Source organism: Gobio gobio, assembly GCF_949357685.1.
Source record: "Gobio gobio genome assembly, chromosome: 20".
NCBI classification, from domain to species: Eukaryota; Metazoa; Chordata; class Actinopteri; order Cypriniformes; family Gobionidae; genus Gobio; species Gobio gobio.
The window spans coordinates 21778627-21890499 of record NC_137113.1 but is presented as its reverse complement, the minus strand read 5'-3'; the positions used below and the strand labels follow the sequence as shown (position 1 = coordinate 21890499).

At 37.9% G+C, this 111873-nt stretch overlaps 4 protein-coding genes across 7 annotated transcripts; 1 reads left to right on the top strand and 3 right to left on the bottom strand.

Moving 5' to 3' along the window:
* Positions 1-23751: 23751 nt before the first annotated feature.
* On the bottom strand, positions 23752-26536 carry cox7a2l (cytochrome c oxidase subunit 7A2 like). Its single transcript, XM_079801494.1, has 3 exons — positions 26321-26536; positions 25737-25871; positions 23752-25397 (listed from the first exon to the last, which is right to left on the bottom strand). The coding sequence occupies exons 1-3, from the start codon at positions 26390-26392 to the stop codon at positions 25257-25259; spliced, it is 348 nt and encodes a 115-aa protein (XP_079657620.1). The 5' UTR covers positions 26393-26536; the 3' UTR covers positions 23752-25256.
* A 7393-nt stretch (positions 26537-33929) lies between these two features.
* Positions 33930-41280, bottom strand: kcng3 (potassium voltage-gated channel, subfamily G, member 3). Of its 3 annotated transcripts, none has more exons than XM_079846165.1 (3): positions 40410-41280; positions 35978-36051; positions 33930-35899 (listed from the first exon to the last, which is right to left on the bottom strand). In XM_079846165.1, exons 1-3 carry the CDS (start codon positions 41030-41032, stop codon positions 35406-35408), a joined length of 1191 nt encoding a protein of 396 aa, XP_079702291.1. In that variant the 5' UTR covers positions 41033-41280; the 3' UTR covers positions 33930-35405. The 3 variants fall into 3 exon arrangements, with proteins under 3 accessions (XP_079702291.1, XP_079702292.1, XP_079702290.1); XM_079846166.1 differs by having other exon boundaries at positions 33930-36051; positions 40410-40793; positions 40895-40992; XM_079846164.1 differs by having other exon boundaries at positions 33930-36051.
* Positions 41281-42414: 1134 nt separating this feature from the next.
* mta3 (metastasis associated 1 family, member 3) lies at positions 42415-92115 on the top strand. Of its 2 annotated transcripts, XM_079801188.1 has the most exons (20): positions 42415-42698; positions 44328-44395; positions 45699-45792; positions 50714-50840; positions 58856-58919; positions 59036-59153; positions 66377-66479; positions 67207-67306; positions 67404-67592; positions 72265-72339; positions 72476-72534; positions 72712-72833; positions 74153-74310; positions 78297-78519; positions 81813-81905; positions 81981-82163; positions 82256-82287; positions 84831-84955; positions 87895-87914; positions 90911-92115. In XM_079801188.1, exons 1-19 carry the CDS (start codon positions 42671-42673, stop codon positions 87899-87901), a joined length of 1968 nt encoding a protein of 655 aa, XP_079657314.1. In that variant the 5' UTR covers positions 42415-42670; the 3' UTR covers positions 87902-87914; positions 90911-92115. The 2 variants fall into 2 exon arrangements, with proteins under 2 accessions (XP_079657314.1, XP_079657313.1); XM_079801187.1 differs by lacking the exon at positions 87895-87914 and having other exon boundaries at positions 90911-92067.
* A 574-nt stretch (positions 92116-92689) lies between these two features.
* Positions 92690-94492, bottom strand: LOC307116804 (oxoeicosanoid receptor 1-like). The gene is made up of 2 exons (XM_079801193.1): positions 94461-94492; positions 92690-93758 (listed from the first exon to the last, which is right to left on the bottom strand). The coding sequence occupies exon 2, from the start codon at positions 93730-93732 to the stop codon at positions 92791-92793; it is 942 nt and encodes a 313-aa protein (XP_079657319.1). The 5' UTR covers positions 93733-93758; positions 94461-94492; the 3' UTR covers positions 92690-92790.
* Between the last annotated feature and the right edge of the window lie 17381 nt (positions 94493-111873).

Genomic DNA, 111873 nt, shown 5'->3' with positions numbered 1-111873 from the left:
AACTTGAATCACTTTAGTTTTATTGTGTAATTTAGAGAAATGTATAGGGTACAGTTGAAATGCACTATATCAACTCTATCTGCAGTAGAATCCTATTGTCTCGGATGCTGTCAAGGCCTAGACATTTGGGATGAAATGATGGAGGCTACAAGTGCATAGACATCACAATAAGTACTGAATAACCTCCTGGGACCCACGAATAGACACGAATTGGAAATTATATTTTAGTGAATTTCACTAACATCATACATGTCACAGTCTGGGTGTCCTGTAAAGAGCACATTCGGGGCTTTGCAGAGTTACCAAATGTTTGGAGGTTTCATCAGGACAACAACAACTTCTTGGTCTTTAATGGCTGACATTAATTTTTAGCACTCTTATGGAAATATGATAATATTTTTTAATTACAATTTAAATCGGATAAATTTTCTAATTGTTTGTTATAAATCAACATCTCAGGAAAATGTTAAGGGTGTTTCTAATCAAAATGTGATTTTCTGTTACAAAACAGGGCATTGATTTCATAAATATCCGCTGTCCGCTGGACGCCAGGATTTAAATAATGTTTTTCAGGGATTTTTGGAGACATAACAAGTGAATAGGGAAAGAAATTATCAATATTCCTATGAAATATTAGAAATTATTATGAAAATGTTGCCAATTATTACTCCCATTATTACACTTCTATTTTCCTTACAAGTTGCACAAAGAACACGTTAATATGCTAATTGGATGCAGTGTATAGATCCATTGTATTGAATGGGAAAATCCAAGTATGGCCATTTTACCCACATATTTCATAAAGTAAAATGGTATATCAATGTATTTCGTTATATCTTTCATAACATAGTTCAGAATCATCTTTAAACAAAGTTTGTTTAAAAGAAATCCTGAACCAGAAAAATGTATCCCATTATTTTTGTCTATACATTTTATTTTTTAAACAACTGCGTCCTGGTGTCAACTACAGAGGACATATCATAACATATGAATAAAATATAATTTTTCTAAAATGTTTTGTTTTTTCATTTGTTTCGTATGCTTTATGTAATGTCATGATAAAATACTAAATTCAAAACACTTTTTTTTCTGGGTCCCAGGAGGATAAGAGTAAGTTGATTAATGTGTAATACACAGAGAATATACAATCAACAGAACAGAGAACAGGTGTGAGACTAATTAAACTACATTAAAAACAAAAAAACTAGAACTGAAAAATGAAATTAAACAGGACATGATCATGACATGGTTTTTAATTGCTCAATCTTTTTGTAATTGGCTGTTAAACGTTTTAGAGATTAACTATTCCTAATGTGAACTCTTATATGATCAGATTTACTGATGAACTGGACTATTTCTTAGACGTTCTGCTATTGAACAGCAACTTAGTTAAGTACAGGAATAAAATAATCTGAATTTTTTTTTTTTTTTTGTAGAATCTTTTAAGATGTTTTAACATTTGAAATTAGTTGGTTAGGCTACTTTAGAGCATTCGAGTTTAGCGATTCAACTGATATGGAACAATTGGAACAACAGTATTTTTTGTCTAGGCCTATTATTGATCAATGTCTTTAGTAAACAGTTAAAATAAACAACACATACACTATATTGCCAAAAGTTTTGGGACGCCTGCCTTTACATGCTCATTAACTTTAATGACAATCCCATTTTTAATCCATATGGCTTAATATGGAGTTTCCCCACCCTTTGCAGCTATAACAGCTTCAACTCTCCTGGGAAGGCTTTCCACAAGGTTTAGGAGTGTGTTTATGGGAAACATTTTTTAACCATTCTTCTAGAAGCGCATTTGTGAGGTTAGGCACTGATGTTGAACGAGAAGGCCTGGGTCGCAGTGTCCGCTCTAATTCATTCCAAAGGTGTTCTATCAGGTTGAGGTCGGGACTCTGTGCAGGCCAGTCAAGTTCCTCCACACCAAACTCGCTCATCCATATCTATATGAACCTTGCTTTGTGCACTGGTGCGCAGTTGGAACAGGAAAGGACCATCCCTAAACTGTTCCCACAAAGTTAGGAGCATGAAATTGTCCAAAATGTCTTGGTATGCTGAAGCATTAAGAGTTCCTTTTACTGGAACTAAGGGGTCAAGCCCAACCCCTGAAAAACAACCCCACACCATAACCCCCCCTCCACCAAAATTTACACTTGGCACAACGCAGTCAGGCAAGTACCGTTCTCCTGGCAACTGCCAAACCTAAACTCGTCCATTGGATTGCCTGACAGAGAAGCGTCTCCACTGCTCTAGAGTGGCGGCGTGCTTTACCCCACTGCATCTGGCGCTTTGCATTGCACTTGTTGATGTAAAGCTTAGATGCAGCTGCTCGGCCATGGAAACCCATATCATGAAGCTCTCTACGCACTGTTCTTGAGCTAATCTGAAGGCCACACAAAGTTTGGAGGTCTGTAGCTATTGACTCTGCAGAAAGTTGGCGACTTCTGCGCATTGTGCGCCTCAGCATGCGCTGACCCCGCTCTGTGATTTTACATGGCCTACAACTTTGTGGCTGAGTTGCTGTTGTTCCCAATAGCTTCCACTTTGTTATAATACCACTGACAGTTGACCATGGAATATTTAGTTGTGAGGAAATTTCATGAATGGACTTACTGCACAGGTGGCAACTGCACGGTAGCACGCTTGAATTCACTGAGCTTCTGAGAGCGACCCATTCTTTCACAAATATTTGTAGAAGCGTCTAGGTGCTTGATTTTATACACCTGATTTTATACACCTGCCACATGGAAGCGACTGGAACACCTGAATTCAATGATTTGGAAGGGTGTCCCAATACTTTTGGCAGTATAGTGTATTACATGTTTTTAAATAGGCCTACTAGTTTTTAATGTAAAAAGTGTTCCAACTTTACTTGGTCTACCCAATAATGAGTATGAAGAAACGACACATAATAATATAACTTAATAGAAACTAAATATTTTCTAAATAATACTTTTGGCATCTTTATAATATTTTTTTTTCAAAGTATAAATTGGGTCTTTATACAAGAAATTACATAGATGCCCTACAAAACCCCTGCTGTAGCATTCAACATTAATTATGCCTAATTAGTTTGTCAGTGAATAGGAGCTTCATGATAAATATATGCTTTCTAATCACTGTTCCATCTGCTCCCAAACCAGTAGATATTTTATATTTATCTTTGTGTCAGTCTTGTTCTTGTGAAAGTTATGATTCACAATTCTGAACAATAGATACACAAGCCATTCAAATAAGACAGAGAAGGGGCAGAAATTGCTAAATTTATTTAGCAAAATCGATACTGAATAATGCGTGATAACCCCATATTAGTGCATGCAAAAACACTATATTGTCAATAATAAGTTATACAATCGCTAAAACATTACACTTTTTGTTTAAATGTTTGCTTTTGCTTAAAAGCTATTATAATTTAATGATTTGCTCAACAAGGCTGAATTTATTTGATCAAAAATACAGTAAAAACAGTAATATTGTGAAATATTATTACAATTTAAAATAACTGCTTTCTATTTTAATATATTTTCAATTGCATTTTATTCCTGTGATGGCAAAGCTGAATTTTCAGCATCATTACTCCAATTTTCAGTGCATGATCCTTCGGAAATCGGAAATCAAAAGTTGGTGCTAAGTTCTTATGATATTATCAATGTTGATTTTTTTATTTATTTTTTTGCTGCTTAATAATTTTGTAGAAAATGTGATATATTTTTGTTTATGATTCTTTGATAAATAGAAAGTTCAGCATTTATTTACAATATAAATCTTTTGTAACATTATAAATGTATTTACGGTCACTTTAATTAATAAATAAATAAATTATTACTTTATATAAAAAAGACTATTTAGCGTATAAAAAAATATTAAGCAAATGTTTTCAACATTGATAATAATAAGAAATGTTTTTGAGCACCAATTCAGCATATTAAAATGATTTCTGAAAGATCATAGTAATGAGTAATGAGTAATGAGTGCTGATAATTCAGCTTTGCCATCACATTAATATATTATATTTTACAATATATTAAAACAGTTATTTTAAATTATAATAATATTTCACAATATTACAGTTTTACTTTAGGCAATTTTTTGATCAAATAAATGCAGCCTTGGTGAGCATAAGAGACATCTTTCAAAAACATTAAAAAAACCTAAATTGAACTTTTGACCGCAGTGTACAGTGCATCCGGAAAGTATTCACAGGGCTTCACTTTTTCCACATTTTGTTATGTTACAGCCTTATTCCAAAATTGATTAAATTCATTATTTTCCTCAAAATTCTACAAACAATACCCCATAATGACAATGTGAAAGAAGTTTGTTTGAAATCTTTGCAAATGTATTTTTAAAAAAAAAAGAAAAAAAAAAATCACATGTACATAAGTATTCATAGCCTTTGCCATACCACTCAAAATTGAGCTCAGGTGCATCTTGTTTACAATGATCATCCTTACGATGTTTCTACAACTTGATTGGAGTCCACCTGTGGTAAATTCAGTTGATTGGACATGATTTGGAAAAGCACACACCTGTCTATATAAGGTCTCAGTTAACAGTGCATGTCAGAGCACAAACCAAGCCATGAATTATCCAAGGAATTATCCGTAGATCTCCAAGACAGGATTGTATTGAAGCACAGATCTGGGGAAAGGTACAGGAAAAAATGCAGCATTTAAGGTCCCAATGAGCACAGAGGCCTCCATCATCCATAAATGGAAGAAGTTTGGAACCACCAGGACTCTTCCTAGATCTGTCCGCCTGGCCAAACTGAGTAGCCTAATTGAGGGAGAAGGGCCTTAGTCAGAGAGGTGACCAAGAACCCGATGGTCACTCTGACAGAGCTCCAGCGTTTCTCTGTGGAGAGAGGAGAACCTTCCAGAAGAACATCCATCTCTGCAGCACTCCACCAATCAGGCCTGTATGGTAGAGTGGCCAGACGGCACATGACAGCCCGCCTGGAGTTTGCCAAAAGGCACCTGAAGGACTCTCAGAAAATGAGAAGCAAAATTCTCTGGCCTGATGAAACAAAGAATGAACTCTTTGGCCTCAATCGCAAGCGTCATGTCTGGAGGGAACCAGGCACCACTCATCACCTGGCCATTACCATCCCTACAGTGAAGCATGGTGGTGGCAGCATCATGCTGTGGGGATGTTTTTCAGAGGCAGGAACTGGGAGACTAGTCAGGATCAAGGGAAAGATGAATGCAGCAATGTACAGAGACATCCTTGATGAAAACCTGCTCCAGAGTAGCCTACTCTGGACCTCAGACTGGGGGAAGGTTCTTCTTCCAACAGGACAACGACCCTAAGCACACAGCCAAGATAACAAAGGAGTGGCTACAGGACAACTCTGTGAATGTCCTTCAGTGCCCCAGCCCAGAGCCCAGACTTGAACCAGATTGAACATCTCTGGAGAGATCTAAAAATAGATGCGCATCGACACTCCCCATCCAACCTGATGGAGCTTGAGAGGTCCTGCAAAGAAGAATGGGAGAAACTGCCCAAAAATCTCATACTAAAAAAGGCTTGAGGCTGTAATTGGTGCCAAAGGTGCTTCAACAAAGTTGACCACTTCTTTCACAATATGGGGTATTGTTTGTGGAATTTTGAGGAAAATAATTAATTTAATCCATTTTGGGCTATAACATAATACAAATGTGGAAAAAGTGAAGCACAGTGAATACTTTCCGGATGCACTGTATATGATATAAATTTTTAAGACCAAATCAGTTCCAATGGCAACCAATAGATGGCGCAAATAGCTTATTGTAAAACCCAGTCCAGCTCATACCAACGAGACAAAATGTCAGTGAATCAGAGATGTTTTGTTAAACCAGAAGAAAATTTTTGGAGCACTACGATAAAGAATTCATATTCACTGTGAATTAACACTTTAATACGAACATCATAAATTTTGAATCACAGCACGGAATTAAACACCAATTTTGAGAACATATTCTGTTGTAAAAGAGGATTCCGAGTGACTCAACAGCACTAAAGGGTTGAGAAAGAAAGGAATGCAGTGCTGTGGCTCCCACGAAAAAGGTGCAGTGAGTATTAAGACTAATAAATAATGTATGGCTCCGTGAAACATTGCCTTTCCAGCAATGTGGAATGTAATTGGTCGCCTGCAGGCTAGTAGTCCGATGTCAGGCCAAACTAATATCGAATACACGAATCCTTAGATCTATTCATCTCAGCCCTCTTCATACGTCTGTCGTTGACTCTCTAGTCATTTTCCCCCTGCACGTGGCCTCGAGTTTGTTCCGTTTTTTTTTCTTTTTTCTTTTTTCTGACACTTGTTGAGATCTCAGAGAACAACGACTGAGGAGAATGCTGGTGTGAGGGAGAATTTTGCCTGTCTAAGTGCCACTTACCCTTTAAACAACATATGAAGCAGCTCTATCTGTTTATCAATTCATTTCTCCCAGTGCAGTCGTCGAGGGCAAGGCTACAATTTTCACTCTCATGGGTATTGATGAGAATGAGATGGATGGCAAGAGAAAGAAAGACAAACAGTATGAGACATGAGAGGAGGTATTATCTGACTGTTGGTATAATATATTTCTTTGCGTTATATAAAGCTCCGTCAGTACCAAATTGTGTGAGCGTTATGATATACAACTACTTGTTATGCTGAATCAAACCCACAGGCGTCTGCATTAATATATCAGGTTGACTGATGAGCATTTTGGGGAGCCACGTTTGAGAAGTTCCCCTACAGCTGCGAGAATGATAAAGAAACAAGAGCCATTTTAATATTAAAGCAGCTCGACACATTTGACAGATCTTATGAAGGAATAGACATGAATTTTTAATTTCATTTTGAAATATGAAGTTATATTTTATTGAGGGCATTAAGAACATTGTTCACATCCTTGGAGAAGTATAAGAACTGATGTTTCAATCAACTAAGGGAAGGAAATGACAGTAGCCTACGTTGTGACCTGCCAGGTTGCTAGAGAAGCTATAAGAAGAGTGTAAATATTTGCCTCGCCTTTCCTTTCTTTTAACTTGAACAGTTGTAAATATTTTATAACTTAGCTACTAATTTCCTCTTTAGAGAGCAGGGTGCAATTAGAGCGATTTTGATTAGAAATGTGACTTCTAAAAAACGAATTATCACAGTATTTGTGTCATCATCATGTGCCACAGTACACTGTGATTTTTAGGAGAGTGTTTCTGCTGTGCGATGTGTGTCGAAAGCCCCACTGGCAGAGTTAATTTTGTCGGAGCGACTGGCCCCTTGAGATGTGTTTGTGGGTTCATGGGCCATTACTGGACCATTTAGTCTTTCCTGTGCTCTGGTTTCTAGTAATCTGCTTGATTGAACTCACTTTCTGTTACACTCTAATCATTTTCTACAGGGCCTGTTTCAGAGTAGGGGAAATGACTCTTGTGTTGCCTTACGTCAATATAAATAATGCTTTGGTTTATCTGGATGTCTGATGCTTGGAGAACAGGACTTTTCAGGGTTGGCTGAAACTGAGAAAGTTATATTTAATGTTATAGCAATTCAAGTTGAACCGGAGCATGCGATGGGTTATTGATTTTTGTCAGAAATCTAAGTGGGCATTTTATTAGTGATTAGTAGCCTTAGATTGCTTCATTGAACAAAGGTGTTAAGTCAGTTTTGTGAGAAAGATGAATCCGCTCACAGCAGAATATTTTCTGCTTGAGATCTGAAGAATGATGAGATGTTCCACCTGACAACATCAATATAAACCATAATATTGCATTAAACTGTCATGTATCCATTCCTTTTGCCTGAAGACGCATGTTGTATACCACATTGAGCATCTATCAAATGTCTGGCACTACTGCTGTAAGACATAGTCTTCCCACATAAAGGATAACCTGGGTAGGGACTAGTCGAATTTGGAAATAGATGAGGTCAGATCCTTCTTTTGCTTTAATAGTAGGGAGTAACTCTTTCTGCAGGTTACATTCTTACACCAGTAGGTGGCGACATGAGTGTCTTTATCGCAGGTCCTGATTTTGCAGTGTTACATGCGTTCATGGGTCAACATATTTTCTTGATCCTGGGACAACATTCCTGTCCGAAAATGTTGTCCTAACCATATCCCTACCCCTAACCTTAATGCTAATCATAAGTTTTCCCTAAAATCTGAGAGAAATTATATCTGAACCATACCCTAGATGTAAGGTGTTGATCCAGGAACATGTTGCTCTTAAAGCTACACTGTGTGATATTTTCCCCCATCTAGCGGTTAAAAGGTATATGACCATCCAGTAAATATTAGTTTCTCTCCCTCTCAATTCCGATTTCGTTTTAACTCCTACGGGGGCCGATTTAGTCCAAGATTAATATGGCTTCCAGTTCAACCTCGTCCACATTCGACACGGTGCCATCGAGTGTTAAAACGCGAAAGGCGAAGCTTGAATTTACGGGTATGTCCCTCTTTGGCTAATGTACTTTCAAGATGGAGGGGCAACATGGCGACCCGCATTCGAACCCCTTACCCGTATGTATTTTCAATGGCATATTATAAACTTACGAGAATACTTTATTACTTGAAAGAAGTAAATATACATTAATGAGCACATATATTTTTGAATGAACTAAGTGTTTTTAGCTAAGAATAAACTAAAAAAGTTACACAGTGTAGCTGTAATGAAAGAAAGTTCTGCGCCTTTTTCTACGAGTGACTCGATAGGTGTGTTCGACATCAGCTGTGGCTGGATATCCCAATTTGAAGGCTCATTCAAATGCGGCCTCGAAATGTGTTCTTCTTTTCCCGGCCAATGAAGGATACAACAGATGGATCCTTCTCTGCCTATCCTACCCCAGAATTCATTGTGTGCCAGTGACAACATGATTTATTTTTTTTGATACTGTAAATAATAAAATAATGAAAAGTTCAATATATTCACTATATGTATTGCTCGGAAAAGGAACCATTAAGGACCTCGTTTTGTTTTGTTTTTTTTAACCTATTTTAGCTGCATGATAAATAAAAAAATAGACAAAGTAACTGGCAATATTGTGAATAAAATGTAAGTAGTCAATTTTAACATCTTGCTTATAGATCTATATTGCTCTACAAAAGCAATATCACACACACACACACACACACACACACACACACACACACACACACACACACACACACACACACACACACACACACACACACACACACACACACACACACACACACACACACACACACACACACACACACACACACACACACACACACTAGCTGTTAGCCTGAATATCAGCACTCTTGCTCGTGTGTAATAGCTTGAAAGGTCTTGAAACAAGAAACAAGCCAAAACTAGTACATTCTTTAAACTGCCATGCTATAGCTCTATCAAATATATAGGTTATATTGCCCCATGCAGTGACAGACGGTTATGTATAGGCTTACTTTTTTCTAAACATGGTGTACATACAATACGTACCCTTATGAAAAAGAAGTATACTTCAAGTTAATTTCATGAAGTATACTTAAGTAAAGTTCAAGTTTATGTAAGTAAATATACAGTAAGTTTACTAATATCAATGTACTAGTATTGTAAGTGTACTATTTAAATTCTGCTTGGGTCTAAATTGGCCCACTTTTTAGTATATAAGTATACGTTTAAGTGTACTATAAGTGTAACGGTAGTAAACTTTAAGTGCACAACTAGTTCAAAACTATGTTTCTCATTTGTAGCCTACTGCATCTGTTGTACAAGTGAACTTATAAATATACTAGTAGTTTTAATACTTGTAGTATTTTCTTTAGTTTATGAAAGTACACTCAGTAAACTACTAGTTTAGTAGTTTTATACTGCAAGTATACTTGTAAGTTATAAGTGAACATAACGTTATACTTATACACCGATCAGGCATAACATTATCACTGACAGGTGAAGTGAATAACACTGATTATCTCTTCATCACGGCACCTGTTAGCGGGTGGGATATATTAGGCAGCAAGTGAACATTTTGTCCTCAAAGTTGATGTGTTAGAAGCAGGAAAAGGCAAGCGTAAGGATTTGAGCGAGTTTAACAAGGGCCAAATTGTGATGGCTAGACAAAAGGGTCAGAGCATCTCCAAAACTGCAGCTCTTGTGGAGTGTTCCCGGTCAACACTGAATGGGTGTTTCATAAAAAAGCAACATTTTAAAGCTGAGAAAATCGCATTATTGTCAAAAACTAAGTCCGGATCAGATTCAGAACGATGATCAAAACACAGATGGAGTAGATCGAGTCCATTAACACCCTCAAAGTTTCACAGTTGTTTCCTCTTCAGTGGTTCAATATTTAATTCGGCAACGTTAGGCAGTTTTGATTTATATGCCGTTTGATGTTTGATGATTGTTTTACATACGTGTAAGCAATCTTCTATCACCTGCCTCTGCTTCTTCTTCACCTTTGTTTTGATCTGGAGATTCTATCCTAGAAGATGCGTAATAGCGCCCCCTATCGTATAACAGTGAAAACATGGATAGCTGGAAAATTCAGTTAAAGTAGATTTCAAAATAATTTCTATGTACACAACCAGTGGACTAGCCTACACAAAAACAAATCAGATACTCAGAATTTCTGAGAAGTACATAAAAAGTAGACAGAACGTATACTTTCTTATTTTTAGTTTAAAAGAAGTATACTAATAGCACACTTGAATAGACTTTTTGTTCAATTGGGCTCCACTATATTTTTATATCCACTATATAGCTCCATTATAAGTGCAAAGACAGATATAGCATATATAGCAACAGCATTTAGTCAAATCTATTATTCTGTTATTGTATGGTCCAAGGGACTGCTGCTCTTCGGAGCTACAGGACTTGATTGAGTCCAGCTGCAGCTATTTTCAGCAGGGCCTGTACTGAATTTTACACTGTGGGGCTCAACCAAGACCAGGTCACGTAGGAAACATGAAGCAGCAGAGCTAATCAGAGCTGCGATCACGGCCCTCCTGCTTCTCTCTCAGCTCTAATGACCATATTCACTCCCTTTGGCAAGACTAGTTACAAAAGCACTCACTCCGTCTCAGAGACTGCCTTTCTTCTTCAGAATAAGCAAGTGTCATGGTAAAAGCCCTTAGTAGTAGTTTCCAGAATGTATTCTATGAACAAATCAGCTGATAACCCAGCTAACAAAAATGCAAGAGTGGAAAATACAAACAAAGAGAAAGCATATAGAAGTGGCATTCATACTCAGGGTAATTTTAGCGAGGCAGACTACGTATCTATTATCCATGCGATAAGAGGCCAGGAGAATTATCTTTATGTCTTTTGAAGGGTTTCGAAAACTTTCTTGTGGTTCATTTTTGCTTCAGAACAACCAAAGGCTTTTTGGCACCAGCTATCCACAATGATAAACACAAACAGCAGCACTATAAAGCATGAGAGGAATACTAATGAAATAAGTACAAGCATATCACAAAATCATTTCAGTGTAATCTGAAAATTGTTCTCTCTTCATTCTTCATTACACTTCCACAACCTCTAAAGCTACAGCATCGATTACACATCCTTCGCTCGAGAGGAATTCCGCCTGGGCTGTGGCTATGATACTTCATCAAGCTGTAAAGAAAAGGCAGCACTGGGAATAATGTATAGTGACCTTCCCCCACGGCCAAGTTGATTAACAATAAGGCTGTTTTTTGTGTGTGTGATGTATAATGATTCTGTTCCAGCTTAGTTGACATATGATGGCGGCAGAGCCCCATTACAGAACCCATGCTGAAAGCTGGAGAGCTACAATTATAGTCTAAACACCCTAAAGAGCCTGCAGACTCAGGGACAATCAGAGCATAGTGCATCCATATGGCTCTTCAGAGAAAACACATGCTCTTACTGAAGATCACAGTGAAGGAAGATGACTGTGGCCAACATGAAGAGATATAAGGATGATCATCTAGAGGGGACGTCATGGAGATCACAGACATAAGGCTAATGTTAAGTAAAGATCACATAGTCTTCAAGAACAGCCGTTATTGGTCTGCAATGCATTTCTGTGACTGCTATGAATTAGTAAGAGTGAGTGGGTGAGTGATTTGATATATTGAAATCTGACATAGATGATACAAGTTGATGATACATACCCCCAAATCACTGAATTTGCGTGTTCCAAATCACTTCCATGGCCACAGGTGTATAAAATCAAGGACTAGGCATGCAGACTGCTTCTACAAACATTTGTGAAAGAATGGGTCGCTCTCAGGAGCTCAGTGCATCCAAGCTTTACATCACCAAGTGCAATGCAACGCGTCAGATGCAGTGTTGTAAAGCATGCCGTCACTGGACTCTAGAGCAGTGGAAATGTGTTCTCTGCAGTGATGAATCACGCTTCTCTGTCTGGCAATCCAATGGACAAGTCTGGGTTTGGCGGTTGCCAGGGGTACTTGCCTGACTGCATTGTGCCAAGTGTAAAGTTTGGTGGAGGGGGGATTATGGTGCAGGGTTGTTTTTCAGGGGTTGGGCTTGGCCCCTTAGTTCCAGTGAAAGGAACTCTTAATGCTTCAGCATACCAAGACATTTTGGATAGTTCCCAGATAACAAAAATCATCTTGCCCAGAGTTGGCCCAGACCATTCGTAAGTTCTGTGCCAGATCCGCGCATCGGACTTGGGCCAGTGTCTTTTGATACAACGGGCATATATCGGCACGGATCCGTTTTTACTCATCCGGACCAGCACTAGGCCAGCTCCGGACCAGATGCGGATTCCTTTATGGCGATTTGGCCCAAATGTGGCCCGAATCTGCTTTGCGACTGTTGTTCCCGCCCATGAAAACCCGGTCCGGGCTGGATCCGTATTAGAGCAGTGAAAGGGAGATGATTGTAATGTGGATTTGCCGGTTCGGAGACGGATCCGGCTCGGAGTCAGCTGCTGTCTGGGTTTCATGCTCCCAAGTTTGTGGGAACAGTTTGGGGATGGCCCCTTCCTGTTCCAACATGACTGCGCACCAGTGCGCAAAGCAAGGTCCATAAAGACATGGATGAGTGAGTTTGGTGTGGAGGAACTTGACTGGCCTGAGTCCTGACCTTAACTCGATATAACACCATTGGGATGAATTAGAGTGGAGACTGCGAGCCTTACTGTTCTAGCTTGTACTATTCTGAACAATACACCAGTACTAGTAGCCTTCTTCTCGTGTTTCACAAGTTAGCCAGCCCATTCAGTCTTAATAGGTAATGGTTAACAAACTTGGTTTGCTGTCCTCGAACCCTATAACAGTACTGCACAGAGGAAGAATAAGAGAACTAGAGGAGGAGATGGGGAGGAGGAGGGATGTCGGAAGGATTGTTGCTGGGATGGCGCAGTGACTGCTGCTTACGCTCATAATGATGATTGACAGGACTGAATATTTAGGCTCCTCCCCCAAAAAAGGTTCCTCCCAAACCTATATTTGGAACTATACATTTATTGCCTCTGAATCGCTTGTTGTATTCCTCATTTGTCACTTTGCATAAAAGCATCTGCTATATGAATAAATGCCGGCTAAATGTAGACAGCGGCATTATACTAATTCAATATATTGGAAGAAAAAATATATAATCCTGGTTAAATATATAAAACACGTCCTGGTTAAATATATAAAAATATTTTTTATATGTTGACTTTCTTCATCCAAAGATTATTTTACCAAAATGTGAAATGCTAACCCCAAATCCATTTAATAGCTCAAATGCATACTTAACATTTAAGTATCAGGTTGATTTTTTTGGCTTTTTCTAATCTAATGAGAATTGATCATAAACAAAATGTCAACTTGATAACATGCTTCTACGCCCTGCATGAAAAATGCTACATAACTATGGGGTCTCAGAAACCCCATAAAATATAAATGAATGAAACCGTGAACCTGCAGAGATCCTCTTACTATTCACTGCAGATGACAGATCACTGATTACACCGAAGAGAATAAGAACAGATTGTTATCTTCTTTTCATCGTTGCATATGATGTCATTATCTGCCAAAGCCAGACACAAATAGTTCCATAGTTTTAATTCAATGTGAGATGGAAAGTGATTTATTTTGTGTATTCTATTTATTGTGAATCATGAAAGAGGCCATTTATTTTTTTTCCTCAATAGCCATGGAGGAGAGGCTTATTTCAGTAGCTATTATCTGCTGTTCCTGCACATTCCTGACAGAGATGTGAAAAACATGGTGTATTAAGAAAATCAATAGCAAAGTGCTCTAGTTTACCTTCAAGCACATTTTCTGACAGATTCACACTTTACACAATTCAACGGTGTGCTGTAGAGAAAATGAAAAAGGGTTTTTAAAATGTATTTTACTATAGGTCATTGGAGATAAAGTCTTCTTGTTACTTTGTAATATGAAAAGAAAGCCTTTGAGGAGTACAGCACCAAACAATCGCCCCAGAGCCGAAGCCCAACAGTGAGATTAGGGGTGTGAGCCGGCAACATCCGTGCCTGTGGGAGTCTTGGCGGCTGAGCCTTTGACACTGAGGACTGGCTGACCGATTAGGACACCGAGGTATTGCTTCCCCTGCCTCATCCTGTATCTGTATCTATCACCACTGGTCCTGCACAGCATAAAAACGGCTTTCTCACCCTATTTTGAGACTGTGTCATGACCGCATGTTTTATCACAGCTGATCCCGCCCATCCTCCCTCTCCTACATCTACTAAAAGATTCAGTCAGTCCTTCAGTCATGCCTCAGCTGGTTCCCTTCAGTCCCTCGTCTTCTCTCCAAACACTTTGCTGTGTGGAGAAGCCCTTTGGTCGCCAACTTCACCCAAGTGAGTGGATCCCCTAGCTCAGTCACCAACTGCTGATCCCTTCACTCCACCTCTGCCCGTTGACCTGTTGGCTCCACCAGAGACCCTCGGCCTTGCGGCTCTACCGCATTCCCTCATCCCTCCGGCTACACCCTGGTCACCCTGCCTGTGACACGGACCCCTCCGGCTCCACCTCAGCCCTCAGGCTCTCTGGTTCATCCTCGGACGCTCGCCGCCACGGCTCCGCCTTGATCTTTAGTGCCAGATTGGTTCCATTGGCTCTCCATCTACGCCTTAGGCTCCCCTACAGTAACTACGGCTCCCTCTCCGTATTTCATCAGCTACCTCTACATCATGGCTCCTTCCGCCGTCGACTCCACCATGGGCTTACATCCTGGCTGCGCTCAACACCACCTGGCCACTCCTCCCATCATCTCCACCATGGCTGCAACCTTTATCTACTCCTCCCTGGTCTCTGCTGCATGGTCTCTCTCTCTCTGCCTTCCAGCCCTTTGCCTACTCCTCGTCCGCCTCCTAAGCCACCTCCTTTTTTACTCTAGTTACTAATTAATCACATTAATCTGTTACTATGGACACCCATTTAAGTATCACACCTGCTTGACATTTAGTTTGTTAACTTGTGTATAAATGCTCTCTGTTTTTAGTTCCTCATTGTCAGGTATTGTTTGTGCACAGCACACTGTTTTGTGGAGTTTGTTTGTTCTTTGGATTACCTGTGTTGAATTATTTAATAAACCTTGTTTTATTTTTATCCTTTTGGCTTTCCTCTTCTTCATCTGGACCTTAACGTGACAATTATGACCAATGACCACATGTTATAGTCACTGATGAAAATGCAGAAATAAAGGCAAGGTCTGTGGGCACTCTAGGACAGGCGAGAACGAAACATGGTGTGGGTTTAAAATAAACGAAATTAATCAATATTCATATATACATATTTTTTTTTAAATCTAACAACAAACTCAACACATACTACAAAATATTGTCCAGAAACATTATCATATTGGAATATGATGAAAAAAATCCAATCATTTTGAAAGAGTTTATTTAAAGCTTATTGAACAAGTTTATTTGTTTTATTTATTGCACCTGTAAGCACTTCAAAGCTTTGGCAATATTTCAGCCCTTTACAGTCATTCCAATAAAGCTCTATTGACTTTCAGAGAATGAGAGAGAAAAACATAATCAAAACATAATCAGACTGAAAAATGTAAGCAGACAAAGGAAGGTCAGAGTGGCAGCTGAATAGAACATCACACAATGTTTCATCAGAGTCCAATTGTTGAGGATTTTTAGACTCTGTTTCCCAGAAATGTACGGTATTTACAGCATCTCTTCAAACCATATTTCAGTTGCTATCTTTGCGCAGTGACCACAGGGAATATGTTCTAGGTAGCATTGTTCTCTTAAATCCACCAATAGTTGTGAATCCAATAAAGATAAGGCTTGAATACAATACCAAAAATGTCCGAAGGCAGTAAGATAGAACAGCTTGTGGCTGTACACTACTAAATGTAGACTACCATTCAAAAGTTTGGGGCCGGTAATGTTTTTTGAATATATAAAAGTATCTTAAAATAAAATATTATTACAATTTAAAACTATTTTATGTTTTAATATATTTTCAAATGTATTTTATTCCTGTGATGGCCATGCTGAATAGAATTTTGCTGCTTAATAGTTTGTTATAGTTTTTTTTTTGTCTTCTTTGATGATTGAAAGTTCAAAAGAACAGCATTTATTTGAAATATATATATATCTCTTTTTTTTTTGTAAAAATGTAAAAGTCCTTATACTGTCATCTTTGACACCTTTGATAAATGTATGCATCCTTGCTGAATAAAAGTATTAATTTCTTTTTATTTTTTTTATCATACTGACCCCAAATTTTTAAATGGGTAGTGTTGGCTATATTAACTTTATATAATGCTGAAATATATATTTATGCTTTTACTAAGCCAACCCGAGTCAGTCCACTTGGCACCCATACTGGTATTGTTTCCACATATTTGATTATAAACTGTTTATACAAATATAGTCCCCCCCCCCCCCTTTTTTTCAAATAGTTCTGAAAAGTGTGAATTCTGAAATCCACTGCTGCTTCAATACCTATATATTCTAATTAAATGTATAATCAAAGCCTTAATCAATATTTATTCTCCTATATCATTGTAATGATTTTTAATGATTCTTTCCAGTTATGATATTACTTAATCAATAGAACCACTGATTATATGTTTCTTCATATGTTTTCTAAAGTTTATATTTGGTCTCTGAGGAGTGACTGAGAGTCTGTCTTGGATGTGTGATGTGTCGCTAAACACTTGATAGCAGAACATGTGTTGTGTGTTTGGATTTTGGAGCTATCACACACCCCTAACATGCCAGGAGTGCGGTAACAGTGCTTACTCACTTAGCCCGACTTACAGATATGAAATATGGATTTGTCTTTCATTTTATTTTATATTATATTTGATTAATTAATTAATTTCCTTTTACTGAAACACTAAAGAATCCAGATGAATATTGCCTGTACCATTGTCTGTACATCTGAGAGAAAGCATATGCTATCAGTATGTTTTGGGAAACTGGTTAGAACTGGAGCTCGATCAAGCAGTATTCTGTGTCACAGAACCGTATTGGAGGTTGATAATGGGCATCCTAAGAGATGGGTGGACTTGTTGTTCTGGACAAGCTGGCGCCTGCTCTAGACCTGGAAGGTCACTAACTGCCTAATTCCGGGGTGAATGCATCAACAAGTGATTTATGGACACGTGAATCTGATTAACTGACAATGTGTGGAAATTTACCAAGACTGTCTATTTTCTCTTAGCCAATCATTCAACTTGCAGTAATGGCTTGGCTAGACCTTGAAAGGAGTATAACTGTTGAGAAATTGTATGTACGAAAAAAGAAGGTAGAGGGCACGCAGCCTACGAACTCCTTGTGAGACTTGAAGCTGGCTTCTGCTGATGAAACTGCAAACTATTCTTCAGTAAACTTCTATTTAATTAATTGCGCTCCTGACTCTTGGCCTTCATTTTTCATAACTGGTCTTGGGTCCTAAACTGTTATCCCTAACAGTACTAACACTTTTTCCAGCAAAAAGTTACAAATGGCCCTTGACCTTTTATTGGGTTTATCCATGATGTTAGAAGTTTGTGCTCAGCTCAAAGTCCCATTGATTTCTCTCTGAGAGCAAACAACTCCAGTGTGCAGCAATTTGATATTTCAGAGGATTATAGCATGAGATTACTGATCCTGTACAGGTTTATCTTGCCCCTGTTGTCTTATGCCTGATGTGGATTGTACAATTTGGACTGTGCAATTGTCTCCTGAACAGACTCTTCAGGCTTTGGCTTGTTGTATGGTTGTGGGTGTTTGTCCTAAGAACAGTTGGTGTGGCTCAAAGCCAGCACAAATGCTGTAGACTGCCGTCCCATCCTCCATTCCTCCAAGAACACTGCCAGGATGAGTTAATGGATTCTAGTAGTTAATGTTTCTCAATTGTTCTCCACATTTTCAGCTGATGGTGTTAATTAAGGAAATAACCAATATCCGTCAAGAGACCAGCAGGAGTTTATATATGACTTTTCAAAGTGTCCAATAATTAGTTTAACCATAGGCATGCACACCAAATTCCTAAAATGTAGATGTAAAAACCTGTAGACTGTTTAATTTGCATATATATGGTGATTGTTTACCCAAAGTACACTCTCACTACTCTCAAAAATACAGTAAAAATAGTAATATTGTGAAATATTATTACAATTTAAAATTACTGTTTTCTATTTTAATATATTTTAAAAGGTAATGTGTTAATTTTTTAGTAGCCATTATTGCGGTCTTATGATCCTTCAGAAATCATTCTATATGTCTTATTATTATTATTATTATTATAGAAAAAAAGTTATTTCAGTTCAGGAAACTGATATATTTTTCAGGATCCCTTATACATTCCTTATACTGTATATTCTACCCCCTAAACGTACCTATCACAGAAAACTTTCTGCTTTTTTACATTTTCAAAAAACATGGATTTTGGATATTTCCATCTTTGTGGGGACATTTAACCCCATAACCCCATTTACCAGGACCACACACACGCACTGCAACTTGCTTACCAAATACCTCTCAATGCTAGTTGTAATGCAATCTGCAGTCAGAAAGAGAGTTGGAAAAGAAAGCAGGAGAGCACTGTGTATGGAAAATAAAGAGTAATCAGACAAACTGATAAGACAAAAGAATAGACGAAGCCAAGACTAATTAAACAAACTCTTTTCATGTGTTCCACTAAACAGGTCTGTAATCAGCAAGAATCAGTTTGTCTGTTAATCCCATTGTTCTTTTTTTTTCCATTACATCAATGCAATGTACTTACTTGACTGGGCAGCTCTTAATATATTAAGGAAACCACCTTCTTCTGAACCTTGTGAACTCTAATGCCACATGTGAGAGATAACTAACACTGTTCCTAGAGAAGAAAGAGAGCTTTGCTTATAGCCAAGTGAGCAGCAGGGCTACAGATGGAGATTATCAACTGCTCACTCGCTCCCTCTCACTCTCGGCTCCACAGACTGTATGGGGTCTTACACCAATCACACCCCCAAATAAACTCTCTCCCAACACTGCACACCCCATGATGTCTGCTTTACCCTTGCTAATTTCTCCCTAATAATTTCATGAAGAACTGTTCCATTTAATATCTGACTGGTTGAACTCAGCAGTGTTTGAGCAGCATGCATCTCTGATTGATTGAACAAACCGGTCAAGAGTTTTGCCATAAAAGACCTTGAGGTGAATTTGATTTCATGATGGTTTGTTTACTATATAATTAGCTTAACTGTTAGCTAACTTGATCACATTTCGTAAAGATCAGTTGGCCTAGCCCATGTCATAGTCATTTAACATAAAATTATTAAAGGCACAATATTTAATTTTCGCCGCTTGAGATCACCTATTCAAAACAAAGATGGGAGCTGTTGTCTTCACCTCTAGGGCCAGAGGAAAAGAATCAGATGGGACTCGGGCAGAAATCATATTCATAAATGAGCTAATGTATTAAAGATTTATTAAAGTTACTGTATGAAGCAGGGTTGGTCTGAAAGCGAATTTGTCTAATATGATGTCATTGAAATGCGACGACACGTCCTGGTTAAATTTGCTTATTTCTCTGGATTTAAACATTTGGGATAGCGTAAGTACACAAGTCAACAAAATATATAACATTGTTCTAGTGGTTTATGGATATTTTAATCCAAAAATCGTACATATTGTGCCTTAACATATTGAGTCAAATCAACCTGGCCAAAATGGGAAAAATTTTAATAAATCATTCTATATAGTAGGACTGTATAAATATAGGATGGATACATTTTATTATTATGGTATATTTAAATTGATTAAAGTGTCAGTAGGCATTTTTAATGTGAATGTGTTAAAGAATCCTGGAAAATAATGTATCAGGGTTATATATATATATAACCTGGTTAAAAAGCTATATATTTAAATTGGTTAAAAAGTGGCAGTAGGCATTTTTTATTTTAATGTAAAGTTAAAGAATCCTGGAAAAAAATGTATCAGGGTTTATATATACATACTACACTCACCTAAAGGATTAGGAACACCTGTTCAATTTCTCATTTATGTAATTATCTAATCAACCAATCACATGGCAGTTGCTTCAATGCATTTAGGGGTGTGGTCCTGGTCAAGACAATCTCCTGGGGCCTCATTTATAAAGCTTTGCATAGGATTTGCGTTAGAAGTGGCGTACGGATGAAACATAGGACGTGCATACGCACAGAAATATTCGGATTTATAAAACCGTGCGCACGCACATCCTACGCAGTTGTCCCTTAATAAATCACAATCAATTCTCAATGTAGCGCAGCTTTTGCGGCTTCATGTCACGCCCACAGATGCCCATAAATAATCTGTGAAACGCCCACAAGTTAATATTCATCGATTGCGAAATCATGGCAAACACAGAGAGGAAATCAAAAAAACGTAACTTCACTCAATGTGAATTAGAAGTTATCGTTGGCGAGGTGGAAAAGAGGAGAAAAATGTTGTTTTGGAGGGCACAGTGTGGGCATTAGGCTACTAATGCCAAAAAGGCACTTGAGTGGCAAAAGGTTGCAGACGCTGTAGCCTAAATGTTGTAGCCTCACAACCGCGGACCATGGCCGAAATAAAAAAGAAATGGTCGGACATCAAAGTTGAGGCAAAAAAGCGTCTAGCGCTCCATCGCCAGAGTGTGTCCTCGTTTATCAGCAAGTCTTCTTGCTGTCTGAAGATGCGCTCACTACGAATCCTAACACTTGCCACATCTTCTAAGAGCACAAGATCAGCCATTGTGCGTCATTACGCATTGGGATGGGGCATTTTATTTACATCCATTTAATTGCATCTGACAAGCTACAGATGTCGGTTATAATCTACGTGGAAATGGGAAATAGTTCAGTGCAAATGTAATTTCTTGCAGCTTTCTGAATGGTTGAGACATAGCCTACGTCATACGTTATTTTATCAAAAATAAAACAAACTAAAGGCATATGCATGAATACCATGATTCCGTAGCTGATGAATAATTTTTAACAATGAAAACAACTTTCCCCAGTGGACAATTAATACATCTATCTTTCTATCTATATATCTCCCTAATTTTATATCTCTCTGTCTATCTAATTGCATCTATCTGCTCCGCCAGACGGACACATTGACGAGAATATCAGTTTTGTACATTATTTCGTTCTGTTTACCATATTATTTATGAGGATGAATTGCATAACATGCCAATATTATTGCAGAACATAGGCCTATTTCACAAATATGTGTTAATTTGCATTTCTGTTGTAATTTTCGTTTGATTTTGTTTGTTTTACACTGTAGATCGATCAAACGGGTGTGCGTGTAGGCTGTTAATTATAAGACTTGCTTTGTGAAGTCTTCATGTTATTTATGAGAGCAGTAGGCTATTGCCATTTCTTTTACACAACGGTCTACAGTTTCACACACTTTCACGTGTTTCTTCCATCTGCCGACGGTGTCGCCATTTCTCATTTCACCCGTTTTTGTGCGTACGCCTGGGTCAGAGCTTGCGTGAAGGACCGCAGATTTTCCCGTCAAGTTTGCTTTTTATAAATACCAATTATTGCGTAGAGAGCGGCGTACGCCTTCTTTTGTGCGTACGCAACATTTATAAATGAGGCCCCTGAGCTCCAAACTGAATGTCAGAATGGGAAAGAAAGGTGATTTAAGCAATTTTGAGCGTGGCATGGTTGTTGGTGCCAGATGGGCCGGTCTGAGTATTTCACAATCCGCTCAGTTACTGGGATTTTTACGCACAACCTTTTCTAGGGTTTACAAAGAATGGTGTGAAAAGTATATATATATTCTGACTCTACCATCTAAATGTCTCAACAGAAATCGAGACCAGGCAACATTTTTCCAGTCTTCAACTGTCCAATTGTGGTGAGCTCGTGCAAATTGTAGCCTCCTTTTCCTAGATGAGTGTTACCCGGTGGGGTCTTCTGCTGTTGTAGCCCATCCGCCTCAAGGTTGTGCGTGTTGTGGCTTCACAAATGCTTTGCTGCATACCTTGGTTGTAACGAGTGGTTATTTCAGTCAAAGTTGCTCTTCTATCAGCTTGAATCAGTCGGCCCATTCTCCTCTAGCATCAACAAGGCATTTTCACCCACAGGGCGAAAAAAAAATATATATATATATATAATTCCATTATGTAAAAATCTGTGAAATTTTTGTTGAAACCCTGAGACATTTTTTACAGGATTCTTTAACTTTACATTAACATTAAAAATGCCTACTGCCACTTTTTAACCAATTTAAATATACCATAATAATAAAATGTATCCATACTATATGTATACAGTTGGCCCAGCCCTTGTTAGTAAACATAAAAGTATTAAGCATAAAACTGCAATATACTGACGCTAATGCAGTAGTCAAATCAACCTGGTAAAAATGAAATATTAATAACGTGACCACCTGGACCACTGTTTTAGACATCTGGCCCACTTTACATAATTTAAAGAAAAAAACAAACACTGTGGAGGATCAAATCCATTGTTCATTCATCCATTCAGGCTCAATTCGGCAAACAATTGAGATCAAGAGAAGGGGAAGCAAGTGAATTAAAGAAGAACCGTGGGTTGTGACTCCATTACAGGAAATGGGCACAAATCAGTCGCTGCTCTCAACATACTCAAGCGGTCACGTCTACACTCAGACCTATTCATTCATTTATATATGAAATGCATGTCATGGAGAGATGAATAATGTAAACAGAATTAACCACATCCTACCTGGAATGAGTCTTGTGGTTGCCATGGCTATGTGGTTTTCACATCACAGGTTCATAAAAGAAAAGATTAATATTGATTGTCTTGGAAAAAAGTCTTATCTGTGAGGCTATTACTAGAACAGCCGCACTTGGTAGAGATTATTGACCTCTTTAAAATGCTCCGTGTGGCCAAACACTTTAGTTGCCAGAGTCTTCAGTAGTAAGCAGAGCGGCAGGGTGAATCACAGCCTCTCATTGTCATAGATTGTTTCACTTTGCTTTGTGCTCTGACAGCCTATCAAGTGCCAGTGTGCAGTTAGACAGTCTGTCAGCCGCATGTTGTTTTATTACCTCAGACTATAAAGAAATGTGGAAAAATAGGTTTTCGCAACAATAGGAATCCTTTCTTTGCAGTTCTACAGAGTTTTGGCCATAAAAGAGACAGATTCAAAGGGATTTTTTGGAAGCCCTTTTGTGTACAACATCTCCTATAGCCTTGTTGCCATGTGAACAGCCTGAGCGGAAAATTCAAAGAGCTTTTCAAGAGGGAGCTTATATACTGTACAATACATATATTATTCAGACTGATATCTGACAACATGAAATGAAAGAAAAAAAACATGTTATCAATTTAACCTTAATGCGTTGATATTTTTTCTTATCTACTGAATGTCAGAATTTAAAGGAAGCAAACAAGAATGTCAAAAGGTCATTGTTTTTAATTCTGGTTCTATATTCTTTTATAATAAACATGTACAACTCAGAGAGCCAAAGCTTAAAGGAAAAAAGTCCATTGCAGTTTTTGCTTCACTTTAAACATACAATGCTTGGAAAATGTGTGCATAAGAGTCACAGTAGCATGGAAAGTCCTTGGATGCTTTAAATATGACCTTACAGTATGATAGTATTCCATTCAATGGCAGAAATGTGCATTGCATCAAATGCTTTCACCTCGTCTATGATTCTTTTCAATATGGCTCCATATTTCTGGAATACTCTGTACATCTTGTACAAATGTTAAAACACTTCCTATAGATTTCTCATTTTTAATTGGGCTTTACCATGAGACACTTAACATGCCCAAGTGTGTACACATTAAACCAATCAACACTGCTGAAAAGTGTGAGGTCTCACCCTATTTTTTCTCCCTTATCCTTTTCTTAAAGTCACAACCCTCTTCAATTACCAAAACATGATTCTCACAATCTGTCACCCATCACACTTATCTGATATAAACCATTCTGTGCTGATGAGGTACAAATGTGGAGATGAGGGGAAATTTACACAACACCATTTTTAATGCGTTTTGGCTGTTCATTTACACAACTGCTTTTGGGGCCTAAAACGGGTTTCTAAGTGGAGGTTTTGAAAAGCAACACGGTTATTGTCTCTGTAAACTACAAAAACACAGATTTGTGAAAATGGTGACGTCATCGTATGTGTATTTATGCTGCCTTCACATGCTATCGGACATTTCCTACTTCTAAAGTCGTGATTACGAGCTCATCGCATTCTAAATTTGACTTGAGATGGCGTTCATGTCCAATTTTTCACCTGGTAAACGTAGCATTTACGATAATTCCGATAGCGCGTGAAGGCAGCATAAGTGTTTAGTCTATACGTGTAGTGCTATTTACAAAGTGACATCGCCAACTACTGGCCTGGAGGCACAATACAGCATTTTTAGTCATTTTCACAGATCTGTGTGAATGAGAATCGTTTTGACAATGGTGTCGTCTGTACGTCAACATGCTTGGCCATACAAAATCCGTGCAGTTACAAAAATCCAGAGGTCCAGGTACTCGTGTACTCTGCTGATGACGAAATTCACGCCACGCACACTGTACGCTGAACCTCGCGTACGTGTAAAAAGTGAAGTATAATTTGGGCTTAAGAGTGAAGGGTTTACTCTCAGCTAGGACTATATAGGTGTTGGACTCTACAGTGGTTCTCAACCAGAACGTCTCAGTAAGCTCCAAAAGGGGGACGCAAAATTTAAATAACCTATAGTCTTAAAATATTCAAAATAAATTTTTATAATTGAACAAGAACTGATCCAGGACACACACTTGTTTAGTAGAAGCTTTGTTCAGGACAGAGTGTGTTCATGGTGATTGATACTGGGAGGCATATTGCTTATAAGTTACATATCTCAAATGTAATTTAATCGCTGATGATGCGAGTCGATGAAAAGAGGCTGGGTACAGTTCACTTTTTTCTGGGCTGTGCTGCTATATAAAGAGCCACAAGACAGTAGAGAGCTCCCCCGACTGTCAGAGCCATGGTGGTCCTGTACAAGAGCTTGTCTGGAACACCTCGCTTTAGATGGACAGGAATCTCATCTGAGGCCTGAGGGGGGAAAAAGGGGGAAGAATTGTGATGTATGCTGCTTTTTCCTGTTTAATTACGAGATAGTCGACTCAAAAATGAAGTCATCATTTACTATTCCAAACCTGTATGAACATAAAATATTATATTTTTAAGAATGTGGGTAACTAAGAGTTTCGGTTCTCATTGACAGCCACTGCATATTTAGTCAATAGGAAACAAATAAGTTTGGTCAGCAACATTCTTCAAAGTATTTTCCTTTATGTCAGAAAGTCATACATGAAGCATGATGATGAATAAATGGCAGAATTTTCCCATCCCTTTAACTCAACTACATGTCTTAATATATCACATACACACCTGAAATATTCTCTGGAGGTCTGGAACCTTGTTGGCACCCATATACTCCACCGCAGCACCTGACTCAGACACCATTTTAGTTGGGGTGGCAAAGATGATGGTAGGGGATTCAGAAGGTATATTTGACCTCAAGCCCTAAAGGAAGTTTACAAACAGTTTAAGTTGATAATTTCCCCCCACTAGGACTACATAGGTGGAAGTTTTCTGAGGTCCCCCTAGTGGGCCTTGACCGCCTTTTGTTGAGAAATCGGTTAAGGATTCAATAACCAGTGTCTGCCACCAGATTCTATACCTCGGTCTGAAGAAATACTAAAAATACTAATTAAATTTAGGCTAGCTAAGTAGCTAAGTTACATCCAGTAAGTGGATTTTTGTGTGGATAGTCAGCTCTCACCCCGCTTTTCTTTATTAATAATAATAATTAGCCTGTATAATAATGTCGGTTACAATACTACTAAAGAAATGTATTTTACGTATCTAACGACAGTTTAAAAACAACTCTGTGGCTCACATGGAGCAGGTAACGTAGTAACAGATCAAGGTCACTGAATTAACCTTTTAGAAACCGAATAGCGCGCACATACCTGAGGGCTGTAGGCGGAGGTTGACACAGCTCCCGTTAGTCTTTGTGTAAACCCACTAAATTTGTAATACATTTTGATAATTAGTTGTAAGCGGCGAGGACGAGGTGATAGTGACCGTCGGGATGGCGGAACTCAACCGGCTTTTCCTTGCGTAATGCGTAATGCGTAAGGATTTGTCGCACGAATATGACGTCATTGAAGCTATAAAACCGCTATGAATCTGCCCTGCCTTTACAACCTCTGTCTAATGTTTATAATTTTTTGTTATTGTTGTTAAATTCTTTTTTGAATTGTGACTATTTGCTCTTATATCTGTTCAATAAAAAAAATACAAATAAAAATAAATCTGCCCTGCCCAAAATACATTTGGAAAGTTCTTCTTAATATTTATGTTAGTAATTTATTAAAAATGATCAAAAATTGCTCATTTTGTTCCGATCAGCCAGAAAACGCTCTGGGAAGATTTAGCTATGCATGTTCAAGGTTATAATTGTAAAATAACATCAACATTTTTTATATATTTTGAATTTAAAAAATGCATAATTTTTATGATAATTCTTGTGATTTTATTTGATAAATATAATATTCATAAAAGTAAAAGAAATAAGTCTAAACCTTGTTTGAAGGTCCTTATGCTGATTTTCATTTGTATATTGACTCTCTCCAATGTATTGATAAAAAATGTAGATACAATTTTATTCGCTAAAGAGTTGAAGTTACCTGAAAATGTAGATTGTTGATGTAAAAAGTTCTAATTATTTTTTATTCTTTACTTCTATTTAAATCAATAATAATAGACAATTTTTATTTTATTTTATTAAAATTGTATTTTTTATATTGTAAACCCAATTCATTTTAGTTATGTTATCTTTTTGGATGTCTTGTTATAGTTGCAAATGTTTTATATGTGTCTTTAATGTCTAATAATAATAAAAAAGCAGCCCTGTTAAAATCTTCTTTAAAATCTCTTTAAAAAGCATGTTTTGGTAATGTACTGATGCATAATGTTTTTTTTTTTTTCTCTGTATGTGTTATACTATAATGTTATATTTTGTGTGTGTTTGTGTATGTGTGATAATTTATATCAAGATTTTATATAATTTAATTCCTAGAGGTTCAATCTGTTCTGTCTTTTCTAGCTGTTATTGTTTAATGCATAATAATAATAATAATAATAAAGCTGCCCTGTTACACCAACTACTGTAATAAAAATAGAAAAAAGCTGCCCTGTAAAGTTAAAAGGCCAAAATAAAAATGCTGGAATGTTGTTTGATTTCGTTGATGAATATAATTTACAACCCCAAATCAGAAAAAGTTGGGACAGTATGGAAAACGCAAAAAAAAAAAGAAAAAAGAAGTGATTTCTAAATTTACTTTGACTTGTATTTCATTGCAGACAATATGAACACAAAATATTGTTTTGTCTGGTCAACTTCATGTCATTTGTAAATATGCATCCTTTCCTGTCATTCAGACCTGCAACACATTTCAAAAAAATTTGGGACAGGAGCAATTTAGGGCTAGTAATGAGGTAAAATGGTTAAATAATGATGTGATTTGAAACAGGTGATGTCAACAGGTGATTGTAATTATGATTTGGTACAAAAGCAGCATCCAAGAAAGGTCTAATCCTTTAGGAGTAAAGATGGGCCGAGGATCGCCAGTTTGCCAACAAATACGTGAGAAAATTATTGAAATGTTTAAAAACAATGTTCCTCAAAGAAAGATAGGAAGAGATTTGGATATTTCACATTCAACAGTGCATAACATAATTAAAAGATTCAAGGAATCTGGAGGAATTTCAGTGCGTAAAGGACAAGGACGCAAGCCTAAGCTGAACAACCGTGATCTCCGATCCCTCAGGCGGCACTGCATCAAGAATCGTCATTCATCTATAAGCGATATCACCACATGGGCTCAGGACTACTTTGGCAAACCTTTGTCAAGTACCACAATACGTAGTTAAATCCACAAATGCCAGTTAAAACTGTACTGTGCCAAAAGGAAGCCCAATGTTAACAGTTAACAGTGAAGGCTCGTCGACTTCTCTGGGCTCGGAGGCATCTGGGATGGACCATCACACAGTGGAAACGTGTACTGTGGTCAGATGCATCAGTATTTCAGGTATTTTTTGGGAGGAATGGACGCTGTGTGCTCCGGACCAAAGAAGAAAAGGATCATCTAGACTGTTACCAGCAACAAGTCCAAAAGCCAGGGTCTGTCATGGTATGGGGTTGTGTCAGTGCCCTTGGCAAAGGTAACTTGCACTTCTGTGAAGGCACCATTAATGCTGAAAAGTACATAGAGATTTTGGAGCATAATATGCTGCCTTCAAGAAGACATCTTTTCCAGGGACGTCCATGCATATTTCAACAAGACAATGCAAAACCACATTCTGCACACATTACAAAGTCCTGGCTGCGGAGGAAGAGGGTACGGGTACTTGACTGGCCTGCCTGCAGTCCCGACCTGTCTCCAATAGAGAATGTGTGGCGCATTTTGAAGCGCAAAATGCGACAACGAAGACCCCGTACTGTTGCCCACCTTAAGACTTGTTTGCAGGAAGAATGGGACAAAATTACACCTGAAACACTTCATCACTTGGTGTCTTCAGTCCCTAAACGTCTTTTAAGTGTTGTGAAAAGGAATGGCAACATTACAAAGTGGTAAATGCTTTACTGTCCCAACTTTTTTTGAAATGTGTTGCAGGTCTGAATGACAGGAAAGGATGCATATTTACAAATGACATGAAGTTGACCAGACAAAACATGAAATATTTTGTGTTCATATTGTCTGCAATGAAATACAAGTCAAAGTAAATTTAGAAATCACTTTTTTTTTTTTTTGCGTTTTCCATACTCTCCCAACTTTTTCTGATTTGGGGTTGTATTATAATATTGTTAAATCAATAATTTTTTACTCATTGATATAGCTGTTTTTGTTTTTAGAAGATTATTATTGATTATTATGATGATTTGTGCTGTCAATCGATTAAAAAACTTGACTAATTAATCAAAAATGTTTTCTTCTCTGTAGGCAGAGATCATGATTAATCGCTCCTAATATTACAATTTGTAATAAGCCAACATAATTGCTCACTGAATCTCCAAATTGATGTAGAAACAACATCAAGATGGTATAGGCGAATAATTATTATTATTATTTTTTTTTTTTTTTACTATCAATAAAGGCCAGCATCCCCAAAACCAATATTGCCACTAATGTGTCTGGATTTCTGGGGATGAAATTAGAAATTATAGCCTTTCAACATTACAGTATAATTGAAATCCATCATTTGTATCATTTAGTGGAAGAAAAAAAATCCTTAGTGTTGGGCCCTGCTATATTAAAGGCACAGCTGTAAAATATGTTATATGTGGAGCGTGTTTTAAGTTAACTTAAAAGATTTTATATTTTTAAAAATACATAATTCTCCAATTTTCACTTTGCCCCTAAATAACGTTGAGTTTATTAATCCCATCTTGTAATATTTTCTTTAAAAAATGCTGAGAGACCCCTGCCCACACTTTTTACTTCAGTGAATATTTCTTATGGTATGTTTTAGTCAGTTATGAAATCCAAACATCATGAAACATCAAAAATGCATAGGCATAAACATCAATTTATTGTTTCGAAAAAATGTAATTAATAAACTGTATAAAATAGCGACATATAAAACAAATGATAGCACATGATAGTACCTAAATATTCTTGGCCTGAGAAAAAAATCTTATCTTAAGAAGAGAGAAAGTTCAATGGCAGATTCCCATTGTATAACTCCATATAATGTGATAGCATGCACTGCTATTGTCACAAAAGGTCAACATGTGTTCAGTGAACTGTATCTTTTCTCCTGCAATAATGGTGGAAATGTGCAAGAATGTCTTTTATAGATGAAACTTTAAGGTATTACCACGTCTGGTTGCAGCAGGATGAAATAATAAAAGCTCAGGACTTATTTTCAGCACGGCAGTCTTCTCTTTATTAAACAAAACAAAATATTCAGAAATCACTCTAGAACCTCAGGAACAGCACAACCAAATAAGGGTACGTTTACACAACAAGGATGCAGCCTACTAAAAGCGGTAACATTTTTCTGTGAAAACGACTAAAAACGCTGTATTCTGCTGCCAGGGCAATTGTTGGCAATGTCACTTTGTAAAGAAACACTCCGCGCCTATAGACTGAACACGTATACACATGCATAGCCTATGGCGTAGGGGTTGAACGACTTCCGATTTTTTAAAGTCGACATTTATTTGACGAAAGTCGAGTCGACGTCGACTAGTCGCTGATGACATCATTAATAAACAAATAACCCTGAACCTTGAGCTGAGACGCGAACACGGGTTCTCTTGTGCACAGGACAGCTATGGCATATGACACAGCGCTGCCCATAAGGTTATTGCTGCTACATAACAGCTTTTGTATCAGTTATTTTGTCTTTGGGTCGTTATATTTCTCACAGATTTCTGCTCGTTCTGAATCAGATAAAGTAGCACAATAAAGACATGTACACTCTCAGAAAATAAAGTACATAATTGTACCTTTAGAGGTATGGCTTGTCACTCGGGCTGTACCCTTAAGGGTAAATTTTTGTACCTGTAAGTCAGGGGCAGACAAGTTCGGTCCTAGAGAGCTGATGTCCTGCAGAGTTTAGCTCCAATCCTACTAAGCCACCATAGTATAAAACTCATGGCTCCCAGCATGCATTGCAGCATTAAGTATGTCACCATTGTTGAGATTCTTATGTTGATTCTTGATATCATGTGTGCATCTAAGTTTTAACCCTCTAGAATGTATTTAAAAATCAAATTTCAGAATGCCTGTTCTGTGGCAAGAAAGTATTGATGGGGAATATTATTTATTAATAGTTTTAGTCAGTGATGAGTTTAGTCAAACATTTTTCTTCATGACAATTTTTGTTTATGGCTTCTTTTGACTTGAACAGATAATGTGTTTTGTTAACACTGTAACAAAAACTACAAACTCACACAAAAAACCAAGAGTCAAACTGCCCAACTAAACAAAACACTAATCACCATAATGGTGACCAAATATTTTCAATAAAACCAACATCTAAACCTCTGTTAATTCTCAATAAGAGCTTCTATAGACGTCTTTCAGGGTTGGAGCCAAACTCTGCAGGACAGCGACTCACTAGGACCGAACTTGCCTGCCAATGGTTAAATTGTAGCCTAAGGACCAATTGTGTACCTTTAAAGATACAGTTATACGTTTTGTTCCTCAAGGAACTAAAATGTACCTCCACTGTAGGCTACCTTTTTTTCTGAGAGTGTATTTGAATGCATTAGTGAGAGAGCGATTGCGTGTGAATTAATTCTACCTGCCAGCGTCTCTCGACTAAAAGTGAAGCTGTGAGTTTTAGTTACTAAGAGATATATGCTATAACTTTTCAGTTTCTACGTTATTTTATTGATAAATCAGAACGGTGTTGTCAATACATTTCTGTGCGAGCTCCGCGTGATGTGCGAGCTATGTGTGTGTGTTACAATGCAGCACACATTCGTTTAGAACGGTGATTAACTTACGTGTAGCCTACAATAAGCATGCATTCTCCCGATCAATTTAAAGCATCCAGATGGTATAATCAAACATGTCATGTGGTGAGCTCTCTATTTATTTGTAATTTTTAACTGTTGGAAACAGAGCCTGCATGTCAGGAAATGGCTAATCCTGTTGCGCCCTCTATAGGCCAGCGACTAGTCGACGTCAAGCTTAAAACGTCATGGCAGAGCGTCGATTTGTCAATAGTCGGTGCAACCCCTAGGCGTCGCCGTTTTCACAAATGGAGATGATAAATGCATCATTTTCAAAAACTTGCACTTTGAAACCCTTTTTCAAAAGGTTGCGTTTTCAGGCCCTCAAAAAAACAATGTTGTGTAAATGAACGGCCAAAATGCATAAAAGGTTTTAGGTTAACTGAACAAAACACAGGAGAGATCAAACTAATTATAGAAATGAGACACAGCTGAAATAACTAATCAAACAATGAGTAGCCTGGAGACTCATCAGAAGCGGGAACAAGGAACAAAGGAAACTCAAGTATCCTAAGTAAGGCCTGTACACACCGGGACGAATATCGCGCGCGCTTATCGCCAGCGTTTTTCGTGCCGTTTTTCGGCGCGTCTTGAGTGTTCACACCCAAGCGATTTTCACTAGCGCTGCGCCGAGTGAATGTGCACATTCAGTAGATGCGCTCCCGGTACACAAGATGGTGCTGCGGCACTTTAAGCCTCTGACACTCGCTTGTCACACAGAAGGAGAAGAGAGACAGTATTTACGTGCTTGCCAAAACCATAGACATATTATGTATATGGACAAAACCATTCACACACTTTTTGCTAACTGGCAAGCAGCATTAGCAGTTCATCTTCTTCTTTGTCTACTTACTACTTCTTCGTCGTATCAATGTGTGCTCGGCAAGAGCGTTTTGTGTTCGAGCGCCACCAAGTCGTGTTTTACTGTCACTTCAGCAGCTCCAGGCACGTGAACAAAAGCGCCGATCTCATTGGTCGGCCAGTTTTTTACGCGCCGCGTCAAAATAAAAAAACGAACCCGAGGCGTTTTTTTTTAAATGACGCTTTTACGCCTGGCGTTTTGCGCGTCGGTGTGAACACTCACATTGGCGCCCATTGTTTAGTCCCGAGGCGTTAAACGTCGGCGATAAACGCGTGCGAAAATCTTCCCGGTGTGAACAGGCCTTAAGTAAAACTCTAATGGCCTGTACACACCGGGACGAATATCGCGCGCGCTTATCGCCAGCGTTTTTCGTGCCGTTTTTCGGCGCGTCTTGAGTGTTCACACCCAAGCGATTTTCACTGGTGCTGCGCCGAGTGAACGTGCACATTCAGTCGATGCGCTCCCGGTACACAAGATGGTGCTGCGGCACTTTAAGCCTCTGACACTCGCTTGTCACACAGAAGGAGAGGAGAGACAGTATTTACGTGCTTGCCAAAACCATAGACATATTATGTATATGGACAAAACCATTCACACACTTTTTGCTAACTGGCAAGCAGCATTAGCAGTTCATCTTCTTCTTTGTCTACTTACTACTTCTTCTTCGTATCAATGTGTGCTCGGCAAGACCGTTTTGTGCTTGAGCGCCACCAAGTCGTGTTTTACTGTCACTTCAGCAGCTCCAAGCACGTGAACAAAAGCGCCGATCTCATTGGTCGGAGATTTTTTACGCGCCGCGTCAAAATAAAAAAACGAACCCGAGGCGTTTTTTTTTAAATGACGCTTTTACGCCTGCCGTTTTGCACGTCGGTGTGAACACTCACATTGGCGCCCATTGTTTAGTCCCGAGGCATTAAACGTCGGCGATAAACGCGTGCGAAAATCGTCCCGGTGTGAACAGGCCTTAACACAGAAAAAAACAAGACATGACCCTGCAAGTATGTGCCTGTACAGAAATTGCCATTCAAAAATAAAGCAATAAAGTAAAAACGTTAGTCACGTAGACCCAGTCATCCATATTTTAAAACATTTAGAAGTAGGCTCCTGCCATTGCTTAAAATATTTCACATTATATTTGTGCCACATTCCTTTATTATAATAGTCAAAAAATCAAGCTTGAATCAATAAACATTTCTTTATTTTCTTTATACACATAAATAAGCTTGTCCTACCAATTAGAACACGTTTTAGGGTTACAGAATAGAGCTACATAAGATTTCATTTGCATCATTATGACCCTTTTAAACAGCCACAAATACAGCTACAAAATGATACAGCTATATGAAGGCATATGTCTCCGTACAGATGCAAAAAATAAACATTGTTGTGGTGTGACATCAACCAAGCAATGTTTCTTCAATTATTCAAACAAGATCCCAACACTGACATGACAATTTAAGCTAAAGACAAATTATGTCATTAGAGGATAACCTGACTTAAACAATGCACTCTATCTTGATTTTGACATTATCATCAATTTAGCTAAAAAAATATCTGTAGGTTATATAACCTTTAGTCAATATATTCTTGATGCTTTTATATAATGAAATATTTTTTTTAAAATAACATTTTACTGTATTTCCCTCGACAAATCATTTGCAGCATATCTTTTTAAATACAACTCAAAATCCATCTTTTTATTCCAAGAGACACAAACTCAGAAAGTCCCTTAAATGAGGAAAAGAGGTTTGATTTTGTGCTTGTATTCAAAGAGGAAGAAGGAAGCGAGTGACAGCCCTCCTACTGGTGAGCGTGTGGGTGAGGTGTTTGCTAATCAATTTAGTTAACGCCTCTTGATTCACACAGTCGTGCATGGACAGGTTGCAGACTTGTCGCTGTTTGGATGAACAGCTGATGTTTGTTTTTTGTGGCTTAGCAATGTTAACTACCATTCTATGAGTAAGACCTTTAACTTTATTTTAAACTGCACATTTGACACTGACTTTAATGTCAAAACAATCACAGTATTTGCTTCTGTATCATACTCGAACGCTTCCATATATCGCCACTCTAAAACCTTTTACTTGGGTTTGCCACTTTATTGGGAGCTGAATTAATGATTTAGCAAGTCGGAGGGACCTCTCCATGGAAACATGAGAATTTGTGTAAGGCTGGAGCGCTGTCAGGACACAAGGTCCCGCCAGATGCCCGTTCCAGGCAGCCCGACCATCTGTAGTCGTCAAATGCCACAGTTGTCCATTTCATACACTGAAAAATGCTGTTGGATCGGTTTTGTTCGTTCACACAGGAAGGGGGTTACAACACAAACATTGGCTAATGTATTTCCTTTGGATCGTAATGCTTTATTGTGCACTTTCCAGCTTTGAGCTGGGGATTTGTCTCTTTTGTCCTGTTCTGTAAGTCCCAGGATGTTCCAGATGCCTGTATTGTCAACATCGATGAATTCCAGAATGTGTCCTTGAGTACAGAGGTACTTGTGTTATTATTTGGATATAATAGAGAGTCTAAACGCTGATTTTCCCCAAACAGAATAGCGCTAGATTTTAGATCTTGGTACAAAATAAAGGCACAGAAGAGCAGGAGATGTTGCTAAGCTGAAGACCAGCAGGTTCGGAGGATCTCAGGACGAGCTGTGCTACAGTCAGTTGAGAAACTCAGAGGAGAGACTTCGCACGCAGCGTGCTGAGCGGAATTTGAGTTCGTGGTAGCACTGCACGAAGCTGTGGTAGATAAAGGTAATGGGCAGAGCCAGCAGCACAATGCCACTCACAACGCACACACCACCCAGCACGCGTCCCGGAATGGTGATGGGATACATGTCTCCATAGCCGACGGTGGTCATGGAGATAATAACCCACCAGCAGGCTGCCGGGATGCTGGCGTAGTCCTCATTGCTAGTCTCCAGGTCAAGGCCGTGCTCCAACAGCTGTGCCAGGGCACTGAATATCGCCATGGCGACGCAGACAAACACCATCAGCATGACCATCTCACGGTAGCACCTGCGCAGTGTCAGCCCGAGCGTCTGCAGCCCGAGGAAGTGACGCGCCAGCTTGATAAGCCAAAAGACGCGCATCATTCGTAATACACGCAGGGTGACTCCTGCTCGCTGTAGCTGAGGGTTTTCTCCTGTCAGCGCTGTCATAGCGACAGACACATAGTAAGGAGTGATTGCCAGCAGGTCAATAATATTAAGGGGGCGGCGCACAAACTCACATTTGTCCCGTGAGACAATGAAACGCACTATGCATTCGGCAGTGAACCAGCCGATGCAAACTGCCTCGATGATCCTGTGTGAGATGGGAAGAACAGAGAGAAAGAGATGTGGAAAGAAAAACACAAGAGAAAGTTAGACGGGCTGACAGGGATATAATCACAATCACAATCTCTGGGTTCAGTACAAGTTAAGCTCAACCGACAGCATTTGTGGCATAATGTTGATTTACCACACAAACATTCATTTTCACTTGCTCCTCCTCTCTCTTCCCTCTAAGGAAAAAAGGTTCAGTGGGGCTTTATATAGAACCTTAGGCTTCTTGACTTATGCCAAAAAGGTTCTATATAAGGAGAAAATGATTACATAATACTTTCATGTTTAACATGTTTCAGTTTAAAAAAATTAATTAAAACCAAATCCTTTTGGAATCCTTTGGAATTGACTTCACCTAAAAATGAAAATTAGCCCATGATTTACTCACCCTCAAGTCATTCTAGGTGTATATGATATTCTTCTTTCAGATTAATACAATCAGAGTTATATTTGAAAATGTCCTGGCTCTTCCAAGCTTTATAATGGCAGTGAATGGCTGTTTCTGTTTTGAAGTCCATAAAATGCTTCTATCCATAATGAAAATGCTCCACAAGGCTCCGGGGGGATAAAGGGTTAGTTCACCCAAAAATGAAAATAATGTCATTTATTACTCACCCGTAAGACCTTTGTTCATCTTCGGAACACAAATTAAGATATTTTTGTTGAAATCTGAAGGGCTCAGTGAGGTCTCCATAGGGAGCAAAGCAATTTACACTCTCAAGATCCATTAGTGTACTAAAAACATATTTAAATCAGTCCATGTGAGTACAGTGGTTCAATATTAATATTATAAAGCGACGAGAATATTTTTTATGCGCCCAAAAAACCCAGAAATAACGACAGTGATAACCGATTTCAAAACACTGCTTCATGAAGCTTCGGAGCGTTTCGAATCAGCGAGTTGATTCAGTGGTTTGGCCAAAAGTCACGTGATTTCAGCAGTTTGGCACGCGATCCGAATCGCTGAATCGACTCGCTGATTCGATACATTCCGAAGCTTCATGAAGCAGTGTTTTGAAATCGGTTATCACTATATAAGTCGTTATTTCGTTTTTTTTGGCACACCAAAAATATTATCTTAGCTTCTATTAATATAATATTAAGTGTAAATTGATTTGCTCCCTATGGAGGCCTCACTGAGCCTTCAGATTTCAACAAAAATATCTTAACATTTAAATAAATGTCTTACGGGTGTGGAATGGCATGAGGGTGAGTAATAAATTACATTATTTTCATTTTTTGGTGAACTAACCCTTTAATGAAGACCTTCTGAAGCGAAGGGATGCATATGTGTAAGAAATATATCCATATTTAAAACTTTACAAACTGTAAAACAGAAACAGCCATTCACTGCCATTATAAAGCTTTGAAGAGCCAGGCCATTTTTTATATAACTCCGATTGTATTCGTCTGAAAGAAGAAAGTCTTATACACCGAGGATGACTTGAGGGTGAGTAAATCATGGGCTCATTTTCATTTTTGGGTGAACTTACCCTTTAAAGTTCTAACCTTTTCTATATAGAGTGTGTTTAGTTTAGTTTTCTTCTTCTCTGTGTAAGCAACTTGAAAATATTGCTTTAAAGGCGCTTTATAATTATTTATTACAAAACAGTGTGGCACTATCAATAGAAGTGAATGGGGCCAATCTGTTAACATTAAAATGTTCACTGTTTCAATAGTATAGCCACTAAACAAACAAATATATGCACTATAACAATAATTTAGTTAAAAACTAACCTTATCTGTGTGAAGTTCGATCCAATATTACAACTTTCTCAGCATGACAATGCAACAAAATAAACGACTGAATAAAACTAATTTACAGCTCTAATAACACACACGTTTTAGAATAATTAATGCAAGTGCTTTTAATTATACTCTTCACATTTCTGCCTTTGAATCCTCCAAAAATTGTGCCTATTCACTTCCATTGTAAGTGTCTCACTCTAACCTTGATTTTTTTCTTCTTCTTTTTTTAAATTAAGGATGAATAAAAAAATTGTTTGTGTGGTATTAACCTTATGCCGACACTACCGAACACTCCCTTATTACCAGTGACTATGAATACTTAAATAATATCCGAAAATTTTTTGCTAAGTAGGCTTCAAATAAGCATGCAAAAGGGTTTAGATCAGATTCCATGCAGCCATGCGGTCAATGTGCTTTTCTATGGAAAATGTCCTCTCATTCGGATCGTGTAAACAGCTCCAGTGTGTTGTTGACAGTGGAGTGTCAGTGTCTATGGAAGCTGAAAGGCAGTAAGTTATGCTTGCTCAGTAGTCCTTGAACTTCTAATACCCCCCCCCCACACACACACATACACAAAGACTATTACATTCATTTATATATATATATATATATTTGAGTGCACATTCAACTTAATCGCCATTTCATATTTGAACAAAGAAATCAATTTGTGAAAGGCGGCATAAAAAAATTGCTCCTGAATTTGCTCTTTCACTCTGACGGAATGGTTTTACTGTAATGTTCAAAGCAAATTTATAGAGCTGTGACAGACTTGGAATTACAGTGAAGACCAAGGGGCCAAGAACACTGTGAAATAAGAGAACCATAAATGCTTAAATGCTGGGTTAACAGCAAGTGCGTATATATGCCAATCATTCCTCAGAAGGCATGATGAACATAAAAACATTTGGACCTTTACAGGAAACGAATGACCAGACATTTAAAGATGAATACAAAGAATGGGAATGATACCCACATTTTTAGAAATACTGTAAGACTGCATGCATGAAAAACCTCGCTGGGTTTATTTCCATCTCTTACCAGCTCGACACACACATATGAGAACATACCTGAACCCTGAGACAAACAGTGGCCACTGTGGGAAATGGAATCAAGACTGCACTGGATACATAAAGAAAAAACCTTATGCCCTACTCACAAATACTTCCAGACAGAGAGAGAGAGAGAGAAAGAAAGAGAGAGACGGGGACAAGGGAATACCCAAAATGACAATATGACCCAATTCAGGGAATATGAAAACATGACTGGAATTTTTAATCTCTGATGGAGAGTACCAGGAAGATGTCATGTTCTCATTTGATGATGACAAAATGTATGCATTATAGAATATAGAGATTTAATTTGAATAATTTCTACAGCCGGTCTAAATGCAGGGGAGACGTTGGAACACGAAGTAACACCATCATTTAACCAGTTAGGGTAAGGGGTGAAATCACCACCCTTCTGGGGCAACAGTAGAAGTTTTACTGCAAGTCTCGTTGTAAAAATATAATGGATCCAAGGGTCAGAAAACTATTTTCAGCAAATAAAATAATTTTCATCTGGATTATAATTTGATTTGTGATCATGTTAGTGGAAGCTAAATGTCTAAATGTGTATGATTAGTACTAGGTTCTGTTTAATTTAGGCATCCATGCAAGCTTTAAATAAAGGCTAAGCAGATCCAGGTTGTAACACTACAAAGACTACACAAAATTGGACAGTATTGAGTGAATGATTCACAAACACACTGTCTTTTAGAATTGTTTTTGCATAGTAACTATTTTGGACAAATAAATATGATTAACATAATTGAATGCATGGACAAATATAAAATCTCCATGTTTTCAACTGGTGTTACAACTCGCTTTTGTAGTAAGATATAGGTTGTAATGTATTTGGCATTCATTTACACAGTTAATACGTAGTAATGTAATTTAATTTGTAGCCGACAAATATGAGTTTTGAGTTGGGTTTTTGAGTACAAAAGCCTATGTACAGACGCTGAAAAGAAATGCGTTACAACAATCTCCGGTCTCCCCTGAGGAACTCATATTGACGTCCGATATTTTTGGCGACGTCTACTGGCCAATCGAAGTAAGTCAGTTAGAAAACAAAAATCACCATCGTCGTAATACTTTACAGCCTTTATCTTGCATTATCACCATACGGATAATGTCGTTTTTGTTTAAAAAAAAACAAAAAAACAATGCTATTGTTTTTTTACTGTGGTACATTTTTTTTTTAAAAAAAGGTAAATTAATCAACAAAAATATTTTAAAATAAATTATTATATAAGGCTATATTAGCCTACAACAGTTGACAGTGGCTTGGTCAAGCCATTTAAGTGATCTGACAGTCAACTTTTATTTCAGTGCGGGAAAAAGATGGTCTGAATGGAGCTCGCAAAGCAATTGAATACAAAACATGGAAAGAATCATACAGACAGACAATTAAGTAAGTTCCCTTCTATGGGGCTATGGAAGGTGGGCATGCTCATAAAGCTGAGCTGTCCTGTGAGAGATGCACCTAATTTTTCATAAATTGTACGTAGGCTATAGGCCACCACATATATTGAATTCATGCATATACCTGTGTTCTTCCACTGTATTGTTTTTTGCGGTATCCCAGTCCGGCAGGGTGCTCGCACAGAGGATGACCATAGACATAATGACAAAAATCACTGACACTGACGCCAGGATCTGCGCAGCGAGAGAGGAAGCTGGCTCCTCAAAAGTCCTCCTCATCCTCTCCAGCCACCGCGCGTTCCCACTCTCCGAGGCGAGCCTGGTGACCTGATCCTCCTCACCTCTGGACTCCACCTCAGCCTTGATATCCTCCTCTGAAACGTACGTGTATGTGTCGGACATCCTATCCTCCAATCGTCGCTGGCAACAAAACTCCAAATGCGAGCTCTCCAAACCCCAGTAGATCATCTCGTTGTAAAAGGAAAGCTCGCACATCTGCGGGACAAACCTGAGCTTTCCAGAACGGACATAAAGCATAATAAAGACAAACGCCTCAGAGTGCCTGTCGAAGAAAAACTCGTTCCTCTCTTGGTCATAATCATCACAAACCTCCAAGACCTCCTTTTCAGAGGAGCAGCTGTGGAGTCTACTCACTCTTCGGAGGGGAAAATCCTTGATAACTTCTCTCGTGAACGCATACTTGGTGCCGCCAACGTTTAGGATGCATATATTCTTCCCAAACTTCATTTTGGATCAGATTGACATCTGCGACTCGAGCGAAAAAGAGAGAAACGTCGCACAATATGGTTTAATGATAGACATAGTTAAAATCCAGTATATTTCTGTAAGCAGGAGAAAAAACAAACAGCTCCAAACTCGCGAATCCAAATCAGTATTTCAGGTTAAGAAGGGTTTTTTTCCCCCCAGATTGAGCGCGTGTCACTTCAGAGAACCGTGGAAAAGTGACTTCTTTCTTTGTGCATCATCTAAACTCCAGCCTTCGGTGGGCTGTTTCATACGGTGATGTCACAGATCGACAAGCCTATTGCGCTCGGGTATGGGCTATCGAGGAACGGGCGTTCCCCAACGCAAAACGAGTATTCACGACGCATGTCTGGGATTTACAAGTGAACTTGCTACACTGTTGATAGGCATTGTGGAGTAGACCCGAGGGGACATGTCTCGTTGGGGAACTGAATTAAATGTTCAATATTAAAAATCAATGAATGTTTTCCCCTCCGTATTGGTTGTACAGCCACACCCTAAAACTAACATTAGACATTGCGTTCATTTCTTAGAAGCGAGTTAACTTTGATCTTTTTCGGTCATGTTCAAAGTGAAACTATTTTATATTATATAGCCTATTCATTTTTCCCGTGTTTTCGATCGGCTGTTTAGAATCAGAATTGGCTGACATAATTTTTCAATGAATCATTCCAGCAGCAGGTAACCAAAATGGTCTGAATCGATTCGCGATTCAGTCTGAATGATTCGAACAGCTCACTCGGGCACTGATCAGTTCCAGAAATTAGGTATTATTTTTTTTCTTAACATCTATTAGTTCGTTTTTGGGGGAGACTTTAGAATAAGCTTTCATTTGTTAACATTAGTTAACTACATTAGTTGATATGACAATGAATATGTAGCCTATTTATTATCAATCCTATTATTTATCATAATTTATTACTCTAATGTCAAATGCTGTAGGCCTCTCTGTTAACATAAGTTAATGCACTGTGAAGTATGCACGTGACGATTTTTATTAACTAATGTTAATACATGCTGTAGAAATATATTGCTCATTGTTAGTTCATGTTAATACATTAATGTTAACTAGTGAGACCTTATTGTAAAGTGTTACCATTTTTAATGTAGAGTAGCATCCATGCTTCCCCCTATTTATTGACATGATAAAAAGCCTTACGTCGGCAAACATTATTATGTTTATTATTTTTGTAATATTACTTTTTAAAAAGAAATAGGCTACATGACCAAGTTTGATTTTATTCTCTGTGCAAAACAAACAAACAAAAAACAATCAGGAGTGAGGGTTCAGGCTGTAGACTTTTCACCCTCCTCCCCCCTCCCCCCTCCCCCCTCCCCCCTCCCTCCTCTTTTCTCTCCTCCTCTCTCTCTCATCATCAGGAAGCTGCTGCGCTCGAGCCTTTTCTAGCGCGTGAGTTACTGTATTGTACTGTGAATCTCGGGAGGGGGGCTGCAAAAAATCTCCTATTCTTACAGAGGTCCATCCCCCGTATTTATAACATCTTAAGCCAGTTTGCTTTTTAACAGGTCACTGGACGTAGATGGCTTTTTGATTCACATATTTATTTTGTTTTTATTTTAGTTTATGGTTTGGTTTTTTAACACTCCGGGAGGGCAGAAATGGCGGCCAACATGTACCGGGTCGGAGGTATGTCCGTCTATGTTCTGAATTAACGCAAGTCAAAACACAGGCACCGCCGCAAGACCTGTCTGGGAGGCAGGGATTCATTTCAGCGGAATTCCCGCAACCGGCCGCTCACTTTTAAACTCTTAACACGTGCAGTGTCCTTGCAAAAGAAAGCGATAACGTGGATGAAAATATTTGGGGTTCTGATGTGGGTCAGGCCTCTTAAACTATCATAGCCGCACTAGCATTTTAGCAAGCAAGCTATGTTGCTAGCTAGCCACATCATAAACAAATAATCACTACTATATGTAAAGCACACGGGAACACTCATATATAGCACGTTTCTCTTGCCTTTGACCATATAGGAGAAAAGCCAGACATGATTGCGACTTGGACATGCCGTTTTTTGACGCCGATGTTTTTCTTTGTGATCATTTGTCTCATTTTTTTTGGCACGTATCCATTAGTTACGGGTCTTCATTCGGCATGCAAGGTAGCAAAGCGAGCTAGCATTTAACAGCAACCGCTCACTCGGTTTTCCACAGAGAAACCACATTAAGCTTCTGCCCACTTATTCACTGAAACATTATGAATGTGCACTATTTTGAGGTGTATTTGTTGTCATGCGTTTAAACACCAACATGTCTTTAATATAAAACGCCGCGTCGTTTGTTTGTGCAATTAGCCGGCTACATGATAGTCAGTGCCGCGGAATTTGACATTGTTTCAAGGCGCCGTTCATTCAGTGCCATTGTAACAGATTTTGCAGCTCGAGCATACTTTCAATGAATTCACTTATCATTGTGATAAATTATTACTTTGCACTGTTCTAATGTGACCCGTTTCTTGTGTGTTCGGTTAAGATACATGTATCGGAATGTGACTCGTATGGCCATGAACAGAATTCGGTTGTTTGCATGAATGAAGTGTTTGTTTACTAGCATGCAACTGCATATTCTTCACTGATGCTTTCTATGTGTATACCAAACCTAAACAGTTCATTTTTTAGACTCTGTCAAGGCCAAGTCTACTGCCTTGTCAGATCTCAAATCCCATTTGGTCAGAGTTTAATGTATGTTGTAGGATAGTTTTATTAACACCCCATTTCCATAAAATGTAACGTTACTAAGAATTTTCTTCATTATCCAAAAGTACGCATTGGAGGTATTACTTAAATCTAAAGGTTGTTTTATCTTTAATACCTTTTGCTTTATGAATACTTAATTCATTATCCATTATACTGGTCTGTGAGGAAGGGACCATTCACATAAAAATAAGGCTACTAGGCAACTATTTGGTGAGGGTTGTAGTAACCCTCCCATAGTAAATAAATGGATAACTATGGTAACTGGCCCCAGTATATTGTTTTGAACGGTATCTACACCTATTTTAGGTTTATGTGATTATAGCCTGCTTTATTTAGCAAACTGTGCACTTACAGGAAACGTGGTGTGGTGATAGAGCATATATTTAGTATATGGCATTATATGTAATGTGACAATTTAAATAGGAGAATGAGATGCGTTTTCCTGTTGTTGTTGTTTTTTTGTTTTTTTAATGTGTGAATATTTTAAATGTCATCCAAGCCCTAGTCTGGGGTTTTTATATTTCTAACAAAATAATACAGTGCTTTTTATCTTCTTTTTACAGATTATGTCTTCTTTGAGAATTCTTCAAGCAATCCCTATCTGATCAGGCGAATAGAGGAACTGAATAAGGTACATTTGCCTCAGGGCTGGGAGGGAGAAGTCTGGGTTGGTGGATGCTGGGTGTACTGGTAGGGTGTCGACGCAACATTGTCACGATATTGACACAACAATCTCAGCAACCTCGCCCGGAGCCAAATTACTTGCATTTCTGTGCGCTTCTCCCTTCAGTCTGTTGTATATTTACTTGTATGTGGAGAAACTGTATGTGGGATATACGGAAAGCAGCAGACTAGGATGTACAGTGAAGCCTTTTTGTCTATACGATGTCTGTAATATGATCAAAGATGGTTCAGCTCTTTAAATATTAAATGCAAGGGATTTATTTTTATAAGAAGCCCTAATTTAGCATTTTCCATAATGCACAATGCAAAATCTTCTCACTCTGTTTTCGTTGTCAGCATGCTCTACTGCACAGTATTCTCATTGGTTAGTCATCACGTCTACTGGTGACGTGACACATCTTTTGACATATTTGTCAAATTAGAGGATTCAGTTGTCAGGCAAATTCAGTTCGCATGCAGGTTGTTGTTCTGCTCTGGCCTTTGCCACAAGGTTTGTCGAGTGTCCAGACAAATAATCACCCTGTGGCCATTGAGATGCATTCAGTCTGCATTATCCTTCTCCCATTAGATATTGATAGTCCTGTACAACAAGGCCGTAACCATGTCTTGAACTTTGGGGGGGGGGGGGTATTCGGTATGAACCGGTATACCGCCCAGCACTAGGACTTGTCCCCCTCAATGTCTATGGTGGTTACGGCCCTGTTATACCATGGTAGAAAGCAAGCTTTGAAGGATTTTATTGATTACGTGGTTAAAGAGTAAAATCAAATGTAAAGAAAGAAGTAACGTTGAGCCTTTTTAATGGGGAAAAAAGTGTTCATGCAGGTGTGGTGAATTTTATATTTCAGAGCTGTCCGCTTAACATGATAATTTAGTGAGGTTATTGAATCATCATCTTATGGGGATTTTCTTAGCAAATATTGATTTATGTAATTAATTTCGATTGAATTTAACATGCATATTATCTTGTTTAACTAATCAGGACCACATTTAAATCTTGTTTATCAGGCGTAAATTGTTACATGCCTTTTTTTAACTGGGCTGCCTGTCGTTTTTTCCGATTGCTCCCCAGAGGAGTGCAGACACAGCAGGTGTTGATAAATTCAACACTGCACTGCTGATTAAACATAATAGACTGCAGCTTTAGGTTCAAGCTTATTCTGTATTAATTAATGGAGGTGATTAGGCTCAGTGTCCCTAGATACTGCTTGAAGTTTCCTCAAGGTGACCCTATTTGTCGCCCCTTTCAGACGGCAAGCGGCAATGTGGAGGCAAAGGTGGTCTGTTTCTACAGGAGAAGGGACATCTCACAGAGCCTCATCCAGCTGGCTGACAAGCACGCAAGTGAGTGAACATGAGTGTTTTCCAGGGCCATGTGAATGTATCGTCAAGGAAACCAAGGGTGGTCTGTGACGTGGCATGCATGAGTGGTCATTAGCATGATAATGAGAAGTCATTTGAAATTGCTCTTGTGTATGCGTATACGTCTGTGTTCTGGTGCCTGTGTAAGGCGGCAGGGGAGCTGTAATCACTGGAGTACCAGGACCAGATGCTCGTAATTGGGCAGCAGGGCTTCCTAATTTTGTAATGTTTCAGAGGCCCCCCAACAAATTTGTCTTGATCAACTGATCACAATAGGACCAGTTTTGCTTGACTCAGTGTTTTGATGCTGACTAAATGAAAGACTGTAGGAAAAGGATAAGTGAAATAAATCTGTGGTCTTGTTGACTAAGACCCCGCTTAGTGAATGTGGTAGTCATCACATGCTTGCATGTAACTAAATTGTACCATTTCCAGTAAAGTAAACAAAGCCGCCCTGAAAATTGTATGTGTTCGAGTTTCATTTGGGTACTGTTGATTAGATGGCAGAGGCATATTTCTAATCTAAAAACAGTCAGGTCAACGCTGGCCTCCTCTCCTCCCTTTCACACTGTTTTCAGATAAATGCTCGGTCAACAAATGGCAAAATCAATTGTTTACGGTTATGAAACTGCTCTAAAAGATGATTGGAAGAGACGCGTTCAAAGTTATTATAAAATAGCCGATATAAGCACTCCTGTGACCACATGTTGCCTGGCAACTATAAACAGCCATACAGTTAGGCTATTAAAGTATATTAATTGGCAGAAGAAGAATCATTTTTGTAAATAATGTCAGGGCTCGGCATTAAGCCTTTTCATGTGCTTGTCCTTCGGACAAGTAAATCGGTCATTCACTTGTTCGAGTAAAACATTTGCTTGTCCAGAAAAAAATAGGACTTTCTTTGTGTGTTGTAAATATAATTTATAATTAAGCAATATTCTCATCAGTGTTCAGTCAGCTTTGACATATTTATATTTTAATCTTTATAAAGGGCATTTTTCCCCTAATCGTTTTAAATATATTGATAAAATTTTAGAATTTAAAATGAAAGATGAAGCATATATATATATATATATATAAGACGTATATATATGGCTGTTACCAATCAAATTAAATAATTTTGCACTGAAACATTACAACTGCATTAAATAATGTTATGAGATTGTTTTAAAAAATTTTTGAATTTACAAATAAGAAATGTTGGAAAGAATAATACTTTTAAACACGAAACTAAACTGCCAGTAGGTGACGGCAGGTGACCGTCTAAATGAGTGAGTCATTGAGTTATTCATTCAAACGATTCGTTCAAAACGCTGATCATTCAGTAATGAAAGATGAAATGGAGTGTTGCTGTGAGATGTGCTATGGTTCTTCAGTGATCTTGTAAAAAAAAAAAACACTGGTGCCGCTCGTCCTTATATGCCTCCGTGCTCCCTCATGAGAGGACTCGAGACCAGTGTGCCTCGCAGGTGACGTTCATTCTCAATCACGCACACCGATCTCGCACGCTCCTCCCATATCTCTCGCTCGACGGTTTCGGTACAGTTCGTTATTTGCTATGTTCAGGGAAAAAAGGACTATTGTCAAATAAAAATAAAGAAAATAAGAACAAATCATTCAAATAGAAGCAGCAGCACAAATAAATACAATCGAGCAAAGAAACTAATCAAATGAACAGTGTTTTTCAGGTAGGTCTAACATTAGTTTTCAGGTATAGAAATCAATCAATCAAATGTAAAATAATATTGCATATTTGACTGTATAAATTAAAGATTAATCCTTATTATACTTACAAAAGCCATTCCATCAGGAGCAGTGAGTGATGTTCTTGTCTTTTGTTGTTTGACATTAAACAGACAGCAGTAAAGGCTACTGCCCCTTTAAGACCTAATGCGTCATCTTTCTCGACTGTATAAAGTTCACTTAAGGCATATATAGATTATATGTCTGCTAGGATACTCATCAAGATGGACATGTTGAGATACTTTTTGTGTGAGGTTGTCCCTTCAAGCGCAAGACTTCAAAGAAAACTAAATATTTGCGCGCGCGAGTTCTCATTTGCGTCTTCTGGCTTTTTAATGTTTAAATTTGCAAGGCTTACATGAGTTTAGTTTAAACACAGATAGCAACGTGTTCTGTTCAGGTCTCCCCTGTGCTCGCGCACTACACCCGGGTGATGACGGCGAAAATGACTGGTCATATTCGACTCGCATACACTGAACAAAGTTTACAAAGAGAGACCATTTTGCCCATGTTTTTATTTTATCGCTGTTGTAATGTATCCAGCACGTGTATCCCTCGACAGAAACATACATTAGCGGAACTGTCTGTTTTATGCGTTATTTTCAAGTTACACACCATATTATAGATGCGTCATCAGATTTGAGATGAACCGCGGTGCATGCCGAACCGTGGGTGGAGAATGGTGTGGTTCGATAATATATATAATTTTTTTTTTTACCGTTTCACTTTCACCCCTAATTTTTACGCAGAATTTTATGATGATTAATAAATATCATTGTTAATGTTATTGTTATTTTTCTTAGATTTTATTTATATTGCATCCTTCCAAAAACTCAAAGTTACATAAATGTTAGGGGTGGGAATCTTTTACCATCTCACGATTCAATTAAATTCCGATTCTTGAGGCCACGATTCGATTCATAATCGATTTTCGATTCAAAAAGATTTTCGATTCAAAATGATTCGATTTTATCCATAATGATTTCTAATCGGGTTTCTGATCATGATCTACTCTCATCTGCTTTGCTATACAGAATGACAAACGAATACATTAAAGTGTCTTTTTCACATTTATTAAGTTCAATTCTCAGGAAAGTGCCTTTTATCAAAAACATTGTCTGGTTCTCAATTGCTACTCATTAGTAGCTAGCTATAAAATAAGTTGGAACAAAAATAAAGTGCTTCTTCAAAATACAAAATGGTTGAAAATAGATGCATTTCCCAGGAAAGTTGCAGTTTACCACAAATATCATGTAGAACACAACCGGTGAAGACAAAAAAAATCTATATTTCTCAGTCAGACAAAGTAACTTAAAGAATAACAAGTTATGAAAATAAAGTGCTGGGAGTTTCGTGAAACACTGCAGTGTGCGTTGGTCTGCAGCTGGCGGCTGACTCTGCTCCGTGTCGCTGAGCTCCAGGTGATGCCTATTAATATGAGCCCGCTCATTTGTTGTGCTGCCGAAGTACTTGGTCTTCATTTTGCAAAGCTTGCACACTGTGTGTGTCATGTCCAGCGCAGTGCTTCCAGGCATTCGGTAAAAACCGAAATGACGCCAAACTTTAGCTTTAAGTGAAGACGGGGCTGGTTGGATCTCCCTCTCATCCATATTTGCTTCCTCTCTGTTTTAGTGATTTGCCGCTCGTGTTCAAAAACTGGCTGCGTGGTGACATCCGGACGTCGCGTATAGGCTAGTTACAAAATGGAGGCGAACAGCCAGCTGATTTGATTAATTTATTAAATCGATTCTTGGACATTCCAGATCGATTCTGAATCGTTGCAAATGAGAATCTAGATTCTTCTGTGAATCGATTTTTTTTTTTGGCACACCCCTAATAAATGTTGCTTTCAGGGTAAGTTTACACAACAACAATGAACTAAAACCAGATGACAGCGTTGTAATGATCCCTGTTGACACAAATCTGTGAAAACTACTAAAAACTGCCAGTCCTGTAGTGCATAGGCGTAATTTGCACCTATTGTAATTTGCTTTTTGCCAGGATCGATATTGTCCCCACCCCTTTTTGAAATGTCTCATGGCACGAATGTACCCAATAGAAAGAAACATCTCTGTTTGATTTGCAATTCGTTTGTTTGAGTTAAATAAGAGGCGATCTATTGCTGGAATGTGTTGTTTTTGAAATCATGGCGAGTGCTTAGTGCCGCTCTTATCTGTTCTCTTGGCATTTGTGCACACTGTGCAGTCTTCACACAGACGAGCGCTTCCATCTATCGCTTAATGCCGTTGGGGAGACTATTTGTTCTGGTGAAATCACAAAACAAAATGCACTTAAACGTATCCCTACTCTTGGTATACAATCACCTTTGTGAAAAAACAACATGCTTAACAAAAGTTCTACCACCAGACCATTGAGGCACACAAGTTTTCTATGCAAATCTATGCATTTATTCACTGACGTGAAAAATCTTGGGACTAATAATATTGTATTATAGTAGATGTTCGGATGAAACTATCACGTTAAATGACTTGATGAATTAATATCAGTGTACTGATGGAATTGATTTTTTTCTGCAATTGTTCCACACCCCCCCATCCTGTCCCATCCACTTTTTATAGCAAAGTTACGCCACTTGCAATGTCACTTTGTAAAGAAACGCTACGCTTTTTTAGACTGAACTGAACACATAATATGCATGTGCATGACGTCACTGTTTTCACAAATTCGTATTTTTGTAGTTTACATGGAGACAATAATGGTATAATTTTCAAAAACTTGCACTTTGAAACACGTTTTCAGAATTTTGTGTTTTGAGGCCTCCATAACGCTATAAATGAACAGCTAAAACATTTTCCGTTTTTAGTTGAAAACTGTGTGTCGTGTAAATGAACCCTCAATCATACGATCAAATATAGACTACAAAAAAAATTGTCGCTGTACTCCAAATACTACAATTTGCATTAAATGACACTTTAATCCTTTGTGTTGATCACAGCAGGATTAAAGTAAACCCCAAATGACAATAAAGAAGGCCATCATCTTAACTTAAACATCTGCTTTGTGTATGCAAAAAGTATTTGCATTTGGCTGATTTGGTTGGTCTCCTTTAGTGTGGCAACTAATGCAAACTGTCTGTAAATTAAATGTGTTTATATGTGTGGCCATGCCTTTTGACCCATTTCTAATTCCCTGTGTACAGAGGACCTGGAAGAAGAGAAGGAGAGCCCCTCAGAGCCAGAACTCTCTGAAAAACAGAAACATCAGCTTCGCCACAGAGAGCTTTTCCTTTCCCGCCAGTACGAATCCCTCCCTGCCACACACATCAGGTAAACCACACACGTTCAAATGCTTCTAAATATCTGATAGACTAAAACGTGCCATTTAATCCTCAGTTCAAATTTAGGGGGGCATTTGAGGTAAGATAACAGCCCCCATGTTGCACAGCATAACCCCAGCCCACGCCAGGATGTGAGTCACCGTTCTGCATCCATTTTTTAACTGGCCAATGGCCCCCCAGGGCTTTTGTAGCACCCGCTGTGATTCAGGTGATAAATGCATTAGCGGCCTGGAGCCGGGTGGCAGTGGTTCTAATCAAAGGGTAGTCTCCTATGAGAAACATTAGTGGTGGTGCGAGGTTTGGAGAGGCCTGCTGTGCTTACTGAAATTGATATCGGCCTCCCAATATAGGAAATGTCACTCCCTTTCTTCTTTCTTTGTTTTTTTCTCTTTCTTTTGGCTTCTGTGATCCATAAATATTGAGCAGCCATTGTAGGAGGCTAGCTGGCCTTTTCAGGGAATAATGTATTTTGTAAGGAACTGGACACATGTCAAGATTTAGTTCCATTTTATATAAAATGTTTAGCTCTGTCGCCCAATAAAGGAGATAAATTCAAGTATCATCTTACATTCTTCATACATAAGTTAATCTTAATTATGATTATGCACTAGCTGAATTTGAGTTACTGACAGGAAATTAGCAATTTTTTTTGTTATTAAAAATACCATTCATAGGTTCATTTGTAGGTAGGTTTGTTCGAGCATTCAAACCAGCCATTGGCACAACCAATCGCACAAGTTTGGGGGCAGTACTATTTGTTGTTTGGGATATTTTAATGTGCCAATAGGTCAGCTGTTTTCAAAATACAGTAACTTTTTTCTTTATTGAGCTACTTTGTCCAAGAAGTAGCGGTGTATTGCTTGAAGTAATATAATGTATTGATTGACCAGCGAAGTTAATTTATTAATAAAAGTCGCGGGTCAGCGTTGACAAGTTTCTGTGCTCTTGTTTCTGTGTGTGCGCAGCATGATCTCCCATCTCTTTGTGTGAGACGTGTGTGCACGCTTCAATGAAAGCAGAACCTAAATGTACAATGGTTACCTTCCAGCCAATCAGAATCGAGCATTTAGACAGACCATGGTGTGTGTGTATATGTGTGTATGTATTAGTGCTGTCAAAAATAGTATGTTAACGCATGCAATTAAATGTTTTCAGTTCAAGGCGTTAAAAATATGGTCATGCTCTTATTCATGCAAATGCATTTAAACCATTCAAACATGACAAGGCAAAAGAGAACACGCTCTCTGTGAATGTCCTGATACACACACAATGCACAGAAAGACGTGACTTTTTCGCACTTCAATGAACAACAACACCCAGAATAATGCCAAAATGCCAGTTTTGTCGAGTATTCTCATAAGAGCAGTCTTAAATTAGTTAAATAAAGTCTTAAATTAACTTAAAGTATTGTTAGAAAATGAGATGCACGTGACAGTGCGCCACATCCGCGTCATGTGCGGCAGCGGTAGATCTTAAAGTGACAGCAGCCTAATAAATCAGTTTCTGTGATGTCTATTCAAAGAACAAAGGAAACAGAGTTAAAAAAAATAGCCTTAATAAGGATTAAACTATTTAATTTATTATTTATGCAGTGCAGACTGTTAACTTTTATTAAACTTCTGTAAATTTAGTAGGAAGTAGGAAGGCCACAGGTAAATATGACATTTAATATACCAGTAATGGTTTTATATGAAGTTTGTTTTAAGTTCACTTAAATTAAAAGTTTTTTTTTTAAGCCTAATAAATGTTGAAATTGATATAGCTTTCAATTATACTGTAATGTTCAATGTCTATCATTAATGTTTAAAAAACAATCAATTTCATAGAGACATCAGTACTAGTGTTAGTATTAGTGATGGCCTTCATTCATAAAAAGATGCCATTACAACAAATATTTAAAATATACTGTATTTTAAGTTGTTTCTTCATTCATTTGAAGAGTAACTGTGAAATTATTACAATATAAAATGATTAAACATTTTAATTACGATTAGGGATGGGCATGATTAATCGACGATCGATAATTGATCGTTAAGAATTTTGACGATCACGTTCATTTGTTATCGATTAATCTAATGCATTTTTTTTTTTATCTAATGCAGGTTGTGTTGCGTAGTGAGTCTTGAAGCAATTAAATGAATTTCGCTGTGTGGCAGCAATTAAACATTTTACAACCAGGGTGCAATATTTGACACCATACTCGGTTATGTGATCTTCCGTTTTGATTTCAAAAGTATAATCATGAAGAGGTCACGGCGAAGTGTGGCCATTTTGATTTAAAAAGCGAAATAGTTCACTGCAAACATTGCGATGCCGTGTATAAGTACAACACGACTCAAATGATGTACCACTTAAAGTGGATCCGTCCCTGGTTAATGTCGGTGGCGGTGCATCCTGCTATCAGTCTCAACCTAGCATCAAGGTGGGCTGGCCAAGTTAGCACGGAGGTACCTGTGCATCCCGGCAGCATCAGTCCCCTCAGAGCGGGTGTTTTTGGCGGCTGGACTGGCGGTCACCAGGTTGCGGTCTGACCCCAGATCATGTCAACATGCTTATATTTCTCAACAAAAACCAGTAGACTGGTGCAGAAGTTGTATGTGAGTTACTAAAGTTAGTTATTTTTCACAAGGCTTTAAGTAGACTAATTTGTTATGTCAGCCAAATTGTTAGGAAGGCTAATTTCTGAATGATCAGAAGTTAAATAATTAATTTTATCATAAAAATATTAATGATTAATCAGGGCTGTACGATTAATCGAAAAATAACCAAATTATTATTTCGGTTTTCACGTGACTCCGCCCCGTCAGTCACATCAAGTGCAGTTTGCAGGCACACAGAGAGATGCAGGAGCGGTTATCTGTGTTTATAGATGCCCAGAATCACTATAGTAACTGCATGTTTTACACAGTTTTTACAGGTCAGTTAATTGCCATTCTTCATATAGCCTACCTACACACGTGCGCGCACACACACACACACACACACACACACACACACACACACACACACACACACACACACACACACACACACACACACAGACGGCGCGCGCAAGCCCTGAAGCCAGATCGCTTTCACTTTCGTGCTCATAAAGTTTGTCAAGTACATGCGTTTAAAGGCTTGCCAGTTTCAACATTTAAAGCGATTGTGCTCTATTCAAAAACAACAATACGGAAAACTTATCCGTTCAGGGCTCAGCTTCTTTCTGTGATACACAGAGCCGAGCCGTGTCGCGTCTCTGAAAACGCGCGCGCCCTGAAGGCAGATCTTTCATCTGCGTACTCACAAAGTTTGTCATTTGTATGTGGTTTAAGCCCTGCCAGTTTGAACATTAAAGCGAGTTTCGACCATCAGATGTGTGTTATGTTGAACTAATGCCTGATATATTGTGACAAACGAACACTCAGACAGAAGCTCGCACATCACATGAAGATCGCGCGCAGAAACGCAGTGTCATCGCTGTCCTGTGACTAAAGTAAAGTCACTAAAGTAGCTTAGAAACTCAACCGTTATAGGCATACATTTTAATACCTTTGAAGTACAAACCACAGCTTCATAATGAATAGAGACAGAATGAGTAATTCACACACACAATCACTCTCTCATTAATGCATTCAGATAAATGTAATATAGGCCTATGTGCTAATTTATCTGTATCTGATGTACAACAAACAGAAATCTGCCCCATAGACAATAACTGCTGAAAGTGAACCGTTTCCTTCAAGTATTTTAAAATCACAAAGAAATGCACTTTTTCATTAGAAAAAAAATCCACCTGTTCTATATATAAATATGTAGAACATATTTACAGTACAAACCTTATCAGTGAACTTACTCAAAAACCTTATGAGGGCAAAAAAAAAAAAGAAAAAAAGAAGAAAAATAATCGTTCATTAATCGCAATCGAGGTAAAATGTTTAATTAATCGAGGTTTTTATTTTGGGGCAAATCGTTAAAGCCCTATGATTAATCGATAGTCGATCGTTAATTCTCCCGACGATCGACTAAGAAAATTTAATCGAATGCCCATCCCTAATTACGATTAATTACAGATAAATGTGTGATTTAATTAGTTAATATTTTTAATCGATTGACAGTACTTGTAGTAAATTATTACAGACTTCAGCATATTCTGAATCACTAACATAAAGTAATAACCAATCACTAACATAAAATAATGTTATGAGCAATATAATCCTTCAGACAATATAATAAACATTTTGTTGTACCAAAATCACAGCTTTTATAAAAAAATATAGAATTCTGTACCAGCAGCTCTCATACAAAAGTAATGCTGGTGGACTATTTTGAATAACTAGTAACATACAGTTGCTCTTATACACAAATAAATAATAGAGTCTAAGAATTATGACTTAACTAAATCCTGAGCAATTTTTGCTGTATACCCCAATCGAAAACAGCTTTTCTGAAATGAACATCTGAACACTAAATTAACGTCTGCAAAGAATATGGACACAAATCCTTGACCATCAAATCTGAGATAGAGTTTGTGGTTCTCTGGTTGGCAGCAACTAACATTACCGGTACAACCGAGCGTTGGAAACGTGTGTAATATGGTTTCTGATGTTTGTTGTGTTTAGAAAATATTTTAGTTTAGTTTGACACAACTTGCATTTAGTGTGGCCCTTGTCCAGGTCATTTTCCCCTTCAACTTCATTGAAGTGCTTTCATACGCTAGCTAGGGCTGTGCAATTAATCGAATTTCGATTTCGATTTCGATTTTGCCTCCCAACGATCACCAAAATAGTACAATCGAGAAAAAACGATTATTTTGCCTTGCGTTCTGAATGAAACGCGCACGCGCACATCCGCCCCTCCCGAACCATGGTTGCCAAGTCCGCGTATAACACGTGACTTTGGGCTTCTTTTTTTGGCAAGTCGCGTTAAAAAATCACGAGTCGCGGGTTGCGGTTTTTTGGGCTTATTTTAAAAAATGTGGTTGCTTGTTAGGAAAATATAATAAGCAACTTCGTTTCTTTACATTTATGGTCGCTGTTGTGTCCAATACATTGACTGACTGTCTTCTCACAGCTAATAGCCATTCAGATACAAGTGCTGTAGTAATCCGTCCTTTTATATCCCGCCTCCTTCTCCCCTTCATTGAAGAAAAATCGCGTTCAACGTGCAGGCATGTGACGTTACAAATGCACGTAATGATAGTTAGTAGACGTAAATAGACGTATACATTTTTACAACAATGCCACCAGCAGAGATGGAGAGGAAAGAGGGAGGAGAGGCACCTAATTTAATTAAAAAAATATATTTGTAATTTTATTTAAAATTACAGGCTATTATAAAAAAACAAGTCTACTAATAATAACAGTAGGTATGGTTCGAATTTATTTTATTATATATATGTGGCTATGTTGCAGAGCTCCCTTAGTGCTTGTGTCCCAATGTGCATACTATCCATCCTAAATAGTGTGACATTAGTAATTTTCAGTACTATTTAGGGCAGATGTGCACAATGAGATGCAGGGCTTGTCTTTTTCACGGTTTGCAGTGTGTGTGTGTTCACTACTTACTGCCCCTAATATGTGTGCACTAACTCCGACTATGAGTCACTCTTCACTCTTCAAACCTCTTCTGTTCACAGCTGATCGGAGGATATTGTGTGTCCTTTATTGCAATTCGATGATTTTTGTAAAATCACATCTGTTTTTGCTTTTCAAACTCTGAGAGGTTTCAGTTTAATATGTTGCAGGCTCATTTATTGATCAAAAATAATTTATCATAAATAATATTGATGATGATAATAAATAATATAATAATATTGGGCTTGTTTTGGGCTAGTTTTTGAAGCTGTGGTTGCTTATTTGTCTCGCGAGAGTTGGCAACACTGTCCCGAACCCACAAATCTTTCTCAGGTCGTGAGTCTCGTGTGCATATCATCCGCTGGAATTTAAAAACTCGGCGCGAGTAAAGATGGCAGAAGGAGGGCAGTTACAGCAGCGTTTGGTGAGCAAAAAAGGCAAAACCAACTCCGTTGTCTGGGAACAGTTTGGCTTCGAGGAATCAGACGACGAGCAGAAACATGCTAAGATTTGCTACATGGCAGTGGCTGCAACGCAAGGAAACACCACGAATTTGTTTAACCACTTGAAAATTAAACAGAGTGACCTATGACAATCTAATAAAGAAACAAAAACTGACAAGAGCAGGGGAGCCGTGTAAACGTCCTTTTTTTCCTTCATATTTTTCAAATAATTCTCTCTTTGTAAACTTTGTTCAATGCATGCGAGATTGCGAGTGCTGCCATATTTTCGAATATGACCAGTCGTTTTCACCGTCATCACCCGGGTTTAGTGCTTTAGGGTTTAGGTTTAGAATGAGAAGCCGCGCGCGCTGTGAGAAAATGTGTCTCTGTGCGCTCATCCGAGAGCGCGCACACGTCTCTCAGCGCGCAAATATTGAGTTCTCTTTCAAGTCTTGCTCTTAAACGGACAAACTCACACAAAACGTATGTCAACATGTCCATCTTGATGAGTATCTTAGCAGACATAGTCTGTATATGCCTTAAGTGAACTTTATACAGTCGATAAAGAAGACGCGAGGTCTTAAAGGGGCAGTAGCCTTTACTGCTGTCTGTTTAATGTCAAACAACAAAAGACAAGGACATCACTCACTGCTCTTGATTGAATAGCTTTTGTAAGTTTAATAGGATTAATCTTTAATTTATGCACTCAAATATGCAATGTTATTTTACATTTGATACATTTCTGTACCTGAAAACTAATGTTAGACGTACATGAAAAGCATAGCCGAACCATATTGTTGATCTTATTTATTTGTGGTTATCATTTTTACGTGAATACTTTTATACTTTGATTCAAATATATGTTATATTATTTATTTTAATAGTTCAAAAAGTACAACAAATGTTACAATTTCAATTGAATTGTTGAAAGGTGTATTTTTAATAAATACAACACATTCCCAAAGTCATGTGAAATAATCGTGTTACATAATCGTGATTTCAATATTGACCAAAATAATCGTGATTATGATTTTTTCCATAATCGAGCAGCCCTAACGCTAGCTTTTAATGCAGAGGGTGCCGGTCAGATTTCTCGATCAGCCATCATGCGTCTCTGTTATGTGCATGCCACAGCCGGTCCGGGGCGCTGCACTTCCCGCACTTCAGAGCGGTGGATCTAAGAATTGAATTTTCCCCCCACCCCTAATTTATAATCAGACTATTAATTAGAAAAAGTTATTGTCAATGTGTATCTGGTAGTGTTGCTAATATTAACTACTTAAAAAAAATAGTTCACCCAAAAATGTAGATTTTCATAATTTACTCACCCTTGCATCATTGCACCCTTATGTCAATTACATCATTGCAAACCTGTATGACTGACTTTCTTTCTGTGAAACACAAAAGAAGATATTTTGATGAATGTTGTTAAGCTGACAGTTTGAGTTCCCATTGACTTGTGTGGACAAAAAGAGTTATACAGGTTTGGAGTGAAATGATGGTGAGTAAGCATTTTAATTTTTGGTCTATCCCTTTAAATTAGTAGCTTGGGTAGCTACAGTTTCAAAGTAGCTTCTCCAACAGTGCAGATTGGATGTAAACGTGGCAGTTTTCATGGTTAAACTCTCATTCAGAGGAGCACAGAGATTAGCATCCGTTTTCCACTGTCCAATAGCTCCATAATGATTTTGTTCAGCGCTTTCTCATTGTCTGTGGCTGTCTCTTATCGGTTTCCTCTCTCTGCCCTTTCTCCTTTAATTTCCTGGATTTTATTATAGTCCTCTCACCCATCTGCTCTTTTCTCACCTTTTCATCTTTGCTCATGTCACCATCACACACTCACACATTCTTCTGTAATCTTGCACCTAGTGTCTCCCCCTTCGTCCCCCCTTTTACTGTGCTGTGGATTAGAGGATCTGTGGAGACAGCTGGATGCAGAACATAACACATGGGGCTGCATGTTTTAATTATTTATTATCTTTTTTTATCTGGGGTGGTGGAAATAGAGGGAAGTGCAGTGTGGCCCTCCTGAACGAGACAGAAGCTGTGCTCTCCTACCTTGATAAAGAGGTAAAGTTCTGTCTTTAAATGCTATTTTGTATCTTAAGTTGATTGGATGTCTAAATTGAATGAATTATTGTTTAACTATTGCTTTCGCTCTCTCTCTATCTTTCTCTCTCTCTCAGGACACATTTTTTTACTCATTGGTGTACGACCCCACACAGAAGACACTATTGGCCGACAAGGGGGAGATTCGCGTTGGTCCACGTTTTCAGGCTGATGTCCCAGAAATGCTACAGGAAGGTTAGTTTATATTATTTATCATAGGTGTCAGTTTCTTTTAAGTATGAATATTTAGCAAATTTTCTTTGTCTCAGTGACAAAGCTCAAACTAGAGCATTTAATGCAAGTACAAGTCAACAATCAGAGTTGGGTTTGTTTGGCTGGTGGAGCATCTGAGTCAGATTAAAATAAGGATGCTCATTTCGGTTAATTTTCCCGACTGACAACCGTGGCTCATTATCCGATTATTAACCATTAACTGATAAGATTATAATATTGAATTGACATTAAATAAAAATACAATTGCCGAGTATCTGTGACCCGTTTTTTTCACGGGTTTATGTTACCGTGCAAACAGCAGCATACAGAACAGCTCAACAACAACAGAACCTGGTTTCACATTATCAAATTTTCACGCACCTGCATTTCTGACAACAGAGAAAAACGGAATAAAATATGAATAAAAAGCATAAAATAAATAGGCCTACACTTAATATTTTTCACTTAAATAATTACCAAATTAAGGTGACAAAACAAAACTACACTGAATCCGTTTGAAGCTTTGAAGAACCGGAATAGTTTTCAAAGTTTCAAATAAAAATAGCAGGCCTACCTCAATCCACACCTTGTATGGTTTTTATTTTTTTTAAAGTAACATGTCTACGTGATGTGGGTTAGTCTGTAGCGCAGCCTGTTGGGAATCGGGAATACGGAGATAACGTTGCGCTAGAATGACCAGGCTTTGGAAGCGCCTTTCATTTGCTTTCCACCAGTCAGGAGCTTGTACTACTGCTGTATTTTAATACCATTCCATTGCTTCATTTTGCGAAATATGTCTGTGTAGACACGTTTGGTTGCACATGTCGACGCCCCGTGAGTTAACACATACAGCATATTTTTCTTCAACCATGCAGCAAACAAAAAAAAAAAACATAAAAAAAAAAAACGTTTAAACCGTTTAAAGCTACACTATGTAACTTTTCCGTCCACTAGAGGTCGTCTGTTCAAAACAAAGGTGTAGTTTGATGACGGCACGTTTGAGCGCAGAATCTCGGGACATGTGGTCTTCACCTCACAGTCGGTGGAAAACAGTCAGGATAGGACTCGGGCAGAAATCATGTTCATGGATGCGATTATTAACATTACTGTAGTGAAGCAGAGCAGGACCGAGTGTTGTGGAGCGGAGCAAGGCCGCAGGAGCGATTTAAGAGCGGGACTGTTATTATGGCATAGTCGCTGGCGGGACTTTTATTATGACACGGTTGCCGGCGCAACTTCCTCTTTTCCAGTCATGAGTTTGAGGTAACGCAACTCTGTTTATCGTATTAGATATATCTGAGTGTGTTGAAAAGGAAGTTATGACGTTCGCTCGGCGGCTGCTATGACACTTGTTCACACTGCAGTGAGAGTAAAGTGTTTCACTGAATAAAACCGGAGACCGAGGGTGACGCAGATATGACGCAATCGACAGGCGACTCCCTCACACGCATAGCTCACACGTCCCGGTTCCTTGGTTAAAATAGCAATTTTCTCACGATTTACAAATAGTTGAAAACATTTGGGATATTCTAAGTACTCAACTGAACAAAATGTATAACACTGGCCTGGTGGTTTCTGGATATTTTACTGCAAAAATCCTACATAGTTCACCTTTAACTGATAGTATTAATCGCTCAAAAATTTTACTTTCTGGTAACTTAAACGGTCAATATGAGCATCCCTAGTTTAAAAAGGTGTTCTCGGGCAGGGTCAGAAATAAACAGGGGCTTGGGACAAACATGCCACCAAAATGAACAAAAATAAGGGGCAAAAAATGCCTTGGGAACAATCAATTATGACTGTTGAGTTGAAAGTGAATGAATATTGTTGACTGCTAACATTGCATCAAACATTTCTTTTACGTGTTTTTTTGCAGGGTTGAGCATTATAACCAATCATGCACAATTCTGTTGAGCGTTTGAATGTAATGGCCAATCAGAGGCATTTAGAGTCACTGGTGATTTAAGAAGTCCAATGAGCCTGTGGCTCTTTGACCAAAATTGTGTGGCTTTCACACTTTTTATCAACTTTAGACCACAGTATTAGCAGTATCACTTTTGAATGCACGCTCGCCTTTTTACTTTTATTACTATTATTACTTTTACTATTTATTATTACTCGTCTGTATTCTGTTATTGCGCTTGCCATGAATATTACCTGTAGCCAACCAGTGACAGTGATTAAAATAAATATCAAAGACATCCATAAAACTGGAAATTATTATCACCACCAACACGTCTCAAGTTTATCATTCAAATCTTAAATAACCGACTTCAGCTTTTGTACCTGAGTGGAGAGCAAAGCATTTGAGTCACGACCACACAATATGCAGCTCCGATGAAAGACAGAGACTGAATCTAAAACCTTCACATGACAGTCTTTAAAATACCAAAACGAAAATGAAAACATGCCACACACAAAAGAGACCTATCAGCTAATGTCACCCGAATCTGCTGGTAAGAATAAATCACCCACCCACCACCGACCCAAACCTATGATGTTCTCTGATTTAGATATTCACTCCGACCCCCACCCAATCGTCACATTACAATTATCCTGATTCTTTGGGCACACTTACACGACAACAATGTAGAGAGCCATATATATGGTCTGCGGTCCTTTGCTTTTGTAAACTTTTTATGTGGTCACAGTTATGAATAACAAATTATTTTTATTTATATTACATTTTTTGGAGTGAGCAAAGTAATTAAAACAAAAAGATAAACATTTTGTGAATAGTGACTTTTGAGAGATTCATTACTGTTTTATACACATTTTCTTATTAAGATTCAAATATTTTTTTTATTGACCATAGTATTATTGTTGATTATTTTTGAAAGGGGCTTGAGCCCCCTTTTTAATGTATTCTTTTAAACAACATTAATAATCATTATTACAGTATCTTAGGGCTGTACGATTAATCGAAAAATAACTAAAACCGACATTCAGAACCTCTAACCAACATATTTTTCCCATGTCAGTTATTTCGGTTTTCACGTGACTCCGCCCGTCAGTCACATCAAGTGCAGTTTGCAGGCACACAGAGAGATGCAGGAGCGGTTATCTGTGTATATAGATGCTCAGAATCACTATAGCAACTACACGTTTTACACAGTTTATATACAGGTCAGTTAATTGCTGTTCTTATAGCCTACGCATTGCGACACACACACACACAGACGGCGCGCGCAAGCCCCGAAGCCAGATCGCTTTCACTTTCGTGCTCATAAAGTTTGTCAAGTAAATGCGTTTAAAGGCTTGCCAGTTTCAACATTTTAAGCGATTGTGCACTATTCAAAAACAACAATACGGACAATATATCCGTTCAGGGCTCAGCTTTTTTCTGTGAGAGAGCCGAGCCGTGTCGCGTCTCTGACAACGCGCCCTGAAGCCAGATCACTTTCACCTGCGTGCGTCCTTACAAAGCGTGTCATTTGTATGTGGTTTAAGCCCTGCCAGTTTTCGACCATCAGATGTGTATTATGTTGAACTAATGCCTGATATATTGTGACAAACGAGCACTCGGACAGAAGCTCGCACATCACGTGAAGATCGCAGAAGATCGCGCAGAAACAGAAACTGTGACTAAAGTAAAGTCACTAAAGTAGCTTAGAAACTCAACCGTTATAGCACATATTTTAATACCTTTTGAAGTAAGTACAAACCACAGCTTCATAATGAATAAAGACGGAATGAGTAATTCACACACACAATCACTCTCTCATTAATGCATTCAAATAAATGTAATGTGTCTACTACTGTGTTAATTTATCTGTATCTGATGTACAACAAACAGAAATCTGCCTCATAGACAATAACTGCTGAAAGTCAACCGTTTCCTTCAAGTATTTTAAAATCACAAAGAAATAAACTTTTTCATTAGAAAAAAAATCCACTTTTTAATAGTAGAAAATATTTACAGTATAAACCTTATCAGTGAACTTAACCTTATGAGGGCAAAAAAAAAAAAAAAAAGCTAAATAATCGTTCATTAATCGTAATCGAGGTAAAATGTTCAATTAATCAAGGTTTTTATTTTTGGTCAAATCGTTACAGCCCTACAGTATCTAGAGAACTAATCAGCAATAATGATTTGCCATATTGCAGTTCTGCCCTGTAATCCTGTTTTTTAATTTGACGTTGCAGGTATGGCATCACTTTGTAGGCTAAACGCGGAAGCGAGTTAGCATTTTAGCACTTCCGGTTCCCTCGCCTTTTTTTAAATTAGGGTTTTGGTTAAACGGCTGAAATAAGGTCTGTGGTGAACACAAGCTCAAGATACTTTCACGTTTTATTCTACGACATAAAATACATCAGTATTACCCCACTCATGATTTTTTTGAAGCTGTTCAGTGTCTTGAAAAAGTCGGTTGCTACCTAGTGTCTAAACGGGACTACAAAGGCTGTCGAGGAGATTAAATGTCATCACGCCGAAAAGGGGAGCTCGGTCTGCTTTTACAGCCTCATTATGCACATAATTGTGCTCATGGGCGTCGGAAGCAAAAAAATGTGGGTGGGTCCTCTCTCTGAAAAATTTTAATGGAGTAAATGCCATTTACATTAAGAACAAATATACCGCCTTGTTTGCTAAACGCCTGGTTGGGCGAGACAAAATTACGAAAATCACCGTATTATTAAGGGCAGCAATAGTGAAGGGGTAAGATGCATGGCATCAAGTTTTGACGCAAATCGGCAAAAGGTTCGAATCCGCCTTTTGCCGAACTCACTCTACTCCCTTTTCCCATCACATATCAGATCGGAAAGGCATTTATTTTCAATAAAAATGAAGAAAATACTAGAAAACTGGAAATAAAGCATCTAACGTGTTTAATGATAAATGTTTATCGGTTAGAGGTAGGTAAACAGACGTGCTGAATTAGAGACGATAAAAGTGAGTGGGTCCAATATCATTGATCATAAAAAGTGGGTGGGTCTTGTGCTTTTCTCGAGGGAACCAGTCTGATGCTAAATGCGGGTTGGCCTGCAAAGTGACGTCATACCTCCACCACTCTATTATAAAAAACATCTGTGGTGAGTGAGATTTGTGCAAAAAAATGGTATGCAAATGCTGCTTTGTTTATATTGGCAGTCCTAGCTCTGCCGATTTCCCTTTTTTAATGATGAATACTGTATACTGCCACCTGCTGGTATGGAGAGTTGCCTTTTTTAGCCAGAATGTACGTGCTTTTGTTCTGTAGTCCTCTGTGTATTCAAGCACAACTTTTAAAACTGGATGCAGTTGACATGAGGCAAGACCACATTCCGCTAGTTCTTCAATGCCAGTTTGGTGTATGTGGGCCTTTAAATCAGACTAGATTTCAGAATGAGTTACATTTAATGCTTTTTTTGTGAGGCATCTTTAGCTGCTTTTTGGGCCAAACCGCACTTGTTGCTTAACTGTGCCGATCCAGCCTAGCCGGATATGGTTTTTTATTTTCCACTGTGGGGCTGATAACAGAGCTATTTGAATTGTACTGTATTGTTCAGAATATAAGACAATGTTTTTTTTCTTCTTAGAAATACATCGGGGAAAAAAACGGGTTTGGCTTATATTCAGGCTCTAGACTTTTACAATTCACTATCTTAATGAGTGTCTAAGAGCCGCTTGACTGTCACGTTTGCGCGCCTCGCTGACAGGAACAAGCTTTCACCGTACGTGATTTTAAAACACAAGACGGTACCCAGATTTCAATTTCAATAAGAAGTGGACGTTCCTTCAACTTGTTACCTTGACAAAATCTGGTCTTAAAGGTCTGATGAATTGTACCCATTTTTGGCTATGTGGTTTTTACTATGAGATGGATAGCCCAATTGTTATATAATTCAGATGGGTTACAGGCTATTTGTATGGTATGCCAAAAAGTGCTTATTTTTAAATGTGATCGTTTGTGCATTTTACCACTATTTACCATACTTTCAATACAAAAATTTAAATATGAAAATATGCAATATGAAAATTTACAAATAAAAGCATTTTCTTTTTAAAAATGTTCTTTATAAAATACAAGATTTGGTCTTCAAAAAGACTTTTTCCAAAAGATACATCTTGAAAAAGGGGGTTGTATTCGGAGCGATACAGTAATACAAATGTGTTGCCTTGGTAACGCAAGAGTTGTGGAGGATGATCAGATATTTATTTTAATTTTATTCTTCATTTGTGTTTACGTCGCTCAAATACCGCGCTTAGCAAGCTAGAGAGAAACTGGTAGCCATGCAACAGTCAAGTGACCAATCCTGAATAGCGATGTCACTACAGTATTCTACTAGTACGGTTCAGCACGATTAGCAAACCATACTGAGAATGGTTTGTAATTGTGCTGTGCCGTACCAGGCTCAAGTGGAAACATATAACTAGAACCACTCCTTACCATTTTTAGCCTTAACCTTTCAGCCAGACAGTGAAAAAACTTTTGTTTGCAGGCAAAGAGGTGATTATTTTGTGTTTGAGCTGTAAAGTTTGTTTCCCCTGGAAATAGTAGTCTCGTTGGGTTGTTCTGTTGCTTATTTGCAGTGTCAAAATGTCACAATGAGTTTGGATCGTGAGCACCGCTGCATCACAAGAAAAACTGCACATTTACAGTATCGCCGTGTTCCACCAGTCAAGTGTGAAATTGCTCTTCTGTCAGTCTGTGACCCCCCCCACTATGACTCCAACTGTAAGTCTGTGACCCTGCTCCACTCTCACATACTTGCGACAATGTGCAGTCAACGGCTCCTATTATCTTTAATGAAAGGCCAGTCACAGTGTGAGTGAAGCACTTTTCAGTTCTAGATTTAGATGTCTAGATTTTAGAAGATGGATACAGAGCATCAACTTTTTAAATGATATAGTTAAACTAAGGAAGGAGATTTGATCTGAACCCATGGACTCTGATCTTCTCGTTTAGCGTATCCAAAACATTCATCCAAAACGACTTATAGTTCAGCATTTACACAACAACGCAGGATTAAGTGCCTTGCTCTTCATTCGAATGACAGGCTGGTGGGCTGATGATGATAATACCTGTCATCATCATCGTTCTTCATGATCTTGCTAAGCAGGCTGTCTTCCATCATTACCTTACGCCAGGTTTGATTTACGTGTTAATTCCCATCGTTGCCACGGGAACATGTTGCCTGCGTTGTCTTGACAGATTTGTCGATGGCAAATTTTTTACCCACTGGTTTTGCACAGCCAGCTCTGATGAAAGAACATTTCTCTTTAGGAGAGCCTGATGACAGAGACCAGTCTAAACTGGAGATGAAGATGTGGGACCCAGAGTGTCCGCTGTCCAACAAACAGATCGACCAGTTTCTTGTGGTTGCTCGGTATGTCTTTCTACATTTGATCTATTTCATATTAATACATCAATGTGTCAGTGACCTTTAAAACAGTGGTTCTGAACTGTTTTGCTTCAGGGTGAAAATTGTACATTTGGACAAAATTCAGAAACACTCACATGCCTATTGAAATCAAACACTAAAATTTGATTAATATTACATGAGCTATATATTGATGATGTGTTTTCTGTTGAAAAAACCCAAGTGGTTCGTCTCTACAGTTTGTTTGTTTTCTAAATGTCTTTTGAATTTAAATTTTAATGCCAGTAAAACTTGATCGACGCAAACCATTTTTGTCCATGTATTGTTTAGTTTTTTCACGGTTCTTGAGGAAGAGACGACATGCCATGCAACTTATTGGAATCTGCCTAACATGGCGAGTCTCATCGAAACAACTTTAATCGGACAATGAATTCCCTCCCTATTAATTAATCACAATCTTCATGAATGATCCCAATATCGATTCTAGGCTAAATTTATATTATAACTGAAATATACACAAATTGAATTGAGAGCCTGTGAATTGGAATCAAATCTGTATTGATGCCCAGCCCTACAGATAGATTTACACCAAACAATTGGATCGTTTTTATAACCGACCCGTTTTTGGGTCTTGACCTGCCAGTTGAGAACCACTGCTGTAGAAGATATTGGAAACTGTGTCATTTTTTTCCCCCATCAAATTTGCATAATTAATCTGGTGATCTGTGTGCAGAGCGGTTGGAACTTTTGCTCGAGCTTTAGACTGCAGCAGCTCCGTCAGACAGCCCAGCTTACACATGAGTGCCGCGGCAGCCTCACGAGACATCACACTGGTACCCATCCCATCAGCACCATCTGTCTCTATATCCACTGGAGATGTGAAAACCCTGATTAATTCTCTCACTATTCGTCTATCTCGTTCTCTTAAAGTTCCATGCTATGGACACCCTGCATCGGCACGGCTATGACCTGTCCAGTGCTCTGAGCGTGCTCGTTCCTCAAGGAGGGCCCGTGCTGTGTCGGGATGAGATGGAGGAGTGGAGCTCGTCAGAAGCAAACTTGTTCGAGGAGGCGCTGGAGAAATACGGCAAAGACTTCAACGATATCCGGCAAGACTTTGTGAGTATGCACTTTATACACTGCATTGTTTCTTTTTCAAATGATTCTGAATCAGTCCACAAAATCTTACTGGAGATGCGGGTTAATTTTCAAACACTGAAAAAAAAAATATTACTGTAGGATTTACTTTGAAACAATTTTCACTCAGAAATTGCTGGTAAATTTCACAAATAATTGCAAAGAAATGGCAAGTATCACATTAAAAGTGACATTTTGAAATTGAAAGACTGAAATAGAAAATTATTTTTCACAGTGCATACACTACTGTTACAAAGTTTGGGATCAGTAACATTTTTGTATGTTTTTGAAGATGTCTCTTAGGTCTCGTACACACAGAGGCGCGTTTAGCTGTATACATAAAGATTTTGTATTGTATCTGTGCTTCGTCCAGATGGATCCGGCGTTTTGGGAGCCTGAAACCGCTATTTTTTTGGTACCGGGTCCCAGAGTGGATAAATCTGAAATCTGTACAACCAATCTGTATATTTTGTGAAACAATGATGTCATCACCCAACTTCTCGACCCTAGTCAGACACCGCATGCGCATGTGTATCTCTTTGGCAGAATTACAGCACCACGTACTGGTCTGGCATGTATACTACATGATTTTGAGTCGGTTTCAGTGGTTTTGTGTGTACGGCTGTACGCAGATATTTCTTGAGACAAGGGAAAAAAACTATTGGATGGGGAAAGCTCTGGCTTCGTGTGGATGTGGCCTTATGCTCACTAAGGATTTGTATGTATTTGATAAAAAATACAAAACAAAAAAGTAATGAGAAATATTATTACAATTTGAAATAAATGTTTTCTATTTGAATTAGTGATTCACTGAAAAAAAAAATCTGGGCCAAAACCAAAAATTCAGGAAACTTAAAATAAGTAATAAATTAATAATCAATTAATTAATCAAACTTCTTAATAATCAACACTCAAATAGCTAAAACTGAAATGTACAAACATTTAAATTGCACGTAAGTCTGTTTTTATATAAACGTTTTAATAGCAGATTTGTTTCTACTCCAGTTTGTTGGTAAAATATAAACATTTAAAGGACAATAAACTGTAATAACTTGTTTTATTGATGTCTTTCCCCATTTGAAATGCTAATTGAGTGATTACATGAGACAGGACTCATTTCGGTAAGTTGAAATGTATCTTTGAACATATCTTCTGATGTTCACCCATGTTTATTTCGTGCTGTAACTAGAAGAAAAGAGGTAATCGGATCACATGTGCTTGATCTGTGCTGCCGCTTGATATGTCACGTCGTATTAGAGAGCCAAAACATTTAGTATTAGAATTTCATAATAAAATCCACACAATTTTAAAGTTCCTTTCCTTCATATTAAAAGTAAATGAGCATAATGCTTTTTGCGATTATTGGATGACAGGCTCGCTACAAATGTTTAGTGAAGTTTTATCACGTATCAATAGAAAACAGCACAGACTAAAATATTTTAGATTTAAGAAGCCATATCATTACCGATTAAAATCTAGAAATTAATATTGTCAATTCAGAGTATCCACACAGCTGACATGTTTAACTGTTGTAACTTATCCACATTGTGTGCACGAAATAGACACAGTCAAAATGTCCCATCAGAGAAGTGCTAATTAAACGTCTGTTTTGGTCACTGATTTTGGCCCTCCAAAACCATTTTGGCCCGAAACTGAAAATTGGCTGTTTTTCGACTGAAAATGTTCGGTAGCCCAAATTTTAACGTCATTTTAATGTAACTTATTTTTGCAATGGCAGAGCTGAATTGTATTACTCCAGTCTTCAGTGTCACATGATCCTTCAGAAATCATTGTAATATGCTAATTTGGTGCTTAAGACACAATTCTTCCTTATCAATGTTGAAAGCAGCTGTTCTGCTTCATATTTTTTTAAGAATAGAAAGTTCAAAAGAACAGCATTTTTATTGTAACAATGTAAATATCTTTACTGTCACTATTGAAGTATTAAAATCTTACAAACCCCAAACTTTTGAATGGTAATAGTGGGAAAAAACAAGCTGGTATAGGACAGTGGTTCCCAAACTTTTTAGAGAGGTATACCCCCCGAGGAATTTAACATCCTTCTGCACTTCCACTTGCACTGCAGTCACACCTATTCCATCAGGGGACAGTATTTACCCCCTTAAAATTGATTTTCCAATGCATTTTTTTATCTTTTAGAAATACCTTTTAGAAAATATTGCTTTAAATAAAAATGTTCAGTGGAGAAATATGCAATGAAGGTAAAAAAAACAATGATACTTTTTAAATATTAAACTAAAACGGTGGCGGTAAGTCACTGTCTTGATGAGTGAGTCATTGAGTCATTATTACCACTCTGACCAAAGTGTGCATGTGCGTGGCCGTATACGAATGCCGTGTGTTCACACAACTTCATGAAGGAACTCAATGACATTATTCTGAAGTTTTCTCTTCTCCAAATCGCCAAACTCTGCCAACACAACTGGCTGCGCGGTCTCTGCTCCATATCTTCATCCAGATGGCACGAAGAATGCGATGGGAGCATAGGCAAACCCGGCATTGCGCTGTTCTTCACGGCAGCGAATAATATCCATTACGTCCATAAAAATGTATTTTGAATTTGCAAGTAAATTAAAACAATGGCCGGTAACATGCATACTGTATGCCTATCTGAGTGTGGTATAACCATACTTATTAGCGAATAATGAAAATTGCATGGAAACTGGATTGAGAAGTTCTGCTCATGTCATGTAAACTTCTTACTGCGATTAAGACCTTACTCTGATTACTAGAAATAATCGCATTATTGGTGCACATGTAAACGTCTAAAATGTTCAGCACTTAATATTACCCTTTTGTTTGTTGAACTGTTGTTAAAATTAATGTCATTTTTGCAGTTGTGTGGATATTCCACATTCTTCTTCGCTAAAATCGCATTCTTGCTTGTATAATATATTATCAACATTAAAAACAAGAATTCACACGTGGTATGTTTTGTATCGACGAGAGTTTTGAGTCTTAAATCGATCTCTATACACAGGTGAGAACGGCAGTAATGTAGCGCGAACCTATCATATGCACACTGCTTGTGTGGATGCAGTCAGTTTTGACCGCAAAAGATGAAGTAATTTGATTGGATGTCATGTATTTGACCTTTTTCGAAATTTTGCCTGTTAAAAATACATGCTCGGTTTTCATGTTATTTTAAGAGAAAAAACTAGAAGGTGGGGTAGAATTAAATGAATGGCAAAACTCAGCGTTTCCCTCTGTCACCTCATGTACTGCTATATGGGAAAAGAAGAACAGTTTAAACAGGATTGTTATATGTGGTGATACAAAATGATACAGCAAAAGCAAAGAATGGCACTTCAAATGATTGGATGGAGGAGTAGCTGCAGAGATGAGGTGAAGTCATGATGTACGGCTGAGCGATGGGAAGATTGGAGCAGCTGAAAGGATTGAATTTGGAGTGTGTTGCTGCTTGATCTAACTGAGAACATTTGATCTGCTCGTTGAGAGACAAGAGTACTTATTTGTATAGGGAATGGAGTGAAAGCTTCGGTGTTAAGGTGTGAACGCAACGAAAAGCTGTTTTCTATTGCTCTGAGAAATGGGATTTTTTACTCCAGGGCTTTACTTCTCAAAATGAAATGAAAAACAACTGCCCTTCTACTTTGTGTCCACTTTGTTGCACACATAAGAACTACTGGTTCACAAGCACCAAATAGTCCCATAGAGATTGACTTGGTAGGGTGGTTTAAATGGTAAACTGGTTTTCCCTTTTCTGTCTTAAAGCGGTCATCGATAGTGATTTGATTTGTGCTGTGATTTAATAGATAGAAGTGGATGATGTTGAACATTTATCACCACCCCTGAAGGGTTGAGATACCGAATCAAGCTTGTCCTGCTGATTCTACGTTCATTCTCTACATGTGGTTTTAAAGTTTCACAGGGAATCTGACATTAAAGTTCAAACGGCCTAATTGTTGTATAATTTTTATTCATGAAATTGCATTAAATTACTAATAAGCTATTATAATGATGTTACCTTTTAACACTCTGACAACCTTCCAAAGTGCATGTTGTCACTTCCCCATTTACAGAATGAGGAAAATTACTAAAGATAAAGTCTTACAATGTATAAAAAGTGGTTACATTTCTTCTTAATGTTTTAATTAAACACATCTGTAGTGTCATTGTTTTTGTGAAACATAACTTAAGCATAACGGTTAAGAAGACCGTAAAACCTGGATTCATAGACATGATTCTCATCCTTATTCCTTACCGGGTTCAAAAAACGAAAGGAAGGCAGAGAAACCAGCCACTAAAAATACATAGCAGCACCTCAGGATGTTAATCTAAATGTTCTTCATAACACCAGCTGTCTGCACGGAACACCTCTGTGTTCATTTTTATGCTCTGCTCACCCTCGCATAGATGCGGGCCAAAAGTGGGGGCTCGGCCAGCTTTAAATTAAGATTTCTTAAATTCTTTGCGACCATTTTATGCACGTTTCCTTGCACTCAGCAGGTGCTCATGAATAATCATGCGCGCCTGCATGTGATTCCAGACATACCACGCTCAGACTAAATATTCCATAAATTCTGACGATTTAAAGAATTAAGACAAGACGAGCTGTATCTCCAGAATGATACCTCCTTTCTGACATTTGAAATGACCTGTTTTATTTCAGCTTCCTTGGAAGTCACTGACCAGCATCATTGAGTATTATTACATGTGGAAAACCACAGACAGATACGTTCAGCAGGTGAGCAGTGTTTAATTGCTTGAAAAAGTTATGCTGTGCTTAAATAGAAGAAACTCTAATTATCTGGAAATATCTTTCTGTTTGCTCTGACTGTTCTTGATCTCGCTCAGTGCCGAATGTTTGTGACTTTGTACAGAAACGACTGAAGGCAGCAGAAGCAGAGAGCAAGCTGAAGCAAGTCTACATCCCCACATAGTGAGTGTGGGCATCTTTAAAACATCAACATTTCAAAGACCTGAACACCATTCGCATGATTTTAATGGTCCGGTCTCAAATGCATCTCCAGTGACCACTTTCTCAGATTACGATTTTGCATGTTTATAAACTGTAAAAGATTATTGTGTGAAATCTAATTTGCTTTTTGTCTCACAGCAATAAACCTAACCCTAACCAGATCTCCGTCAGTAATGGCAAGATGGCAACTGTGAACGGTGCAGCAGGCACAGGCAGTTTCCACACAGCCGGAGGCGGCCGTGCTTGTGAGAGCTGTTTTGGTGAGTAAGGACCCTCTTTGCCTAATTACAGTCAACACAGCCATCCAATCAATTCACTCCTTTTCCCAGAGGACATGTCACGCCTCCTGTAATCAATGGGGCTGGATACTACATTTTCACCCTTTTATCTTCCAATCTGATCAATCAAAAGCTGCCGCATCACAATCTATGTGATGAGCAATGCTTAGTCTGGGTCAATATTGCTTTTTAGTAATGTGCTCCCATCGGGGAGCATAAAGGGATTTTAATCCCTCTCGACACCTAATCCTTTCATTGTGCTGTAGGACGTCTTGTTATATTTCTCTTCAGTTTGCAATTAGGTTTCTATGAAAGCTGAGTGTTCCTTCAGACAGACTTGGTTATATAAGGAATAATTGACGATGCAGACCCGAGGTGTAACGGCCACTCCGCTACGTGTCGTGACCACCTCGGGTGTGCACTATTTTTCAAATAATTCAATGGCCCAGAGTCAATTATTCCACTTATACTACGGTTACCACACCTCAAAATATTGTTCAGATTATTTATTTCAAGACATTTGTCAGGTTTTGTCCTTAAAACGCTCTTGTGTGTTTTTTACGCATCTAAACCCAAGCCTCCGTTGCTAATTCCAAAACGTAATTTTAGAGTTAGTAACAGAGGCTTGAGCCACTGATAGAAGAATAACGCAGTTATTGTCAGAGTTGGGGAAAGTTACTTGCATTACAATATTGTGTTACTCCCTTAAAAAGTTACTTAGTAACATTACTTGGTTACTTTTTAAGAAAAGTATGTTACGTTACTTTTGTGTTACTTTTTCTCACCTGGGCTGCTCTGTTTTAATTATTTATTTTTTAATAAAAAAATTCACGCCTGTAAAGTAGAGCAGTGTTTCCCGGCAGAAGTGGTGCCGTGTAAAATTTTTTACTATATTTATTTGCTTGTTCAGTGTCATTGTAGGTTTTGGTTCTTGTGCTGTTGTCGGCTGTAAGGACCTTTTGAAATAACTGAAGTCATTTGGCGAAGTGATATGGAACTGTAATGCGGTCAAGACCTGCCTGGAACTACTTTAGTTGTGCGTTTCCCTGAAAATAATTGCACACCTTAGAATGCTCGCCAACCAATCAGATTCCAGCATTCAACAGCCCCGTAGTATAAACGGAATTAATTGAATGGGAAGGAGATTCCTGACCCACCAGGCGTAATTAGACCTGCATTTTTCATTCATTCATTCATTCATTCATTCATTCATTCATTCATTCATTCATTCATTCATTCATTCATTCATTCATTCATTCATTCATTCATTCATTCATTCATTCACTCTTCTCTGTTGACAGGTGTACAATCTGCTCAGTGGTACTCTTGGGGTCCTCCTAACATGCAGTGTCGCCTGTGTGTATCCTGCTGGATGTACTGGAAAAAGTATGGTGGCCTGAAGATGCCAAGCAGAGCTGAGGGGGCAGAGGAAAAAACGCCTCCAAGCCCTGCACCCAATGTAAGTACTGCCCTCGCAGTTTGGATCTGCGTTGAGGTGCACATATCTATATTAGTGGTGGGCCGTTATCGGCGTTAACGTGCAGCGTTAACGCAAGACTCTTATCGGGCGATACAAAAAATATCGCCATTAATCTATTCTCAAAGTTGGGTTGGGAGCTGGGTCTATACTACGCAAGCTATGATGACTTTCACCTTGATATTCTAGCGCGGATGTATACCTAGCTGAATTGCACTGTAGGGGGCGAGAGAACGAGTCTTCAAACCTGTGTGTATGCCTACTGAAACGATACGACACTCATTTTCTACAGTATCAATACCAGCCGCGCTCTCCTCTCCGACCGACAGTGAGTTGACACGCACCCGCCTCCTCTCATTCAGCCCAGTTAACCCTCTGAACATGGTGAACGGGTGTTCTGCTGGATTTAGCATGTTAGTATTGGTGTGACCGGTCTGAATTTCGCGCGGGTTGCACATAACGTTAATTCTACTAATTCCCGCAGATTTCACATTCGCATCTGAAGCGCACTCACACATACCGTAATAAAGCCGCCTCTGACATACAAGGGCAAAAATGAGCTCCTTTTTCCAGCTTATTAATGGTCAAATACACTAAAAAATGTCTCCATGCCCATCTTGGTGAGTTTTAACGTAAACATAGTCATAACCAGCTCACAGGAACAGTGTTTGGGATCCATGTGTGCGTCAGGTCTTAAAGGGACAGAAGTTATTTATTATTCAAACTACAAAAAGACAAACAATCACTTAGGAGCACACATATTCTGAATGCCTTCGGCAGAATTCAAATGAGCCATTTTAATCTAGATTAATTCCAAGATTACAGTGAGATTAATCTAGATAAAAAAAACAATAATAATAAAAAATATATATATATTAGATTTGTTCAAAAGTTTGAGGTCAGTATGATTTTCTTTCTTCTTTTTTTTGGTGGAAAGAAATTAATACTTAAGCCCTATTCGGACGGTATTAGATTTGCAAGGGTAGATGGAGTAGTGTAATTTTACCACAGGACGTCTGTAATATTAATGGCCAATTCGCACGGGATAAGAAATCTCAGTGAAACTAGCAGAAGTGGGAGGGGTAACTCGATTTACCCACCGCCATCACCTCTGTAAATCTATATATAACAGTTAGGTCCGGTCGAGCGATTTATTAATTAAATTCTGATTGGATTCTGTTGGTAATAGGCACTTACTTAAAACTAAAAGAAGTTTTGTGCCTCTGACAAGTGCTTTCGACCTGCTTTTGGATCTGAATGGTAAGCAGAAAACGCTTGAGTTTTGCCACAGACTAATGCAATTGAATGCTTTTTCAAACTCCTCCATACTTGGAAAACCCACGGAAAACTACTTTTCAGCAGGAAATGATGGAATATTTACATACATTTTTACAGTGGGTCTATTCACATGGGATTAATATTACCTGAGGTAATTTTTCTAGACCGTTTTACAGAAGGTACAAGTCGCAGTAATCCTTACCGACATTGTCCGTAATGATCACTGAGATGGCACATTCGGATGGGACTAAAATCACTGAGAAGCTGTAGTAATAATTACTTTACCCCACCTCTCCATGTTAAATGAATCCCGTCCGAATAGGGCTTTACTCTGCAAGGAGGCATTAAATTGATTAAAAGCAACAGTTAAGACATCTACCCCCGGTTTCACAGACAAGGCTTAAGCGAGTCCTAGATTAAAATGCATGTTTGAGTTGTTTTAACTGAAAGAAACTTGCACTGATATATCTTAAAATATGTCAGTGCTATTGTTTTGTCTCAAGATGCATACCAGTAATGTTTTTTATCTAGCGCACGTTTATAAAAGTTCCTTAAAAGTCCTAATTGAACTAATGCCTAATCCTAGTTTACCCTAAACCCTGTTTGTGAAACCGGGCCTTATATTATTACAAAAGACTTTTAGTTCAAATAAATGTTGTTCTTTTAAAAGAATCCTGAAAACAAAGGATCATGGTTTCCACAAAAATATTTACCAGCACAAGCGTTTTCAACATTGATGATAATATGAAATCTGCATATTAGGTAGGGGTGGGAATCTTCAGGCAGCTCATGATCCGATCGCATTTAATAGCATCATTTTGAGAATGCTTTTAAAATTTGTTTAACCACTTAAACATGCAGTTGCACACAGCCGCGTGCGCTCTTCAGAAAGCGCATGTGAGCATTTGAAAAGCAGTCGACTGTCAGTAAGTGAGATTTTGCTTTCCAAACGACATAATTAATGAGCATATTTAAGGGAAAACAAGGATATACTGCTGGGCGAGTCTTTACAATTTAAGCATAACATCAAGCAAAGTGTGCGTTTTTCACAGTGCATTTCCTGTGCAATAAAGCCTGCGCTTGCCCTTGTAATTCGCTTAAACCCTTTTGAACTTTATGGAAGTTTATGTACTTGTTCAAGGGTTTTTGTGTGTGTGAAATTGGCAGCAAGCAGAATACGGCTGTTTCCAGGATCAGCTCAGAATCGTTGAAGAGGGAAGCCTGATGCTTTGGAGAATTGATTTATTTTCTCCCACCCCTAATTTGATAATGATTTCTGAAGGATCATGTGACACTGAAGAATTAGTGGCTGCTGAAAATTCAGCTTTGCCATCATAGGAATAAATTACATTTTAAAATATATTAAAACATATGAAAACAATGCAGCCTTCTGACTTTTCAAAACAATAAAAAAAAAAATCTTACTGACCTCTAACTTTTGAACGGTAGTGTGTAGATAAAGGGATAATGTACTGTCATTCTCAATTGATTCAGTAATTCAGCGAGCCGTGTAATATTACTTGGCTAATGTTTATTACACAGCTATTCTACTGTTCATTATATCATGTTTGCTCATAAAATATTACATTCTGCAACTTGAAATGTTAATGTATTTGTAATATAGAAATTTCCTAAATTAATAAATCGGAAAGTCGAATAATTTTTCTTTGCCATTGTTGTATATAGAACCGTATTGAAAAGTGTTACCATAGTGTCATTATCATATTAACCCTCTGGTGCTCTTCGTTTAGGGGTTGCATTAGTTGTCTTCCTGGTCATAAGTGACCGGACACCTAAAAATTTAACTTCCCCCCACCCCAGTAAAACCAATGCAATTTATTTTTCTTCAATAATATTTTTTCTTTTTAATTTTGTATTTTGAGATGATTTGATGGTATTTTTTTTATATTTATGCAATAGTTATGGTCTATTTTTGCCAGTGAAAATTATACAAACAAATTGTTTTGTAATAAAATAAAAAAAATCAGGTTAAAACAGAGACTAGGCCTTCAAAATAAATTTTTTTGAAGGCAGATTAGCGCCCTCTTTTGGAATTATTTAAGAAATCATGCAACCATGGGTGTAATCACTAGAGGTATCTATGGAGAATTCCCTAGTTCTCTTTTGAACACATTTAATTTTTATTTTTTTTTGGATGGATTTGAATAAATATTTAAAAAATCTCAGACTATTTATTATGAAGTTTTAGATTTTTTTTTTGTTGTTAGAAATATTTCTGTGAATTTGTGTTTTTGCAGATTTCCCATTCATTTCCGAAGACAATGAACGCTACTTTTTTTTAACGACCAATTAGCATGCTCGAATCATGACCCCAATTGTTTTGTGTGTTTACATACCTAATGCTAGAAAAGTCACCAAGTTTCATATCATTCCGATGAAGCAGTCATTTTTAAAATTTCAAAACAGAAAATTTTCCGGTCAGAAATGACCGAAGAGCACAAGAGGGTTAAATAACTGACATTTCACAGCAACAAAACATTATGGTTGGCAAAAACCATGTTTACCCTGGTTGCAAATGAACCAAGGTCAGATAGACATCTGGAGGATTGTCTCATCTCAGAATTTTAAGAGAGCCATTATATTCTCCCTCTCGCTTTCTGCTGTTTTCCCACTCAACCTCCTTATTTTGTTTGTCTTTACATTGTTTTTCCTTGTCTGTCTCTCCATAGGAAATGCGTTCTCGTGGCCACGGCGCCCGTCAGTCTTCCCACATGGTTCCGATGAGGAACAGCGGCAGCCCCAAATCCTCCATGAAGACCAAGCAGGCGTTCCTCCTGCAGGCCACGCGCCTCACCAAGCTGGCACGTCACATGTGCCGCGATCTCATCAGGCTGCGCCGGGCCGCGCGCCGCCCCTTTGTGCCCATTAACTGTGGTGCCATAAAGGCGGAGTGTAAGAGCTCTTTAAATTCCTAACTTCAGCCTTGCGTGCAAACGCGCACACACACACACACAAACACCCACGCTGTCCCACCCGCTCTGTTCCCCGACCACACCTGTCCACATCTCGCTGTCATTCCTCCCCTCCATCTTCCTGTCTTGTACTGTTTTTATTATTATTATAATTATAATTATTGTTATTATATTTTATTTTGGTTTTTGTATTCTCCCCACCCCATTTCCAATAAAGACTGCCTGTCCTCCATATTTTACGTTTCAATCATCTTTTCAGTTCAAATTCGCTTTTTTTCCCACCATCCTTGTTGACTTGGTTTAAGGGTTTGGTTTTACGATGAACATAAGCACATTTTTAGCACTTCTCTCAGTTTTGAAGAGAGTTTTGTATGCACACATTACACACAAAGGCTGACAAGATGCCCTATTATGCTTGCTTCACCTTACATTGTAATTATACTTGAAATGCATATCATAGTCTGAGCCTTATATTTATTAAAAGCTTTAATGAGAGACTTGAGAATATAAAATATGACTAGGGGTACTGGTTTGTTTAAAGGTACTTTTTAAGTGCTTTCCTCTTAAGGAAGATAAGCTGTTTTTGGTTTTGCATTCTTTTCCCCCTCAATATCATTCCATGCACTCCATGTTAGTGTTTTTAATGCTATTGGCACTGCTATTGAAGGAAATGGGATATATTTTTGTTGCTTCTAGGTATATTTTGGGGGGATTTTAATATGAATTCGGATTGACACAATATGGAATTTTATGGGAATGTAAATACATTTGTAAATAGTCACTATTACACTGGTCAAAAGTGATTTATGACCTTTAAAGTTGAACGTGTTGGGACGTTCTCAGGACAGTTGGTTCTAGCAGAAGGATCTCTTTGCTTTGTACTGAACAAACACCCTCTAATGTCGAACTGGGATAGTTTATTTTCAGAAGATTTTAACCACAACATCACGATCAAGCCTTTTGGCCTTTTTAAATTTCCTTTGTTTATCCATTATAAAATGTGCAATAAGATATTATTTTTATTTTATTGACTGGGATCAAATGAATTATGATTATTTGTTACATCAACAGAAGAAAGTACAAGAACTATTAATGGTGCGTGCCAAGATTTGTAGTCGAAATACAGTCCCTGTCAGAATAATCTATGAAGATATGTGGATATCAGTTAGTGTAATGTCTCTGCTTTAATTTTTGCCATTTCTACTCAACTGCCATCACTGATTGTACCCGAGAGAATGTTAGTCTCTAAGGGAAGAATATGTCTTTATTTTATAGAAGCAGAATGGTATACAAAACAATATTTATGTGCTATGATGTGGAATAGCTAATTGAATTGCTTTTGTGTGTGCAGCCAATCAATCATTCAGTAGCTAACACTGACAGGCTGTTCAGAGGCATGCATGTATGTAATGAGATGATGAAGTGTCGGTTAACAAGTAACTCTTCTATTGTGCTTTTCATTAATGCAAAGATGATTGATGATATCAGTCTCATCAATGGTGCCGTTTATGATCTAATTAATTAGATGTTCAATAAGTTGGAAAGAGTCATTTACAAAATTGGAACAAGGGTAGACATGCGTTCCTCTATTGGTTTCTGTTCTTCTGATTTTTAAAAGCTGAAGTTTTTCCTCTTTAAGAGTTTGCACACTAGTCTGTAATTTATCAAAGAGCCAATTTAAAATGCTGAGGAAGTTGGTTCAATGGCGGCAATTGATTAGGACTTTGTGCCTTGGGAAGTGTTACGTTGGCACAGAAAGGAGAAATGGCACAGCAGTTTCAAAGGGAATGGGATGCGGTTTATGCAATAATTCAAGATGATTTTTGGGGGTCTTAAATGGTAACTGATTAATTATTTGTCAAAGAGCGCATGCGAGTATTTTTCAAATACATCACAAGCTAAAAACCCTTTCAAACAAGCCCAGAGAAGAGTTTGCGGATCATGGTTGCCAGCATTTGCTCTGAGGACAGCTGTGTCCTCTTGAAAGGCACTTGTAAATAGGTCAGTTTTACAGGGAGAGCGAGCGCCGCATCCGTCCAATCACACGTTCCTCTCAGTTTTGCATTGCCCACCTCCATTCTATGCTTCCATTCCACCCCTGTCTCCACCCCAGACATGTCTGTATGTATCCCCAGCCATAAGAAGTTGTTCTGACATCTGTGTCCTGAAGCACGAGGGACCCGGGTGGGGGCATGCTCTTTGGTTTGTCTCTCTTTTATTTTTCTTTGTGTGAATGTCTTGTGGGCAACCAAAACACAAATAAAACCATGGCTGAAACCATCCTATCTGAGTCCTTGTAGTTTCATGTGTCTCGTGTACCTGTCCATCACTCTGTTGCACGCACACCGACCGGCCGAGCAGAGCGTCGATAGTGTGAAATCTCAGACAGCATGAGCTCCATCGGCTCCTGCCGTGCCTTCATGACTTGTGTTTACGTGCACACACTCATAAGAAGCCTCTGTGAATGCAACATCACATTTGTTTTCCTCTTTCCAACCTCATTCAACACGCTGGCTAACCAGGTTATGTTCAACATCTTGCCTGCCCATCAGAGACCGTGCATGAAAATCATGGAATAATCACGTTTTCTCCATCGAAATGTGACATACAAGTGAAAATATGAATCATGAGCGTTTAATGAAACACATCCGCAGCCGTGAGGATTCAAAGGTGAAGAAAACAGTTTGTCACACACACAAAACTAACGGAGAACCACTCTTTCAGCACTTCCCCAAAAGCACAGGTTTCACTCCATTTAAAGAATGGATTTTGTGTCGGTAGATAATGCATCGCCCAATTCGGCAATGCTTTTTTTTTTCCCCTCCCACAATCGATATATATTGTTGAAGAGGTAAAAAAAACTGAAGTTATATCTCTCCAAAACAACAAGAAGAACTGCCTGAAGAGAACAGCTTTGAACAACATCCGAGTTTTGATGAATTTTAAAATGAACCGAAGAAAGTTGGAGGGATTTTAATGGGTTCATTGCGGTCAGATCAATGTTCCGGAGTACAGCGGGAAGAAATGATGTTCACTAGGGCCTAAAGAACGAACAGTGGAGAAAATGAGATTTGACTGCTTGCTGCTCCCATTAAAAATAGTTGTCTGGTCAGAAAGATTAGTCACCACGGGGTTGGTGTATCACCGCCACATCCATCAAGCCAGCCTGTTCAGTATGCCTCATGTTGGTTTCTAAGTGTGAATGTCTCTTTCTTGCTCTTTGACTTGCTTCTATCTCCGTTTGTCTGTTCTGTACTGCCGGTCGATGAATAGATATGATCCGGGTGTCAGAGGGCATGACAGGGCGACCTATGAAGCCCAAATCCTCCCCGAGGAGCACCCTGACCAGCGTCTTGCAGTACCTCGGTGAGCCACGCGATATTAGAGCTGTCTCCACTGAGCTGTAACTCTCAGATCATATTGAATCTACTGTCATTTCAGAGACTCGTCCAGCAACTCATGTTCAGCGGCCTCACCGCACCCCTGGCCTACAGGTGCAGCCCCCGCGACGCCTGCTGTCGTCTCTTCCCAGCCATGGCCCACTTGGCATGTTGGGAAAACGGAGCTACCATCACCACAGCCGGGTTGAATCCGCAGAGAGGAGGGCCGGTGCTCCAGCCCAAGGTGGGTTTACAGTTCAAATACATGCTTAGATAATATTAAAGATGGATGTCATTGTAATATGCTAATACACACCTCTTTTTTTTTCGTCATAGAAAATCCAGCTCATATTGTGGGACCCATTTTGGTAAGCATAAATGACTAGATTCACTGGTGGGTTAGACTGAAGCAGGAAGGTCTCTAGATATTATCGGTGTGCTTTCATCAGATTGGAAGGCAATAACTTGCTTTCAGTTGTGCTGACGAAACAAATTGTAAAAACATAAAATTTTGCCTAGTTTTTATTTGTTTATTTGAAATTGATACGTTGGTGAAACAGTTACTTTTTTATGAAAGTAAAATATAAGATTTGTGTTTTATTACATAAATCCATACTTCCATTTGTGCTATTTCCAATGTTGACTGTTTTTGTTTTGCTTTGCTTGTATGTTGTTTTTGTTTGGTTGTTTTTTGTGTTTTTGTTTAGTTTGGTCTAGTTTTGTTTTTTGTTTTTGTATCGTTTCATTGTTTTTGTGTTACGTTTTGTTTTGGTGTGTGTTTTGTTTGGTTGCTTTTGTTTTTGTTTTGTTTCATTATTTTTTGTTGCATTTTGTTATGTTTTGCGTGTGTTTTGTTTGTTTGATTTTGTTTGGTTGTTTTTGTGTTTTGTTTAATTGTTTCTTGTATTTTGTTTTTGTTTTGTTTCATTGTTATTGTGTTGCATTTTGTTTTGGTGTGTCTTTTGTTTTTTGTTAGTTTTGTTTGGTTGTTTTTGTTTGTTTTTTTGTTTTTGTTTTATTTAATTGTTTTTGTGTTGCATTTTGTTTTGCTTTGGTGTGTTTTGTTTAATTTTGTTTTGTTTGGTTGTTTTTTGTGTTTTGCTTTTGTTTGATTGTTTCTTGTGTTTTTGTCTAGTTTGTTTTTTTTGGTTGTTTTTTGTTTTGCTTAATTTCATTTAATTGTTTTTTGTGTTGTGTTTTGTTTGTTGTTTGATTTTGTTTTGTTTGGTTGTTTTTTGTGTTTTTGTTTAGTTTGGTCTAGTTTTGTTTTTGTATCGTTTCATTGTTTTTGTGTTGCATTTTGTTTGGTTGCTTTTGTTTTTGTTTTATTATTTTCTTGTTGCATTTTGTTAAGTTTTGCGTGTGTTTTGTTTGGTTGTTTTTGTGTTTTGTTTCATTGTTTCTTGTATTTTGTTTTGTTTCATTGTTATTGTGTTGCATTTTGTTTTGGTGTGTCTTTTGTTAGTTTTGTTTGGTTGTTTTTGTGTTTTGTTTTTGTTTGGATGTTTTTTGTTTTGGTTGTTTTGGTTTTATTTCATTGTTTTTGTGTTGCATTTTGTTTTGGTGTGTCTTTTGTTAGTTTTGTTTGGTTGTTATTGTTTGGTTGTTTTTATGTTGCGTTTTGCTTTGCTGTGTTTTGTTTTTTTGTTTGATTTTGTTTTGTTTGGTTGTTTTTTTGTGTTTTGCTTTTGTTTGATTGTTTCTTGTGTTTTTGTCTAGTTTGGTTTTGTTTGGTTGTTTTTTGTTTTGCTTCATTTCATGTCATTTGTTTTTTTGTGTTGTGTTTTGTTTGCAAAATAATCATAAAGATGAGTAGGTATGTCCAAACGTTGGATTGATACTCGTCTCTCTACCTAGACAGAAGCAGAAGGGCTAGGTATTATCATGTGCTTTCATCAGACTGGAAGACTATAACTTACTAGCATTTGTGTTGCTGAGAGAGATATTCCATCTCATAACATATTCAAATGCAGATACTGTTGATGCTGTGAATTGGTTCAGGTGACAGCTTCAATCCCCAGCCTCTGAGGTTTCCCACAGATTATTGTGGCTGGGTAAAATGGAAATGAGAAGTGAGAGACGGCAAAACAAACACAAAGGCAGTCACTGTGCATACATGAGATGAATAATGTGAATAGAGTGGACAGATCTTCACCTCATTTTTGGCCTGTCATTTCTAAAAGAAGAATATTAGAAGTTGCTTTATTATTTCAGTTGTTTATCACTAGATTTTTTTAGTTTACATGTGGGACCAAACAGTTTATAGGCCCCAGGTTGGGTTTGAACCTAAGGCACCAATATAAGAAAACTGATTTGTTTGACTTTTTTTTTTGGATTTAAGTTCATTAGAGGTCTATGTCTTATCTAGTATTTGTTGGGGAGTAACTAGGTTAAGAGACTAAGTTAAGGAGAATAAACACCAACAGGGTTATAATAACCTGCTGTCTGTACATTATTCTGCTTATTATATGACTACTTAAAATAAACAATGAAATAAATGCATGGACAGTAAATATTTTAATGTAATTATCTATTTTAGAATACTGTACAGTTTTCAATAAGAAAAATTGTCAATTTCAACACAGAAAACAATAGACCTAGCAACAACACAAACACTAATTTTATATATGTGAGATTTAATGTGTGTAATATATAAATGTATACATTTTTATTGCTAATGCTCTTCCAACTTATGGTTTTATAGATTTTTATTTTACTGCTTTAACTGGAGTCTCCTGAGGTTCTAGGCATCAATCAAATGTTTTATGCTCTCTATAAAATTAACACTGATGTCCTTCAAGGGCATTTTGACTGCAGGCGGTAACTCTTTTGGAATCACAAGAACAGGGTATTAACGTTTAAAAGTATCTGGAAGTATAGTTTAAGATGCCCATCTCCTTTGCTTTTTTAGCAGCATAATGGAAGCAGCACCGGTGGCTCTAACCTTCGTGCCAGTGGCCTGATGATCCGTAAGAGACGACCCAACTGGATCGATGCTCCCGATGACAGCTTCTTCCTGGTTTCCCGAGAGACGAGGTGTGCAATCCAAACCTTGCTGTCCATTTTGGCACTTTTTCCCATGGCATCGCACTCCTCAAACCTAAACTTGTCTTGCCTTGTTCACTAAGGGACACTGAAATACACTGGCCCGTATATAGAGCCTAGAGACAAATTTAATAGAAAACAGCAGGGCAGACACACTCCATGTCAAAAAGGAACCCTTACCTTGTTCTCTCATGATTGGCACCTGCAGAGATTATCTCCTGAGATGGCATGACACATCTGATTACGTTTCCATCATTTTGATTCAACCTTCACCTAAGAGTGACTGATTTTGGTGACAGGATTGGCACATGTGTAATTACTGCATTGGTCATACCCAGTGACAGTGGCGGGTAAGAGGGTCTAAGCCAGAGTTGTCAGTGTAAGAAATGGGTCAGTCAATCTCAGACGTCAGAGTCAATTTTTCACTAACAAAGATCCTATAATTAACAATACCCATGATCCCATTAATCTGTGGTGGCATGGAGAGACAACTGAAAACAAATGATTTTTGATGCAGATTGAGGTTAGTTTTAATCCAGAGAGATGAGACTCCACAGGTAACTTACTTTACAAACACACATACGCTACCAGTCAAAAGTTTGAGCACACAAGACTGATTTCAATGATTCTCGTGATCCTAAAACCTGTTGTGCTTAAATGCTTGAAATTAGTAAAATTTTTCAATTTTATAAAGATTACATTTTGCATAGTATTTATTTATTTATTTGAAAGGGACAAGTTGATGAATAAGTTACATATTTTAAGAAAATAAAATAAACGTATTGGTTTCATAGTTATGCAACCTTTTTGCAATCGTTTTTTGTTTTTCTTTGCTTTGCTATGCTTTGTTTTTCTGTTTGTTTTGCTTTGCTTTTGTTTTGTTTTTATTTTAACCCTCTGGTCCTCTTCGGTCAAAAATGAACGAAACGTTTTACGTTTTGAAATTTAAACTTTTTTTGCTTCATCGGAATGGGATGACACTAGGTGACTTTTGTCGCATTAGCTATGTGAACACACAAAAAAATCATGGAGATGATTCGGTTATTTTAAAGGGTCGAAAAAAACCCTTACACATGTCTCCTTCGCGGTCAAAAATGGCCGACACAGGAAATGAATGGGAAATACGCAAAAATACAAAAACTCAGGGAATCTTTTGGTGATACAAACTACAAATCAGCCATGATCCAGAAAAAAGTGCACAGCAATGTAGGGGTGACTCGGTAAAATATCAAGAGTGCAAAATAGACACAACCAACTCCCCCTCCCCCCGCACACATATATATATATATATGTGTGTGTATATATATATATATATATATATATATATATATATATATATATATATATATATATATATATATATATATATATATATATATATATATATATGAACTAGTGCGACTATAACACAGAGCACATTTTTGCAAATGTGTGAAACAAAATCAATAATTCAGCCACAATGCAGTAAAAAAAAAAAACAGCAAGGAAGAGGTCACACTCTAAAACATCAAGAGTTCAAAACAGACACACACTCTCAAACACACACTCATGTAAACACACTCAGAGACACAGACACAAATCACAATATAATACCCATACAAATAAACGGGTGTGGATGTATCAACGTGGTAAAATTAAAACCAAAATTCTCAAATAAGAGGTTAAAATAAGATCTATTATGCTGTGATTACATTACACAAAATTTTTCAACTAAACATCGAAATAAATCTAATTAATAAACTAAATTAACCATTTAAACTAAATTACTGATCTAATTATTGATCTAAAGCCCACACTGTCACTGTATGATAATTGAAATGAACTGATGACATCAGCGTTTTCTCCAGAATGGCTATACAGCTGAATAAAATTATGCTGCATTATTTTCCTGTTTAACACTGTAAAGCTGCTTTGAAACAATCTACATTGTTAAAAGCGCTATATAAATAAAGTTGACTTGACTTGACTTGATAAAACATACCTGTTAATTTTTGTTAAATTTTTATTGAATTTTGATGTTATATGTTCAAAATTCTCCTCTCTTCTCAGGTTTGAATGTAATAAAATGTATGCAAAAACTGACACTTCAAATCAACATTAAAAAAAAATCTAAACCGTGACAAAAAGTAGTCTTTGAGAATGTCTAAGTATAAATCCAAATCAGGAACTTAATAAAAAATAAGTATTTATGTCTAAAAACAGGGGGGGGGTTCAATTTTAAGGCTTCTCTTTTGACCGAGAAAAAGCCAAGTGTGACCCTTAAACGAAGAGGACCAGAGGGTTACGGTTTGCGTTTTTGTTTTGCTTTGCTTAGTTTTTTTATTTAAGGTTTGTTTTGAGTTTTGTTTTCTTTTAAGTTTTTTTTGGTTTTTCTGTTTAGTTAAGTGTGTCCAAACTTTTGATTGCTAGTGTACTTGTCTTATTACCTTGCAGAGATACACAGATTTTTGTGAATTGTCTTTTTTATGTTCTTATAACAATGTATAGGCATAGCAAAATATCAGCAGTGATGTTTAGACTGAAGATGGTCTCACAGCCATCCTCCATCAATTGTCAGTAATTTGGAGTAAAGATTAACTTGAAATTTGCTGTTAATTCTCAGTCAACTGAAATGAAATATAAAAGGATTAAGAGCCGCAGACATTATTGGCTCACTTTTTACCAAATATGTAAGACTGCATGAATTTTTCACATGCTAATGATTGACATCCCTGTTTGCAGTGAGTTTAAAGTACAGACTGGATGTGAAGTGTGTCTGAAGTTCTAGTTACATTCAACTAAAAATAAACTAGAGTTAATTAATTACAAATAAAGATAATTTGTTTTGACCAGGGGAAATTGGACACGATTTGCCCTGTTGTATAATGGATCAAAGTGTTTTTTGACTACCTTTTTAGTGACTGTTTGCTTGTCTCGTTTTGTTGCTGCAGCTGTTAGACACCTGATCATGGTAAGATCGCATGCACCGTACACAAAGGCTAAACCACATTACCTGTGGAGTCTTGCAAAATGTATGAAATGTATAACCAAAAGAGACACTCAATTAAAGGAGTAGTTCACTTCAGAATTCAAATTTCCTGATAATTTACTCACCCCCCACGTCATCCAAGATGTTCATGTCTTTCTTTCTTCAGTCAAAAAGAAATTAAGGTTTTTGAGGGAAACATTCCAGGATTTTTCTCCATAATAGTGGACTTCAATGGGGTACAACGGTTTGAAGGTCCAAATTGCAGTTTCAATGCAGCTTCAAAGGGTTCTACAGACGAGGAATAAGGGTCTTATGTAGCGGAATTATCGAACCAAAATGTATAAACTTTTTAACCAGAAATGCTCGCCACGCATTAGGTCATCACGTTGGAACGGTCACGCGTGACATAGGCGGAAGTATTGCGGTAGGGCGAAAAACTACATTTCATTTTCTCCTCCAACGTCAAAATCGTCCGACATCATTGCTTTACCTTTTTTTGTGAGGGGCATTTGACTTATTTTTTGCACGTTCTCTTTGTAAACACGTGGTCGGTACTTTTGCATTCGTCACGCGAGTCCTTTCTAACAAGATGACGTAATGTGTGGCGCATGGCAGATCAGAGCAAGAAGAGCATTTCTGGTTAAAAAGTACATAAATTGTATATTTTTTTTTAGAAAATGGCTGATCGTTTCGCTAGATAAGACCCTTGTTCCAAGGGAAACAGCAATTTGGACCCCATTAAAGTCCACTATATGGAGAAAAACCTTAATTTATTTTCGTCTGAAGAAAGAAAGACATGAACATATTGGATGACGCGGGGGTGAGTAAATTATCAGGAAATTTTAATTCTGAAGTGAACTACTCCTTTGACCTGTACACTTAAAATGAAGCGCCATCCTGGTGGCTTTTGACACCTCAACCTGCAAAATGTGTTTTATGCTTAATGTGGATCAGATAAATAGAAGTCAGATAGTCATAATAGTTCACCCTCAGCAGCAAGGGGTTTGGTTTTAATATCATTGGCATTGAGAAGTAGATGCGAGCTGAAGCTCGAAGAAAAATGCCTCTCCATTACATCCACATCCATATGAGCCATGACTTGCACAGCTCCCTATGGCCTCCAGCACTGGAGCGGATGCTAGGCTAAATTTAGTGCCCCTGCTCTGAAAGATTAGCCTTTAACAAGGCAGGAGACCCAGAGACAAATGGGATCTGGTCTGTGCCTGAGCCTGGTTCTCTTGCGGTTTTACGCCCTCATCACACTCTGTCAGGAGTCTCTTTCACTCAAATTGCAATCAGTTCTACATTCAGATGTTCGAGTTGATGTTAAAATAGATAGTCAACTGAAACCGTCTTTACATTTGAATGTTTCTCACTGTAGCATTAAAGGTTTGCGGTCGCTTTGCGAAAGAACTGATCAGATCCATCAGTGCAAAAGCATGCAGTCTAATCACATTAGGCTGTGTGGTGGAAATATAGGTCTTTGTGTTAATTTAGCGTCATTTATGAAGTAAACAGATGATATAAATGCAAGTACACGTACACGGTACATTCTAGATTGTCATTATATATTTCTTGTTCGAGTTAACAGTGCTTTCATTAAGGGCTGTCCCCTGTGGATGCCTGTAGGCCTCATTCATTTTGCATGAACTTTAGACCCAGGCGATTCTTTCATTTCTCTTTTTGTTATATGGACCTGATCATGAGTAGAACCTTAGCCATGTTGACGTATATCATTTTAATAATTACAAGCTCTTATATCTGTAACATGTGCCAAGCTGAACACAATTGTAGCCTATCGCACACAGGAAACCCACGATCGCCAAAGATCGCAATCATTCTCCCCTCACATTGCAAAACTTGCAAAATATGATAGAGCACGTTCTTCTTGTTTTAGAAATATCCTGTTTGCACACAAACTATTGCACAACACAGGGGGTTGCGTGATAGTTTCATGGTTATTCTAAATTATTGCAGTGACGTGACCCTGGACCACAAAACCAGTCATAAGTTGCACGGGTATATTTGTGGCAATAGCCAACAATACATTGTATTGTTTTTTTCTTTTATGCCAAAAATCATTAGGATATTAAGTAAAGATCATGTTCCATGAATATATTTTGTAAATGTCCTACCGTAAATAAATCACAAATGTATTATTATTAGTAATATGCGTTGCTAAGGACTTCATTTGGACAACTTTAAAGGCGATTTTCTCAAAATTTTGCACCTTCAGATTCCAGATTTTCAAATAGTTGTACCTCAGCCGAATATATCCTATCCTAACAAACCACACATCAATGGAAAGCTCATTTATTCAGCTTTATAAATCTCAATTTCCAAAAATTGACCCTTATGACTGGTTTTGTGGTCCATGGGTCACATATAGGCTATATAAAATTGTAAAATATTTTTGAAAGAAGCCTCTTATGCTTACGAATGGACAGTTCACACCAAGAATGATAACAGATAACTATATCGATAACCATATTAGTGTTCACACCAACGCCACTTTAAATGCTCGAGCTCTTTAAAGCAGGAAGGATTCTGATTGGTTGTCAATGTTTTTATCGTTCATCATCTGGGAAAAAAAAAAATCATTCTGAAAGTGATTCCAACAATATCGTTATAGTTGTTGTGTGGACTCTATTCTTTTATATTTAAAACGATTTTTAGAATGACATATTTATATTTATCATTATAGTTATACAGTAATACTGTGAAATATTATTACAATTTAGGATACCTGTTTTCTATTTTATTTCATTGCTAAAAACATTAACTAGCAAATGTAAATGTTTTGAAAAAGCTTTTAGGGATATATATTGAATTATATACGTAAATAAATAAAATATTTATCCAGCTCAGTCATAAATCAAACCACAAAAAGTACCAATTTTGTTGTTAAATGTACGTTTTGCATGATGACATTCCCAAAGACAATGATGTGTTATGTTTTATTTTCCCGTTCCTCTCAGGAAAGCCAGGAGGCTGCTCTCCCGTTCACAGTTAAGAAGAGCATGTAGACAACCATGTGAGCAGATCAGCCTGCGCAGGGTCCCCCAGGGGCCAGCGCAGGTACCTTTACTGGCGCCCCCTCACCCCAGTTTACGGATGCGAGGTCCAATCGTCATCCACGACTGACCCTCGTCTTCATTGTTCTCCACAGTCTGTCAGTTTATCATTTCCTTTTTACGTTTGGAGTTTCATTTGCATTTTCTGATTCCTCTTATTCTACTTCCTCTTGAACTTTCGCTTCCTCCTCTGGCTCACAGTAATAAAGCATTTCCCTAATAACCCACCCACTAAAAAAATAATCCTTGTATATTCAGCACCTCCTTGGATGGCAGATTAAGGCTCTCGTTTCAATATCTTTCTAAGTACTGAATGCTCATTAAGTTTCAATACAAGCTCAACTTAAACACTTTTACCTAGCAGCAACTAATAATGTCGGCTCTGAAAATCTCTGGCTGCGGGAACTAAACTTACAGGGTTCCACAAATGTGTATCATGTACAGATCAATGCTGATGCTGACCATTCAACAGACTCTTTTGAGACGTGTTAGTGTACTCTTTGTAAATTCAGTTAGCTCTGCATTGAATGGTTTCCTTTATTTCTCTGTATCTTCTGTGCGTATCATGAAAAGTACAAGTTTGTGAGCTGTTTTTATATTGTGTCCACGCGAGGACTGGATTGTATGTTGAGTTTACAGGCTAATTGGTGGTTTTAATTGAGAGCATGTTTCAATAGATTCTTTTAACTGGAGATGTTGTAATGATTTGTGGAAGTCAAAGCAGTCTTTGCAACTCTTAAATATTCATCTAATGTTCCCCTGGACATTAAAGACTCTTTCAGATGCCAGTAATACCTTTTGGATTTTTGTAAGGAATTCATTTATTGGCTTGGGGGTGCTAAGAAAGCCAACCACCAATTGAAATGAGAAATTGACCCTTGACAGAAGTCATAATTCAAATTTGGCTGAGGGAATATGTATTATCCCGGCTGTGTATATAGCATGTGACAGTGAAACAATAAGCTATTTTGTTTTCAATGCCTCATACATTTTTGTTGTATTTCATTGTATGTCACACATTTACTGAAAAAATGCTAAATAAAAAGCGCAGTACAGATTGTACGTCTGTGTAATGGTGCAAGAAGCAATCGATGATGCATGTTGGTTATAAAAACAAACAGAAAATCAAAACGGTGTGCTGTATACCATATAGACATTAGAAAATATAGGGTCATGCCGATCTTAAAGGGATAGTTCACATAAAAAATTATTATTCGGTCATCATTTTCTTTACCCCACGTCGTTCTAAAACTGATGTATAACACAAAAGAAGATTTTAAAAAAATACAAAACCCGGAATTGCTGTTTTGGGCCGCATTGACTTAACCCTTAAACGCATACCTCGGGTCTATAGTGACCCGGGACGTCATTCACTAGCTACCCTCCTCCTCATTAATTTTTTTAAAGTTAGACATCAACCTTCTTAATATCAATTAATTTTAAACAATATAACAAGAAAAAAATTATAAAATTATAAAACAATGCATGTTTTCCCATTCATTTTTTGTAAAAATTGTATAGGGTCGCTAACGACCCGAGGTGTGTAATAGTGCAAGTATACTTTTTCTGCACAATAATAATTGAATGTTTTAATGACCTTTTTTCCACAATGTGACAATGTCTGATACACAATGATGAAGTGACGTTTCACTCATAGTTACCGCAGGCAGAAAATAAAATAATAGGAAGTGTCATCAGCAAAACTTGAAATGGCTCAGCGATTTCATTTAATTTCCATTCTCCCAATTGCAATGATTGTAACAAACAACAATTTCTCAGGTAGATTAACGTTTTCTTCTGTTCGTCTTCACACTCATCTGGAACTTCGTCACCCCCAATGAGTTGGTTTTGCCTTTCAGGGTGTCGCGGAACCAAGCGTTAATGTGGCAGTAGATGACTGGATCCAGTGCACAGTTCATGTAGGATAAAGCTAAAGAGGCATGAAGACATACTATGAGGGATTTAGAACAGGGAAACACTTGAAGGAAGATGCCAAAAGTGACTGTAGGTAGGAAACACAGAACGAACATGATCACAAGAAACAGGAGCAATCTCACTGCCCGCTTCACCCTGCGGTGTGCCCCCTTTGACTGAAGACTGTGGACGTGAGAGAAAACACGCACAAAACTGAAGACCACAAGTGTGAACGCAAGCAGGACCTCTATCAGCTGTACTGAATTATATATCCTCATTTGAACCGACGGCCATGTCCAGGAGAGATAACTATGGCATGTGAGCTTTGAAGAGTTTTTCTGTGATGGGAGAACCAGATTCAAGGCGGGTGGAAGGCGAAGAAGTAGAACACCCACCCAAACAGTGATAACCAACACTATTGCTTGTCTCACACTCACTCGACAAATGCGATGGTGTGGGTGAAGTATCCTGAAGAAGCGGTCCACAGCTAAAATTGACATGAAAGCCATGCTTGTTGAGTAATTTACAGATATAATATACAGAATGAGGCGGCAAAAGGATTCTCCAAAAATCCAGTCTTCACCACGAAAGAGATAATCTATGCGGAAAGGCAGCCCAGCGAGGAGTAGGAGGTCAGATATTACCAAGCAGAAGAGATACACGTTGCAAGCTTTCCATGGAGACTTGAAGAACAAAATCCACAGAGCAAACACCATTCCAGGCAACCCAAAAATAAACTCCAAAATGAGAATGTGCTTCAAAATGGAAGAAACTATGGTCTGAGGTTCCACGCAGAAGGTGACGTTACTCATGATGAAAAGCAGCGTGATCTTGTAACCTAGAAGGTCATTAATATTGTGTTAACAAAGTTAATATGTAAAACATAGACAAATCTTGATATACAGATCAGTGTCGCACATTTATCATTTACTATTAAACTCTAGGGGTGAGCAGGGGACAACCTAGTTTTCCTCACATGCTAGTATGACAAAACTTAGTGTATTTACTATTTCCAATGCAAAACTATAGAGGAAAAACTGCACCAAATTCGAAAACCATTGGAAGATATCACTGAACGTTTAGTTAACCATAGCAAAAATAAATTACTCACTTAAGTAAATTTTTCATCTAAATATTTAAATCAAGACAAATCTGCTATTATTTTAATCTCCAATCGTTCTTGTTTTGACTAGTCCTTTAATGCTAGCTAGCAGATCACACTATAGTAACGAAACAAGACCACATAATTGTAGCTACAAGACGTGTGAAAATAATGTGTAAAAAATAGAAATACTCTGAAGCTCAAGTGGATTTACACAAACTGAGAAAGTCAAAAAGTCAGTTTGTGCCCCGCACTCCCCCTATAGGCTACTTTAAAAGTTAGGCTGCGCAATAAAGATGTTGTTGTCCAGTTCTGCTCAGTTAGTGAATTCTAGAGTAGCCTAGTCAAAATTATGTTTTATTCATTAGTCCATCTCAGGCAAAATAATGAAGAATAGAATATATAATCAAAGTAAATTAAAAGCATTTTCAGACTTACCAAACGATCAGGGCGGTCGTTATCGTTGTTGTGGAGGAGACAATTTTGTAACTTGTAAGTTGCTGTCTATTAAGAGGAAACGATACCAGTACTGTGGGCAGAGCACGGAATTATCTTTACGTTTTTTAAGAGTTATTTGTTGTTATTATTTTATATGGCAAAGCAGCATTCACATCATATTCTCGGTATGCGGTGAATTTCGAATTTTTTGTCGAAATGTGATGTCACTTCAGGGCAGTAGAGCGCGTGTAGACATGACGTCAAAACCCGGAAAACTATTTCCCCAGTGGTTCCCTCGAGACTTACTTATGGGTTTCTTATCTTAATTATGGGGTTTTATCATCAATTTCTTTCTCTCTCAGAGACTGTGTCTTCATATAGAGATTACCATTTTGATCGTGAAAAGCATCTAAATTGCTTAGAAAGTGCAGGCATCCCAATTCTCCCGGAAGGTCCGGGAGGATCCCGCATATTGATAGCGGCTCCCTGACGCCCACAAATGAATATCCCGTAAATCGAGCGAGCGAGAGAGAAACTTTGTTTCCATTTGGTAAAGTGCGTTTTCGAACTTGTGAACCGATTGCAAGTGACAAGTGGTCAGCCAAGACGCATCGCCGTTACACATGGTAGGCTATTATCACGTGTTTTAAATGCGTGTGGACCGTGAGACCTGGTGGAGACCTTTATTTTTATTTTATTTTTTACAGTCTATGGTGGAGACCCTCGCCTCTTTTTTCGTCACACTCACTTTTTCTCTACAAAGTTAAACATATGTTACGACTCATGCAATTACTAGAAATAAGAAATGTATAAAACACAATTTATTTACAAATATTATTTTTTTTACATAAAACAGACATGGAGCATACATACTGTATGGCAGATCTATGTATTCATAAACATGTTTTCGAGGACATTGATCAATTTACTTATTTCATACAAAGTAAAGCATTAGATTCTACAAATAGCCTAACTCTTTTTTTCAGAATAAGGGATTTATTTATTTATCCTTTATTTTACCTGGAAATACTCCCATTGAGATATAAATCTTTTCCACCAGGGAGTCCCGGCCAAAATGACAGCACAATGTTTCACAACAAAATAAAATAAATCTAAAGACACACAAAACGAGAAATAAAACAACAAGAAGAAAAAAAATCCTGTCCAGCACTCATATGATTAGGCCTACAGTTCTTAAGTATGTTTTTTGAAAGTTAATAAAAAATGTGATGGGATGTGTCATAATTATCTAGCCTATATATTATATATTTATGTTATCATTTATTTTAAGACAAAAGTCAACTGTGTTCATTGAATATGTAGGCTACTTCTAAAAATGGCTATGTTTGACAATTTTTTTGTATTGATTGCTGACAGTAGAGATGACATTAATGAAATACAACTTTGTATACAATACACAAAAACAATATGTTCAATGTCATCTGAACATACAGGAGAGAGAAAAAAATGAACAATGATTTGCTAAAAAAGAAAATAAAGGAAAAATAGGAGATGGAAAAAAGACCATGGGGGTAAGATGTTATGTTATACATCAGTTAGAGTGTACAAATTAAAGTAATTACAAATTGAGGTTGTTTTAGGACTTGCTTTCTTATTTACTGAGGATGCATTTTCAATTTGTTCAGAAAACTTGTATAATTTGTGAAGAAAATAATTTATAACAAAGCAAACTTTGTTTTTACAGTGGTGTGAGGAAAAAATTATCCAAAAAGTAATGTCTTTAAAGGTTACTGATATATTTTACTGCTGTATATTATCTTTAATAAATGTGTCAATATTTTCCATAGTTGTTCAGTATAGAAACATGACCAAAATAAATGATAAACAGTTTATATGTGACCTTGGCTAAATAAGCATCTTGTGTCAATATTAATTTTATATTTCATCATAAAATAACAGGGTAAAGTGAGAAAATACGCCTAAATCATATTTGAAATAGGCCACATAATCCGTCATAAACTGTGTTATTGCGCTGAGCCGCCGGAGCTCCAGTGGCGCAATCGGTTAGCGCGCGGTACTTATACAGCAGTACAAAGCAGAGCAATGCCGAGGTTGTGAGTTCGAGCCTCACCTGGAGCAGAGTTTTGCATGATGACAAAATAGGTGGGTCTCTGCTCAAAGCGTAAAAACGATGGTTAGCAAGCCCAAATGTGTCACTTATCAAAACAAACATAGAAGACAGATCTAGAATGTCATAACTCACAGTAGCGTTAAGCTGTTGTTGAACTGTAAATGTGTGGACCTTCAAAGGAAGTGCGTTTTGTGTGAACAAACAAGAACAATGTATTGGCGTTAATGGCGGAAAGTAGCCTCTAAGGGGCAGCATTGACTTGGTAGACATACGCCACTTCTTAAATAATACAACGCTCTGGAACTTTACTCTGAAGTGTGTGAGTCTGAGGGGCTAAAGTGTGTCCAGAAATGGCCATTCTATTTTGTTGTATTATTTATTTTCCTTTTCCTGTTTATTTTACTTCCGGATATAGATGTTTTCTTGCTTCATGCATTTATATTGACAATTAAATATAGTGTTTTCATTGCCACCTTTCCTTTTAACTTCATGATTATTGAACTTTATTTTGTTTTTTTTTTAAGTCTATTTTTCCTCACAGGATTTAGAGGTGTGAGTTGGAAGTGCAACATGTTCCTGGATCAACATCTTTGTTGACCCTGGAACAACATTGCAATCAACCAATCAGATTTGAGGGACGTTTACAGTTTATGTCAAGTTTAGGCTTACTAGGGTGTGGTGCTTCTACATCAGTGTTATTCACAACATGTCCCTCTGATTTTAGGGACAAGTTAAGGATATGGTTAGGAAGGATTAAAGTTTTGGTTGTTCCAGGATCCACAAAACATGTTGTCTAATGCTGCAATATCAAGACGTGCATTTTAGTCATCCATAAACATCTCATCAGTCATCACATCAATGATTTCATATGGTTCTGTTTAAATTTATGTTCTTGGCGCACATTTTACATGTAAACATCACATTTACATATAAACAGCACAGCCTTGTCAAATCTTTTGGTCTGATCAGATTTCATCTCAGCTCTACCGCAGCCAAAACTGTCATGTCAAAATCCCACAAAACAACTGGATCATGATTGAGAAACAGTCATAGAGCAGAATTCTGGAATAAATTATTTCACATGCTTTTTGATTACAGTCTCTTTTATAGCAGGAGTTATAGCATTGACAGCTAACACGATCTATCTATCTATCTATCTATCTATCTATCTATCTATCTATCTATCTATCTATCTATCTATCTATCTATCTATCTATCTATCTATCTATCTATCTATCTATCTATCTATCTATCTATCTATCTATCTATCTATCTATCTATCTATCCATCCATCCCTGTCGCCCTCCCTCCCTCGATCCATCCATCCATCACTGCCTCTCGCCCTCCCGCCCTCCTTCCCCCATCATCCATTCATCATCCATCCATCCATCCCTCCTTCCCTCCATCCATTCCTCCCTTCCACCATTCGTCACTCCCTCTCGCCCCCCCCCCCTCCATCCATCCATCCATCCATCCATCCATCCATCCATCCATCCCTCCCTCCATAATTTCTAATGATTATTTCTAAACATTTAATATCCAAACCACCATACATCTATTTATTTTTCAAATGAATGACTTATGTTTCTCGGTATAAATGCTTAACACTTGAGAAGCCCTGAACTCAACAAGGGAAAAGGGAGGGGGGAAATGCCTTTATGTGCGGAATGAATGACCATCTTTAACTTCTCAAGTTTTATTTTATTGCCTTGTCACGGCTCATGGATTACCATTAAAGTGCAATCAGCATGAGTGCCTGTGTATGAGTGTGAACCTGCGCTTGTAAAGTGTGTGAGTGTGTGTTTGAGTGAACACATTGAGTAATCAGTGGTTAAAGAAAGGAGAACTTTGTGGGAAAAAAAATTGAAAAATAGGTTTAGGCACATTTTGTTTTGTTTTTTGAAGAGAAGGAGAGAAAGAAAGTAGATAGAGGAAGCAAGATAATGGAGAGAAGAACACACGCACACACAATGAAGGAGGCTGAGTGGATTGTCTGGATCAGATTTCTGTGGTAATGGTTGGGTGGGTCAGTGGTTAAACTGCTCTCACAAACACATTCCAGGGCTGAGGCAGAGCGCATCTGGTGTGCAAGTGCAGACAAGCAGAGCCAAGAGCTTCCTTGCAGCACCTCTCTTTCTCTCTCTTCCTCTTGGGCTCCCTTTCCACATCTTTCGTTTTTTCTTGAATTCTTTAACACCATGGTTAACCCTCATGTTCTGTTTGAGGTCTCAAAGACCCCAGGACCATTTTAATAGCTAAAAAACATGTGACACGAAGTACAAGGTTTTTACTTTTTCTAATCTTATCAAAATAGCATGCTTCAAAAGTCCTCCATTAAAAACATTACATTACTTGTGCGGCATTTGGGGTCTCAAAATGACAACATTACCAGACTGAAAAGTGTGTTCACACTTTGTAGTAAAACATAGGCATATAATAATTAATAAAAAAAATACAGCAATGAGGGTTAACTAAGAAGCTTCTTGGCGCTTTGTTCTGGTTGCCCATCTGTGATTCATGAAAACCTAGTCGTCATAAATCTTCACATGGGATTTAGTGCTAGTTAACCCGTTTAGTGCATCTGTTACTCATATGTGTCCTTCCGTGGTATGTCTATAATATACGAGCCATTTACACAACGCATAAAATCAGCTTTAGCTCCTTTACACAAACACACATGTGCCATTACCCATAATGCCCTGTCAACAGGCTGCTGGAGTTCCTGTCTGGGGAAATAAGGGTTTAGATGAGGGAATTGATGCTTGGGCCTGAAAGCCTGTGCTTTTTGCCCTTATGCTTTAGCTTAAAACTGAACAGTAATGTATAGTGCAGTTACTCAATCTTACTCATATCAGCACACGCAGCAACCTTCTGCGCGTCAACTGATTTTTCAGTGTATGACGTGTCAAGATGTGTTTAGTTAGGTTTAGTGCTTTCGTTTGACTGAAGCACATCATAGAGACATTCTCCACGTACTTGTTTACATTGCTTATGTTGTGTTTTCTCTCAGCAACAGTAATGAGACCCTTGGAACATTTCGGTTCTGTTTTCTCTCACTTTGGCGGAGTCTCTAACAGCTGCTTCGGTGATTTGTGCATACAACATTTTGTTGTTCCCCTCCTCCGCCGAGGCACTCTGTGCTTCTTCTTTTCACGCTTTCTTTAAGCATCCTAGTTTTTGAGAACAATTTCTTCACTTTCACAGATGAAATCTATATTCAGCCACATAGGGGGGCATCTGGTTTTCATTATAAGTGTGACTCACAGATAAATTGGACAACTATGCAGTGAAATTCCTGATTAAAACCTTGGCAGCCTTTTTAATTCTCTCAGAGTCATGAATCTTGGGAAAAAAATATATGCCATTTTCACATTTAACCCTCAAAGTTGAGTCTTTTGACCACAGAAGCACATTGTCTCAGATTTTTTGCCTTTCAAAAAGGCAGAATTCTTGGCCAAACAACCCCCCAAAAAACATGACATGACATTGTCCAAACCGCCTTGCGAAAAAGAATGTAAGGAGTAATTTAATATTTACACAAAGTAGTGAAAACCGACACGCAGAGCTGGCTGGATTAAACTTTGAGATGTACCTAACGTTGCTTTCTGCTTGATGGAACTGACATGCTATCATAATCGCTCTCTTCTTATCTGTATTTTTTTTTCCCTCCCGGTGACTGAACTTCATTCCCTCTCACCCTTATTTGAGCCAAGACAACCTGCGTCAAACATATCACTGAGGAATGCTTCAGAGAGGACTTCTAATCAAAGCTGCAAATGTTTTTCTAGAAATGCATGATTGAAAGTAATAGGACTCACATGGATTCCGATCAAATGGACGTTTTGGACATCTATTCTCTAAAATCAAGAAGTTTGCTTCCTATATGCTTAAAGTGTCAAGACAACATCTTCACGGAGCTGATAACATCTTGAGCACCGTCCATTGCTCCTCTGATATAACTGTTGTCATACTCGTCATGCCATGTCATCTCATCTCATCTCAGTGTCTGACAGGTTTCAGCATGTGCTAAACTGATAAATGCCTCATAGAAATGAAATACATGCTTTTGAGGTTTCCAGACAATTATGCTTGCCGTTCTTGTCAATTCCTGTGGATGAGAGTGTGTGAATAAGGATGATGTTCCTGGAGAATGTGGTTTCTGTGGCCAGTCAAAGAGGGTCTGAACTAGCAGTCACTGAGCCATGGTGTTTCCAGAGGAGGACATGCAGTTCCTGTCCCTCCAAATGCTTGGGAATAAGTAGCCGCCAAGCTGTGGCTCCAACAGACATTATATTCTGACTTTTTTCACCCTTCAGGCTGCAATTATGACTAATTTTAGATCCGCTGAGTAACAGGCAGAGAGGTCAAATGTCCACGGTTCATATTTTGAGCTCTGAATAAATGTTGGTCATTTGAGAAACCACAGTTGCCTCAATCTCCCTCTCTCTCACTATGCTACCATCTCTCCTCCCTACGGGGAATATGAATGGACCGTTTTGTCAGTCACCCATTACATACAGTACTTGCCAAAGGTAAATGAGGCTATATAAATTTATGTTAACGCAATGAAATGGCTTTACATGCTTCTGCACTGTAAAATCGTATTAGACTTACTTAAAAAAGCAGGCAAACCGATTGCCTGAAAAAAAACAAGTAAAGTGAAATAGGAATAGTATGTTGTGCTAACAAATACTTAGTTAGCATAGTTCACTTACACAAGAGTTCTAGAAACTAAAAAAGAACTGTAGAGAGTTGATCTTTTACTTTAGATTTACTCTTGACTTAGAATAGTTGTTACCATTGTTGTGTTGTGATGCTGAATGTTGAAGTCTGTGTGACTCAAGCATTATTAACTGCAAGATATTTTTACAAATGATATGGTGATTATATCAACACAATTAAAGGTGCACTATGTAACTTCTCCGTCCACTAGAGGTTGCAAAGCGTAGCTTGATGACGTCAAGTTTGAGCCCAGAATCTTGGGACATGTGGTCTTCACCTCACTGCCGGTGGAAAAGAATCGGGATAGGACTCGGACAGAAATCATGGATCAATGGATGCGATTATTAACGTTACTGTAGTATGAATCAGAGCAGAACTGAGTGTTGTGGAGTTGAGCAAGGCCGCTGGAGCGATTGTTAATGAGATAAAGGCAACACACCCCTCGCGAGCAGCGGGACTTTTATTATGACACAGTCGCAGCCGCCACTTCTGCTTTTCCGGTCATGAGTATGAGGTAACACAGCTCTGTTTATCATATTAGACACATCTGAGTGTGTTGAAAATTATGTTATGACGTTACTCTGTGCGTTCGCTCGGCGGCTACTATGACACTTATTACACACTGTAGTAAGAGTAAAGCGTTTCTTCAAAATAAAACCGGAAACCGAGGGTAACACAGATATGACGTAATCGACAGGCGACTCCCTCACACGTCCCAGTTCCTTGGTTAAAATAGCAATTTCTCATGATTTACAAATAGTTGGAAACATTTGGGATATTGTAAGTACTCAACTGAACAAAATATATAACACTGGCCGAGTGGTTTTTGGATATTTATACATAGCGCACCTTTAAAAATGTCACTGGTGTTTATGACGTAAGTGTTAGCACTTAAATTGTAAATGATCATTAAAGGGAAATATTACATGTTAATTTTAAAATGGTGTCTTAATTTCTGACTAAATCATTAATTATTCAGTCAGAAGCTATAGGTCAACTTTTAAAAGCAAACTATTTATTACTTCTCTTCCTTTGAAACCAAATAACTGTGATTTCTTGTTGCATCTCTGCATAGGAAAAGAGTTATAATAATATGAATGTTACAAGTGCCCAAAGTGAACACTGATCACCATAATGGTGAATTGTTGTTGTTGTTGTTGTTGTTGTTGTTGTTTGCTTGACAAAAGTGCACTCAAACCAATCAATTAATCTTAACTTGGGTTTTCTGAGTAGACATGGAATAGTATGTAAATAGTACAGATTACTAGATTTTACAATTAAGGAAAGACATTAAGAAAAGTTAACTAAAAAGTGTTAGTTAGAATCACTGATGGATTTTACAGTGTGCTTCTTTCATCTGAAAACGAAATCTTAGGCCGGATGCTCAATTGTAAGGGTGATGTTGCCCAACTGCGAACATCTTGGACGCACAAAGATTCCCATGGTTGTTGTTTATTTTTATAGGAAGTTGAATTATTGTGGCAGGATGTTCTTTTCTGTCATTTCCTGTCACTGGGATGTTTTCCATTTGCTGGCATGTATTGTGTCAGATGAGTCTGGTGCCAATAAGTCAGCACAAGGCACACTGGAGTTCCAGCAAATTAGAATGATTTTTTTAAAGGAGCATGTGACACTGAAGACTGAAAATTCATCTTTACCTTCAGGAATAAATTACATTTTCATTTGACAACTGTATTTTTGATCAAATAAACATAGTCTTGATGAACACAGAGGCTTCTTTCAAAAACGTAATTTCAAAAAAATTATTCCAAACCTTTGCCCGGTGGTGTGTATATATAGCCCATATTTTGAAAAAGGCAGCATTTTCAAGTTTCAGACAGAGCCCATGTGTTTCTTGTATGGGATCTATATCCTCAAAGACATGATCTGTACTGTCGAAACCCCTTCAGTGATTCCTGCCATAGGCTTTATTTAAAGAACATCAAACAACTACATTGAAAGTGTTTTGAAACATGGACTGACTTATGGTAATGCGTTGGTGCAAAGCTTTGTACATTACATTGCGTGTCAATCCTAAAAACCAAGAACATGTCTTGGGTTCAACAGGCTTTTAAGATGAACTCATTTGAGGTTTGAATGTTTTTTTGTACCATCATCTGGTTCAGCTTGTAGCACAGTCTCCCTCCTTCCCACCTCCCCCGGTCCCATATGATACTCCCTTTGCTCTTAGGGTCTACTAATGACATCACAGCACACATCTTGATAGACGTCAAACATTTTTCACCACAACCAGGCTCAGATGGCACAACTAATGGTCTCCATATGAAGTATGCATAGAAAATAGGGGGTTGGGGGAAATGGTATAGGGCCTTGCTGAGCAGAACCAACCATGAGAATCCCAATAAGACCTGTGCGACATGTAACGCATCTCTCCAAGTGTAATCCAATGAGATTGATGTAGCATTTCTGATTTGTTTATTGTACAAATAGTATTTAGATGAAATCATAAAAGTTAGAAGAAATCAGTGGTGTCATCACAGCCAATTATTTAGGCCTAATGTTATTATGATTTTACACTGTCATCCTTTCTTTGTTTTTATAACCCTATGGTTCACACTGGCAGTGATTAAAACATTGAAGGCCACTGGATCACTGTGTTGTTGGTTTCTAGTACCCTTTTTATGCAAGTGTGCTATTAGTACACTCCTTTCAAACAAAAAAATAAAAAAGTATACTTTCAGTCTACTTTCATATACTTCTCAGAAATATACTGTATGTACTTTTCAGAAATATACTTAAAATTTCGCTCAAGCCTTCTTGACCTAACTGACAGAAAAGTCTAAGTATATTATCAATCTTTTGATCAAAATAAACTTAAAAGTATAACTAAGTACTCTAAGTATACTTGGCTTGTAGTTGTGTTTACTCTTTTGCTTGAGTATTAAATTGTTTCACATAGTTTTACATACTGCCTCAAAAATTTACATTTTTGAAAAAATTGATTTGTAAAGAAAACAGACATGTTCCTAATTTTGTGTAGGCTAGTACATTGGAATTTACGTCAAAGCTACTTTACTCTTTCCTCACCTCTGACTGAATTTTCGAGAAGGGTAGCTACAGCCTGGAGATGTACAAATGGGGACGAAAGCTCCAAAACGGGATGGAAGCTCCAAAATAGGGTGTGGTTCATGACACACAGTTCCGCGCAAACTACACCCAAAAGCGGATTCTAAAGATTTTATTGGTCATGTCAATCACACTGCTGATTTCCAACACAATGCTATGCTACAACAAATGCTAAGCCCTAAACCTACCCCACAACTTAACCTTAACCAATGAAATTGACTGCAGAGTGGGATTTGTGATGAATACGTGCTAAAGAAAATGGCATTTCAGGAGATAAGCAGTTAATAAGATTATGCAACATGAGATCGCCGAGCCGGGCCATCCGCAACTCCCCAACCGAACCTCACAGGACAATGGAACCTTTTTAGTTGTACCCAGCGTAACTCCCCTCTCCTACCACGCGGATCTTGAGCCCCAGGACACTCCCGTTACTTAGAACACAGGGACAGAGTAAAACGTTCCCACGGACCATACTGGGATGGCTTTCCGCTTATATAGTTGAGCAGAGGTTCAAACTCCGATCTTAACGCCACTGGCCACAAGCTCCAGGCTCCTCTCTCACGGAGCATAATTATTTATATAGGAATTTTTTGTTAGCTGAAGCCAGAGCCAATGGTGAAAGTCTTTGCATGTGAGAGACCTCGCCCCCTTTTGGAGGTTCTGGCCACTTTTGGAGTTTACACCCAACTTTGCAGATCTCCAGTCTGCAGCTATACATAGATACTTAGAATTTTCCAGCTATCCATGTTTTCACTGTGTTACTGTGATGCGCTATTACGCATCTTCTGAAATACAGAACAGATGTACAGGATCTCCGGCTCAAAACACAAGTGAAGGAGAAGCAGAAACAAGTGGTAGAGAATCGCTTCCGCAAAATAATACGATCATCAACATTAAACAGCATGTAAGTTCAAAACTGCCTTACATTCCCGAATGAAATGTCGAGCCCATGAAGAGGAAATAACTGTGAAGCTTTGAGGGTGTTGATGGACGCAATCTACTCCACCTGTGTTTTGATCATCGTTCTGAATCCTATCCGGATGAAGTCTTTGACAGAAATGCGATATATATATATATATATATATATATATATATATATATATATATATATATATATATATATATATATATATATATATATATATATATATATATATATATATATATATATATATATATATATATATATATATATATATATATATATATATATATATATATATATATATATATATATATATATATATATATATATATATATATATATATATATATATATATATATATATATATCCTTATGCTCATCAAGCCTGCATTTATTTAATCAAAAATACAGAAAAAAACAGTAGCCAATATTGTGCAATTTTATTACATTATGTTCTTTTTAACTTTTTATTAATAAAAGAATCTTGAAAATAGTATCACAGTTTCCATCATTGACATTAAATCCTCACATTAGAATGATTTCTGAATGATCATGTGACACTGAAGAGTAGAGTAATGATGCTGAAAATACAGCTGTGATCACAGGAATAAATTATATTTTAAACTATTTTAAAATAGAAAACCATTATTTTAATAATATTTCACAAAATTGCTGTTTTTTATCCAATAAATGCAGGCTTGATGAACATAAGAGACTTTCATAATGCTGCATAATATTCAAAAATGGTAATATAATAAAGTCCTTTCACATAACCATTTCGCCGGCCTACACTTCACATAATAGGCCTGTAGGTGCCGGTGGCACTTGGGGTTTGTTAACTTTGATAGTTTCATGAAATAGTAAACGGTGTATCAATATACATAAATACAAGTGAATTTAACACTTACCATTAATGCGACTTTTGCTGCTGCTGCATGGTTTTGTGCAGGGATTTGTTTGTTAAAATCCATTTTGTCAGTGATGCAAAAAATGAGACAAAGCGCAGGAAATCGTTCCACAAACGTTAGTTCGTCTGTCCTTGTCATTTTCAACCGATTTATGAATAAGAACAGAAAATTACCGTTTCACATCGCCCAATGGAATTTGAACTTGCTTTGCCAGATCACGATTGGTTGGTGTATATACATGACAAACGGGCATTGGTGAATTGTGTAATACTTTAAAATATATAATATATAGATTTGTAATTAAATCAACACATTAGCTTTGATTATGGATGAAAAAAAAAATATTGGTTTACTTATTTCCCGTAAGGGCACACACTCTCTGAAAGGACCATATTTGGCTCGAGAGCCGCTTCAGAGGAAAATCAGCTGCCCATCAAAACGCACGCAACCCATAGCAACGCGTTACGGCAACGCCTCAACAGAAATTGTCCGACTTTTGAGCCGTTCGTTACAATTGTATACATTGTCATGTTATAATAATCACATTTATTTAGTTTTATTGACCACGATATTATCATTGATATTTGTCTGAGAGGGGCACTTTTGATTCATTTTGAAAAAGGGCAGGGACTCGAGCACCCAACTAAATTGGCCCACTTTTTAGTGTAAAAGTATACTTTTAAGTAACAGTAGTAAACTTTGAGTACATAACTAGTTTACAACTAAGTTTTTCGTTTGTACTGCAACTAGTAGATAGATATTAGTATACTTACTACATAAAGCATACTTAAAAATACTTGCCTACTCCCCCCCCCCCCCCCCCCCCTATTCTGATGCAGTATCTGTAGGCTATCTTGCTGCCGTTGAGTCACTTGGCGCTTGCACATATGCAGGCTTTTCAGAACGTTTAATGGCAGTTTTCCATTAGAAGTCATGCCTATAAAGATTAAGAAATTGCAATAAAAGTTATGTATTGAGGTTATATGTGAACAAATTGTAAGGGCAATGCCAATTATTGAAAATGAATGATTTTGTTGTCGCTGCTAATCGCTGAGGCAGTTGCCGAATGTAGTTCACTTTGTTTGCTGTTTCTTCTCCTCCGCCTTCTTCTCCTTATATGGTGTTTTCTTTTCATATCCCTCCTTCAAAGCAGTATTTATTTTACATTATCATAAGAGGCATTTTTATATTAAAATGTTCTGCAATGTATGTTACTCACTGCTCATCTTTTCTTCTGGCTTCCAACATCATTCTTCCCTGGTTTCTCACTTCCTCCTGGATCTTTCCAGAGCTCCAGGGAGAGTGTATGAAAATCTCTCTCCTCTCTGTTTCTTCCTGCAATCCTTTGCCCAATTATGTTGTGTTCAGTCATCCAAAGGCCACAGTTCCCTAGAGTTTAGTGTCTTGATTCAAGTATTTGGTTAAATAAATGACATAATCATTGCTTAAGAAACCAGTGAACCAGATAATTTGACACCAAGGCAATTGGTGAATGAAATCGAAATAAATTCATTCAGAGAAGAACGTTTTTCAGGAGTCCATATAATGCATTTTAACAAAAATATATGATATACCAAGTGCACAGTGTCAGAGGCATCAGGGTTTAAAATGACTGCTATTGATAGTCAAAAGTCAGTGTTTTCAATAATTTAGTTGTTAGAACGTAATGTTCCTATTAGCTAAATGTGTGTGGGTGTTTGCTTTTTTACACAGTATCATTTTATGTTTGATAACACAAGCCGGAGGCCTGGATACCATGAACCTCATTCATCATCAGCAGCATTCATCAAGCATAAGACAGCAGATGCTGGCAAAAAATGTGTTTAAAATATTGATGCCATTTTCCCTTTTTTTCATGTTTAGCAAATACATGTTAGGCTACTAAAAGCACAACAGTTCCCATAAGATTGTCAATTTATACCTCAAAAGGGATGTGCATTCTCCACAGATTTGATATTCTTAATATTTTTACAAACCCTAGAAGTTCATGTCAATGTATGCATTTATCCAGATGCCACCTATATATTATTTTGCAATATTTCCAGAACCAGTAGCCATTATTCTGACAACAGAATTTGTCATTAAGAGTGTTGTAAGTCTCTTCAGCTGGACAAATCATTTCACATTATCTTATTTTTAGATTATGGCTGGCTTTCTTCTACAAAATGAAAACACTTCTCTCTCCAGGTTCGTATATATACTAACTAAAAACTTCAGAGGGCATAAGGACGTTGAGAAAAAAACAGAGGTAGGAAGGGAGGAAAGTATAGCTGAGGTTTGTAGAGTGTACAGCTGGAAAGCACTGCAGCAGAATCCAAATGAGTTAATTGTATACTGCTCTTGGCTATCTGGTACATTGTAATCACTGCACTGGGAACTCCCCATGCTTCTCCAACAGAACATTCGTTTCCTCTGGGACAAATATGAGATCTGTTGAAGCTGCTGTGGCATGTGCCTTGCTGGGTTGACCCTGCACAGAAATGCCTCCATCAATCCTATTTTTAGGTAGCCGTAGTCTTATAATGTACCGACACACAGCTTGGCCATATCCCTTTGTATGGTTGGATCCCATCTGTAATCTGAGCATTGAGAAAAAAAAGAAAAGAAAAAAAAACATTCCATATCGGTCAACACATTTTAAATTAATTTTATTGCTGTCTGTTCCGTCTGGAGACTCTCTAGTTCCTGGAGGAGCTGAGATGTTTGAGAGCACTGTTTAATGCAGATGCAGTATCTGTCAACAGATATTTTTTTGTAGTCTGATTTATTTTTATTTTTTATGTAACGCCACCTGAATGTGCACACACACGCACATAAGGGTCTGTCTACAGTATACAGCTGCCTCGATCACTTCTCATTACAGTGTTCAAACAGGCCTTAAAAATAGCTGCAGTCTAATAAAGGCAGATGAACTGGTGGGTCAGGGAGGTGAAGTGAGGTGAAGAAACAGGAGTGGGGTGGGCAGAACATGGTGACTGGCTCAGGTAAACATATACTTGCTTGAAATTTGTTTTCATAGAATTACTAGAGAGAAGAGATTTGATTTCCGGCTGATCCCCGGGTGGTTCTTCGGTTCCAAGGCCTCGTTTCCAGGCTACCCTGAACTCTCGGTTGCCCCCTTAACCCCTGGTTTGATTTACTGACAATTAACGATTTTGAGACAAGAACATCTGAATGTAGGCCGTGAATCATTACATAGCAGAAATTACTGGTCACTGGTGATTTTGGTTTAGACATGTACACATAACCCGTACATACTGTATCAAACGATGTGTAACAAAGCAATAGTGACACAGTAAAACCTTTTTTCTCACACGAGTGTGTTGCGCCGTTCCTGTCAAATCCAATAAGGCACGACATTTTAGATTTCAGGCTCTCTGCACATCAATCTCATTGCAGCTACTGTGTTTTTTTCCACAAACTGGCACTGCACAACATTTTGCACTCTTCAAAGGCATGTTTATTGCTTAGTTGCTCGATCCAGTGTTAGCGCCACGTCTGTTATTTACCTACTACTACTTATCGTGCTGGAATCAGTGGGCGGGGCTACTGAACTTTCGGGTTTGTGATGTCACAACCCGGGTATAAGCTTGTTGTAGTCCCTACCAGCCGTTTGTTGTAGTCTTTAAAAACTGATTTCTGTAAAAGAAAATATCTCCCTTTGCATTGAACTTTGAGCGTTGTAGCTTTGTAGAAGTTGCTTTTGCTTATAATTTTAAATTTTTTACATTTATATAGCGCTTTTCGAGGCACTCAAAGTGCTTTGCATAGAAGGGGGGAATCTCCTCATCCACCACCAATGTGCAGCACCACCTGGATGATGCAACGGCAGCCATATTGCGCCAGAACGCCCACCACACACCAGCTGATGAGACAGTGATGAAGCCAATCGAATATGGGGATGCTTAGGAGGCCATGATGGACTGGGGCCAATGGGCAAATTTGGCCAGGATGCCGGGGTTACACCCCTACTCTTTATCGAAGGACATCCTGGGATTTTTAATGACCACAGAGAGTCGGGACCTCGGTTTAGCGTCTCATCCGCAGGATAGCTTAAACAGCAACATTACACACTAACTAAAGTAAAAAAAAGTGTCATCATTTACTCACCCTCAAGTTGTTCCAAACCTGTATGAGTTTCTTTGTTCTCCTGAACACAAAAGAAGATATTTAGAAGAATGTTTGTAACAAAGCACAGAGAGCAACCATTGACTACCATAGTATTTTTTTTCCCTACTATGGTAGTCAATGGATGCTCTATCTGCTTGGTTACAAACATTCTTCAAAATATCTTCTTTTGTGTTCAGCAGAACAAAGAAACTCATACAGGTTTGGAACAACTTGAGGGTGAGTAAATGATGACAGAATTTTCATTTTTGGGTGAACTATCCCTTTAAAGAAGACACTCAGCAGACACAACAGATTATTGCTGAAGTGAAAGCACTTAAAAAAAATGAAAGTCTGAAAAAGTTAATATTACTTATAATACTTTTATTCAGCAAGAACATGTTAAAAAAGGTTAAAAAATGTTTTTAAAAAATATTTTATCTCAAATAAATGGCATTCTTTTGAACGTTTTATTCATCAAACAATGAACTTCATTCACTCCTCATTATTGTTTTAAAGTTGGACATCAACCTTCTTAGTATTCCTCGATCAATTCAATATAAACAATATAACAAGAAAACATTAATACAATTATAAAAGAATGCCTGTTTTCCCATTCATTTTTTTTGGTAAAAATTGTATAGGGTCGCTAACGCCCCGTGGTGTGAAGAAGTGTAAGTATTTTTTTTTCTGCACAACAATCATTGAATCTTTGATGACTAAATAAGTGCAATTCACCTTTATTCCACAAGGTGACGTTGTCTGATACACAATGATGAAGTGACGTTTCACTCATAGTTACCGCAGGCAGAAAAAAAAAGAATAGCCAAACTTCCTCAACAAAACTTGAAATTTGTTTTATGTTTTATCTCGACAGGTTAGAGATCCATCCGTGTTAGATATAGATCCGGGTCGCTAAAGACCCGAATATGTAATAATGATTGGTGAAACATTCATGCATTTAAGGGTTAAAATAGAAAAAAGGTACTTTGTTACTGTTTTTACTGTATTTTTGATCAAATAAATGCTGCCTTGGTGAGACTTCATTGAAAAATGAAAAAACAAACAAACAAACAAAACTAAATTACTAAAACCTATACAGACCCCAAAAATGTGAACGGCAGTGTATGTATATGAGTATCTCAGAATGAGAATATTTGATTCATGACAGATGAAGAGAGATACTTGCTTCCACTGTGAGTTAAAGTTAAGGCAGAGCTGATCTCGCTGGATAGCTGCTGGACAGCAGATAAATATTTGAAGAGAAATGAAAGAAGGAGGCCTAAGCCAAGTCCAGGGTAAAGTAAGCTTTCCAAATATTTAAGGAGTTCTACAGTGAAAACACTCCTCTCACTTCAAATAAAATGCCTGGAGAGCTTGCTCTAATAAAAGCTCAGGAGGATTATTTATTTCTGAACCGAGAGTTTGGATTAATGAGAAATAGGGCAATGAATGTGATTGTGTTATTAATTAACCCACAATAACTGGGCTCAGATGTCTGGCCTTGTAAGATAGCAGCCTTCATTAGTGTCGCCACAGCACCTGCATCCACTAGGGGGTGGTCTCATGTCA

Excerpts from the sequence above, each read along its gene's own strand:
- cox7a2l (XM_079801494.1), bottom strand. The coding sequence starts at position 26,392 with ATGTATTACAAATTTAGTGGGTTTACACAAAGACTAACGGGAGCTGTG. Across the intron at positions 25,872-26,320 it reads CCTCCGCCTACAGCCCTCAG|GGCTTGAGGTCAAATATACC; the intron begins GTATGTGCGCGC and ends AACTTCCTTTAG. Across the intron at positions 25,398-25,736 it reads ACCTCCAGAGAATATTTCAG|GCCTCAGATGAGATTCCTGT; the intron begins GTGTGTATGTGA and ends TTCCCCCCTCAG.
- kcng3 (XM_079846164.1), bottom strand. The coding sequence starts at position 41,032 with ATGAAGTTTGGGAAGAATATATGCATCCTAAACGTTGGCGGCACCAAG. Across the intron at positions 36,052-40,409 it reads AATACAGTGGAAGAACACAG|GATCATCGAGGCAGTTTGCA; the intron begins GTATATGCATGA and ends CATCTCACACAG.
- mta3 (XM_079801187.1), top strand. The coding sequence starts at position 42,671 with ATGGCGGCCAACATGTACCGGGTCGGAG. Across the intron at positions 45,793-50,713 it reads GCTGGCTGACAAGCACGCAA|AGGACCTGGAAGAAGAGAAG; the intron begins GTGAGTGAACAT and ends CCCTGTGTACAG. Across the intron at positions 72,535-72,711 it reads CAAGTCTACATCCCCACATA|CAATAAACCTAACCCTAACC; the intron begins GTGAGTGTGGGC and ends TTTGTCTCACAG.
- LOC307116804 (XM_079801193.1), bottom strand. The coding sequence starts at position 93,732 with ATGAGTAACGTCACCTTCTGCGTGGAACCTCAGACCATAGTTTCTTCC.